Source organism: Plectropomus leopardus, chromosome 13 (genome assembly GCF_026936395.1).
Source record: "Plectropomus leopardus strain MGB_pleo_1.0 chromosome 13, ASM2693639v1, whole genome shotgun sequence".
Classification (NCBI taxonomy): Eukaryota; Metazoa; Chordata; class Actinopteri; order Perciformes; family Serranidae; genus Plectropomus; species Plectropomus leopardus.
Window position 1 is genome coordinate 17,992,351 of NC_142188.1, and position 109,755 is coordinate 18,102,105.

General features: G+C 42.3%; 1 protein-coding gene across 4 annotated transcripts; it reads right to left on the reverse strand.

The window, feature by feature from the left end:
* Positions 1-1,752: 1,752 nt before the first annotated feature.
* On the reverse strand, positions 1,753-109,465 carry slit1a (slit homolog 1a (Drosophila)). Of its 4 annotated transcripts, none has more exons than XM_088086320.1 (37): positions 108,784-109,465; positions 94,721-94,792; positions 92,306-92,377; positions 90,690-90,761; positions 48,470-48,541; positions 47,293-47,364; positions 46,034-46,105; positions 45,064-45,227; positions 39,359-39,506; positions 35,249-35,320; positions 32,059-32,130; positions 31,886-31,957; positions 31,503-31,646; positions 29,930-30,093; positions 28,894-28,917; positions 24,204-24,348; positions 24,016-24,090; positions 23,195-23,338; positions 22,943-23,086; positions 22,687-22,853; positions 21,824-21,959; positions 19,541-19,609; positions 19,384-19,455; positions 19,197-19,268; positions 13,720-13,791; positions 12,453-12,616; positions 11,475-11,599; positions 11,264-11,361; positions 11,028-11,167; positions 10,259-10,352; positions 9,577-9,714; positions 9,264-9,492; positions 8,953-9,083; positions 8,648-8,841; positions 6,702-6,990; positions 6,266-6,477; positions 1,753-5,061 (listed from the first exon to the last, which is right to left on the reverse strand). In XM_088086320.1, the coding sequence occupies exons 1-37, from the start codon at positions 108,990-108,992 to the stop codon at positions 4,823-4,825; spliced, it is 4,650 nt and encodes a 1,549-aa protein (XP_087942446.1). In that variant the 5' UTR covers positions 108,993-109,465; the 3' UTR covers positions 1,753-4,822. The 4 variants fall into 4 exon arrangements, with proteins under 4 accessions (XP_087942446.1, XP_042357609.1, XP_087942447.1 ...); XM_042501675.2 differs by having other exon boundaries at positions 8,687-8,841; positions 108,784-109,464; XM_088086321.1 differs by lacking the exon at positions 28,894-28,917.
* Between the last annotated feature and the right edge of the window lie 290 nt (positions 109,466-109,755).

Here is a 109,755-nt window from a genome sequence, read left to right on the forward strand (position 1 = left end):
AAAAATGTCAAAAAATGGCATGTCCCAAAAACTGCTGAAAACAGCATAAAATAGCGTGCCGAGACACACCATAGCATAGAATGTTACAAAAAGTGCCAAAAACACCATAATAATGCAAGTTGAAAAAATGACCGAAAAGGCAAGTCTATAGTTCGTTTAAAATGTCAAAAAATGGCATGTCCCCAAACACCTGAAGACACCTTAACACGAGATAAAATAGCGTGCCAAGACACGCCATAACATAGAATGTTGCAATAAGTGCCAAAAACACCATAATCAGTGAGCGACTATTTTTTTTTACTGTGTACTTTTAAATCAGTCTTTGCACAACTCTCGAAGTGAGTTAAACATGTGCCACAGTGACTATGGCTGTTACTCAAGCCTGGATATTTTTGACTTTGTAATTCATAGGAAACCGCGGCGTCTCCAAAACTGAGGGAAACGACAGGCGCAATGACCAGATGCAAGGGTAAGATTTAAAGAAAAAAGCTGAATGCTCTGTGTTAACACCACAGAGCAGTACTGATTGTACTACTTGTGTTTTCAGCTGCAGGAAGTGAGGAGAGCTGTCTTGGCCAAAGAAGAAATTCATGTTTTGGGAGGGATCACAATAGACATGAAATCAGATAAGGACGATGGCAAAGTTAATGGGGAAGCTGCGGGTTGTTTGGCAGCCATCCTTAAGAAGTCAGAAACTCTCTGAAATATTAGCTGTTTTTCAGGAGAGACTGGAAGGGAACCCAAAATATATAGCAACACACCACAAAAGGCAGCATAGGCCTATTGGGCCATCCTCAGATGGACAAGCACCGGCTGTATACGAGCCCGAAGCAGCAAAGAGACATGTCATGCAACTCATGTAACTATGTTGCTTTTTTGTTGTTTTGTTGTCTAAAATAAAGCTTTAATATGTTAAATATTTTACTGGCAATTTTGTCTTTTTTTTCCTCAATAATGTGACAGGAGTCTCCAGTAACTGAATAATAATAATAATAATAATAATAATAATTATTATTATTATTATTTGGAGGGGCAAACCACCATATCTAGCCCGTGTCCCGAAACTGACCAGTGAGTGAGGGATTTACTATCCAGTCACATTTACAGATACTGGTTTTACCTGGTATTGAAACTCACAATTCAGTATCAACAGTGACGTCTGTCAAAAACTCATCATTGATGACATTGATTGATAACTTAACTAACCTTCCTGTCACTCAACCAAACTTCCTGTCTCTCACCTCAACTTCCTGTCTCTTGACTTTCCTTTCTGTCTCACAACCAAACTGCCTGTATTCAATGTTCCCTTTAGCTTCGGTAGCCTTCAAAAATCACCTGTCCCAGAAAGACTTGAACCAGCAACCTCAGGCACACTAACTACCTGATTTACCCACCGAGCCAAACCTCCTAACACTTGGCACTTTGCAGGATAAACATTTTTTATGACATAGTATAGTATGATATTGCATACTATACAATACAATTTTTATTACACTTTTTTTTTTACATACTATGACATCTATTTTAACATTTTTACAACATGTTATGACCGTTTTACAACATTTTTATTGTGTAATACTGTATGAAATTTTTAATGGCATATTATATTATGAAATCTCCCTCAAAAAAATCACATCCCACATCATAATACATTTTATTTTAAATATTTTCTATGGCATACCATATGATGTATAAATAGCATGCTATTAACAAAGAGGACTTTAAGTAAAATTTTAAAAAAAGACAAATATGTTCTTAAAAGCACACACATTTAAGTTTAATTAATGAAAAAGAGTGGAGGTTTGGTAAACATTTTGTCGGTGGCACTACATACATTCAGCATCATTGGGAGTATTTCAGCTTAATCCCACCATCAATCCTGTAACAAAAAAGCAAACAGACACAACCCAATTAGGGATATTTAAAGTATTTGCACCAGTTCAATACAACAGAGACATTGTGTTGTTTACAATAACATATTTATGTATATAGTTCATAGGATGGAAAATCTGTGTTTCCGGTCATGTGACCAGGTAACTGAATTACATCTCAATAAAGCACAAGCACCACTAAGATGTCTACCAGGAAGTTGAATGCACCAGTCCAGTACAGATCAGTGCAGAGGAAGGAAAGGAGACATGACAAGAAAGCCACATTCAACTAAATATGCACCTTAACGAGGCACACAGCCTAAGAGTTACAGTGACTATTCATCAGTATCCTTCTTTTAATGTTATTGTACACCACTGGGATCACATCAACAGCATGTAAAACAAAGTTAACATGGGTAGCAATATGAAGAGGAGCTCTGTGTGCATTGTACCAAGCTGAGATCTGGCTCTGCAGCCTTTCACACTAAAAAGAGACTTTTAACAATTAGATCAGCAAAATGGATAAACACAATCCCAATCTGCGGGGAGAACAATGCTTTAAGCCATCCTGATGGACTGTCACTTATTGAACAGTATGTGATTTCTATATCTTACATTGGAAACTAAATAACAGCTAAAAGTTACCACTTCATGAATAAGCATAGGTCATATTTATCTATACACATTTATACATTCAGGTATGACTGTTGTGTTCACTGTAATTGGCACCATTTCTTCTTTTTTTGTGTGGATTTGTTATCTGTCAGTATAGTAGGCATGTCACAGTTGTCTATTCAGACAGTTTAGGATGATTTAACATGATCATTGTACACAGAAGCAACTTCATCCTAATTCTTCTGGCTTGACAGCAGCTTATGATCAGTTGAGCTTGACTACTTAAACTCTGTTGAACTAAAAACACCTCTATGGCAAACATCTCTCAAATTAAAATGGTAGAAATACAACCCAACACTTCAAAACAATGAACATGAAAACAATCAGAAGCCTTTAAGTGTGGTATGATAATTACAAGGTAAATTTGAGGGGGACATTTCTTAATCCCAGCTCTGACCTCTCCAGCCTCTGCAGCAAATGAGGAATGTCCGAGTCGGAGAAAACACTGTTGTAACTCGCTATTAAGTGATGTTACAAATACCTTACAGATTTTTATGCTATTTTTATTCATTATTTTACCTTTTTTAATCTTTTTGAAATTTTTGAAAATATCTGAATGTCAGCAACATTTATGCCTTTCACTTTCTACAGGAAAACGCCTTTAGATAAAATAAATAAAAAACAAGCACAGACTCTCATGAATTAGATGTAATATTCACATGGAAGACAACATATACAATATTAAACATATTCCAGACCAATACTGTCTCCTATACAACAAGGCCAACCAGCTGCTGTATTTTTGGCCAATTAACGTAATTAATTACCTTGTTGGAACAAGTAAGATCAACAAATAAAAACACCTAGGGAACCAACCGATTGCCTTTCCACCAGTCCCAAAGCTTCCAGAAACAGACTTACTCCTTAACATAGAAAAATACTATACCAAAATGAAATACAAATATATATATATTAGAATCTGTTAGGCATTTCTATATAAAGAGTTGTTGGGGGAAGGTTGGGGGGCAGCTAAAGGAGTTAGGTTACATCATGAGACAAAATTTAACAAAAATAAAAACAAATCAATATGAGAAATTAGACAGAACAAAACAAAAATCAGAAGCTGATTCTGCAACCTTTTGTTTTGTAATAACATTTATAATGATATTAAGAAGCTCTACATATTTGTTGGCAAACTCTTCTCCACACATGCAACAGTTTGCACAAGTTTAATACTGCAGGCATCAAGAGGAGCAGGGCTAAACAGCCCCCTGCTCAAAGGGGGTGGGATTATGCAAATCGTCCTAACCCTGAGGCAATGCATGCTGGGGGATTGATAGGCACTGGGCATTGCCAGCACCAGATTGGTTTGCTGTACGAACAGAATATAGTTGCATCACACAAGCCTCTTCACTTTTACAGGTGTTAAGACTGTGTAAATGTATGTATACCATGCATGTGTGATCATGTACTTGGGAGAGATGTACAACTGTCATTTTCAGTGCTGCTAGTCAGTGCAGTCTCTATTTTATGGAGTTTCTATGTTACGGTACCTCACAGCAAACAACTGTGACGCCAGACCACCTGGCCTCGAAACCATGACGTCCGCACTGGATTATGTGCCACTCTAACCCTACCGTTTCTTTGTTCTCTTCTACATGTGCATGTGTGGATGGATGACTGTATCCTGGCAGAGAAACTGCTACACCAAACCAACAACAACTTTAACTCAACCCAAACCATATGCAGCCCAGTCCAGGTGCCCCAGCCAAGCTCAACTCAAGATAGCTTTGCCAAGTCAAACGGTCCAGCTCTTTTCTCATCCCTGTGTTTCTCTCTTTTTGTCAGTCTCTGCCTCTCTTCTGCCATTCTTAGCCAGGCTGGACCCCACTGTCCTCTCTGCCTCCACAAAGTAAAGATGGTAGATGGTGGCTAGGCTGTCAGAGGCCTCACGGATGGATGGGGGATATCACACTGGGTAATTTGGGTTGGAGGGATGCCTCACTCTGAATGCAACACCTTTGAAATCTCTGGACCCCTTGGAACAATGTTGCAGATACAATGGTTCTGTTGCCGTTGTTGTCACTTCTACATTGTTGCTCATGATGTTGGTTTCTCTGTGTTACTGTAGGTCACACACCCTTGGAAGGGGAGGAAATGTCCTATTTTACAAACATTGTTGTCCATAATATATAGATAGAGGTTTTATATATATTCTTTATACTCTCTCTCGCTTTCCCTCCCTCGCTTGCTTTCCTCCAGTCCTCTCTCTTTCTTTCTTCCTTACTTTCTATCTTCTGCTTAGCGGCAGCGGCAGGAAATGTGAGCGAATGGTGCTACATGCAGCCCACGCAGCCACACTTGATGGTCTTTTCAACTTCCTCGCTGAAGGAAGTTCCATCACTGCATTCAAAGGTGTATTTCCGGCGTTTCATTCGCTGACTGGCGCAGCAGGCCCCCGTGTCACAAGCTCCGGTGCACTCCACCCAAGAGACCATGCGTGTGGTCTGGCAGATTGCATAGCCTCGCTGTACCTGGTAGAAGTCTCGCACAGGTTCCCCTCGACATTCAGACTCTAGAAAATAGGCAAAAACACCCACAGACATTAATATGATTAATTAGGCAGGGTGTATGCAGGAATCCTGTCGTTAAATTTATGACTCGTTATAAGAGCATTTCCATACATTTAAAGATCTCATCAGTGAGTCGAGTTCTAACTCGTTACAATAGTAACATACTTTAACATATATCGACTATGCACTGATCTTCAAAACTGACATTAAGAAACAGTCATAGTATAAAGAGGCATTAAAAACTATTTAAAATTGTCCTGTATTGCGTGACATAAACAAGTCTTAAAATTGTCAGAAGTACAGTATTTCACAGAAAAAGTCTAAAAAATTCCCATAAAATGTCACAGTTTAGTATGGAATAACATCAATCTTTGAAATTGTCATAAAATAGTCAAAATATAAGACGGATGAAAGTATTTCATTGAAAAGTCACACAATAATATTACACAAAAATGTCTAAACATTGTCATGAAAAAGTTATAGCATGGTATGTCATAGAAAATGGTCATAGCAGCCACAAAAGCTAAAAATGTCATTAAAAAAATCATAATGTGGTATATGTCTTCTATACAAACATGTCACATAAAGGCATAGCATAGTGTTATGATATTGTACACCACAAAATATAATATGGTATACAAATGTACAAACATGTTAATCATAAAAAAGACAGTATAGTATGTTTTTAAAATTTCATTTTTTTTTTTTTTAAAAAAGTCATAGTATGGTTTGTTACAAAAACATGCATAAAAAGTGATTGTATATACAGAATGTATTGTCCATCCTGGAAGAGGGATCCCTCACTATCCTCTACCGCTCTTCCTGAGGTTTCTTCCTCTTTTTTTTCCCCGTTACAGGGGTTCTTTTTGGGGAGTTTTTCCTTGGGTGATGTGAGGGTCTAAGGGCAGAGGGATGTCGTACACTGTAAAGCCCTCTGAGGCAAACCTTGTTTTGTGATAATGGGCTATATAAATAAAACTGACTTGACTTGACTTGACTATTTAAAAGTAATTTAAAAAACTCATACATACCACAAAATCACTCCAAAACTGGAGTTTAAGACTTCTTAAATCCTTTTAAGGGGCTGCATTGTAGCTAAATTGATTGATCTATTCTTAATACTTTTTCAGGTCTGAAAGACGCCCTGTTAATCATATCAACTTTAAAAAGTTTTTTTTCCTCAGAATTACTGACTGGCAAACCAACCTGTGTCACAAAGTTCTCCAGTGTAACCACTTTCACAGTGACAGTAAGCATCTCCTGTGTCTGAGATCTGGCAGCGACCGTGTTTGCAGGACAGGCGGCGGCAGGGGTTAAACAGCTCACCCTGTTGGTTACACAAGGCTCCGCGGTAACCCTCCGAACACTCACAGCGGTATGACTGAGTGTCCAATGGGATGCACTTTCCATGGACGCACCTTGTAAGACATAATAACCATAATCAAATTTCTGGCTCTATAAATCAATTAATGACGTTGATGTTTCAAGAGCACTTTCATGGATTTGGAGCACTGAAAAATATTTCCATCTGTCAGGTGTGAAAAATACATTAACTCAAGTAGATTAATTTAAGTACAATTTTGAGGTACTTGCAATAAGATGTTTGCTGTGAAATATGAATTCTACACATTTGCCAACGTACTTGCTGCCCTGGCAAGGGTTGGTAGCAGGCTGGTCGCAGTGTGGGCCGCTCCAGCCTGGCTGGCAGTGGCACACTGGTCCCTGGACCCCATCAGGCTGGCAGATGCCATGTACACAGTAGATCTTTTTGCAGGGCTCACAGCCCGGTACCACGCCAGGCTTCATCTGGGTCTTGGTGAAGTCCTGGAGCTCATTGTTGATGTACAGATTCTGGATACAGCCGTGAAAACTGGAACCATTCTGGAGCTGCCAGAGACGGAAAGCACCTGAATGTACATCCACTGGCATGCCTGGAGGAGGAGAGAAAAAAAGAGATGTTAAAATGTGTGCGGACGAGCACACTGGATCACAAACGGACAGCTAACACAGGGCTGGTATGAGTGTAATGGAGGAATTTCAAACATGTGTGTCCTGGTGGTGCATATGCAATTTGTCAAATCAATAAACTCTTTTTTAAAATTGTCTTTAATGTGTATATATATATTTGCACCACAGGACGCATCATGCTTGAATCAGGGGACAGCAAAAGGGCATATCTCCTGTAGTGTTGTATGGATGAAAAACAGTACAGCATGGCACATCACTTAGGGCGCTTTTCCACTACATGGTACCAGCTCTACTCTACTTGCCTTTTTTTTGGTTTTGCATTAGGAAAATGAACCTGGCACTACCTTTTTAGTACTAGTTCTCCTGGGGTTCCAAAAACAGCCGACCGGATACTATGAGACACTAAGAGGTGACGGCTCCACTGAGACGTTCAGCGGGAGCTCTAAAAGATGGTTCACTTTTGTGTTACAGATTATATATTTTCTGTACATACAGGTTCCTTAAATAATAAAAAGTATAATAGTAATATGTCAATGCTGTGTGTTCGTTCGTCAATAACATCCCATTTCTGAACATCTGTCTCCACTATTTAACTTTCGTGTTTATTCCTGCTGCATCCATCTGTGCGTGAAGTCACCTGAACTCACCATCATCTGACAGAAAGGACAGGCAGAAAGGAAATGCTACCGGCGGGTATTGGTAGAATATTTTTTCGCAGTAACCCTGGTATTAACCGCGTGCTGCCGCACACCTAGAGAATATTACATGTTGTAGTAGTGCACACCTGAAAAAGAGGCTCCCCCGAAGTGGGAGTGTCCCACGGCGTCGCTATGACGACCAGCTACACTGAGCCGGTCCTATCTTCTAATGGAAAACAACCCCAAGAAAAGTACCCGATACCAAAAGCGAGTAGAGTAGAGTAGAGTACAGTAGAGTACAGTAGAGCCGGTACCATGTAGTAGAAAAGCGTCATAAAACAGATTTGACCAGATTCTGAGCCACTCCTGAGCAAACTGTGACGTCCACAACGAAAAAAGCTGCATGACAGCAGACGTTAGAAAATCTTCCTTTTGGTCCTAATCCGCTAAATTTTTGATGAATGTCAATAGTGGCTGAATCACATATTAACATATTACAAAAATAATAATAATACAGTCACATTTTATGTAATCACATCCATGCAAATAGAAAACAAATCTGAAGTTAAGACTGTGTCTGGTAGTTCTTATGGTAGCCACTAGAGGGTGTACATTACACACTGTGAGATATGTGTTACGACTTATAAAGTGGTGTACACTGAATGCTCAATACAGATTACTTATCTGTCACCTTTGAGACTTGTATTTCATCTGTCAAGTTAATATGTTGTTTTTCCATTACAAATGTGTCTATATGGAGAATTGGGAGGTTTATGCATGTTTATGTATTGTGAATTTATTTGTGGCCCCTAGCAAACACAGTCATGACTAAAGGTGGGGATGGTGTGGGTGGAGGACAGGGTTTGCGTGGAAGTAGGACGGGGTTGAAGGGTTGCATGGTTTGAGGGGAGGGGTTGGTTGCAGTGGTGACAAAGCGAGGGGGAAGGGTGGTGATTGACAGTAGTGTAGTAGTTAAGAGTGCCTGCAGAGGAGGGAGGTGTGTTCTGGAGAGGGCCCCTACCCCCCACGTATAGTGGAGCCTCCCCGTTGAGGGGCCGCACCGCCCCAAAGCTGTCCATTGTGGTAGGGAGACCCCCGTCAATGGACAGGTTCACCATCTGATCAAAGGTCACCAGCTCCACTGTGTGAAACTGGCCATCGTTGATAGTCTCAGTGCTGGCAAAAGGAAAACACAGATTGAACATTAGACCTATGATAAAAAGTACAATGCCACCTTTTCATAAGCTACCTGTGACAGGAAACTTAAGCCTTTCAAAAACAACTTACCTATAAATGGCGTGTCCTGGCTGGCTGCCGGGGTCATAGCTGACCTTGACATGACCTTGGTAGAGCTCCACTGCAATATGATCATCTTCTCCATTGTACAGCAGGATACCATTATCCTCAGCTGTTGACACCTACAGAGAGAAAATCAGTACACATACATGATGTTAGAAAAAGTCAAATTATTGTGCAAGCCCAAATAAAACCCGACTTTAAAGATATGCGCAAACGTGTTATTCTGATTGAAATCACACAATGACAAAAACGATTCTCTAAAAGTTGCCAATTGTAGCTTTAACACACTGAATAGATACCTGTAAGGTAATATTAGCTTGTGGCCAGTTCTTGAGGTCAGAGAGCAGCAGGTAGGAGTCTCTGTCAATGAAGTTGACGCTGACCAGCTTCTCGCAGCGTGGCCCCCCAAACTCTGGGGGACACTGGCAGAGGGCCCGCCCGCCTCGCTCCACACACGGGGCATTGTTCTGGCAGTCGGCCAGCTCACACAGGGACAGTGGAGATGGGGGAACCTCACACAACTGACCACTATGAGAAAGCGAGCGAGGATGATGTTAGTAAAGTAGCCAAAATAAAGAATGGGCATGCACATTGCATGTGTGCTTTTCTCACTTGTATCCCTCAGGACAGACGCAGGAGTATCCATTTAGCTCATCCACACACTGGGCTCCGTTCTGACAGCGATGCTCCTCACAGTCGTTATAGTCTACACTGCAGTCGTCACCAACATAACCAGGAGAGCACACACATCTGTAGCATACAAACATAACACTGGAATTAAAGGACAAAGCAATCTCTTTGTCTTTCTATTTCTCAGTATATGACATCTGATTTTGCTAATTTTTTTCTCAGGGCAATTTGTCTTGGACATAAAGGCTTTTACATAAAAATACATACATAGGGCAGAAACAGACATAAAGTGCATGGCACAGACAAGTGCAGACATTAAGTGCATTCAAATACATACAACACTGCTCCTCATCTTACACCCTTCTTTTTGCCCTGAGTTTAGCAGATTCATTGATAGAGGGATGACCGAGAATTTGTACCTATTCAGGTTTCTTCTTTTGTTTTTAATTGGAACCCCATAGTGTCTTTCTTATGGGAGCTGTTTGTATTCTGAATACAAGACATGGGAGTGGGATGCAATAATTTTCTGAGCCTTTTGAACTTAAGTCTTTTCATGGAGCATTTGAAGGGGTGGATGCTCCATAACACCATCACATTCATTGCTGTGTAGACCACTGTGTTTGTTTGTGATTTTACTTGAAATCATAAATTATAAATAAGTTACTTGGGTCCAGTAGAGGTGATGAGGCAGGTAGACTGATGTTGGCAGGGGCTCCGTCCTGGGGCACACACATCCTCCATTTCTTCGCACATGTCCCCTACGCAGAATTTAGAAAACGAATAAACTGTTGTATAACAGAGAACAAGAACCATCCCGCAAAAAACAACAAAATAAGAAAGTCATGTTTCAAAAGTCACCGTTTGTTTGGTGTAACAGTTACAGTTGTTGCAGTTGTTTGTTTATTTATCTGATGATTGCTGTATGGCACACAATGTATTGCCGAAAGGATGAACAAACAAGCAAACAAACAATAAATCAAAAATAAACATCTATCTATCTATCTATCTATCTATCTATCTATCTATCTATCTATCTATCTATCTTGTAAATTTGACTGCCAGAAGAGAAACTGAAACAAATTTCAAAGGTACGTTGCATGACTGTTTTGAGAGAAAACTAGATGGTTTTGCTACTTCAGCATTATGCCAGTTTTAAAACAACACTGTGAATATATATTTATCACCAAAAAACAAGCAAAATAGTTCATGTCTTATTAAAACTCCTTAATGGTGTGGAGTTAAATGGCACTCTTGTTTCTTATGTCAGTATTGTTTATAGCTTATTTCAAGAAATCTTTATCTACTGGCAGATTTTATTTTGTTTTATAGGCCTAACAAATCTCTACTGATTACAACACATTTTGCTTGTTTACACAGGTTTTTTTTTTGCAGTGCAGCTGTTTCTTAAGTCAAACTGTACTGCATGCACTAACCTGTGTAGTAGGGGGGACAAAAACAAGTGTAGTTGTTGACTCCATCGAGGCAGGTCGCTCCGTTCTCACAATCGTTGTCTTCGCAGTCGTCAATGTTTGTTTGGCAAGTAGGGCCCTCAAAGCCCAGTGGACATGTGCAACTACGAAAACGTACAAACTCATTATGTCACGTTTCTTGTAAAATAAATAAGACTTCATTTCTTTGTTGTACTGCCTTGAAAGCGTGCCTCCCTCACCTGTATTCTCCCTCCACAACCTCATTTGCTTGGCAGGTTCCTCCGTTGGCACATGGGTTACTCACACAAGCATTCAGAGCTTTCTCACAGTTCTTGCCCTGAGACAAAGAACACAGATAATGTTAATATTTGCTATAAATTACACATAATTCCAGAGCTGCAACACATTGAGGATATTCATAAATAGGTGGTTGTTTTGTGCAGCTCTGACCTTGAATCCTGGTGGACAGCTGCATCTGTACATCTCTGCCACGTCACTGTGACAGATGCCTTGGTTCAGACAAGGACTGGACAGACAGGGGTTACACTTGGCCAGGACTGTGGTGTCCACATCACCTGAGAAAAAGCCAGACAGATAAGAATGACTTGCATGGAGTTGGGTTTGGAATTAGGATACAATATTATCATGACACCTAAGTCATGATACAAGATTACTGAGATTTCAAACATTTTGAGATAAATTGAGTACTGTAATAACATATATTGCAATATAATACTGTTCATTATCATTTTTGCACTGCAAATTATGTCCCAAAATAAATCTTTGTCAACATTTTGTTTTATCTAATGAGATAAAGTTTTCAGTCTTTTCATCTTACCTCAGTCATTTTTATTGCAACAAAATGTACCCAGTGGACTAACAAAGCGATTGATTGTATTTTTCCATTAGGCAATAAGAAGTTTAATTTGTAATATTATTGTAATATTATATTTGCAATATTAGTAATTTATATAATAAAAAGTCAATATTTGGCATTCATGTATTGATACAATATTGCCACAGAAAACACAACAAATTGCAGCTAACTACAGTGTACTTTAAAGCTTAAAACTCTGATTACAATAGGTTGATTCAGATATCTGTTCAAAAACCTGAATGATTTTAACTGTGACTGTTTATGATTTGTTTTAATAATCTTGTTTTTTAATATTACTTTATTATTTTATTATTTATTTATTATTTATCATTTTTATTAAAAATCATTTAATAATACTGTATTTCCTACAATATTTTATGTCTTTATTTGTGGACTCAGGTGTCTCTTGAGAGTGATTTCTTGATCTCAATAGGACTACCTGACTAACTAAAGATTCCTATATTTCGAAACTATGCTGTAATGATATTTTCCCCACTTCTAGATACTATTGCTGCTTGCATTATATTTGCATGTCCAAAACAGTAACTCACCTGTGCATTCGAACTTCTTAGCAGGTGTGGTAAGCAGCAGTTTGCCCTCCATGCCCTGTGGACTAGCACAGCGGGCGATGCCAGGCTCTTTGTAGCTGGTCTTCACCCAGTCAGACAGCCAGCGCAGACGACAGTCACAATGTAAAGGGTTGGCACCAATTGCCCTGACAGAGCAGAGAAAGAAAATCTGTAGTTTGATGATGTTAGACAGCAAATTATTCCCAACTTCTCAAATTATCACTGTAATACACTGTTTTACCAGGAGGGGTCTCTACAACCTTACTTAAAACAAACCAACTCAACTTGATGTGCTATACAACTAAAACATGCCTTATCTAAGAATAAAACAGATTAAAAGTTTAATGCTCAATGTCACTTTGTGCCATACATCATCAGGAGGAGGGTCTCTCAATTATAGGCAAAGGTGCGAACAGAAGGCACTCTTAACCACTTCTGTCTTGGTGGTCGTGAATCAATAGCGCTCTGTCCTACCCGCTGGATGCACAAACACTCCTGAATCGATGCTGTTCCATTACGGTGGAACACAGGCTCATCTTTCAGGCCGGGCCAATAGCTGACACCTGACATCTGCTAACATGAAAGCCACTTGACTGTGACTGTGGATCAATGGCCGCCCTACGTCTCTCCCTTCACCCCGCTTTCATGCAGCCTTGACTCCTGTGCTGCCCTCCAAATAATATCTTTGTTTAGCTCTCCCTATCCTCCCTTCTTCCTCCTCAATCCGACACTGATAGATCTATTGATCAGCGACTGTCAAGGGAAGATGTGAAATATCTATATAGGGCACACTGCAAAAATACTTCTGTGTAGTTTTACATGTGTCCACGAGGCCGTGCACAACCACACAACAGCTACACACCACACACAAAATTACAGACATAAATAAACAAACCAAAACAAACACTAAAGTCCACAGACCATGAAGAATCTGTGTGTGTGTTAGTGAGCGGGTGTGTTTTTTTCGGAGATGTCACAGGGAGATGAGACAGTACAGGGGTCTGTGTGTTGCTCTAACCACAGGGCTGCGGCTGATTAAGGGAGGGTTTGGCTCATGTGGAGCCCACCAAAGAGGACTACAGACAGGCCACTGTGAGCCATGCTCTCCGGCTGTCTGACCAGACCCCCTCTGTGCCTGAAAGTGTGTGTGTGTGTGTGTGTAGACTTCACAAAGTCAGTGGTAAGTGCAGATGGTATCACATGGGCTGCCTTTTGGGGCATACAGTTGTGTGTGTGTGTTACTACTTACAAGTGGGAGAGTGAGGCCACATCGTTGAAGATGCCATCAGGAAGCTCTGAGATTTCGTTGCCATGGAGAGACCTGAGGGGCGATGGAGAGAGGACATGACAAAAAAAGAGAAATTTTATGATCATGAACATGTTTCACCAGAAAAAAAATGTTGCTGTCGTACTATTATAACGGAAATGAGTAGTTGATTGTAAGAAAAAACAAACTATTTCAAAATCAATTAATCACTTGACTCAAATTTAAAGGGGCAGTTCATCCCCAAATCAAAAATACATATTTTTCCTCTTTGCAGTAGTGCTATTTATATATCTTGATTGTTTTGGTATGAGTTGCAGAGTGTTGGAAATATCAGCTGTGGAGACGTCTGTCTTCTCTCAAATATAAAAGGAACTACATGGCTCTCACTTGTGGTGCTCAAAGTGCCCCCAAAAAATAAATAAATAAAATAAAAAATATTTGAAAAAGATTTCTTACCAGAAATTATATGACCAGGTAAAATCAAGGTAATCCACTGACCTTGTTGTGAGCAGTTTCATTTGGGAATTAGTTTCTTTGCACTGAACTACACCCCAAACCGTATGACTGTGCAGAAGGTGGAGTGCATCTACCAGTGGACAAGATTCTCCTGCTCGTGACAGCACGATAAGTAAAAGTTAAAAGTTCCCCTCGACTGAGCTGTAACATTAGCCAACTCAGTTGTGCTGTGTCAGCTAGTAGTATATGCACGCTTCCTTCTGCGCAGTGATATGGTTTGCGGTGTAGCTCACTAGAAAGAAAATAGTTCCTACATTAAACTGCTCACAACAAGGTCTGTGGATTGTCCTGAGTAACCAAGTTGCAATTTCTGGAAAGAGACACTGCTTTTTTTCCAAGTTGAGTGCCATTTAGTTCCATTATATTGGAGAGAAGGCAGACATCTCTATAGCCGATATCTCCAAAACTCTGCAACTCACTCCAAAACAATATAGACTAATAAAGAGCATTATAGGTAAGAAGAAAATTGTTGAGTTTGGGGCAAATTGTCCTTTTACAGAAAAAAAATGAAAAAAAAATTGCTCATTACAGCTTCTTGAGTTGGATTTGCTGGTTTTCTTAGTCTTTTGTGACCGAATATTGAATATCATTGGGTTTTTGAACTATTGATTAGACAAAACAACCATTTTGAAAATGTAACCTTTTAATCTTTGATTTGCATTTTTCCAAGTTTTCTGATATTTTTATAAAAAAATAAAAACATTCAAGAAAATAGCTGGCATATTAATCGACAGTTGCAGTCCTGCATGCTATAGTTTTTTTTCAGATAGCTTAAACCAGAAATTGTAGAAAACGTAAAAGGGATTTTTCAGTTTTGTGCTGGGTGGTAGAATTGGGTTTGTATTTCTGGCTGAGCCTTGTGCAGCTGGCAGAGATGTGAGGCTCTGTAAGTTTGTAAAAGCCTGGTGTCAAGTTTCTGTGTGCGTCTGGCTGGCAGGGCCAACAGGGGTACAGAGAGAGGGGGGCAACAGAGTTGCCCCACATACAGGACGGTGAAAAACATTTGTGTAATTGTCTCTGCGCGCACATTTACAGGCATATTTATGTGCTTACATACTTGGGCACCTACATATTAATGTTTGCATGCAAACATTAATATTATTTTGCTAGTTGCTATTCTTTGACTACTATCTAGGGTGACAAGCCAACATGGCTTAAAGGCGAGATGACTGATGGCTGCTGTAATCCGCAGGGTCATTACCACCTCCAACCCTAAGCTGATCGCATGATAATGTTACCACAACTCAGTCCGCAACACCAATACATGACACATCTGCTCTCTGTGCCTTTGTGATGACAGCTGATACATAAACAGACTTTGAAGCCCTACTTCCTTCATTGTTTGAGCTGTGAATTACCACTAAGCTGTGGACAAATCAGAGGAAAGGATACAGAAAGTGAAGCTGCTTAATGTAAGGACGCAGAGCAACGCTTGAGTAAGGGAAAATATACAATGTAACCGTCTGAGACAACAAGTTAATTGGCCTGTGTGCCGGGGAGAATGCTTATTAGTGCAGAGTGAGTAGTTAGGTTGTGGTAGTTGGAGTTAGGATGCTGAGGGCACAGAGCCAGCAGCAGTGTGCCAGCTAGGCAGAGATCTCATGGGAGAAAGGAGCCAGGGAGTCTCCAGGAAGAAACCTGATCTGCTCTCCTGCTAACATTCTCTCAGTCTGTCTTCATGTCTTTTTACTTTTCTTTTCTACAGATGTGTCATCACTCCATCTTACCTGTCAACTTATGTCTAGCCTGGCACAATTTTCAGAAAGGAATTGCATTTAATATTTCTGGACATGATATGACAAAAAAGAAGTTCTGTACAGCATGCACAGGCTTTCTAACTTTTATTTTCTCCCTTTTATTGACTCATAAAAGAGGAAGACAAAAAAAACACACAATTCTAGCAATTCATCGACATATAATTGAGTCCTGCTATGTCTAACCCCCGTCCTAACCAAAGTTCAAATCAAAATTGAAACCAACTCCTCAGCAATGTGCCCCCCAAACATAAATTATCTCTCGCAACTAATAACAAATGTGGTCTTGGATTATTTCTTTTTTACACTGACATTAAGTATTGGTGCTCATGATTCAGCATATTCCACCTCAGTATTTTGCAGTCTTAAATCAACCTTTTCCAAATTAATTATTTCTGTTACCTCGGTGATCCATTGTTTCTGAGAGGGTGCATTTAAAGCTATCCAGTTTTTCATGATTACCATCTTTCTGATCATACATAGGGAGACAGACATTTTTGTTCTTTGATGATACCTGGATGAAGTTATACACATCTCCCAGTATGCATGATTGTGTTGTAAGTGGGATCTCTATATTAGTGTGAATCACAGGTTTCTTTGTTATGCCTAAGCACAGCTTTTTTTTTACTAAATATGTTCAAAATTTGCACGCAGGCTTGATCACCTGCAACCAGTTCATAACCTTTTTGAAATTCTGTGAGTCCTCTGAGCTGCATATTTTGAGGATCATGTGATTCTCAACCACAGTTTGACAATATGCTGGTTTTGATTTTATTCGTTGAAGGCTTCTACTTTATTTTCTATTATTTTCCTCTATCACACTCTTTCATATCACAGCTTCCCACCCAAACCCTTGCGAGCCACGCCCTAGCACTGTCTCAGCTCATTCACCTCACACCTAATACCCAGCAGGCTAATTAGCAGCTTATTAATCTGCAGCTCAAACACACACACACACATATGTACACTTGCACCAAACCACACCACACCCATGCCAGGCTCAGACCCCTGGTCTGTTTGAAGCCCTAAGCGTTAATGATTCTTCTCCTCTTAACTGCTCTGTAAAGCCAAAGGTGCAGCTTTATAAAGGCTTTGGCACCTCAAGTGTGTGCGAATGCAGAGTGTGTCCTGCATGCAGCTGACTTTGACATCTCACTGCAGTTTTTGTGAAGTTTCCAACTTTGAACATTGAACCCGGTTTAAACAATTAAACTGAGCTCATTGGCGCTTCAGTTTTGTTGCCCCCACACAGCTTCGCTTAGTTAAAAAAAAAAAAAAAAACGCCATGGCACCAATTGACATTTAATGGGAGGCTTATGATTGATCACACCAGCAGTAAAGACATCAAAGTTTTCTGCTTTATTTGCAATCCTGTCTAAGACAAGAAGGTAGTCCAGACAGTCTGCGTGTATGTGTGTGTGTGTATGTGTGAGCTTGTATATAGTTCTGACCCTGGGTGCAGTGTGTGTGGGGCGGGTGGTGTTAGAAAGAGGGCCTCACATGGCGTCTAGCGCACTTTCAATATTTTAAAAGTGAAGGTGGCGTGAGTGAGTAAGAGCAGAAATAACGGACCCAGCTTCATTAGGGATCAAAGCGACGCGCCCAGGCGAGCAAGGCGGCATCAGCTAATGATGACCGAGCTTCACTCTCATTCCACGCTAAAAGGGCTCTTACGCTTTGTGCCTCGTAATGATCGGGGCCTTAGTCGAATCCCACCGTAAAAAGAGGCTTTGTTCAAGCTTTGTTGTCAGTAGTAAAAAGTGTGCCTGCTACGAGCACACATGGAAAGGCCGATACGTCTACTCCCACACACATACTAACGGGCACCAAGCCAGTAGATGACAAACATATAAGCTATGCACACAGCCACACACACACACACACACACACACACACACACACACGCATACAGATGCATACATAATCTCCTAAGAAGTGCTGCTGGCCTAGTCTCTGCTCCCCCTCGCAGAACTAAACTGTACATTTGAGTTAAAGTGTGAGCCATCCAGCTGCAGTATCTTTGCATGCAGGTCCAAAAGATTGGTTTTGGTTTCATCATTTATCTGTCGAATGTATTTACATTCTACATCTCAGTTATTTAGCAGACCGATTCAGCTACGGGGAGCCCATGGTCACTGAGAGTGCACAATCAAAGACTTCATAACTTCATAAAAGCCCGGAGGCAGAGTCAAAACCATTACGGTTAGCGGGGCAAACATTCGCTGGTAATCAGTGTCAGAGTGATTTTGTACAGTGGGTTGTGGGGGCGCGTGTTTGGCCCTGACGGTGAGGCGGTGATGAGCTCGGGGCGTTTAAAGGTGAACAGGCAGACAGGAAAGATGTCTGAAGATGAGGTGTGGGCAGGAGTAAGAGCTGGAACAACGCTGCTGCTGCGCTGCCATTTAAAGTGAGAAAATAGGTCGGAGGTTGTCTGTGTATTCATAAGCTGTCATAACTGTTTAGACCGTGTTCCAGTCCTCTGGAGTCAATCAAAGATTCTCAGCATCTGCTGCACCGCCTCTGTAGTGCAAGCTGCAAAAATATCCTCCTTAATAACTCATTTAGTCTGAAAGTGAGTCTCATCTTGTTTTAGAATGCTTCTTTCAAAATAACTTCAACTGTCTCGAATGAAGATGCTGTTTTGAGCGTTGTCTTGAAACCATGTGACAACAAAGAAACTGTTCAAACATTTGATTTGCATCAAATCTCTCTAACACCACTGGGAAGCCACATTATGTATTAAAAATAGGATTTTAAGCTGATCTGTTGTTAAACTTTTTTTTCTTTGGACAATTTTGCACAATTCTAACATGTCTAAATACTGCACTGCTTTTTTTAGTCATGTTTTCAACACTTGCTGTGGCAAGAAACCAGACTCTGATTCTAATTTAAATCTAAATATTGACAAAATAAGAATTTTTGCTTGGTCTCGAAACTTTGATTAATCATGCAATTTTTGTTTATGTTTTGTCTATTTTTTAATTATTTACGTATGGCTATTTAATGGGAAGGTGTCATTATAAGTTATTTTTGGCTTCAAATCTCTTCTGCACAATGTTTAAACTGTGTTTTCACTGTCCTTTTACATACATGTAAATGTGCAAATAATCTACACTGATCTTAACCGCTAGACCGACACATTAAGATGAAGATGTGTTTGTGTGCATTTAAATATAAAAACACACTCACAGCAGTCGGAGAGAATGCAGTCCATTGAAGGCCATTTTGGGGATACAACGCAGGGAGTTGTAGCTCAGGATTCTGCAATGTAAAAATAATTACATATGCATGCATATAAAATTCATCTGTTTCCATCCTACTGTCAGCACCAGAGTGAAAAACTAGCTCTTGGCTGAGGCTGATGAGAGTTACTTACAGAGTGGTGAGCTGGCTCATGTTAGCGAAGGACGAGTTGGTCAGAGAGCTGATCTTGTTGTTGCTCAGGTCTCTGCAAAGAAAAATTAAAAAAAGGCATTAGTTCAGTGTATTAATCTGTAGAGTGAGTTAAAGAAGGCAGGTGGAGAAACACTTACACCAGCTGCAGGTATTTGAAGGTGGACAGTTCCTTTGGCACAACACTGAACTGGTTTCCATCCAGATACCTGAACAAAGAGACACAAACTTTTTAGTAAAGAGCCGGTAGGAAAAAGATCCATTCAGACCAAAATATGCCCTATGCTTTTGGTGATATTATTGATAATAGCTATGAAGTGGATCTTGTGATGAGACTTTTGTAAATACACTTTAAAAGTATTTGCCATCTAGTATTAAATTCAGTTGTTTCCAAAAAAGATTAAGGGCATAAAAAAGGCAAAAAAGAGTCTAAAAAAATTCTACCCCATCTCCCAAAACCACCAAACTTCACTCTATATATTCATTAATTCACATTCTTTGTCAAACAATGTCAAGCTACAGGGTAGGCTACTTCTATCAATGGACAATCAGATTAACCTTTTGAAACCTGAGCAAATAGGTGATTTCTTTTTACATATGGGATGGTAATGAGCAAATTAACGAGACATGGCCCAAAAACTAGCAAGAAGTTAGTCGAAAGTTACCAAAAAGTGGAAGTAGAAGAAAATTCTAATAACTGAAAAAATGTATATGTATACATGTAAACATGTTTTCTCATTCTAATAATTATGAATACAGTTTTCTGGACAATATCCCATATTATTATTATTTTTAAATATTTTTTCTAATAATTCCTTCCCCTTTGTAAAAACTAATTTTCAGGTCATTTTTCTTGTCACCTTTTACTAATTTCTTGCCAAGTTCTTCATTGCCTTTTCCCCATGTTTTTCAAAAGAAATCAAACCAATTTTCTTAGGTTTCAAAGGGGTTAAAGGAATCTGAATGCAGCACAAGAAAAATGATGATCCAGGATGATCAAAGGGATTAAATTATCTGTGGGTGCCATATCTTATATTATATATCAGGTTTTACCTGGTGTGAAATGTTGATTTAATTCTACATTTGGACATTACTTTCTGTTTTCTGACAGCTGATGAGTTTTACTTTGTGATGTTGTTAGGTGCAGAGAGCCTCAGGCAGTTACTGCTGGACATCACACTGTTTTAACACTTTTTCCCATGCTGTTGCAGCCAATTTAATCTCATGTTACAGCAAGCAGCAGGTTGTTTTGTCTTTCAATTATTTTTTTCTCTTCAGATGTTTTGACTCCACTTTTTGGTGTCTCATGCCTTGAAGTCAGGCTTACTAAGTCTCCTGTATAAGCATTCCTACTCCAGACACATACTGGGTTATGTATCATTTCTACTGGGACTGAGAAATTGGGCAAAGGTGGTTAACTTATCATATTCAGTGACTTTTTTTTAAAATTTCCTGTTTAGCGGCACCTCCTGAATGTCACCCAGCACACCAAATTTAGTGTGTGTTAACATACTGATGTATGTACAAGCCGCCACGGTTGACAACATGCCTGCAGGGATGCAGTCACCCTGCTGACTGCCAACACAAAATGCAACCAGAGGGTTGTCACCTTGATAAATGGCTGATTAAGGGTCCTGGTCCCCTTTGAGCAGAGCTGCAGGGGCTTTCTCTTGCTATTGTTGTTGACTGTACTCAGGGGTGGGAAGGGCAGGGGGGAGTGGGGAAGGGTTGTTGCTGGTTAGTTAGGGGGCCCTTGGGTTCAGAGGTAATGATAGGTAATGACGGTGCAGAGGACACTTGGGATAATGATGGAGTAGCAAACTCTCCAGATGACTAGATGAAAGCCCGGAACAGAGGGGCACACCTGGTCACACCTGCTGGGACAATGACAGGCCTTAAGGCTTTCACAGCATGTGCATGCATCTGTGTGTTTGCGTGTGTGTGTGTGAGAGTTACTCTGAACCACTTGAAGCAGTATTGGAAAGTTCCAGACCTATTCCACTCCCTCCCCTTTCCATTGAAAACTGCTCATTAAATTGTCCTCTTGCTCCCCTATGCTCCTGTGGACAGGCTTTTGGCCCTCACACAAATATGCACACAAACACACACTCTGATCCTTGGCTCCGAGTGTGAGAGTGACATCAGTGCTAGCCTTGAGGGCTGCAGGGAACACAGGAGAAGAATGTCTGAGAGAATAACTGCAGGGTTTATTGACTCCTTTCCCCTTCTCCAAATGATGGGATCTGTCTTCTTTGCCTCCACTGTTCTCACCAACTCTTATCTCTTTCATACCTCCTAAGCTCCTCTCTACCTTTTTTATACTGTCCTCTTTGGTTTCCTTCCAGACAAAGAAACAATAACACCTGGAGCTCAAACCGATAAGATGCACATGCAATTGGCATAATTAATGCCAAGGAACTCACAGTTCAGTCACATTTCTGGGGATGCCTTTGGGCAGTGTGTGGAGGTGCTTGTTACTGCAGCGCACCACAGTTTCCAGGCAAGTACATTCACTGGGACACTGGGGTCTGGGCACACAGCTCGACTGCTCCTCTTGGCCTGAGAATAGAAACAGAGGAGATAGAGAGGTGTAAGAAACTAGAGAGAAAGAGAAAGGCCAGGAGGGTTTGGACAGCCAGAAGAAGAGCACCCATCCCTGGCAAAAAAAGATTAAAAAGACAAAGAGAACCTAAAGGCAAGAGAACACAATCCTTCAAGCTGATGGTAAGGCATCAAGACAATGAAAAAAAAGAGGAAGTGACAAATGTGAAGTGGAAAATAGGACACAGAGAGAGGAGCCTCGCTAATGTAATATCGACCAGCGAGAGCAAAGAATGGAAGCTGCCCAAGGCCCGAAGACAAGTCTAACATTCATTCAGGTGTAAATAGGCTGACTGGTCAATAAGGCAAACAGCTCAATAGCTCCACTCAGCCCAGCATCGACCAGCAGCTTAGGAACTGCTGAGCAGCAATCTATTCAGTAAACAAAAGAGTCGCACAATAGCGGTCATTATTTAAGATGATCTCAGACACTTTAAGCTGCTCTTGTTCATAACATATTGTGGAGCAGAGTGCAATGTGAAAATCTAAATCAGTCAGAGCCCGACAGGTTAGTTTTGCACAAAGTGGAGGTCATCTGCTGTGTTGACAATGTTTATCTCCTTTCAGAAAGACAGATTACTTCATTTAAAGTGGAGAAGCTGCAACAAAAGTTCAGATACGGTCTAAATAAGGATGTACAGAAAGACTTAAATCATGATAGGCTGTGAGTCTTGGCAGCACCTACCATCCTCACAGCGGAAGTCAGGCAGAGCCACGTCCTGCAGAGGGATCTCCTTAAGGAAGGCAGGGCGCTGGCAGCGAGGGTTACCTGTCACGATCTTTCTACTTCGCAGCCAATCACCAAGCCAGGCCAGCCGGCAGTCACAGTTAAAGGAGTTGGCCAGCAGGTTACTGGGAAAAAGCGTAAGAGAGGTTGTAAGAGCGTTGAAACTTTAAAATGAACGACTGAAGGCAGCTTTGTGAGTGTGCCAGGGTCTCACAGGGTAGAGAGAGTCTGCAGAGTGTCGAAGGCTCCGGGAGTGATTGTGGTCAGCTGGTTGTCGTACAGAGACAGCAGCCGGACGTTGTGCAGCCCTGTGAAGCTGTCGTTGTGGACACAGCTGATCTTGTTGTTTCTCAGCATCCTAAAGTCGAAAGACATAAAAAAAACTTAAGCCTTGAAAAATCTGAAATATTATCCTTAACATCAGAGATACCAGAATGCCCAATGTATGTGTTTGTTCATCACTCACAGCATACGCAGACCCTCGAGGCCACGGAACATCCCGCTCCGAACTGAGTCGATCTGATTGGCCGTGAGGTGAAGCTCATTAACGGATGACGCACCTTCAAATGTCCCATCTTCAATCTCTGTGATCTTGTTGTTGCTGAGGTTACTATAGGGAAAAAAAAGCATGTCAGAGGAGTAAATTACCATTTAGAAAATAACTGTTGAAGGTGAGAATATAATATGACTTGTCTGCATTAAAATGTCTACAAACGAGTAGCCCAATGTCATATAATTTGTTGAGTTGTGCACTTACATTATCCCAAATGTACTAAACAATGTTGAGAAACAATGAGAAATCTCAATTTTAATCAAGGAATTCTACATGTCATTTGGTTGCTGTGACCTGTTAGTGGCGCCACATCCCCTTGCAGATGCATCAGGATTGTGGTAGTCTGACAGAAGCTGTCATAAATTGACTTTTTATCAGGTTTTAAGACACATTTTTACCTTACACTTCTCAGATCTTAGACATCTTTAACTATATGTTTTAACCACATGAAGGGTTTGATGTTTTTGGACGTTTGAATCTGAAGTAATCTGAGAAACTAGCCAAACAAGCTCCAGTGTACAGCTGGACAGCACTGAAGAAACACTGATTTGTAACATGAAACTGCTTTATTCAGTGTTTTTTGCCTGTTTAAATCACCAGGTCCTTTTGATTTGGAAAGAAGGAAACCAGGAAAAACTGACTGCAATGACAGCATCGCTCCATCTTTTGTTATCAATAACAGCAAAAAAACAAATAGTGAATACTAAAGAAGTAAAAAAAAAAGTTTCACCCACATTTTCTTCAGCTGGGAAAGGCTCTTAAAAACTCCAGTTGCCTCCAGATTGGTGATGTCATTGTTGTTAAGGCGGCTAGAGAGAAAAAGACAAATTCAAGGATTCATCTAATTACTTGTTCTCAGTTCTTATCTCAGATCACTCTGTCTCTTCTTGGTAGCAGCACACAAAAGAATTTTTTTCCTTACAGTTCAGTAGTGGATGCAGGGATATGCTCAGGGATCTTGGTGAGCTTCAGGTTGGAGCAGTCCACTACGTTTGACTCACAACGACACTTGGGAGGACACACTGGATCACTGTTACATGCATTATTCAGACGGGTGTCCTCTGTACCTGAACAGGAGAAAATGCAAACGCAGAAAATGACGTAAGCCTCTTTCTTATACCAACATTTGTGCCTAACTTTCCCATGACACTTGGAGTCACGCATCCACTCCCTCCACAGCTGTATGTAGTAGTAGTTTGTCCTGTTGTGACATAAAAGGTGGCTTCCCGAACAAATCTTTAACCTTAGGCACGCTCAAAAACATCCTGCAGCTCACCTACCATTCATAGCAGAGAGATGAATGGGTGAGGGCGAGGTGATGGAAGGGTAGAGGTGAGTTATTTTAGAGCGGTGATAGAGTGGGAGCAGTGGGGTGAAAAGAACAGCAGCAGAGGGAGATTGAGATAGGGATGCCAAAGAGGATTTGGCCTGCCAGCTTTATTGAAGCAGAGCACCCAAGAGAGAGCCCAGGAAGCATGCATAGACAGGTGGAGTCAAAAGAAAGGAGAGGGAGGAAAAAAAGGAGGGCACGGGGGACATAAATGCATGCAGAGAAGAAAAGGAAGAGAAGACAGATGAGCGAGAAATGAAAGGTGAGTGGCGGAAGTGCAGGGAGACATCTGTCCTGATAAAGGAAGAGCAAAAATGAGGCAGCGAGGGGAGTGTGGGACGTTTTCCTGCACCTCCTCTGTCTATGAATAGACGTTACGTGCCAAAAAGCGTGCTACCAGTTACATCATGGCTGCTCAATAATGGAGCAGCACTGGGAGCCACTTAGAACAGTGTGTGTGTATATGTGTGAGTGTATGTGTGTGTGTGTATATTGTGGCTGTGTGTGTATGTGCGTGTAGAGCTTATGTGTGTGTGCATATGTTCCATTTAGAGGGAACAGCCCAGCATTTTCTGTAAGGATATCGTTTTGTGTCCCGTTCCCTTTTCTCACATCGGTGCACCTACTGCCTGAGGTTTAAAGATGACGTCAGCGGGACGCCGTGGAGCACCCAGACCACAGTCATGAGGAGGAAAACCTCAAACAACCAGGACAAAATGTAAAAGCTGAGTATCAAAAAACTATCTAAATAAATGGACCGACATTTGAAACCCTAACCTAACCCCAAAACCTCATCGTTGACTTTATTAGAATATATTTGGAAAACTACTGCATTCACAGAATCAACTTCCTCAGGCTGACAACGACTTTGTGCAACGACTTTCCAAAGGTTTGCCACCTCTCAGAGTGGCTCGGTGGAGGGTACAGATAGACGCAGTAATCAGGGGCATGTCTGGGGAATGGCACGGGCCACTCCTGAATCTTATTAGCCACCCCAGGTTTAATTTTTAAAACTGCACAAATAATGTACAAAGTAAAAATGTATGTGCTTCCTATATCTTAGGGGAACAGATGCGTTTAAATAAAACAGGGTAAGAACAAACACAAAGAGCAGATGTGTAGCTATCAGAGGGGCTAACTTGTAAAATGGCTGTGATAACGAATTAAAACTGTAAATTCACTCTGTGATTTTTTTTTTTAAATTGCATAAAAAATAGGTGGCAAATAAATATAAAACTAAGATATAGTTATTATTTTACATGAAATGTTTCAGAATCTTATTTTTGTTTCTCTTTTTGTCCTTGTGTGTCCTAGTGTTTTATACTGTTGTTCTCTGTAAAACCTAGTGGTAAAAGAGTTATTCATGCAAATAGTCTAAGTAAAAAGGCGAAATATAATATGCTTCTGCTTCAACGATCACCTTTTTGCTCTCTTTGTCTTTCTCTCTCTCTCTCTCTCTCTCTATCTATCTATCCTTGATAGATCCTTCATGTTGTTATGTCCTTTCGTCTTGGAAAATTGTGAACAAGGACCAAAAAAAACCAACTACCAACACAATTAATCAAAGTAGGGGTAATGGAGACAAAAATGGTAAATTAAAGCTATGATGATGCGTATGCTCGCAGCAGTGCTCGTACTTCATGCCACCCCTGCATAAGTCAGGGCCCCACTTGGGCCACCCCAGTAAAAAAAAAAAAAGTCTGGACACGCCACTGGCAGTAATGCAGGTCATTAAGGAACTTTCCCTCACTAGGCCAGACAACAGGAAAAGGCATTTCCTGCCACAGAGGAAGCAATGAAAGTACAGCACGGCGCTTTGATCTTAAGGATGCAGAGGAGCCGAGGGAGATTCGTGAGCCTGAGTCATCGTCATCGTCATGAATGTGTGGTGGCGACACTTTTACTGTCAGCAGATTTGAACAAAACTGGAGAAAACGCAGAGGTTTTTCCCTCTCTGAGGCACAAAGTGACTCATCGCTGGAGTTGTAGAAGTTCTTATACTTCCCCGCAGCTTGGTTTCTCATAATCAGTGTATTATGGAATTCCCGTGCCGTGTGTGATTGTGTGCATTGGGTGCATGTGTGCACGTGTTATTGGGTAGGCTTTTATTGTTATCTTTTAGGGAGGCTGAAATTCTCATTAATCACATTTGGCTTTGATCTTCCTTCTGCATAGTACTTCCATTTGTTCTCTAAGTCAGTGTAGAGCTTTATCTCAGCTTAGCACACAAAGACACATTAATTTACACACACACACACACACACACACACACACACACACACACACACACACGCACACAGGCGTAGACACTGAATCACACAAGCATCCGTACCTCAAACACACACATGGACAGAGTTCGACACACATCACTGCTCCTCCTAGTTATTTTCTTGGAAGTGCTCTTGTTAAGAGGGCCGGAAACATCCGCTGATAGGAATCTGGGTCCTCTGGTGGGCTTTATTTTCTTTAGCTCTTACTGATAGAAAGGACACACTTTCTTTCCCCTCTGTCCTTCTCTCCCTCCCTTTTCTGCCCCTCTTGGTGAGTGACTGTCTGTGCTAATGCCAAAGCAAAGAGCTACTTCCTTTGGACTCTATCTGCTAAGACTGTTAGGAAAACAGTGTTGAGGAGAAACAGACGCTCTCACACGTATATCCCATTAAAATGCACACATAGGTCCGCTCACTCAATTAGCTGCTCTCATATGTAGAAATACCTCAAATGTCACAACCAGCACACAAAAACCAACTAATTTTACCCTTAAATGCTTAAAAGTTTGTTTCTGTGCAGATCATTCCCTCTCTTCAACTAAAATTATCCACATGAAAGGATGGTTCCGGGTTATTGCAATTTAGGTCTTTCATAGTTTTTTCAAAAACGTAAAGGTCCAGTGAAAGTTGAAGTGTCTTTAGCTTCTGTTCGACATATTTCCCAGTGAAAGAGAATATTCGAGCTGCATACAGAGAGATTTAAATAAAATCCTTATTTGTTTGGAGCTACAATGGCCCAACACTCACACCTCCATCACAGATAGATCAGGAGGAGGACAAGAGGGAGATGAATGACTGAACCAGATGACTTGGCAATTGTGCCTCAGAGGTAAAATGGGTGGTCCACTATTCGGAAGGTTGGTGGTTCTATCACAGGTCCCTCCAGTCCACGTGTCAAAGTACCCTTTGGCAAGATACTGAACCTGAAATTGCTTGAGAGTGTGTTTGAACATCCAAGCTTAGTAGATGTTTGTATTGTAGCCACCAGTGTGTGAATGGATGAATGTGACATTTAGTGTTAAAACACTTTGAGTGGTCTGAAGACTGGAAAGGCATGATATAAGTACATGTCTATTAACCATGAATAAATGAACAAATTAGACTGTGCCACAGTGTTTTGGAACTAAAAATGAGGTTTGATTGTTGAAAAGTGGGTGTTTAATAACAGTGAGGCCCTGACAGTCACATATACCACTTTTTTTAACTTAATAAATTCAAGCCAACAGTCCTTAAATATGGTATTTTGGGAAAACACACTTAGGTATCAGCTAGCTGTTAGTTAGCTAATTAGCTCTGTGCAGCTAAAAGTTTCACATTGATTGATCAATGTCATGATATTATCAATTGAAACTGGTTGCAAAGAATGCATCATATTTTGTTTTTCTGAAAGAAAACAAGATTGGAGTTTAATATATTATATACAGAAAGAAATGTGGGTTTTTTTTGCATACATTACACAAAATATCCAGGCAATGTGATCTAAAACAGTTGAAAAGGCATTTTTAAGTTCATCTTGACTTTAAGGAGGTAAAAGTAAAACTGAGTGAACCAGTAAGGTTGGTTATACTTCCTAATTGTGCAGAAAAATGTTGCATTTAACTAACGTAAGTAGGATAGGTCAAAGTTTAAGTCAGAGATTGGTTTGTAAACTGTAATAGAAGTAAACAAGAGGCAGTTTGGGCAAGAACTTTTGTTTTCTTTTCCACATAAGTTTGTCTAATCTGTTGGCTTTTTTCCCCCGTCAGTCTTATTTTTAGCAACGTCACCATGTTCCCAGTTCTCAGGAATTAACTTGATAAATAAAAAGTTGTTATTACCGACAGGAATGATGGCAAACTTACAAAAATGAGACCCAAGTTCTAATAAACTAAAATGATCCTTTAACCTGTGGGAGAGTTTTGCTCAAATGAACAGTAAGTAATGGAAAAAGTGATGCCGCTACATGGCTGCGGGTGGATAATTAAAGAAAAGAGGGAGACAAATGATAGGTGTGAACATTTACAAGCACTCACCTGGGATGAAGTACTGCTCTTTGGCTGTGATGGAGAAAAGAAAGAGGGACGGATGTCAGTGAGACCAGTCTGATCTGCATAGCTGTGGTGTCGCTATGCTTCAGAACAGTCATATATAGTAAAGCTTATATATGACGACACATGAATCAAGGTATATGACATTTAAACAGAGAAGCCTGGGACTGTCTCTGTGTATGGCAATGTGGATGAACAATGTGAAAAGGTGGTAAATATTTGGCCGTTGCTAAGGAAGAGTGACATGAGGGAAAGAGAGAGTCGGTGAATGAGAAAGAAAGAAAAAAGAAGGAAAAAGACCCAAAAAAAAGGGGGAAAAGAAAGAAAAGAAAGAGAAAAACACACAGAGTCCCTTCTTCAGCAGGTCAGGCCAAACAAATGAGGCTATGAAGAAGTGTGAAACCTCAGCAGTGGAGAGTGCCAGACAGCAGAGCACAGTGCATAAACACAATAGTGGGCAGAGGGTGGAGGGAGTGGAGAGTGCAGCCCGGCTAGTGCAGTGCAGAGGAGGAGTAAAGGGATGTGGAGGAAACCTGAGCCTGGTAGGCAGAGAGAGTGATGAGCGGGCAGGGGGAGATAGAGGCTAAGATTGGCAGAGGGCAGAGGAATGGTGGGCACATAATGAAACTCTAACCCTTATACCAGCCACGACTAGTGATCTCAGCCCACTGCGGTTTGAAACCAGACTCACAATGTGGCGTTATGGAGGGGAAATGGAGAAACAGCGAACGATCCCTCTCTCCTTGGCCCCAAGTTCATCTGGGGAGATATTGATTGAGGAGCACCGGCACAGCAAATGATAGGCTGAATAAAACCTTTTGCCAGGAATGATCGCTCATTAAATGTGGTATGAAAAAGAGGGAACAATGCAGAGATAATAGCCACTCCCGGCGGAGAGAAAGAGAGACGGTAAGAGAAAAGCAGTGAGAGACAAGTGGAATTAAAAACAACAAAGCCTGTTGGAGAGATACACAGAGCCAGAGAGACATTCGCAGACAGCAACACAGAGCCAGTGGCCTACCAGAGCACCGGAATTTCTTGCTCTTGATCTGTCCAATACGTTTGTTTGCCAGTCGACGAGGGCTGGCACAGCGGGCACCGCTGGTCTCAATGGGGTTGGAGCGTAGGTAGTCTGCCAGCCACTTCAAGTTACAGTCACAAATAAAGGGGTTCTGAGCCAGGTGACTGGAGAACACAGAGGGAGGATTTAAAAGAAAGAGGAAAGGTAAGAGAGGTAGACAAAAGGACAGAGAATTAGAATGAAGCACATATATGAAAACTGATGAGATAAAGACCAAGAGGGAAACATTACAAGCCATTATTTAGACATCAGGGACAGACCTCCATTTGGAACCATTGAAACATAAGGAAATGCCTTTACATTATTGTTTATTAACTTTAGGTTAAACCATGTCATAATGACATGAGTTCATCAAGTTAAAGGAATAGTTTGACATTTAAGGAAATTTGAACCTTTGATAATGGAGCAAATAGGTTTAATTCTCTTAAATTCTTGTAAGGTGCATGGGAAAAAGAGGCAATGAGCAAATTACAAGAAACTGGTATAAAATGACAAGAAAAGAACCTGAAAATGAATGTTAAAGAAAGGAGAAAGAGACAGGCAGACAGACAGAGACAGGAAATAAAAAAAAGTCCAGAGACTATATTTATGATTATTAGAATTATATATTCAAAATATGTTACAGAATATGTCAGATGTATTCAATTTTCAACACTTTTTTTCAGGTCATTTCATTGTTTGTAGTTGTTTTTTCTAATTTTTAGGTAATTTTCTTGTAATTTTGGGGTAATATCTTGCATTGCTCATTGTCTTCCCCCAATGTTTTTGAAAGAAATCAAGCAGACAATAGATTATAAACACCTCTCAGTATAATGCACTATGTATCAATAGAAAGCAGTCCAAACTACAGCATCTAAAATAACCATAAAATGGAGTCAATATCTCTAAAACATCACTTCAGTTTAAAGACTTTGTGCTGCCATCCAAATTATGTATCAGGGGGATGCTCTACGTGTATTTTTACCTCTTCTCCAGAATGCAGGCAAAACAAGAGGCTTGTTTTAGACTGAGACCCTTTAACCCGGTGCCCTCTTTGTGTATGTGTATATGTGAGCCAAGGGGCAGCTATCCATCATCTTCAACAGGTGTCTTAAATGTGTTAGATTTGCATATTGGATGACAATGTCCTGCAGAGTGTTTCAGACATGCAGGCGCCACGGTGTGGGGTCTGTATCGATAACAGCATGTGGTTCTCCTTGTTTATCGGAACAGAAAAGAAAGGAGACATTCGTTTAGACCGAATTGGTGCTGTCTGAGTAACGGTGGTGGAAAGCGTGGGTGTGGTGTGTGCTGCTTTTGATCTGGATCTGGCCGCAGAAGCTGTGTGCGTGTGTGTCCGCGTGTTTGTGAAGATGATGGATTTACTCCCCTCTCCACTTCATGATTCCATTCCTGTGTTATTACACAGACCTGCGAGTAAACAACTCCTGTGTTGGCTCATGTTTTATGGTGACGGTTCAGTATGTGTCAGAGCGTGTACGGCAGCATGTTCATGTGTGCGTGTTTGACTTACAGGGTCTGTATAGCTCGTAGCGAAGTGAAGGTGCCCTTGGCAAGGGTTTGGATCTTGTTGTCGTAGAGCGATAGCAGTGAGAGATTCTGCAGGTCCTGGAAGGCGTTGGCACGAACGCAGTGAATCTTATTGGCATTCAGCAACCTGAGAGAAGGGGGAAGAAATGGGAAACAAAGAAGGAGGGAAGGAGAAAGGGAGGGAGGGAAGCAGCCTGTCAGAGTTTCTTTATGTATTCATTCATTATGCATTCCATCTAGAAAAGTATGCACAGGTACAAAGTTTATTTGAAGGTTATGACTCCTTTACTGAGTGGGAGTAAAGGATGCCTGGTATTCAGAATGCATCTGCAGTGTATCAGCAGAGTGCGTGTGTGTTCTGCTTACAGCAGTTGCAGGGCGTAGAGGCCGTCAAACACCCCCTTGGGCAGGTCAGTGATCTTATTTCCATACAGCACGCTGGGAAATCACAACACACACTTGCTTAAGACACGGGAAATGACAACGGGGTGGATATTTATGCACATAGACACACATGAACTCGGCACAGGGCCACTTACAGGGAGTTGAGGGAGCGCAGGCCCTGGAAGGCATCAGGAGCTATCTCTGAGATCTGGTTGTTGCTCAGGTCTCTGCGTTGAAGAAAAAGGCCAGACAATTAGTTGAGGAAATTAGGGTTTTTGGAAAGAGGTCCTTTCCCTGTGGGAGGTTTGACCCGTTTGTTACGTGGGTGTCACTCTCAAAGAAAGGTGGGGTGGATGTGAAGGGCACTGCTTGTCACTGGAAAGCAAGGAGGAAGCAAATGTAGTGTGAGCTGCATGAAGACGAGTTCCAGCTCTTTCCCATATTTGATGGTGCGCCCCTTCTAGGGATTTGTTGAAATGGAGCGGGCTGGAGTCTCATAGCCAATCAAAACATTTACTTGTGTTATTTGTGGTCTATCAAGCGGCCCTGTGTTGTATCATGGTGAGTGTGTGTGAATAAAAATGGGGTGCAGTGCCGAAATCCAAAGCGAAATACAGTAGACTGCCTCTGAACATAGCTGTTGTTAATAGGATCCACAGGCCTCTCCCCACAGGATAACCACTAAGCCTGTGTGTCTATGTGTTTATGTGTCTGTGTGTATGTGTGTGAGTAAATGCAATGGTAAATGAGGAACAGTGGGACAGAAAGAGAGAAAGACAGATGGAGAGAGAGAGTTAATGGAGTATGTGCACTGAACTCCGGTCGACTGGATACCTTTGAAGGAAAATCATCATGTGGTGAAAAAGAGGGATATTTTCTCATTTGGGGGTAACAGTTAAATAAGTATCCATTTGTCTTCTTGCAAAGGACTGAGGTTTCCTGGAAATGAAAACGCTGTGAAGGAGCCAGCATCTGCACTGGTGTGTGTCTGTAAATTCAGACACTGGTGTGTTTGTGTATGTGTCGGTGTGTGAGGGCTGTTGCTGCATCCCCTTCTTAAGGAGCGGGTCATGTGTAGGTCATCCAAACTGGGACAAGGTGAAAGAGAATGTGTGTGGTTAGCATTTACTGGGAGAAGAGGACGCGCAGGGTCAAGAGAGGAACTCGCCACATACCTTCACAAATAAACAAATCCATACACACACACACACACACACACACACAGACAAAGGCCTATATATATCTTTAACTTATCTAATGTCACTTCACAAGCAAATATTAAACTGTTTTATATCCATAACTTGCCAGAACAACCTACCACTTAATATAAAATGCACACATGAACATCCGCAGCGCCCTACCCAGGAGAGTGAGCGTATTCATCATGATGTATCGATGCTGTCTACCACAGTGTGTACTGAGGGTGTTGGACAGGCCGGGCCAGAGAGGGCACACAGCCAGCTGAATCAACAGAGGTGCTGAGGGTCAACACAGACATGCGGCCATGCATTGTTGTTGCTAAATGCAGAATCAGCAGCAGCACCAACAGTAGCCGGTTATGTCTGTTTGGAAAACCAGATGAAAGAGAGCAACACATTCTCACTTTTGTTTTTCTTGCTCGATTGAGTCCTCAATTCCAATTTTATTTGTACGTGAAGAGGCAAAAAATGGCTTTTATGTAAAAGATCACTGAATTTTCTGTAACCTTCAGGAGAGTCAGGGGTGTTACAATAACAAAGCAACTGCTCAGTGTAGTTTCTGTTATGTGGAGTACAGTTTGTCAGTGTTTTTATATGTTAAAGGTCTGTATGTGACTCTAGAGAAGGATAGTTGATTGTTGAGTCTCATGCACAGGTTGTCAAATAACAACACTTTGGGTTTGGGGATTGGTCAGATTACTTTGTTGCTATTTGAGGACTTGGAAATGAGACTTATCAATCAACTATCTTTCTCCAAAGTCGCATACACCACTTTGAAATTCGTGAAACTGCTATCATATCAGTTTTGTTTTGATTTTTTTTAATTGTGTACTAAAGTCATAACTTTTTGGATCATTTTCAAAAACTAAATGCTAGGACAGCACTCCAAATTGAGTTTTTAATATTTCCACGAGGGCATTTTGGAAAGTTACCTTTCTTCAGTGTGTGTTCTGGCAATTTCAAAACAAATATACACAGGTGGGGTTAATTATAGGTGACCCAACCAGTACAATGGCTTTCTTTCCAGAAACATCTGCATGCCAATATTAAAAAGTCCAATCTGAGCACTGTCCTAGTCTTTACTTTTTTATTATCAATGATCCAGCACCGAGTCTACTAAGCCTCAAAATACAGAGTGATAATATTTGGATCTGTTGAATCTGTCAAACTGCCATTGGGTCTGGTTTCTACATAAACTTTGAAAACCACAAAAGTTTATCCCAAACTCAATAAAAAGTAATGACCCTTTTTTTTGCAACAATAAAACACTTAATTCAGATTAAGGGTTTGCTTCAAACAGAAATCTGACCTGTCAGAGTCCACATAGTTCATAATTTTTTTGTCACCATATAATGATGAAAAATATATATAAACATACATATATTTTTACATAAATAAATATGAATTTGGTATTTGGAGATACAATAAGAAAACAGTTGCTTCAGCTCAGCTGCTCTGTATTAACCTCATTCGAACTTTTGACTGTTGCTGCAGTTGGATGATAAAACAGAGAGGAATCCTTTAAGAAGGGCAGAGAAACTCCCTGACCTTCCACTTCCTCCGTCGCCCTGCTGCTATGTCGGTCAAGCCTGGTGGTGTTGGGAGTTATGGGTTTGGCCGACTGGTGTGTGCTGGCTGCATGACCAGACAGTGTCAGCTGCCATCCTGTCACTGTTCGCTCCCAGAGAGAGCGAAGCCTCAACCCTCATTCCAGCACACTCTCCATCCCCTCATAATCATCCCAGCCACAGTTTACAGTTTGCCCACGCAGGCACAACACACACACACACACACACACACACACACACACACACACACACACACACACACACACACACACACACACACACACACACACACACACACACACACAGACTGGACACAACACTAGCCAGGGGAATACCAGTGCACAGCAATGAAAGATGAGAACTGTTATTATGTTCATGTAGCATCTGAGTGCTTGCTTTCCATGCCACCCCAAGTCTGAGAACACGAATATGTTCTTTAGGCACAGACAAAATAAATACTTCATGCTCCTTAGGAGTGGAATGAGAAGACTGGTGATTGTCGCTTCTTTTTCCAGCCCTCAACTTCTTGTTCTCATCTGTATTATTTAGCCATGAGGTGAGTGTACTGCTGTACTTACATCCTACGCAGCTTCTTGTAGGGAGAGAAGGCTCCAGGAGGAACAGACTTAATCCCATTCTGCTCCAGACGTCTGGAGAAAAGAGGAGAAAAGAGAAGAGATGAGGAGATATCATCAGTTAACCAAACAATAGACTTCTCCATGGTTACATTGTTGAGTAATCCTCCCATTACCTCTGACCCTTGGTGATTGGCCTGATTATATTAGCGGAGATCTATTCCCCAGCTGTAATCGGTCCAGGCATGTTGGAGTCATAACATCCTCAGAACCAATAAACAGTCTGAATACTAAAGTGCTGTGGAAAAGGAGTGGGGAAAAGGCTCCGTCTCTGTTTGAGTTAGGGTGTTAAGGCCTTTGACTAAAAGTAGTAATTCTTCTTCTTCTTACAGTTCCCAGCACTTATGTTCTCATGTGAGATCCTGAAATCAATAATGATCTCACTTGTTCTGAAATTTGTCTTCATCCTCTCGGTGTCTGCAAAGTGTCTGCTGAAACCCTGGTGAAATATGACTTCTCTGAGTTTACTTTCCCCTCTGAGCCTGAGAGTTGCTATGGCAAAGTTTAACAAAATCTTATTGTAAAAGTAACTGACAAAAATGAAATAAACATGCAAACATTCACTTGGTCATTTAAAAGAGAACAGTTACAAACTCTAATCAGTCTCAGATGGTCCCGGGGAGCCAGACATCTCTAAACTCCATTAGAGTGGGCATGCATGTCCGTGTGTTTCAGTGCCGACTGCTACTTAGGACCCAGCTCAGTCCCAGACCAATTCCCTAGTGTATCTGGCAGAGGGCTGTTTATCTGCAGGTCACTTCACAGCTTTTAAAACTGTCCTTAACAAGGCTTAGCAGGGCCCGGAGGGAGCCAGCTGTGGGCCTGTCTGTTTGTCCTACCATGCAGAGGAACTGGCTGCAGAACGGGAGGCACGGGCCTGTGCGAGGTGTGATAGTCCAGTGAGTACGATGGAATCTAAAGATTATTAAAATGCTTTTTGTCACCACAAAAAATCTACAAAACTCCTTGGCAAAGAGAACTTGTTGATGGATTTAACCATCATTCTCTTAAGTATGTGATTTCTTGGCTCAGGACCATTTCCACATAATTTAATTATTCCATTAGAGACATTTCAGATTTATTACATGCCTCTTAGGCCTCCTGCATCGCTATGTTTATGTCTATTCACGGGGGGTAAATGTTTTGTTAGACATTTGCCACAGCCACTTAGCAGTTTTGAGGTTCCAAATTTTTCAATGAGCAATCTTCCCCCTTCAAAAGAGTGGCCTACATTTATGGAGCGATATAGGAGCGTAATTGACATTCTTAGGATAGCAGCGATTCCAGACCACAGATTCCTGCGGTGTGCACGCTCTCTCTGTCTGTTTTTGTCTGCCTGTCCCAATGTGTCCATGGATTTACAGCGGAGTGACAGCGCTGTGGTTCCTCTGCCCTCACCATGTGGCAGAGTGCCGGGCCAAGTGGCTTTAGCGCCTTCTCTCATCAACCAGTCTGTCTGACTGGTCAAAACCAGTCTGGCACTGTACATGCTGTTTGCATGTGTCTCAGCGCCTACATGCCATGGTGCTCCAGTGTGTGTCAGCATATAACAAAACCCTCAGAGCCAGACAAGGGCACACAATGCTGTCTGACAAATTTTCAGCCTTCGCGTTGTCGTTCCTAGCGGATCGATATGTGCAAGCAACTTAATCCTTCCAATCAGCAAAGGAGCTGCTTTGTCCAATCGTCAAAGAAGAAAGAAACAATCTCTCGGAGTCGCCTTCAGGCGGACAATCAATGGTTCCCATCCAATTTGTCAAGCAGAACATTTGTATGTGTGCTTGTCTGTGTGTGTGAGCTGGTGTTTGTGTCAGCTCAATCAATGGTCCTCATCCTTTTCATTAGGGTCTGAGCATGGTTTTCATTAAGGGGAAACACATTACGCCTTTGGGTATTCACCCAGTGCGTGCGTAAGTCAGAAATGGATGGCAGGACTGCAGCAGCAGATGAAAGTCAGAGGGGGGAGAATTTTTATGGCAGAGTTCAGTCACTGCAGACAGAGAGGTGCATAATAATCTGTTGTGGTAGTGTTTAGGCTAACTGGGCCTAGTCTCACAAGAGAGAGGAGTACAGAAACCAGCTCACATCCCCACAGCCATAAACACAACACTGGCATTCATTAGGGGAGAGCAGGGCAGGGAGGTTGCAGTTCTCCGATTTGTACATAATGAGAGCAGCATGTGTGTGTTTGTGTGTGTATGTGAGTTTCCGAGTGCCTCATTAACAAGGCATTAGGCTGGCCTTGATACCCAGCAGCCCGCCTTGCTGTAATTGAAACTGATTTTATAATGAACTTCAAGCACAGATCAAACCTGCTGCACCAAATTACTGAGCGGAGACCCCCCCCCGACCCCCACCCCCCATCCTCTTTTTATTCCTTCAGCACTGATCTGCCTCCTCGAACCCGCCCATGGTGCTCTGGCAAGCCAGGGGAGACAGAGAGAAATGTGGAGGAGGAAAAAAATCAAAAAAGGAGGAGAGAGAGTGTTGTGGGAATATAACCTGTAAGGTAAAGCTCTGATGGGCAGGACAGGAGGAATGCGCATGATATAAGCCAGCGTTTCACCCTGATCTTGTAAATGATGAATCAGAACATAGTAGAGTTTATTAGCAGGACGCGGTTAAGCACCAATTAGATGTGAAGGGCATGGAGACTTTTAAAATGTCTTTACTCATCTGCTGTGCAGAGAGAATCTACGGTCTATAAAACCTGTGTATGGTAGAGCTATCTTTCCCTTTTCTCCCGTTTCTGCCGCTCGCTGGTTATTGGGATCATAGATCACATCAGTCTCTATGAGATATTCCACTTGTGGAACATTACACTTAGAGGGCATGCCGAAGAGGTCTACAAACTATAAAACATGTCAAAAACTAAGAGGGAAGGGTGAAGCTCAATTCTTTACATCTCAAAAGTCAATACAAAGGATGATGTCTGAAGACCTTTAAATAATTTAAAAATATTTTTAAAAATTCTTGGGTGGTCATTCAATCAGACAGGAACACACAGAAGTGTGCGTCCAAATTAGGAAATTGAGCACATCACTGACTGCACTAGAAATGGGTCAGGGTTGTTGGGGAACATGGGATCTGTGACTTCCATATAACTGGGTATTTATAAACAGACCCCACGGGGAGGAGGAGACCTAGAAACTTGCTGTGTCCTCCTCACATGCTCCTTCGTAGAACATGCAATTCGACCGCTGGCTTTCTCCCTTCATCCTCCCTTTTTTTTCACCATGCATAAATCACGGTGTTGCTGTACCAGTTCATGCTGACTTCTGCCGAGGGCATTAACGGTCTGATAAAGAGAGTAAAAGCACTACCTTGAAAAGTCTAGCCGTGCATTCCTAGGAATTATGGTAGGCTGATAGCATGTGGGCCGTAAACAGTTAATTCTCAGACAGATGTTGGAGGACTGATAAACTGAGGGAGGGATGTTAGCAAAGCGCTTGCATGCGGTTCACAGCCATCTGAGCCGATAAGAGCATGCAGCCTCAGTCTTGAGTCTGCTCTACATCTGCATGTGTCTCAGTGTACAGCAAATGGATGGATGTCTCCCTGCCAGGTGATGCATGGCGAGAAAAGCAAGCGAGAACAGCATGTGTACATAAAACATGCATGTTTAAGTTCTCTCAGCCTTGTTAAATCTCTGCATGAACATACACAGATACATGCAGAGACGCATCTTTAATGCGTACACTCAGACAAATGCCCTGCACTGCCATGCTTCAAAAAGCCATGCAGCTGTGGATGTCTGTGCATTCCCCCAGACAGATCAGTGATATTTTTTTTTTGTTTTTGAGAGCCACTTTTTTTGGAATTCAATTTTAATTAGGTGCAAAACCTGAAACAGAGCGTGCTCCATGTTGGTAGAAGAGGGGTGCTTTGGGGGGTTCTGGGCAGCACCCTCTGAAAGGGTTCCAGGTGGATACTTAATAAATAGTTCTATTTAGAACAGAAAGGCGAGGTAAAGCGTAAGAACCCAGTAATGCCTTCATTTCTAAGAGTGTGTGGGTGCCAACGTTTACTGCAGAAAACAGATATTGTGCTTACATCTCCGCCATGGTGTCGGGCAGGTTGGCTGGGATGGCGGTGAGACCTTTCCCTCTGCAGTCCACGATGTTGTTGCTGCAGGTACACATGGCGGGACAGGAGCCTCCACCAATACTGCATGGCTGAGGGCTGGAAGACTCTTGGTGACCTGAAAAGAGAAGCGGAAGAGAGAGATGAGTACATGAAAGAGAGAACAAGAGGAAAAAGTAATGAGAAGAGAGGAGTATGCAGCTCCTACAGGTGTGCGAGCACAGGTGGATTTGATGGGTTTTAGCAAGAGCAGCATGACTATCAGCAGTATTACAGGGTGAGATTGTTTACTAGAGGATTTGTATGCTGACATGGAATCGCTCCAGCACTCATGCAGAGCTCAGACTCTTCCGCTCCTGTTCATGTCATCGACCCTTTGTGCTTTATAAACTGAATTGCAAATGAACACACATTCCCAGGGATGTTTTGACATTGAGAAAAAGAAATGAAACATCCTCCTTTTGACTTTATTGTAAAGCCGTACATCCTTGAGAATCAATGGGCAAGAAACTAGGTTATCTATCAAAGGAGCACCACGGTATATCGAGAGGAGAAGAAAGGCATGAATAATAGAGTCAGAGCAGCAATTGAAGGCCTCCCAATAACATCCATTGATCTCACCACAAATTTTCCTCCTGAGTCTGCGTTCTCTGGGTGGAATTGATGCCATTCTGCACATTCAGCTTTACAACCCCCCACCTCTTCACTTCCATTTGTTCTAAAACACTTCAACTTTTCAATTTGCATACAGAGCACACAACCCATCACACTGTCTCTAGATACCTGTTCAAATAGCTGCGGCACTGTCAACGATATGGTGAAAAGCGGGCGCTTGCAACGGCGTGTTTGGTGTGTGTGGTGTGTGTATGTAAGCCTAACCCAGATAAAATGAATAAAACAGACTTTTAAATGGCCTCATTTACACAGCATTACTAATCCGAGTTTCAAACCATGAATATTTGATTACCTCCCCATCTATCGCTCGGCTTGTGTGTAAAATGTTGGAGGGAGAGAGTGAAGTGGGGATAGAGTCAGGGAGAGGAAGACAGAGTGAGTGATGGTGAAAGTCAGTGACAGAGAAAACTCAAAACTCCACTCCCTAAAACAGACAGAAAGATTGCTGCCAAACATTACGCTTCCCCATGAAATGACTGGCTCTTGGACCATTAACCACTAAGCCAGTGGTTTCCAACTGGTCTACCCATAGGGTCCAGATTTTGTAGTCATTAGTTCAAGGTCCACACATGCGATAAATTACCACATATCAAATTTTATTTCACAAAATGTGTACAACACGTCAGCTTACAATAAAATAAAAATATTGCAAGAATAAAGTTCAAATTTAAAACTTAGTGAATAAATTGCACAGCAACTCCAAAAAAATGCATATTATTGCTTCAAGATCTGTGACATAAAGACACTGCAAAGAAACATGTTTATAATACCAAGAACAATGCAATAAAATAGTATCTGAACAGGAGGAAATGGTACTTCAAAATAAAAGCCCTGTGCCAGAAATTTAAGTGTGTTTTTTACAAAGTTGACATGTTTGGAAGTCACCTGCGGTCCATTTAGAATGGACCCATAACCCACTTTTGGCCCGCAACCCACCAGTTGGGACCCACTGCACAAACCAATGTTTAAGGTCAGACTGCATGTATCCGGCCAATCATAATCAATTACCTAAAGGGACGAGATGCTGTGACAGATCTGAGAATCACGTAAACACAACAAATAGCATCAAGAGCGTGAATCAACACTCGCACAGCCACTCAACCCCACGTGATCTGAGGGCCTGTGATCCAAGATGGCAGAGGTTTGACAGATCTGGGATCAGGTGTAGGGCAGAGAAGAACTCCCTTCTGATCTAACATGGCATATTTGACAGGCCTGGGATCAGGGAGAGTGCAGAGCACAGCTGGAGCGGCCTTAACAATGACAGCTCTCTGACAGGTATACTTGAGGTGAAGCTGTTTGATGTATGCTCGTCCCCTGTTCCTCCTGGAGCTGTTCTCCCCATTATCTCCTTCCCATCCGTTGCCTCAACCACTCTATTCCCGTCCCATTTCACTCGTTTTATTTGCTCCCACCTTTCTATCACTCTCCCCTCCTCCAGCTGCTCTGTCTCACTCCTCTTAGCATCCTCATTTTCAGCCTCTCCACTTCCATATCTCTGCCAATGACTGTCACTACAACCCATTACCTCCTGTCCATTTGCTCGCAAGTCTGTACATTTAACCTCACTCCACCTCATTTCTTTCATCATTTCAAAATGTTACCACTGGCTTCTTCCCATTTGTTTCTTTCTTCAAATTCTCTTTTAGCACAACAGTCAGGTTCACCAGTTTTCTCCCTCCTTTTCCCTCTTCATACACTAATTTCTTGCTTCCTACTACAGGAGTTGTATTTTATTCCAGCCCTCGAGCAATTCATTACTCATTGCTCCTTTCAAACACAATATTTTTACTTCGTTTATTACTCCCTGGGAGCAGTAATTTGCTGCAATAGTCATTAATTTTATGTCATGGTACTTTAAATTGGCACAAGCAACTTTTAGTTACCTCTCCCGCAAATGATCAAGAGGGTTTACATGTAAATGTTTTGCTCAATAAAATCACAGCAGAGGCCGTTCAAACTAAAGTCAATTTAATCTAAACTAGAGTCAGAGGATTATGAGTAATTAGGATGAGAATGGATTGACTGTGATATTTGTCCCTGATTTTCTCAAGGAGATGCAGATTTTCACCCAGATTTGATGGGTTTTTTTGGCAGTAAAAACTTGTGTTTCCTGCTGGTCACAATCATTTTATGGTGAGAAAAGTTAGGAAACTGCATCTGATTACAGAAGGTGAAGGAAAAATCAAGAGGAAACGCAAATGAGCTGCCGTTCATACACCAGAGCCCCTCTAAGTAATTAAAAAATAAAAGTAAAAGTGATTGCTCTGCAAATTTTATTTGAAAAATCCAGTTTTCACATGGATTTAGCACTTTTTAAAATCTAAAAGTATAGATATTCTGTGAACATTTTTTGCTTTAAATTCTGAAAATAACAAGCCCTAGATTTAGGATTGTTAAACTTTAATGTGCTTATTTGGTTGATGAGAAACAACTGCCTGGAAAAAGTATTCTAATATTCCTCTATAGTGAAGCAGTAAATGTGTTATTTTGCTCATTACTGACAAAAATTTGCAATATTGTGTTGCTTTCCAGCCAAATACTGGGACTGATAGTCGGTGAGTCATGATGCCGAGAGCGTTGCAGAGTTTCATCATAATTTGCAACAGCTACTAACACACTGTACCCCATTTTCCTTCTCCTGTGTCTCACAACAACATTTTCCCTCTTCTTCTCTTCCAACTCAGCGCCACCCCGCCCCAAATCCCCCGCAGGTGGCCTGGCCTGGTCACAGCACAAACACGCACAAACACACAGTGAACATCGGAAATACATATATCTGTGTGTATGTGTGTGCCAGCAAGCAAGCCCCTAATGAGTCCTTCACTGGGAGTTCAACTTCTGGTCACTCATCCACTCAAGAAGAAACTGGTGTGTGCACATGTTTGTGTGTATTTATGCACAGAGAGGCAGAAATACACAGTACATGTTGTTTTCATCCTGTTTTTCTTGCTCAAAAAGTGATCATTAAAACTCAGATCCATCTACTGCAACTTTCTTCAGTAAAAAAAATTAATTTCTCACTTGATAGAAGCTAATATCAGCATGCTACATGAGCTGCAATGCCCCTTCATGCAAAACATCAACTTTCTGTATCTGCATCCTACCAGACTCCAAAGTTTTTCCTGACACCCACCGCTCCCCTTTCCTATCTGGAATCGTTACACTCCCACGCTTTGAGTCTCTTTCCCTGGGCGATGAATAGTTAATGATCTGTGCTGTCACGCCGTATGGCTGTGTAAAAATCACAACCCATGGAGAGAGAGAGAGAGAGAGAGAGAGAGAGAGAGAGAGAGAGAGAGAGTGAGAGGGGGACAAACGTAGATGCAAACACTCCTCGCAGCTGGTGTTGAAAGTGAGATGGCCTTGTAGGGAGTGGAGGTTCTCATGCTGTTTTTCCATTGTCCTGATATGATAACCCCCATCACATATCACACGTGCTCTCGCTCTCTTTCTCTCTGTCTCTCGCTCTCTCTCACACACACACAAACACACACAGACACAGCAAAAGAGAAAGTTAAAAGCCAAATAATCTGTGTGCGAGGAGTCGAGAGGCCATGCATAATGACAACAGAGAAGTGAGGGCTACTACAGTCAGTGGGGGCAGCTTTTGCTCCAGCTGTGTGTTTTATATATATGTCATGGCATTTCCTTGCCAGCTCCTGAAAGCTGGAGACACATGAAAGGGCCAGAGGAGAGCCGTGAGGTTGCCCGGGGGCAGAGGAACTGTCAGGTGGCTGCCAGGTGAATACACTGACACAAAAACACAGCGGGAATGGTGGGAGGAGAATAACTGCTAGGCAGTACAGGGAGGTTTTGGCATGAATAATTTGATCAAAGTACTGGCAAAAAGACTGCCCTTTCATCCTTTTTTGAGATGCTGTTAAACTAGCTTCACTATCCACTGAACATGGAAATGACTAGAGAAACAATGCACAATATGAATGCAGTGTTGTTGTGGTATGAGGGCCCTGAAACACCAAGCCAACAGCCACTGTTGTATGTTGACCAGCTGGACACAAGTTTTTTTTAGTTTTTGCAGTGTCCCGCGTCGTTGGCACTAGTGGGCCCTTGTTGACTTTTTTTCCGGCAAATTTTGCATGTTAAATGGGCGGCAGAGATGGCAGAGTCTATCTGTGAATTGTCATTCTGTCGGTAGTTAAGGTCAGTGCAAGAGCAGAGAAATGGAAGAGAAGAAAGCAAACAAACAGTAAGTCAAGAGATTGAAACAAAGGTATCATTTGGTAGGACAGTTTAAAACGATATGCTAATGTTTGCATTTTGCATTTTATTGTAAGCGCATGGTAAATATTCTTTGTTCGTTTAACATTGAGTTGTGTCATTAATGCATTAAGTAGCATCTTGAATCCAACCTTTTGATTTCCCTTTCTGACTGAAGGATATAGACTACTGCCACCTGCTGCTATTGAAATATTTCCTCTCATACAGGCGCAGAACATACAAGTTAGTTGGCCGCTGGCTGTAGTCTTTGTGGTGTGTTCAGGTGCAACTTGTTGGCTAAGACACGTGTCGTAACTAGAGCTGCTTCTTGGAAGTCAGAGATTTGAATCATCGGTTGGAGACCCCTTGGTCAGCTGAGATTGTTTCAAGTCGAGCAGTTTATTTATTTTTGCTAGTCAGTGTGCTGTGCATTGTACTTCTGGGGACGTTTTGGTCCCCATTTTTTTTTTCCTTCAGATTGAGCGCTCTTGACTTTCACAGTACAGTACTCTGGTACAGGTTTCAGTGGACGTAATGCAGCAGCAGGGATGAGAACAGGCTTTGCCCCGTAAAGCTCTGTGATAATCATATCTTATCTCTTCTGTTTGTGGTGTATTTACAGCTCATGGCAACTTAATATGACACAGTCTCTGGCTTTTGTTTTATATATATATATATATATATATATATATATATATATATATATATATATATATATATATATATTCATCGAATATTTGGAATATTTGTATTAAACAGAGCAAAATCTAAAGTCTTACCTGAGCAGCTGAATTCATGTTTCTGTACCTCCGCCACATTGAGTCCTCTGAGCTCAGAGGGGGCGGTACATTGTGTGAATAGACCAATTGTAGGCCTCTGTCTGAGCCACTGAGCCAACCACGCCAGGTGACAGTCACAGTTCAGATTGTTGGAATGGAGCCGGCTGTAAAAAAAAAGATAAACAATTAAATGCATTAAAAAACTCTTTTCGGCCTTTCTTTGCTATCTAAAATACCACCAACAATGGACACATATAGACACAAAAGTGTCTATTCTTTCTGAGAATGAATCATATCCAATCCCTGCGGCAAAACACACTAAATGATACGCTACATGGATGATTGTAAATGGCACATTCGAAAAAAGGAGGAACACTAAAGAGGACTTTTCTAAACCCAATGCTCCAAACACGGCATTCCTGGAATGCTGTGCCTGTCCAGAATAACTCTCACTGTGGTGCGGTGGACCTCTGGAGCACGTACGCTAACTTGCAAACCCATGTGCACACAGACACATAGTGCACACACATACAGAAAAAGCTATTTAGTATAACCCCACCAGGAGTGAAGCCCAAAGAGCCACCACAAGAGCAGTGGAGTCACGGCTCTGAGAGTTTCAGCAGGCATAATTGTTTTAATTTGTACATAATTTCAGATTTAGTAATTACATACAATGCACAATACACAATGGACTTCTGGAGTTATTTTCGTTTATCTGGGCCAGTTGTTGTGTGTGTGTTTAGATGGAGGAGATAATGGCCCCTGGCATTGCTACAGACCCCTCTGTGGTGCTCTGTGGTTATGGCTGCCCCCCAACACTGCCTGGAATGAGACTATCTACTCCCATTGAGATCGTACGGGATAGAAAGTGCTGAACTCTCTTTCCACCATGTCTGCATACATGGGAAATATAGTTTTATTTCCGCTCCAGGGAGGTAGAGAGCATTGTGGTGGGAAAGGTGTGACTTACAAGGTTCGCAGCTTGGGCATGTGGTTGAAGCTGGAGACGGGGATGCTGCTGATGTTGTTGTTGTTCAGCGTTCTGAAATAAAAAGAGCAAACAAAGTCACATCTGCAGTGCAGAGCAGAAATTTTTATATTTATACTTCAAAAAGAGTTTTGCTGCGGTTGTCCTGTTTCCGTTGCATCTTTTTAAATCAACCCCCCTCTCTCTTCTCTTCTCCCTCTGTCTCTCTTTGTGGCATCCCACTGGGAATATAACACCTCATTCCACGCAGATGGGAAGCCCTCGCACCTCCCACGCACATGTACAGTCGTGCATGCAAATATACACAAATGCATGCACAAAGCAATATCGCAAGCGCCCCAACTTGTAGTTCCAGAAACACGCAATACACACACACACACACACACACACACACACACACACAAGGTCGAACCTTGGGCATCAGCTGCAAAGAGAGAATCAGGTCATTTCAATCAGCCTAATAACCCTCGACCATATTTCAAGCTGCTCCCCCTTTTAACACAACCTGTCCTCCTCCCCCATAAAAACCTATGCACACACCCCACCAAAACAACCCCCCCCATCCCCTCTTTCACCATTATGACAAACCTATCACTACATCTGCAATCCATCCATGTCATGAAAGCAGTTAATGGCTTTTGTCTCCCCACCCCCTAAAAAAAAAACACAAACACACTTGAACAACACACTCTTTCACCATAAAAATAACAAGGCTGTCAAAGTGCTTTTGTCCCCCGACCGGCACTGATAGTCTTCATTGTTTCAGGTGGAGAGCTCTAACAGAGGCTTGTGATTATGATTTTTGACAAGGGATGATTAATTGAATGTTTAAAAAACTGCACAACATGGTCACCGCTGCACCCGGGGTGGAACGCTCACTTGAATGGGATTTTTGATCAAGATGGTTGGAAGTCTCTTGTCAGATGGCCCGCCCAGGGCTGGATGGGGTGTAAATGGAGGTGGAGGAGTGGGTGGGGTGTTAATGTGATGTGGGGAGGGGGGGGTGCTGCTGTCAACTGTGTGGAACAATGAGTTAATGGTGCTTGGTCTCCATGATATAGGCCCCCTCATGAGGCCCACTGGGGGTATTTTGGCATAATAACCAAGGCCGTACTAATCAAAGGTTTGTGCTATGTGTGTGTATTAGTTATGATTATGAGCAGGGAAAAACAATGTCTTTATTTAACTAATGGCATGATATAAGGTGGGACTAAATGAATAGCACCACTTCAGATACTTACAGTACTTCCAAGCCTCTCAGAGCTCTGAAGGCTCCGTCCTCAATGCAGCCAATGTGGTTTTTATCCAGCTGACTGCAGAGCACACAGGAGAGATAGTGAGGCTTTGTTACACAGGACACACACACAATCTTTTTCTCTCCCTGTGGGGCAGTTGTAATCATTGATACAGTAAGTAGTACACTGATGGACTATAGTAAATCGATACTGGTTTAGTCATCTCAGCTCATGTAACCCCAAAGAAGAGAAGCAAAGGGAGGCTTCGCTGATAATTTATCTGCAACCTCATAAACCCATGTCTCCGTGTGTCAGTGTGTAATCTGGCGAAGATGTAAATCACAGTTGCTACAAGCCATCTTTGGGGAGTTGCTTGTGTGTGAAGTAGTTAGTCTACGCAATCAGAGTAAATCTACTGAACATGCACACACACCAATACGCACATGATGTTTTACTCTTACAGACGGCCATTAACTCACGCATGAAGGAGAAAAAATATGTTAACATGCTGGGACTATAGTGAACGGAGCGCACTATTCTGAGGTTCACTTCCAGTAGCTTTCAGTGGGATTTGCTTCAGTCTGGATTATCTTGCTTCATTCTTCACTGATTTATTATCACTAATCCCATGGAGTTATCAACTAGCAGTACATCAAGAGCAAAAAGCCAATAAAGCGATTAGTTGTACAGAGAAAATTCATCTCTATTTAGTTTGAGAATCAATTAATCTTTTAAAGGATCATTGTGTAGGATTTAGTGGCATCTAGAAGAAGACCAAATTCTTATCAGCTGTAATTTCTTTCCATACGCAAAGCATAAACTCCTGGTTAGGATTCCTTCAGTGGTTATTGTTTCAGAGGTTTTTACTAGGAGCTGAATTACCCACACAGGTCTCTTCCTCTCAAACAAATGCACCAGTTGATTAAAACCAGTAAAGACACTGAATAAAGCAGTTTCACGTTAGAGATCAGTGTTTCTCTGACACTGTGTGACTCATCACAAACGTTGGCTTTTAAATTACCAAACAAAACAATACATTTAAAGTCATAATTTGGTCTGTGAACTGTGATTGACATTTTTTTGCTATTTGCTGGCATTCTGTAGACCTATTAATAATCAACAAATGAAAGTAATCATTAGTTGGAGGGCAAGTAGATTGACTGCTGCTGGAAAAAGTACTCACAGGTTTTTGATGTCCGTAGCTCCTCTGAATGCTTTTCTGGGGATGGACTGGATGAAGTTCTCACTCAGATCTCTGTAAAGACAATTAGTAGGCATTAGTAACCTATAACTTATCCTTGAGGATGGCTTGGTTTGGTTCGACAGACTGTGTGGTCTTTAACAAGGTGCTATACAGCCATTTTTTAAGCAATACTAACACAATTTCCTATGTAAATGTTTGACTTCCAGTGCTTAAAGCATTCTTTTCAACCAACAGAATTCACACTCTATTCAGTCACTCCCTCTTTTACCACACTCATCGGTGCAGAACAGAAAGCCCTCTCCAATGTATGCCAAAACCCTGAGGTGCGGTACTGCATGGAGAACTCTACTCACAATGGAGTGGTTATTTCATAGTGGCTGTATTATTCAGTGTTCATTCATGCTGTAATTTGTTCTCTGTGGCTTGACCATGCTGTGGTGTGAGGTGCCCAACTCACTGCCTGCACACAGACCGAACAAACGGGCAGCAGGGCAGCGACCAATGAGGGGTCCGATCTGATCCTGTGGGGTGGATTCATTAAGACGCTGTGGCACAAAGAACATTATCTTTTACTGTTTGGCTGTGTGTGTGTCCAGGGTTTAACGGTGGGTACAAATTAGGCATTTGAAAAGTGCATGTGTGTGGAAAGTAAGAGAGTGAGAGAGGGGAGGGTCAGAGAGGAGAGGAGGGAAGGAGAGTGAGTGAAACACAAGTAGCCATAGTTTTAATTAGCAGTCTTTTGTCTGTCGTTTAAATGGTGAGCTAACCTCATTCAGAGAGGCTCTGCCCCTCTCCTGCACACACACAACACAGAGAAACTGGGCGCTGCCAAAGACGCTCCTGTCTTGAAACACACGCACACACGAAGAACTCCCACAGCTCGGACAGACGTAAACAGAGTACTTATAGTCGCCCATAGAAAAGCTGAAGCACAACACCACAATCTATAAAACTATACAACTGATCTGCACGAGACTCTAATGACTTCTACTTTTTAAATGTTAATATACACCACAGTACGCATTCCCATGACTCACACAAGTATCCACGCATATAAAACCCCATGGGGTAATGGTAAAATGAGTTCCCAAGACTCATCAGTCTCACAGAGCGTCCCCATCGGGTCATCATCAGTATTCCTTGGAATGAATATTGCACATACGTTGTTTAAACGGGACACAAAAGAGGAGGGAGCAAAACACACCACAGCCTTTATGTTGTGCAATCTATCTAATGAATGGGTGGTTGTGCCTTTATGGTGCAGCAGACATTAAAACTGTGCTCTGCATGCCAAGTACACCACAATTAAAAAATGGAATTTGTGTGTTTGCTTTTTTGTTGTTTTGAATATATTAAATCCAAGGCAACTGTTGGAACTTTTACCAAAATAAAATGAGGCATTTTGCTTGAACATGCACAGTTCACTTTAGCCATAATATTTATTTTTTCTCATCTTTTTTTTCCCTATAAAAGTGTACAATAAAATAGCAAGAAATCACCAACGGGTGAATATACAAACATAACAGTACACTGACTATGTTTACATGCACACTCATATAACACAACAATACTCTGAATTTAATACAGGTCGTGTCAAACAGCACTCAGTTTGAATTTTCCTGATTAGGCCTTTTTCCAAATATACCAGTATAATTTGGGTTTTAATAGCATTGTTTGGACATGCTTGGGTTTTCACCGCAGTTTATGACACATGACTTCTTGCTTGTTTACAGTCAGCTCTGTGTGTTGTCATTGATATGTTGTACACAAACCAACTCGCCAACCAGCAAGGCTGGAGTAGAGATACATGCCCTAAAAAAAAGCCCACATGTCTGGTCAGAAGAAGAGAAACACCTACTATTAAACATGAAAGACTTGGATATCAACAGGGTTTGGGATATGCGCAAATATTGTAACACCAACCTTGGGTTGAAGAAATAAAAGAGGGATGCTATGTTCAAACAGTCCAACAAGTCTGCAACCAAGACAAAACTTAAAAAAACAAAATCCTGTTTTGATGCTAAGAACCAAAATGCAAAAGCAAAGTGGCTCCAGCCGTTCCACTTTTTCATATTTTGATATGATAAACACCATGTTAGGGCGAGTTAATCAGACTACTGTATGCACAGCTGTATGTAAATGGGAGTCCGTGGTATATTCAGTTTCATTAGCCATGTACACAGCTTAGTAGGAATACTGTCCTTTTTCAGAATAATGGCAAAAACAGAATATTTTGTGCATGTAATTGAAGTCACTAAGTATCATCATATTGCCCATCCCTTCCCTCCACTGCAATATTACCAAGTCAGCAGAGAAAACAAAACAAAAAGAAAACAAACAAACAAAAACAACAAACAAACAAAAAATATACAAAAGCAGCAACAAAGCTGCATGATAACATCATAGTATGTCCGTGATTTATGGTGTACCTACATCCATGAAGGCTCATGGCCAGAAATTGTCAATAACTGATCACCACTTAAACATTTCCAAAATGACGGAAACCAAATGTCTTAAAAAATAAAACCACAGTCATATTTTTCTTGAGTTAATCGCTCTAAAGTAAAATTGTGATATCTGGTCCAGGAAGAGCTTAAAAGTTTGAGGAAATGTTTTTATTTTTCTCCAAAGTATAAGAATGCATTTCTTTGCAAAATGTGTTATACTACTTAATACTCTGCATGTTTGTTGATACAGTTCAATATTTAACAGGACATGAATTCATGTATGAATAGTCATGTAGAGATCAAGCTGCATGTTGGCGGTTGACTTGTTGGGTCTTGCCCCATTTTCACTGCCTCACCTCATTAGGAGATGACTGTGTATTTAACATGACATGATGACACTATGTGGGAATGGCCATAAAATGAGCACCTTTATGCCTTGGATAAACTAACACATAAGCCATCCAATTATCTTGACTGCAATAGATTTTAACAGCACAGACAACAGCTTTATCTGTCTGTTACTCTTAGAAATGCGACATGCATGTACAGATGTGCAAATGAAACACACACACTTTGCTGGCTCGCGTTCAAAGAGAGCATAAATACTCCATCTAATGACACATTCTAATTTTATCATCTGAGGTTTTGGAGTTTTATTTCCTCTGCAGATCTGCGTAACATCTGCTTTCACAGAGATATTCAAGCATCGCAGTTAGCAGGCAATTTAGGCAATTACACAACAATAATCTATCTATTCTGTCAGTCTGTCACGTTTTGCACGATCATATACCAAACATCAAACCAGCTCCATGTCTCCTCACAAGCAAGCATGGGAGCCAGAACGGTTATGCTCCCTCCAACTCTTTGTTGTTCTCTTGGCAAAACAGCCTAAGTGCAGAGTTGAAAGAGTCAGTCTGGCACCCAGGCTATATTGGTGCCTCTTATCAAGGCGGCTCTATGTGAGAGGAATGCTTTTGGTCTACCTGGTCCTGCACTCTATCTGATGACTAATTAGTCCTCTCACCTTCTCCTCACCTTCCTGCAACAAACACACGGAGATGCCATAGTGGCGTACTACAGACACACTGTTAATGACTTCTCCCCCCGGACATCTGCAAGGAGTGCGGTATGACTTTTCTGCATGTGTTTGTACGTGTGTGTTCGCTCCTGGGTTACAATAAGAAATGATAACACATTGCCGTGCTAGGACAGCACTGTTGGAGCGCCAGAGGCTAGGTGCAAGGAGAGGAAGACAGAGAGATGGCGACAGGCATGAGAAGCTGGAATACAAGACAGGACAGGATGGCTCTCACAATCTGAACACAATGCTATGTGTGTAAGTCGTAAAATGAAAGCTCTGGGGTGGAATCCTCACACTAAAACCTCCATAATCCTATTAGCACGCTATAACACGATTGGCTGGAGTGATCTATATGCTCCCACTTTTGGTGCTGTTTGATTGGATTAGATTCTGAGGTCGTGGGAGGTCGCTTTCTAACTGTACGTCTGTCCTGGGACAGTGTGCCCCCCCTTAAAAAGCCCCATGACAACCCCAAATGATGCTATCTATCGTGCCAGAAAGTCGGCCTTTCTCTCATTTACTTATATTGCCTTTCTCCCTCTGCCTGGTTCCTTTCTCTCCTCTGTCACATATAACAGAATAATCACAGTGGTCATGGTTTGGAGTCTGCAGTCTTCTGCGTCCTCTAAGGTTTTATCGACGTGTTCGACTCCTACAGGGGCCAGAGCAATATTAAATTTAGCAACGCTACATTTCTGCATTTACACATTCTTAAAACGGCAAACAGGACATTTCTGTGGGAGACCATGCTGTATTTTACATAGTCTGTGGTTGCCCCTCACTGGTATTTTTTAAGCTCAGCCCCGACTGCGTTGGCTCTGAGATATTTGACATTTCTGATTAGTTTGGAAGCAGATTTCCAGGGAAGCACTGAACCCTTCGAAAACAGACATGATTATGTGAGAACAGTCACCACAAAGAGGGATATTGGCCACCGTGGCCTCCATCACTGAGTCATGACGGTAAATCTAATGTTACAGCCCTTCAGCAAATACCACCGCAGTGCATCACTTGAGAAGCAGCCCAAACAAAGTTAAACTGGCATGGCGAGAAATGACAGTTTCCTTCCTTTTTGTCCTTTCTTTCTCCATTAAATCATTTTGCCTCATAGACTGTATAAAATGAATGGATGTAGTCACTGTGACAGCGCCCATTGGCTTATGGACTCCTGTTTTGAGGCCTCAAGTTTGGCATTTTGGCAGTTACCATCTTGGACTTTGGAGAAAGAAGTGACCATATTTAGACAAGAGGGTGGGGCTGTGGATAAGTGTTTAGTGGATCTGATTAAGCCCGAGACTCTATCCGCAGTTTAACTGTTAACTCTTAATTATACACAACTTTAAGCCTTAATAAAAATGTAAACAGTTGAGTTAAAAAGAGTTTTTATGAAGGGGAAAAAATTAGCTAGAGAGACCAAAATCTTTTTTCTTCTTTTTTTGTGCCAGGCTATAGCCATGTTTATTGCTGCTGTAAAGTTGGACATTTTAAAACTGGGCTCATTTTGGACCAATCTGATGAACTGCAGTTTTTGGCACTTGCACATTCAACACATTCTCACTCCCAACTCATCAAACACTGATGTTTGGTCAGTGGCCCTACCCTCAAAATGTAACACTCTAGGTACCCCTCCTACATTTGATTTGGACACCCAAGGGACAGTGCATCAATGTGCATGCAGTGTCTTATAAAAAAAACACTTCCATTTTCACAAAAAATGTACAAGTTTCTGCTTGTTAACTGCATACTGTCATTTTCAACATAAACTTACAATGTACTTACAATGTAGTGAAATAAACTTTTTTAGGTTTACTTCCTTAGATTGAGGCAGCAAAAGCATGTAGTTAGATTTAGTATAAATTATATTGGTTTGACCTAAAATAAGTGAGGTTGTTATTAATGTTATGTAATGTGACAAACATCACAAGCAAAGCATGCTGCACTACTACTATTATTGAGTTATTAAAATAACTCGACTAACTTTTGATGTCCGGTGTGTAAGTCCAGAGTTTGTATGACCATCTTCCCTATGTGGATTTTCTTGCTCTTTATAATACATTAGTTCCCTGGACTGTAAAAAACTGCCACCCCCACAGTGCATCTCATTCCGCTGCTAAGGGTCCTTCTATGTCGATGTCTGACACAGAGGGCCATTAACCAACCATCTGTAATTGACAAGTTGTGAGTGAGACCAGGTTGCTATGTTGGCATCATTTTTCAGCCCCGGAGGTTGCCGCTTGTTCTGCCTTTGCATGTCTGACACAATGCAAACTTTCTGCTCTGTGAGTCTGTGTGTTGCTTCATGCTTCGGCTAACCTCAGGGTCATCATATTGTGAAGTACTGCAGGCGCAGACAAAGTTAAGTATCAAAAGCAGGACCATGGGTCATAACCCCCAGACTTCTCTCCCCTTGCACAGCTCTGTTTAGGGTAAAAGGCTTCATGGAAACCCTCAGAGCCACGCCGTACTCTCCACTGCTAAATCTCCTTCCATGGACTCATTACAATGCTATGAAAACTATCCCAAGGCACGGCTGCAGCCTCCAGCCTCGGTCCAGGCCCCCAGGCATCTCACAGAGTGCTGTAATGATGTCAGACCTGCAGCTTTTTTTGTGTCTTATTTCCTGCACACAGCATGCCCACCAGTCCTTTTTCATTACAGGTGTGTGAGAGAGCGAGAGTGAGTGGTGTTCAAACAGCCTTGACTTGGTACAGATTTACCTTAATTCACTACATACCTTTGGAGCGGGCAGTTAGTTTATTATTGTAGCCTGGCTCTCTTTAAGTGACGTTGCTCACAGTTCATTCCCATTGTAGCCCTAATGATGAGGTAACACACATGTTTTCAGGTGTGTCCTTGCTGTATGAACTAGAGCCCACTAACATGCTGCGGTCAGGATTTTTTAGGTTTCACTTATACAAACAATGGTATCGTTTAGTCGCCTTAAAGTGCTCTGACAATAAACTCAGCTACTGATATGCCTATTTACAAGAATCCCCGCAGAGTCTATATCTGGAATAATTAGCAATGTTATCAGACATAGCTCAAGGCGCCTGGTCTGGAGATTAGCCGCATGTTGAAGGTAATGTCTGGTTCCTGTCTGATTCACATCATTAACCTCTGATCTCTATCTCAGTACACTGCACTAACACTGTACACAACTTCAACTCTCCTCTGCATTACAAAATACCTTCTGCGGCTGCATAACTGATGAGATGTTAATCCCACCAATCAAAACTGCAGTGTGAAAAGATTACCATGTTTTTTATGCCTATGGAAATCACACTTTTAATTCTTTAATCCTTTTTTCCCGACAGCTGAAGGAGTTTCTGGAGATGCTGCAACGGATCAGGCACCTCAGGGTTAAAGCCATCAGGGCTTTCAGGCTCCACTACTCTTTTGTGGGTATGTAATATACAGCTTCTAATGAATTAATGAAAACAAGCACAAACACTTGCACACACAAGCCTACATGTGAACACAAACAATTGCTTCTTTCATGTCCCAAAGATTTCATAACCTCTGCCTCCACAGTTGGTTGACAACAGCGGTTGACACAGGGGATCGTAAATCAGATGGAATGATCTGATGTTGTGACGTCTCGGTTTTAGAGGTTTCTCTGAGGGGGGAGTACATGCTGTCATTTAGGGATTCGTGTGGAAGCCTCTCCTTCAATGACCCCCATCAAACTTACTGTTTTCTTTTTCCTTTTTTCTGTCTACGTTTGCACTTTTCTGATAAACTAACTCTGGTGTTAGTCAACTTTTTATTCCCTCGCTGTTTTAAATCTGTTTTTTTTTTTATTCCTTTTAAATACTAAATGAATAAATTCAAAGGTTTACACTGCAGTATCAAGTAAACGACCTGAAAGTGCTGGATAAAAACATTTGACTTTATCCTTAAAAAAAGTGCTGACATGGCCAAAGATTTCCTGTTGCTGCTTTCACAGCACCTCACCCTTATTTTATCCCTCTGTCTCTTCTCTTCGACTTACTTATTGCGTTGTATTTTTACATATTCAGAGATCATTAAAAGGTCAAGTTAAGAAAACATTTTTCCCTGTCTTTAACAAAGAGTAGAACTATATCTGGTGGAAAAATCTCACCTTTATTTGTAACTGATTAGATTTCATACTGGCAAATAACTGCTTATGCTGAAAAAGGGGTGCCTGTACGCTGCTTGTGTATGTGCTTGTGTAAATGCATTTACTTCAGTGTGTGTATCTAAAGTGGTGTTTGTTTTCTTGATTTCTGGACTCGATTGCATGATAAGAAAATGTTTATCCTTGCCAAATGCTCTTAATTTCACTCTTCTATTAAAAGACGGAGAAACAGGCAGAAAGACAGAGGGGGAATGTGTCTGATTACTTACTCATTAAGAGAGTTAATGAGGTGTGTGAGGGCTGTTAAAAGAATGGCAGTGTGCTGCCACTAACTGCTAACTACTTTCTTCCTCCCCGCACAGTAAAAACCCACAAGTAGACACACGCATAAACAGCTACACACAAACTGTGGGCTTTCAGACCGAAGTGGCTGAACCTGGACATGGACCAACAAATGACTCAAGAAACTGCAAATAACAGAGCAATACAATCAAATAAACAAACCAAACCAGACATTCACAAATTGTTTGTGTATATGTCTCAATCTGCATCAGAGCAATGATTCCAAAACTATTTATATTAGTGCTCATTTATGGCACAGTAGCAGCAGCTTTCCTGAAATCAAAATGTGCTGAGGAAAGAGAAAACAAAGGCGTCTATAGATTTTGGATTTCAGACTTGGTGTCCAGTCAGACTTGTCATGAAAATTAGCAAGACTGAAGTAGAGGAGGATTACTTTTCAATTTTTACCCCTTAGCTTTCCAAGTAGTATTGATGGTGGCACTGTGGTTGCAAAGAAAACTGGCAGACAATATGGGGGCGGGCGTGGGTGCAGCGGCTCCTCTTTATTACAATCTGTGACATTTTTAATATTACTTGTATTCGACTGTAAAGTTGAGGCATACTCAGCTTATGCAACCATCATCATCTCCTAAAAATTTGCACTACATGCAATCACCTCACATTTCACTGCAAGTAGATAACAGCAGACACTGACAGACCACTGGGATCAGTTTGGACTACTGTTCGGGTGGAGAGAAACTGGTAGTAGTGGAAAGCATGGCAGCAGAAACAGGGAAAGCAAGAAGTGCTTCAAGCTGATTTGCACCAAACAAACTACCACTCCAAACCACCCCTCTTGCAAATGTACAATTCCTCTACAACAGTAGAGACAGTGTGTAAGACGGATGAGCTGAGACTGAGAGTTAGATCGCAACAACGCACACTGAGATATGGCTAAACTGCAACATTCCCGATGCACACAGGACAAGAAGACAGGAGGCAGAGTTTGTATGAATAAACAATGCTTAGTGCGCTGTCATGGACATCATTATTTTGTTGTCTTGCACAACAGTATAATGATGAGCCCTCTTTTACCCAAGAGATCGTAACCACTGGAAGACAGAATTGCATAGTGAAAGCAAGATTGATAGGGAGCCAATCTGAACATCGATAGTGTCATTATTTAATAGCCATTACATTGTGCAATGAGCATTTTACTTCATAATGACAAGTTAAAGATTCAGGATTCAGTGGCATACAGCAGTGAGGATGCAGAACTCAAACTTGTGTCACGTATCAAGCGTGTACAAGAAATCCAGGTCAACGCAAAAATGCAAAGGGCCCTATCTAGAGTCATTGTTTGGTTTGTCTGTTCTAGGCTACTGTAGAAGCAACATGCCGGACCTATATGTAGATGTAAATGGCTCATTCTAAGGTAACAGAAACAGAAAACTTCTTGGTTTCACATGATTATGAACAAATAAAAACATGGTTATGAATATTATATTCACTTTCTGTCAATAAATGCCCCTAAATACTACAGATTGGAAGTTTTGATGGGAACTGTCAAAAAAATGGGATACCCTCAAGACTTTGACTTGTAAAATTCCAGAACACCTACAGAAAAATACTGAACACAGCTACAGGCAGGCCTTGCATATCATACTTTAACATTCAGTTAATTTGAAATAATCGTCTATGTTAAAAAAAGAAAGAAAGAAAAAAACATAACATTTGACAGCAAAAAGTTCAAATGTCATGTCATTTCAATTGACCTTAAGCCTTTAAATAACTTTTTATTTTCCCATTAAAGCAAGCGAATTGACTAAAAGACCCTTGAAATGACATGGACTAATTTCAATTGACTCAAGACTTGAGCTGGACTTACCCTTAAAAAAAGCTCAGTGATGTGATACCAGCAGGTAGAAGCAAGTAGGGGAAATGGGGAGTTAATGACCAGACCTAGTGTGGAAATGGAGTCATTAGCCCTGTCACTGGAGAAGCTATAGCTGATGCAGCCAACCGAAGGGCGGCTGCAACAAACCACGAGAAAGCAATGACAGAAAAGAAAGAGACCGGAGCTAGATATTATGTTTTTGATTGAGGCCATTTCTGGGCTTTTAAAAGGTCTTGAGTGCATTGAAAAGCCAAAAAAAAAAGCGATGTTAACACGTTGCATTAAAGAGTAGACGGATCTTTGGTCAAGGTGCGGAAAACTGTAAAAGACAATGAACTTGCAGATGAAAAAAGGCGGACGGTGTTAAGAGTGGGGGATAACATAAAGAGAATGAGGTTAGGAGTATAGATCGAGGCTGCAGGGCCTTTGGGTGCTTGCCAAAACACAGGCATGTAAGTGTGTGTATCTGTGTGGCCCGGAGAGAGTGACTGAGTGTTTCTGTGTGCAGTCAAGAGTATCTGCGCCTTCCCTCTCACCCTCACAGCCCCCTCCCCTCTTATCCTTCTCTCTCCACACCTTCACATTATGCTTTCTCTATCGCTAAAATAAATGATCAACATGCCTCCTAGCTGCGTCTCCCTTCACTTTCTCTCACTCTCCTGTCTCCCCTCAGTGATTTGTACCTCCAACGCTGCAATCTGGACAAGGGAGCCAGACACCACCACCACTATCATCATCATGATTACCATTATCATCCGGAGGTCAAAACACAGTCTTAAAAATAAAATCCCTCATTCATGTTCACACAAATTATCATGCAGATGTAGGACATGCAGGCACGAAGAGTGGGTAAGGTGTTTCTCTAGTCCCTTTATGGTGAAGATGAGAGCTGGATGCGGCTCAGTGGGAGGAGGACTTGATAAGCGGGGAAGTAGAAACTGCTGCTTTTGGTAAAGAGACAAATAAACAGGCTGCTTTAGGAATACTCTTGCACAAAAAACCCAAGAGGAAACGTCTCTGTCTCCCTTCTAGGCCTAAATATAGGCTCTACAAAGAATCCTAATGAAAAACAAACACTGTGCTAATATCAAATGCAGCATAATTCAACAGCATCTTTTTCTTTGTAGATTTTCTTTTCCTTCAATGTCAACACAAGTCCACTAAAACTAGTACAAACAGCCGGGGAATATAACTGCTGCAAGTCACTCCACAGTCTCTTTCCTCTGCAGTGTCGCTTTCTCTATTTACTCATATGGACTTCAGGAAATAAGTCATCAAGCAGCATTATCTCATTTCCAACAGACCCCACAGACTGTCACAGCAGAGCCCTCAATTATATATTTAACCCTACAATGTCTTATGCTTCGACAAATGATGAAAGAGGAAAAAGGGGAGTCTATGTGGACGCATCTGGAGAGGGTTTGTGATTTATTCTGATGTTGAAAAATACAGCTAGCATAACACCCTCTGTCTCCATCTTTTCTCTCACTCTCATAATACACACACACATACATCCACAAACTGTCTCTTCTCGATGCGACCTAAAGGGGATTTCATGGATGGACTCCACTCTAATCATCTACAGCTCGCCGACCAATGAGAAACACACAGCGCTCCCAGACTGGAACACTCAACAACCACCAAGAGAAAACACAATGTCAGTGGAACTTATCAAGCCCACATGAGGGCTGACAGACACACACACACACACACACACACACACACAAATCAAGACAGAGCTAGTTTAACTGTTGCCCACATCTCTTCTTTCACTGTAAGTGATTCATGATGTCTATGTGTGTTTGTAGGCTTAAAAATCCCATATGAGCGCATACGCTTGGCTATGTGCTTTGCTGCCACCCGTGAAGCAAATGAAAGAGTTAACATGGTGAAAGAAAGAAAATCTATCCTTTCTCCCAGCTCTCGATTCACCCTAATTTCCCCCCTACCATTATGTCTACTTGTGTTTCTGACTGTGTCCAAGCCTTTCATTGGCAGTCAGGCTGAGTGATGGAGCAGGGCTGAGCGGCATCGATCATGACAAACGCTCACAGGCGCTATCAACTGATGGCGGGGGTGTATGATAGTGCTGCTTCACACGGGGGACATGGCCAAGCCCCTGTCCATCCATCACGCTGTCTACATGCTGGACAATAGAGGAAAAGTGTGAGAAGAACTGAGAGGGAAGGACGGAGGGTGAGGGAAAACATACCTCTCAACAGGTCCATTATCACTGCCATTACCTATCTGTACATTAGCCAGCGGGCTCACAACAAGCTAGAAATAATGATCTCCATCTCTGAGAATAGCCTGGAAATCATTTTTCTAGATTGGACTAATGTTTTACCCTGAGTCGGGACTGGAGTAAAAGGAAAGGAGACAGCCATTTAGAAAGACAACAAAGCTGGGTGCCTGCTTGCACTTTCTCACACACATACACACTGTGTGGTCTTACTAAAGTAGTTAAAGATGCCTCTTTGTGAACGGCTGGCTACCTAGAAAGTGGAAAACTGATCCCGAGGATCAGATGACAGCTTTTCCTGGAAGAGCTGGTCTGAGGTCAGTGTTATTGAGCTGCTGGGATGACAGATCCACCACACCTAACCACAGGCGGCTGATACCAGATCACAGGACTGTCACTAAGACACACACAGTCAGGAGCTATTTCAATCAACACGTAAACTGAACACACTTCAATACACTTAATCGACTCCATACACTTTGTAGAGGTGCAGAGTTGCAACAAGACGCACACTGTAAAGTCAGACAAGTTGATTTTACTTTAAAAAGTCGAAGAAACCAATTGCTTTGATGTAAGCTAATTTAACTACAAATCTTAATTTATGTTTACTTTGTATCTAATTGTCAAGTTTGCTTAAACTGCAATCGTATGTTGAAGTTGTTGAAACTTAAACATGACAAGCTTAATGACATCAATCTTTATAAGTTTTAGCAACTGCGGTAAACCAAGTATACTGTGCTATACATCTGTATTCTGCAGGTTGCAAACCAGTTGATCATATTGGTATTTTCTCAAACATACATCTCTCAACAACATAAATCTTGCAGATCTCCTAACTTTATCAGTATTAAATCTTCTTTTGATGATTAAGTGAACTTAGTTCTTAGTTAAAAAGATCAAGGTGATTTCCGTTGTCATACTTTAGTTGCAGCAACTTTACAAAATTAAGTAAATACAGTTTTTTGTTAATTAAATTAAAGCACTTAGATACAAAGTACGCATAAATTAAGGTTTATATTACTTTACTTGTCAAGACAATGGGTTTCCAAGATTATTTTAATTAAGATCAACTTTTCAGATTTTACAGTGTGGAGGGAGGAAAAACTCTGGGGAGAAGGAGAGTAAAAAAAGAAAACATGAAACATAGGGAGTGGGAGATTTGATGACCGCCGACCAAAATGAACCCCTGCATAGATCATCCTCTCGTTTCCTCTCTCTGAGGAACTCGTACACAGCCTCTTCTATTCTCCAGACTCACTATAATCGAGAGTGAAACCTCCCAGTCATTACTTTAAGCTCTCACAGTCGCCGTCACACATGGAAAGTATCAGGCGGGAGGAGAGGAGAGGACTAAAGCCAGAGGGAAGGTGAGCAGAGGAGCTACCTTTATATCGTGCCTGTTCTCTGTCCAACTCCCTCTGAAAGCAAAACTCAAAAACAGCCCAAAGGTACCTGCCTAGATACACACAGTCAAGGACACCTAAATAGAGGAACTCATTAGAAGGAAAAATGTGTGATTTTGCTTCATCTTGTTTTTGCTGGATATGCACTTATTTCTCTAAACTTTTAACCAGTTTCTCTTTTATTTTCCCATCACAGTTTCTGGCTGTGCATTGACATACATATGTAGTGCACATGCATCATTTTGCTGTGGGAGAAAATAAGGCTATATTGCACTGAGTGGGAGATTTAGTTGTCCCGTGGCACAGAACGAGAGGTGAAGTGTTGGAGCAAAAAAAGGCTGCAGGCTCTTTCCTCGGTTACCCATACTGCCTCCTGCTCACCATGATGTATGAGACAGGTGCACTGTGGCCAACGTCAAGTCAACAATTCACTCCGGGCATGTATCACCTTATCTTTAACAGGCCACACTTGCATGCACACAAACACACCCTCCGAGGCATGCTCGTACATTTATACATTGCTTTCACTCCCACACACACACGTTATCTTAATGCAGCAAGACAGCAGTGTAATCAGCAGTAAGTCAGGCCTGTCATCTCCGTATCTCTGCACTCAGTGCTGCACAAATTACACAATATAGGTGAGTGGTGGTTAGTTGGAGACAAGAACAGCTGCTTCACACTTCACTTTGTGAGGAACAGAAGGTGAAATAGCAGTCCTTCTATAGGTACCTCTAGTGTAGGAACTGATTTATAACCTAGAATCCGATTTCACCTGTTGATACTGCCACCACACTGTATGAATATGTCCTACATCATCAGGCTTTATTACACGGCTTTGTTAAATATTTTATTATGACAGGTCAGTTAGAACAATCTACAGTCTGTTCTGAAGGAGATCACTTAATAACAGACTGTTGAAAAGACACAATTCTGACTGACGCAAATAGAAGGCAATAAAATCATTTTTAAATCAATATTTTATGTCAAATTATTGATTTATGTAGTGCATAGCCATATATTAAGCTTAGCATCAGGGTCCTGCATCACCCTGTCGGGACATTTTGCAATAAGGAACAGCTTGCTGCACATTATCCCTGACATATCACGCTTTAATTAAATTGCCATAAGTAACTTTTGACATTCTTTCATTTACTGGGTGATACAGAAGAACAATAAGATGGTTTATCTTTGGAATGTGGCCTTGTAATTATCAGTAATGCCGTAATCATGTCCCATTCTTTCACATATTATAGGGCCCCAAATAATAACTATTTCTGTTATCATTTGTGTGCTGTGCCAAATATTTTAAATTAACTGATTTTAAAAAGTGAAATTGAACCTGTCAAAGCTCAAGCTAACATTTTCAAGCTGCTCCTTTTGTTTGGGCAACATTCCAAATTCCAAAGATACTCAGTTTACTGTAATGGAAGACAAAGATACCAGCAAATATTAACATCTGAAAAGCTAAAACCAGTACATTTTGGCACCTTTATATACATATATACATATATATATATATATATATATATATATATGTATACACCTCAACTCATTCACATTGTTATGCTGAATATGGCAAAAGAAGTGATAAGACATTTTGCAGTGTAAATAACTTAAACGATGTGCATTACTGAAAAGAAATAACAGAGGATTCTTTCAGCGTGCCTTTTCACTATAAATCTCCAGCAGCATCAGAAACTTGTCTAAGAAACATAAGCTCAATATTTACAGCTCTTATGGTCACAAAGCTGCATCTCTGTAACTGCCATCACCCTGTGTAGTTACATTTTCGATCAGTAGAGCAACAACTATGGTATAGCCTATGGCAGGGATACTCAACCGGCTTTGGCCCTGAGGCCACTTCTGTGGGCCCAAAAATAAACAAATATCATAATGTTTATCAAATAAAACAAATAAACAAGGCAGTGGCCTCACAAAAGTCAGATATATGGTGGGTTGTTTATAGGACTTAAGACATTTGGGGCTTAGCATGGACCTCTGTACTTTCCTTGCACTCTTGTGACAAAAAAGCTCTATTTTGATGCTTTTTTAATGCACTCTGGCTTCTTATTTACATTAAAAGTACAAACAAAATCTTAGTGTGAATCAATTTATTTTTAGTGTAAACAAGAAGACCTGGATCTCCAGATATGGCCGCGAGTTGAGTAGGACTGGCCTGTGGTGTTTATCCAGTGCCTCCTTGTGTAAGCTCCATTGCTACATGTTTTTCAGATGGACTGTGTGCAGAGAACTAGAGTGTCTCAGAATGAAAGAAAGCACCACTGATGTCCAGCACACATTTATAGTGGACACCTCCAAAGATTTGGACTTAGATGTGTTATTCATCCTGTTTGCTCAGACTTCGCACCTCCATCTGCTCAACCAGCACTGCTCTTCTCAGACAGACTATTACATAAGTAAAAAGTTAAAGGTTAACCACTGGTCAGCGAGCACTGAGTGTTTGTGTTTGTGTGTGAACGGATTTGAGGAGGCACCGTTTCCTTCCTGTAACAGGTGTGTGTACATGTCAGGGGTCAGTAAAGGCATTCATGAAGCGATGAATAAATAACCGCAGGGTCTCTGAGACTATGGCAATCTTATCATGAATATTACATGATGCTGTCAGGAAGGCAAACTGCTATGTTTACAAACCAACCACACATACACACAAACTTTAAAATAATGTTTTTAGTCCCTAACACTATATTTGACTTCGGACTCAAAATGAGCCCAGAATTGCATTGGTTTTTAATTTATGTTGTTTTTTCCCCGTCTAATGTTGTCTCTTAGGATTCCTACACATTTTTACCAATGATTTTTTCAAAAGCTTTCCATAATTTTTCAGTAATGTTTTACCCCATTTCCATGATTTTATTGAAGTAGTTAAAAAGAAGTAGGTCTATGGCAACACAGACAAAGATTATTTCACATCTACTTCGCATGATCATTTGTGGATAAGCAAACAGCTAATGCTTATGAAAACTTTACTCACTCGTCAAACAATTAGCTGCATATGACAGCAAATCAGACCAGCATATACAGGTTCTTCAAAGGTCCTGGAATACAATTTGATGCGTGTTTACATTATGATTTCGGCAGGTTTGTATATATTTATTGCTCGTTAAACAAAGTTTTATTTCATGGACATGTCTAACAATTGTTTTGCAACTTTGCCTGAACTTGAGCGGACGTAAAAACTTAAGCAAAGGTTCAATTATTCAAATGGTCACGTAGCACAGTACTGGATTTTATATTAGTAATACAAAAAACATATGTTGTTTCTGTATTTTTAATAATGTATTTTAAACAATAAACAGGTATAGTCAAAACTTTTCCAAAACATTCCGTCAGCGCCAAACCAAATCCAGGAGGACAGGTTGTTTTTAGTTGTTTTTGGTTGTTTTTTCTAATTTTGTAACTTTTCCAGGAATTTAATGAATGTGGCAACCCTTTGTCTTTCTGTGTGCTTGTGATACATTTCTTTTGGATTTATACCTCTTTATATACGATGCAGCTTTCTTTGGGGTAATTTTGTTTAATTAATACAAGTATTTGTACTGATGCTGACTTTTGTGCAGACACCTGCAATTTCATAGCGAAAACTGGCACTTGAAGTGAAAAAAATGCAGTGAAAGTGAATCAAAGCCTCCGGGCTTTCATTTTCTGCCACTCTTTCTCTTTCTATCAGTGCTCTTAATTAACTTAACTGCATAAAGAAAGTAATTCCACCAGAGCTAACGGCCCAATACTTTTTAGATTCAATTTCACTCAGGCAGCAAGTCAAAAACCAAACTCTAGTCAGCGGGTGTGTGTGTTTCTGTGTGTGTATGCAATCCTAATGTCGGGATGGGTTCTCCGTCCAAACTAGAGGTGCAAGGCCAGAAATTGCAGAGGTGCTGGTTGCTAGGAGACAAAAGGTACCCAGCTGGAATTGTGACTAAGCCTTGAGGGTAGTGTGTGTGTGTGTGTGTGTGTGTGTGTGTGTGTGTGTGTGTGTGTGTGTGTGTGTGTGTGTGCGCGCGCTTGCATGCGCATGTGTGTGTGTGTGTGTGTGTGTGTGTGTGTGTTTGCACATTTGTATGTGTGTGTTCTGTTTATGAGAGCAAGACTGAAGCTGGCAGAGGAAAAAGAGGACAATGGAGTTGGCCCCAGCTGTGCTGCAGTGGGTGGGAGTCGTCCTGAGAAAAAGAGCTGAACAATGGACATCAGTGACTGCTCTGGATGTTTACTCTGTCCTCCATGCTACTCTGGAATACCCTCATCCTCCCACACTGACAGCCAGCACACAATGTAGGCAAGGGAGGGAGTGAAGCAAACCTTACCACCACCACAGAGTGACAGACAAAGACAACAGTTTCAGCTCGTGGATACAGATGATCTGTTACTACGACCAACAAGACGTTTACAATTATTCTTCATAGTATTATGGCAGACCTCAATGCGAGCAGTTTTCATTGGAACTATTTCTTTGGTAAAAGTAGTTCCAATGAAAATTGTTCACAGAGAACTCTGTGGATTCTCCAGCGAAACCGCGACACTGTTTCTGGAAAGTCACAGTGCTCTTATGTAATTTCTCGATGCTTTAACTTTAACTAATGCAATCCTAGTCACCTCCTTTGAATTTTATTGGCAACAAAAAGCTTAGAGCAGATACCCAAAAATCAAAACAATATAAACTACATACATGGTTTGATGGCATGAATGATGAGTGTTAAATATACTCTTTTGTGATTTGATCCAACTGTCACTTTAGAGGAAAACGTTGGTATTTTATAACCCAGACCCCACTTTTCATTTTTTTGTGTTTGATTGAATAATGGAGATGACAACTTTTAAAATTGGTTCAGTACTGAGAGTGATCAATGCAGCCACAGTGGCAAAATAGGATACAGTGGTGCACAGGTTTAAACATACCATGCACAGCATACCAACTGTCTCTATCTAAGCAGTGCTCAAACATCTTTCAAAATTAGTGAGCATCAAATTTAAAAGACACTTAATAGGTTAGGGTTAAGGTTTTCCAATGTTTAAAACCCCCACATACACACACTAATTTTGTAGGAAAGGGGGTATTATAATAACAACCTGAGCATGCCAGTGGAAAAAACAAACACCTTTAAGGGTACACAATTGCTGTAGGGATTACATCACAGTCTGTTTAGCCGCTGCAGCTGGAGCAGTCTCTTTTAATATAAAAAGTTGGGAAAAAAGTACAGGTAAAAAAATACCCGAGTTTCTCTGTAAGACAAAAGCTTTCATCAAACGGCTGACAGAAGGTCTACCTGCCCCTTTAATTCATTTGGCATGGGATATTACACTCTTGCATTCCTTAAAATATTTTGGAAGCATCACATATGGCCTTGAGGTGTTTTCATTAATGAGTAACCAGCCTGGAGCAGCAGATGTGATCTGCAACGATCAGGAGATAAAGATGAGGCCTGAGAAGACTGAGCTTTCAGGGTTAATGAACCCTTGAAGAGGTGCAGCCGAAGGCATGGATTATTACCACAAGGGCCAAGTGTGCACATATGCACACACACACACACACACACACACACACACACACACACACACACACACACACACACACACACACACACACACACACACACACACACTTATGCTGAAGCGTCTTTTTATCTACTTAACTGTACTCCAAGTTAAATCAATAAAATATCTTAAGCACTTCAAAGGTGCATTCCAACATAATCGTTATAAGTCATCTTGACAACAGCGTCTAAAGATAAATACATATCACTGAATGAAGGAAACAGTGTTTCCTTTCTCAAACAGATAGAGTCCAACAACAATGGAGGCTGAAGCACATCCATCATCATCCACAAGCATTAGTATAAAGACTGATTACTCCCCAGGGCTGCGAGTCGTCTGTGTGGAGTAATGAATGCATGCCAGTACAGTTAGCATACCGTCGCTACAGCCAGATGAGGCCAATACCTTCAGATAAATTACAGAAACAAATGACAGTGATGACAGATAAGTGGGACTACAGTGGCTTTTTGTTCCAAATGTGTGAAAACTGAATCAAGTCCATTCGCTAGAGCTGAACTAACTGCGCTTGCATGCCACTGATAGTATGCTTCTTTGTTTATTCTTGAAAACATCTTCTGGATCATTTTATTACCATGCGTTTTGCATGGATGACAATGCATAGCCCGAGGCTGAGAGCATGAATATTTGAGGTTGTGTGTGTGAGTGTAAGAGGGACCGGTAGACCCTGAGGAAGCTGTGTGTCACAAAGCCAGCCTGGCACTCACTAGAGGACCAACTGCCAGAGCAGGGGGCATGAAATTAAAACTCACCACCCAGGAAAAAAGGGAGAGGAAAAGTCAGAGGGAGGAGGAGGAAGAGAGAGGGCTGGTGGAAGAGAAACAAAGGATAATAAAGATGCAGGGGAGGACAGGGCATAATAGGCTGGCAATATAAAATCACCCAAGTCAAATAGGAAACAAAAGAAATTTGCAATGGCAGCATGGAAATGTGCTCTGCATTAATGACGCCTGCCCAGATTCTTCCATACCATATCTGCCTTTAGGGGGAAAAAGGATCTGACAAAAAGAAAATCCTGCAACTATCAAAAAAAGCCACAAGAAAGCCCATCAACTGTTGGGAGAAAAAGTGCTGCTGACCCCCAGAACTTCAAGTCATATATCATCATATGTGTTGACTCGTCTTGTTGCCAGACATACATTTGGTTTGTGTTTCTTGAGATGGCAATAGATCACCCCACACTGGTCTAGACCTAATCAACACTGAGGCTCTGCACAGATCTGGCACCCACACAAATACACTCACACACACGCTCTATACTGTCTGTCTATGTAGGCGTCCTCATACCATTTTCAACTCTGACCTCCAGAAAGAACAGGAGGCCCCGAGAGACTATGATGGATATGCCAGACACAGGCAGAGTGTGTGAGTGTGTGTGTATATAAGTACACATTTGTATCTGACAATGCTACATCCTGTAGCTGAACTTTGCTATTTATTTTCTTTGGTGCATTTTACTGCTCTGTGCAAATCGTCCCCACAGCTACCCTGCACACTGATGCAGAGAAAGTGTTTATTAAGAAAATAATAACACACAATGAACTGCAGACACATACACGGCTGGGAACAGCCAAGCGGATGTCCTCTCTCCGAGGTTCCTATCTCACCCTAGCCATGACCTTTCACCTCAGCTCTGTGAGTCAGGCTGAGAGGGCCCTGAGTGTGACCGATCCATTAGACTCCTCTGACAAGGATGAGGATGACATCTGAACCCCCAGAGGCAGGGGAGGGAGGAAGGCGACGAACGAGAGGAGGACTGCTAAAAAGCTGGGAGAACGTGGGCTGTGGGGGAGAGGCAAAGGTGCTGCCTATAATTTGTGCTAGGGCTGCTTGATTATGGCAAAAATATCAATCTCGATTATTTTGATTTATAGCAAAATCACAAATATTTAACAATTTTCTTATATATTTTAGTTAATGACATTCAACAGACATATCTTTAACATAACATTTGAATGGCATGAAATGCTGTGAGGTAAAACTAATGTTTCTGATGACTGTGGACTGGGGCAGCAGCAAAATTTATTTGAGCCACACAAAAACAGGACCAACTAAACATATGCAAACTAGATGTAGACTACTGTCACTGCTGTACCTTGCAATCAGACAGCTCTTTACAACTGAAACTTGACGCTGTTACGTTATTCTCTCGTTAAAGCCACCAGACACCATTCACATAAACAGAAAACAATGAGTCACTGGTCATCTGCTGCTGTTTAGTTTGTCTTGTATGAATTTTGGAACCAAGTTGTATCTGTTTCTTATCTGTCTGTCCAAACTGAGAGCATTGATAACCCACAATTGACAATGAAGGCTCAGTCGCAAACGACTTTGAGGGGCATCTTCCCTGCTGCTTGTCCGATGTGTGCGCAGTGCACATCCCCATCGGAAAAGGTGCACTTATTTTACAAATAAAAGCCAAAATGGGAGCAAACCGGTACACTCCTCATGCGGCACAAAATTGTTTTACTCAATTATCTTGTTTTGAAAATCAAAATAATTCATAATTGTAATCGAAAATAAAATGCGCTTAATAGCCCAGCCCTAATTTGTGCAATCAACTGAAAGAAAATGCCTTACTTACTTAAATTGCTAAATAAATCTTTGAAGCAAATGACTACTGTCAATGACAAATGTCAAATCTGCACACTTTTACACAAATGCCAAAATGCATTCTGCCTTAAGATGTCAGATAGGATTTCCACAAAGTGTCACAGATAGCAGAGATGCTTCGCTACGGACTGAAAAGAGAGACCTTGAGAGGAAATAGAGGAAGGAACAGGAGCGGCTGTGTGAGTGGAGGAGGGGGCAGATGGAGGGAAGGAGGAAGATGGGACTTTAAGGATGAGCAAGTGAGAGTGACAACCCTGTCTGGAATGCCTTTGTCTGCATGGGCTAATATTTGCGCTCAGATTTTGCTTTTTCCCTTTCTCTTATTTGCTGTTGACAGAGAGGAATGAAAAGGCAGATAGCCAACGGGTTACCTAGTAGCAAGACTTTTGTGCATCTGTCTGTGCATGTGTGTGTTGCCAACAGGTTCCTAAGCAGCAGGTGGTGAGCAAAGGCAGAGTATCAACTTAAGGAAACTTGTTAGCTGCTCAAAAGTTGCTGCTACTTTCCTCATTAACCCCACTAAGAACCACAAACACATGCCAAACATGCTGCAGAAATGCATGTGTTAGAAAGACAGAAAGGACAGGGAGAAAAGGATGAAGACATACAGACTCCTTACACATGGTGCCAAGAGCCCCCTCCACCTCCGTTCCCTCCCCTCGCAGCTCTCCCCTCCTGGGGAGTCAGGGGTTGCGGCAGCCTGGGTGTCTGCCTGAAGGCCCGTCTCACAGCGGGCCAGTCATAGCAGCGGCACTTTGATGTCTTTGTGGCGAGACTCCGTGCCTCATGTCCACGCTCATTAACTTTGTCAATGACGGATCAATGTGAGCCTGCAGAACGCGGCACTGCCTCAAAATTACAGCCTACTTACCATTCTGGGTCTGAGTCTGGAGCGGCCTTGGCATCACTTTGAACAAACAATAGAGAAAGAGACAGAGACACTGTTTACTCATGATAGCACCCATTTAACAAGAGTAGCCCCCTCACACATCCAAAGAGGATATTGCTCCACTTAACTCCGGCATCCTGACTTCCTCTGGCTTAGCGCTCACAGACAGAATCTCTCCACATCCTGTAGTTCCCTGTTTAATGATTAGAAGATTATGGCCCTTCTATCTTTTTGCACCCTAATGTCAGTCAGACGGATGCAACCGACCAGAGAGCTTAAACCATGAGAGCAGTTCAGGGTTGTCTCTCACAACATGACTCTCATTGTCAAGATCGAGCACTTAGCACCTTCTTGAATCTTACCTCTGTCTCCTGTCTCTTTTGTGTACCACTCCATTTCTTTTACAGCTGATTTTTACGGCTATCACCTGCTTTTGGATGGTCTGCTAGTTTGAGTTAAGTGGGGCAAAAGAGAATCTCTATTGCAATCTGTCTGGGATGAAAAGGTTTATGCTGTTAAGAGAGAACAAACATAGACTTGTGTTTCTTTGTCAGTCCCTCTGCTTTGAAAGTGAAACTTGGTTCTGGAGTTTAGCATGAGGAGCATGAATTTTGTATTTTCTGCATTTTTTGTAACACATATGTAGGAAAAATGGTAAATCACTTGGGTGCACCAATCTGTAACTTCTTAACACAAGCAGCCTTACAAGAATTTTAAAAAGTTAGGATTTAGATAAAATAATAAATCTTATCAAAGACTATGAAAAAAAAGAAAGAAGCTAAAACTAACTTTAACTTTTGATAATTTAAGGTTTTCATTACTTAATGCTATCAGGCTTCCCACACATTTTCAAGGACAAAATTTCAAAACCTTTTCATGACTTTTGAAGGACCCATAATAACAATTTTTATTTTCTTGCCCTACTTGCGCAGCGTTTTTAAAACATATCAGATTCAAACTCTTTTCAAAGCACAATTTCAACTAGCTGGCATAGAGAGAAACAAACAGAGATAGGAAATAGTAAATAAAACGCCACACATCAACGCATGATGCAATTTGCCATTATGCTACGTTACGTGGCAGGTTATCCATGGAAGATAACAATATCAGTACACGCAACAAAGTGTCATAACATTTCCAAAACTTTAAGTGCTTTTTACTAATTTCAGGATATTTTAAGGCCTAGAAAACATGACTGTGAAATTCCATGATAATAAGGTTTTTTATGCTCATAACCAACAAAGTGATGACCTGATCTCAATACATGAAAATCGCCTAAATTAAATTAAAATTAAATAAAAGCCGCCCCAAAATCCACTCGCATTTGGTGTTACGCCTCACTGTATTTTCATTTTTTGGCACTGTGGGTCTTGGATGCTTGCATCTTATGGCTTGACATCTGGTTGTTACCTTTTTAGAAAGCCCTGACCTCACCTGAGCGCTGAATGCACTAAATAAGAAGAAAATACGAAAATACATGTAGAGGGCAGAGTCTCTGCAGAAAAATACACATCCACACACTTCTAGTTTGTCATAAATGATGACTGAGAGCGATTACTTCTCTATGAGTCTATACTTTTTTTCTTAATGAAACTCCCGCATAATATATCTTTAATGAGATGCAATGATTGCAAAAATCTTTTCACATTTACTGTTGCATTCCACACGCTTGTTGTATACCCAACACATGTAATGCCCCCTGCACACACACACACTCACTCAAACACATGAACATGCTCTCAAACTCACAGGACTGCATATACACAACATGTGCGCTCACACAAACAAGTTCTCACATGACAGTGCACGTACAAATGTGCACAGTGCACACACAAAGCCTGGCGCACACAAACACACACAGCCAGAGAGATCATCTGCACTCTAAATATTTAAAAAGACTATTCCTCTGTCTGTAATTAAAACCACTGCAGCATTCCAAAGCTGTATCCCCTACCATCAACCCATTTCTCCCTCTCTCTGTCTCTATCTCCCTCAAGTCTGTTGTTCCCCTCTTCCTTCCTCCATTCTGACCTTTGCTTCAGTTGCCCAGAAATGGGATGTTTGAAAATCTTCCAAAAACAATGAAACTGTGGGAATCTTCTGTGCAAGAACTGCCCTCTTCTTGACACCCATGAATCCTTCTCTCTCTCTCTCTCTCTCTCTGTCTCTGTCTCTCTCTCTCTCATGAGCACCCCACCAACACCTCTCGTTTTTACACACAGCTCATCTAGAATGGCATCGCTTCATTTACCGTTGGGGAAAACTAAAAGGTCAGGTTTTGTCTGAAAGGTAGGCAGTCGTCTCTCCTGAGGAGAAGGTTGCCTTTCCTGAGAAAAATAATGATATGTTAGGACAGCCCGCAGAGCAAACACAGGAACCGTGAGTCAGCGCCACACACTGTTTGGTTACAAAACTCTTGGGCTTCTGTCGTGCCTGGGCCTGCGGGGATACCGGGGGTAAATCTTCTCCCTGCCTCGCCGCTTCCTCCCATTTGAATTTGTCCAAATCCTGCCTTTATCACTGTGTTTGCTCTGCTGAGCTCACTAATGCTCTCCAGCCTCTCTCACAATCTAGGTGTTTATATGCATGTGTGTGTGTGTTTGCTTTGGCCTGCAAAGTAATGCTTCCCATCCCCTCGCCATCAACATTGATGGAATGCAGAGAGTAATGTGTCGAACGCTCGAGAGTGGGAACACACACTTAGAGGCTCACAGGACAGACATGTTCCTGGAGAAGAGAGCAACAGTATATTCCTTAGCTCTAGTAGTCATATGCTGCGTGTGCACGTGAGTGTGTGTGCATCCATACAGTATGTGTGTGTGCAGAGTTGTAAACAAGCACTTCTCATGAAGTGGAGATGGTCTACGGAGAGCTGCTCTCATTTCAAAAATCATTTATTTATTAGCCCCCTGTGTGGGACATATACGCACACACACAGTCACACGCGTGCACGCAGTGACAGAAAGTCTGCAGTTTATTCCATCACGCACCAGCGATCAACCTCATTCCCTAACCCTTTTCTTTCCACCCCCTCCCTCAACCCCCTCCCTCCTCCCTTCCTTGAAATCGATGGAGTGTTTTGTCACCCAATGCTGCGTTTCGTGCAATATTCATCTGAAGAAGAAAAAGCTCATCTCACACTCAATGAATTTTCATAAACTCTGTTTGGGGCTGATTGGTAAATGAAGGGCTACGGACTCTAAACACATGCACAAATGGGCACACAAACACACACACACACACACACACACACACACACCAACAACCCCATTATCCAGACTTCAGGCGTGGGCTTTGTTTCGTACCATTGGAATCTGACAGTGATTTATGGAGAAGGGGAGTCACACTACACCCTGATACACATTGCAACACAAAACAAGGTTACTGGCCCAAACATGGGCACAAAGAAAGGTTAGCGCTCCACCAACAAAGCCACACTGACAGCGTTGCACGCTGCGGTCCGGGGTCAACACCACATCAATGCAGCCCAGTGGATAAATTCAGCCGAGCCACTAAATGAATGCATTGGCCGCTTTCAATAACTTGTTTTGATGAATTCCATGAATATGAATCTCTTTGCTTCCTCACTCAATGATTCCTTAATGACTCTTCCGGAAACTGCTTGAAACCTCGGAAAAAGCAAAACTGACTGTACCAATGTCATACTGAGTACAAGTTTATGTGCCAGTTTCTCAAGTCATTTTCTGCCGCATTACCACTGCGGTTCTGTCAGAGTGGTGAACCCTGCGAGGCCAGACACGCCCTGCCTCTCAGCGCAGGTATGCCCTCCGTAGTGCCAGGCCTTTTCTTCCTTCTGCGAGGGCATGTTAGATCATCTATATATCTGCTATCAGTTACAGCTCAGGTGAGGACAACACATTCCTTCTGACTCATTATGAGCGCTGAGAACACAAGGCAGCCATTTAGCTGGTAATCTGCAACAATTTTAGCTCCACGGTTGGTTTTGGAACACACACATGCAGACACTGCAGGGGGAAACTGATTCCCGAGGGAATATACTTTTTCAACACAGCAGCCACAGAGCTTTTCTGCAAAGTGCTGCAAAATCCATTCTGGGTGCTAGTTTGCTGCTACTCACATTCTTGCCAGGGACAAAACAGAAAGCTGTCTTGTAATGTCAGCAGGCCCAGAAAAAAAGAGGGAAGAGATGAGGGAAGTGGAACAGACAGATGAGGGGCAAAGGAAATAGGAAAAGTTTGCATGTCTCCTGTGTTGAAAAGTTGGATAAAGGGCATACTGCGATGACTCACAGACACATAGCACTGACAGTGAGTCATCCTTAATAAAGCTTAATTTGGGGCTAAAACGCACGTTGCTGGTTTTGCTCTAAGGGCTCACGGATGCACCACAGAACCTAATGATATCAGAAAACAGGCCTTTGCGACTAATTACGCAGGCACATAGACTATATACACTATACTGCAGAAGCACAAAGAGTGAGGGAGACACGGGGAGGAAGAGGGAGACAGAGGCGAGGATGGGCCTCATTTGAATAAGGGTTCATTTTCTAAAAATGTTCCTCTCCGTTTTGCTCATTTCACCACTCTTACTCTCTTGATGAGTGCTTCAGTAACAATAGTACAGATTTGTGTGTGTGTGTGTGTGTGTGTGTGTGTGTGTGTGTGGTGGAGGTTTATGAAAGCCACTCCAGGGCTCTCCAAGGCTGGCCAGCCACGGCCAGCTTGACGATTGAGGATCGGAATTCAGGAGGGCAGTTGACAAAGAGGCTCTCCCCTGGTGTGTGTTTTACAGAATGAGAGCAACAGAGAGTGTGGATGGAGAGAAAGAACAAGTGAGAGAGTGTGTGTGAGAGAGAGAGGGTGAGAGATGAAAGAGAGAGCAGGTGTGAGTGCCTGAAACAGCATTGACAACTTAAAGACAGTGGTCTATTCAACGCTGCATAATTGCCATTACAGTGGCTGCTTGTTTCTTAAATTTTCTCTTTAGAGCAATACAGCTTACACATTAGCCCTTTTAAACTGCCTGTTCAAGGCAGGAATATCGTGCCATTATGCATATAAGGCATGATGGCAGAATGGGGGGACAAAGTGGTCCCAACTTTAATCCACCGCAGGGGGTAGTATCAGTGCTCTAACAGTGTCTGTATAAACACGACAGCAAGCAACATGGGCGTGGAATTTTGACATGTTATGTGCGCCACCCACCACGTGAGATTTAAAAAGTAGCTGTTAGCAGTTAGCGGTTAACTCAAGGAAGAAGAACAGCAGTCAAAAATATGTCCGAAAATTGGATAAAGGATGAGATTCAGAAGCTCCTTGCTATCTGAGCAGAGGAAGAAATCAGCCACCATACAAACAGTAAATGATTGTTATTGCCATCTAATGCCATTGTTGTTGTTTATAAACTGTTGCATACGTGATATGTCACACTAGAGACTGACACTGTTGTGCTAATTGTTACACTGTCACGCCTATTTTAGTTACGTGATGCCAGCATGCTGTCTAAAATCACACACTGGAGCGGCGTGATGCCGGTTTTGTGTAAAATTGCAAAGGAGGTATAAAGACGGGACTCCATAGCAGCCCTATAGCGCAATCTCTGTGTAATTATGTTTTCTGGGATTCCCTTGCTGCCCCTCCCCCTCCATGTTGAGTGACAGCTCGGCTGCCTCCTGGCCCAGCCTGGCTCGGAGCAGGGGAGTGGGTGATTGAATAGGCTAATAAATGGTGAAGGAGGGGTTGGTCACACCCCACCCTATTGTACCAGGGCTGTCACGCCTGACCCTTAACCAAACACACACACACACACACACACACACACACACACACACACACACACACACACACACACACACACACACTTTGATGGCCAACAATGTGTGCACACAACCTTGTACGTACTCACACACACACACCTTCACATCACCTCTGTCAGCCCTGACCCCATACCAAATACCCAGGCTCCCCCCTGTATCCAAGGTGACCAAATGAGGCCCCAGCTATCGCCTAGCAACCGGCGAACAATGAGCTCCAAGGAGACGGAATGGCGTGAGCAAAGGGCATGCTATTCTCTGGAGATGGAGGGAGGGATGGAGGGATGGCAGCCGAGGTGGGGAGAGGAGAGGACGAGGGGTGATGGGAATGGTGTTAGGACACATCTTTAACCATGTCACAAAGAGGGTGCCTGCCTGGGAAACAAGGCTGTGCTTCTCTAACCCCGCTGGATGTCTCCGCTCAACTCTGCTCCGCTCAGCTCACTCTCACAACTTGAGAAAAAAAAATTTTGACTTCTACCTTTTTTTCTAACCTCTCCACATCCGCACAAAGTTTGTGGGGAGGCCGGGAGTAAAGCCAGAGAAGCAAAAAAGGAAAAAATAAAACGTTATGTAATCTGCTGTTCAGTTCTTTGTGACATCCGTCAAACATTGAACACATCTTTGTTTGCTACAGAGACTATGGCTGTGTCCAAAATATTTCATCACTCTCTACCTCCCTACTCACTATATCGGGAGTTCTTTGTAGAGAACTATTTAATGTGCTCACTGATGTCATGAAGAAACACTTTCGGACACTACTCTGTTTTTTTTTCTCTGCACCATTAATTTACTTTATTGCAAACCTATCCTACAAATGCAAGCTGTTTTCCATTTAGCATTCGATCTGTTGAACTTTGGTTTACCAGTTAGTCAGTAATACGGTGAATATGAAGTGTACCATGCTCCCCGAGCACCCAGAGTACTGTTGTCACAGACAGAGCAGAAGAACACTAGGCACAGTGAAAGTGACACTTAACTGTTTATTGTGCAAGGTGTAAAAGTTTGCATTCACTCACTCTGCACTTCATCTCTTATCCATCTATCTGATCAGCTCTGAGAGGATCAACTGAACCCCGTTTGTTCTAATAGCGCACCCTACAAACCAAAATCAAAGACGTTTTACCAATTAACTCATGAAAGAGAGAGTTGAGCGAGGGGGAGGAGAGGAAAGAGAGAGGAAATAAAACGGGTAAAATGAGTGTTGAGGAAGTGTGGAGGGCTGTCGGGGCACCAGTCTGTTAGCTTGTTCATGTGAAAACTCTTTGTTAACCATGAATGGCCTCCTCTCTTTTACAACAGCTTTATGAAGTGGAACCTGGGTATATCCCCTCAGCTCACACACATAAACAAAGACTGTACTTTTTTTTCTTTAGCACAAACTTACACAAATACAGCACAATAATTAGCTACTTCTCTCTGTTTTATACCATTGGGATTGAATATCTCGGGATTTGTTACTGTTGGTAGGAGAAAACAAACAATTTGAAGACGTCACCTTTGGCTATGAGAAAATGTAATTGGCATTGCTCACTATTTTCTGACATGTAACAGACTAAATACTAATTCCAGAATTTCCATGGACAAAAAGTCAAAAATTTTCCATGAATTTTCAAGGACCCATCATAAAAATTTCCACAACTATTTAAAAAGTATAACATGATCGATCATGGCTGTACAGTATACTTAGCTCCAAATGTCATCTATATTAGTATAGGTGAAGGGCAGGGTGATATGCAAAAAAATAATTATAAAAAATTATATATATATTGATATGGATATTGATATTGTCACAGTATTGTAAAGTTGCCCATTGGTGCTTTCAAAAAATATTTACACAATGAGATTTTTGATAAATTACATATTATTGGGTAAATGCAAATAATAGAACAGCTATAACAGTCTGGAAAGTTCAAAAGAATTACATTACTTTACTCTAATGCAATCTTTGAAACCAAGAGAAACCATCACTTACGATATCTAAAATTTAAAACAATATCTAGTCTCATATCATGATTTCGATATATTGATATATATTGCCCAGCCCTATGTAGGCGGTCCGCAGACATGAACCAGTAGAGCTCCCAGACTGAGGGAGTGAGTGTCAACAATTCAGTGAGCCTGTTGGTTAGAGAAAAAGTATGCTCCATACCTTCAAACAGGTTACCTTAGGTTTTCCATGATTGTGGGAACCCTGCAAACCGATTAGTACTAAAATCATTTGTTGCAACCCTGGAACACATGAACAGAGCAGCCAGAAAAAGACCTAATCTACAAGTCAGAAATAATCCCTGTCTGTGGGCCTAATGAAGGTGTCAGGGGGAGGGAGCAATAAATAGCGTGTGGCTATGCTTTATGGATTAATAGACAAACACGCACAGACACACACATACACATACACACACAGATTGGCATTGGAGAGGCAGACAAGGAGGATTTAAGGAGTGGCAACGCTCCTTTAGAGGAAGTCAAATCAAAGAGCATCAGACACTTTTCAAATATCCCTCTGTTGCTCTTTCTGTGTCCCTGGACTTATTCAGAAGACTATTTTATGAAGTGTTGACACACCCAAAGAGCAAGCGCAGAGTAGTAATAGAAAATGTTGTATGAGTTTGTGTGTCTGCATTGATTTCTGGCCTATGCCGTTGTCCTGCTTAAAGTATCTGACCTTCTGTGGCCTGTAAATATCGGAAAAGGTCTCTGGGATAATGTATTGGACAGAGGAATGCTATAACTTACACAGACTATAATGATTTGCCCCGTTCTTTGACAGTATTGTGTGTCTCTGTGTCTGGCTTGGGCGCTCTTGACTTCATGGGAACTGTCTGCATCTCCAGGTCCAGGGCTGGTGTTGACCTAGTACTCCCCTTTTCTACAAGCCCACAATCCAATGCTGGTAACATCCACTCCACTAACACCAGCACCAACAACACCCCCTCCAGCCATCGGCTTGATCTCCACATGAAAGGGCCTGCGAGCTCATTACCACTGCCTGGGGCTCATCGGGGCCTGCAGTCCCCGGGCTTTTTAAAAGCCAGAGAGGATGGAGAAATTCAGCTAGGAGGGAATAGAGAAAGAGAACTCATATAGGGCTTGCCATCCAGGCAGCCAGGTGTTAAAGATACAGATAAGACCCGGGAGGAAGTAATGGAGGGGGAGGAAAGGGAAGCGATAAGGAAGGTAGGACAAGGTAGATGACAGAGAGGAAGTGAGGTACTGTAAAAGGGGCCGGGGGATGATAGAGGGAAAATGGAGAAAGCTGACAGAGGGAGGAGGCTTTCTACTCCTATCTCTGTGCCGTGTTTCATCCTCCATAGGGCCCCAGTGTCACTCAGGCCTCCTCCAGCAGAGTCCAGCTTTGAAGTGATAATGGGGCTTTTGGCTAATGCTCCACTGCAGGTGCCCCTGGCTCCCCTCTCCCTCTCTGTCTCCCAGCACAGCCACATAGATGAGAAGAGATGAGAATCCTTTCAAAGTCTACAGATGAGGCCAATCTTTCTTCTCTCTCTGCCTCTTTTTCTTTCTTTCGCTTAATCTGCCAACCCCACTTACTCTATCCCCACACTATTTATTGCTTCCTTGGCACTGTCTGTCACTCTCAGGTCCTTCTATTGCCCTCTAACTCATTTTACGCACTTTCCACTCCTCTCATTCTCCATCTATTTACTTGATTGAATTGCAGCGCTACATTGAATTTGGGGGAAAGGAATTTAAACTACCTGCAAAAACAATTTAAAGTTTACGAGGCAAGAAAATCAACTTTTCAAGCTGTATAAATAAGAAATAAAATGTAAAATAGGATATCTACAGTACAAAAGGTGCTTTATATTCCTCTCCTGCCACACCTTTGTTTCTCTTTCACAGCCCACCTCGCTTTCATCCTTTCTGCTCTCCAACTGTGCCTGCTATCTCGCTGTGACTCCCTCCTTCTCAATCGATACTCGATGCCTCTCTCCACCTCATTGCTCCCTCCAAGGTGTCAGATTGGCGTGACTGCAGGCCTCACTCCAGTTACAATGCATAACAGGTAAACACATAGATCTGGCTGCATCTCAGATGTAACACTCATTTCTGGAAGCTTCGCCTGGGTGGGGCAGGTGTTTGTTTGTTTGTGTGTAGCAGAAACAGCGGGGAAAGGGAATCGATTCCATCCCCTAGCGATTTCCTGTTATACTGTACAAAGCTAAGCAGGAAAGACACCCCCTGCACAGAGAAACATACTGTTTCTCACCAAAATAAAATATCTCAACAGTGGGCATACACATACGCTCTGAGGCTAATGAGATCACCGCTTCATGCTGCGATGCCAGCAGGAGAGTATTGTGAGACTGAGCAAATATTGGAAACAGATAGACATTTGTACTGGAATTTAAATTTTTCCTCTTTGCTATGCTCACCAGCACCACTTGGCTTAATATGTATTTTTACATGAATGTGGGCAGCCCACTTACCTAAGCAGACAAGTGTCTTTTGTTTACTGAGAAAGTAGGATGGCCGACGAGAGATCAACGAGACACAGGGTAAAAGGTTCTGGCTGGATTCAACATTTCAAACAGTTGAAATAGATGCATGTTTAAACTTTATTTTCCAGGTGCTGCGCCTGTTTGTCTTTTTCCACAAGTCACTCTGATATGTTTACACGCACGCATAACTTATTACTGTGAATAATTAGATGTGGGTAAACAGGTTGATATAAATGTTTACACGGCTCGGAGGTGTCTGGTGATCAACAGAGGAGTGTCACAAAGAGGAAAAAAAAAAAAAAAAACAGACTATTTTGTTGTTATTTTATTGTTTGTATACAAGTTATTAACTTATAACGTTAATGCACATTCTACTTTTAATTGAATGCTCTATTTATTTAGAGGTTGATCACATTTTTGTCTTTCGTATCAGCAGCAGTACAAAAACTATGAAAATCAGATACGTAAATAATTGTTTGGTCCAGTTTGATTGGACAGTTTTGAGATTTGTATTGGCAGAGAAGTGCTTAGAAGAAGCTTTTTGTAGCAGTAAAAATAATAGATGATGGTACATACATATAAAGTACTATCATGGGATGTTAAAGGAGTACATTTTGCTTCTTAAAGAAAACAAATTAACAAATTGTGTTTTTGAGGCAGAAGGGAGCTGGCGTTGCCATTTTGCAAGAGATCAATTTAGAAAAGACAGAGTCATTCAGTCTATGAAGAGAATTGTCGAAGCATTGTCTGTACCTCTAACTCTTCTTATAAAGCTGGAGTAAATATCAAAACACAGACCGAGTACACTGATGAGATAGGGAGTTAAGTAATTATAAATGCTAGAGTTTGACAGGACTTTATGTACTTATAAGAATAAAATCAAATGTCAGACATATCCAGAGTAATCCGAATGAATGCTAAGAATCATTTAAAAAAATCTTACTTCTGTCTTTAATATTAGAAGAATTACCAGGATAATGTGTTTATAGATCTGAAGGTTACCTTTATTTTGTCACATGTGCAGTGCATATAATACATGGAAACCGCAGTCCAGAAGTGCCAATTAGCAGCTCTGTCAGAGCTTTACAAAGACAAAAGTTGCCTCATTCACTTTGACAACCAAGATTTTCCCAAGTGGAGATTCAAACTAGCAAACCTTGACACAAGTTTGCTTCTTCCACCATTAGTCTGCACCATCTTAACCTCATTAACCTCCAGGCACACAAGGCGACGGCTTCAAACAGTGAGACACTTGACAAGTTCAGCTGCTATGTGGCCATACCAATCACCAAAATAAATACTGACACTGTCTGTCTCTGTAAAGCATGGATATATACCATTTTTATGTTATAATGTAGCCAATAAATTGAAACTTTTTGTTTCTCTACTTTTAAGCAACACTGTGATTAACATGTAGTTATGTTTAGGCACAAAAAGCGTTTGGTTATAGTTGTAAAAAGATCATGTTTGGGTTAAAAAAAAGTCCAGTTTTGGTACCATAATCACTGCTGGAAACGCAGTGATGGCTGAGTAAAAAACAACCTGTTTTATTGTTTGGTGTCATGCCATCCACCATTCCCATCCCCTCCTGATAAAGTCAGCTCATATACAGTCAGAGCTATGGCACTCCTGAGATGCTAATGTGATACATATGAAATGCACATATGTAACATATCTGTGGTTTGCACAAACATACAATGCCAACATTTTCTTCTTGTGTCTGAGCTGATGTGGCAGCGGCTCTGCAGCCTGTGGAGTCTCGTGAACAAAAGGCCTGGAGGTGTGCTAAGTATAAAGCCCTAAGAATGGACCTGCTCACCACAGACAGAGAGGAGACAGAGCCGAGAGTTCACACACACGTACACAAATACGCAGAAATGTAGCCACGGGGAAGAGGAAGGAGTTCAACCAAAGACTCTCCTTCCAGAGGATAAAGGGATGCGTCTAAAGCCTATAATTACATATGCACACACAAGTAAAAATCCAAAAATCTCTTTCCATCCATTACACCACACTTTTCCCAAGCAATTGGATCAGATCTCGTTCAGAAAATATGAGGCTCTTTTTGAACCATTTCACCTTCCGACTCTTTGTGTTGCTGTTTGTGTCTTCAGCTTGCTAGAAAAGGTAAACAGCCCGAGTCCGAGCCCCGCAGAGCATTGGTTGCTACAGCAGCAAATCAGCAGGAGGTGGGCAAAGTATGTGTGCAGTGGCATTTGTGTGATTGTGTGTGTGTGTGTGTGTGTGTGTGTGTGTGTGTGTGTGCGTGTGTGTGTGTGTGTAGGCATAATTTGCCCTGCAGTTTGTTTGTTTGTTCTTTTTAAATCTCAGAATCAGAGACAGAGCCTGAGGCCACAGCATAGGACTGGAACAACCATTTACTGTACGCGTGTGGGTTTGCTGGGCATGTGTGTCGGGCAACATGTGTGTATGAATGGGTAGTTTGCTTCTCCCTGCTCTGGAGGATGTTTGGAAGGGATTCGATCACCCCCTTTCTTCTGCTGCTCAAGGGTGGAGAGGCTGATTTTGGGTCTGCTTGGGTCACTTCCAGCACTGAGCTCCAGAGTTTCAAGTCCAGACCCTAACAGCTCATAACTAGAGATTACACACAGACACTGTAGTCTTCCTGTAAAGCTCCTCACACACGAAACTTCCACGTGATGATCCAGAGCAGATATTGTTGATCGAAACCCCAGATCTCGGACCGAACCGTAACGAGATGGACAGATGCACTGAGCGAGGGAAACACCTATTGCAGGGAGATTGCACTCTATTAAGCCTGTGATGAATGAGCTGGATTCTTCATTCTGATGGCTGCGTTCATACTACATGCTGCTCAACTGTACAGAGCCATTATGCACACACACGTCCACCAAGCATGTGTTCATACACACACAAGCAGGACAACCCAACTAGCACTATATGGGTTGTTATTCCTGGCCAGAATTGCAGCATTCCACAAGCCCCTGCTTGCAGATTCCAAGGAGCGAGTGTATGTGTATGTGTTTGCGTGTGTGTGTGTGAGGACATGAGGGCAGCCTTTTCCTCCCGTGTGTGTCACTTCCAATCTGGACCAGGCGAAGCCAGCCGTCACAGAGGCAAACTGTCGGCAGCGGCACAGAGAGAAGGAGGAGGAGGCCCCGTTCAGCAGCTCCGCGAGTGAAATCCCTGTGTGTGTATACTCATGACGGATCTAGACCACACTGTGATGTCTTATTCATGCCGTATCAATTCATAATGATCAGGCCAGTCCCCAATGTGAAGACGCACACAAACCCACTCACACACACACACACACACACACACACACGATTGGGACGGTCATTGCAGGAGAACTGTGTGTGTGTGTGCGTGCGTGCATGCATGTTTGCTTGCACGAATATTTAGAGCATCAGAGCCAGTATGGGTGAGTATGTAGAGCAGTGTGTACCAGACACTGGACAGACACACATACACAATACAGCACTGATGTCCCAGTGCTTTAGTGTGAATATTTAACAAGCCTCAATCCATGTGTTCAATTATTCATGAGGAAGGACACAGAATCGTTAGTAAATATAAACACCGCTGGTTCTCTCCTGCTTTCGCTGCATCTTTGCTCCTGTCTTTTGCACCTCTGACCGTCTCACTCTCTCCTCTTTGACTTTCCTCTTCTTCTGTCTGTTCTTTTTTTTTCTTCTTTCTCTCTTGCTCCCCTTGTGCTGCGGTTGTGAATATTTCAGATGGCGGAGTGGTTTTTAAATTACCCCCTTTTGGCTTCCGCTCTCCTCACATGGTTTGGTCTGCATTTCTCTCTCACACACGGTCCGACTCGTAAAGAAAACAGCGACAAGCCATAAAAGCCACTTTTACCAGCTGACAAGGACAGGGGCAGGAAGAGGGGCAGGGGCAAGGAGTTAAGGCCTGACTGGTATTTTTCAGTTGGCCAGGTCAGGTATGTCATACTGCCAGAAAACTTCAAACTCTCCCTGTGCAGTCAGTTTAAATCAAATTATGAAAAACTCCATATTCCCATGAAAACGGTTTTACTTTTATTTTTGATATATCTGTTTTTAAATTCTCTCCCATCATGATGGTATTTTTGTTGGTGATGCTCCATTCAATGGAAAATTACATTTTACAAATTCAGCAACTGCATCCCTGTCTATCAACAGTGTCCCTGTTGCTCTGCAAAATCCACTGACATCAATGTGAACAATTACCAGTTCTGCCAAAGAAACGACATGTTGCTGTTACATTTCCAGGGCTAAGTGCACCAGTGACGGCCGGTGACTCAAGGGCCAGGAGGAAAAGTAACCCACTTATCTCTGCTTTCTTTTGTTTAAATGAAAACTTAAGCAGTAAAAAAAGAAAAGGCTTACAAGATTTCTGCCCATAATGGGATCTAGACTGCAGCAGCATGTCAGGCCACTGCACACCACCGTAGTGCCGTGGATCCAGCCCAGACAGCTAAGGCAGCAAGGCTTGAGTCAAAATTCATTCTCAGTTTACCTTACCAATCCTTTTGGCCTGCTACAACGAGCTAACTGTTGCCCTGTCGAGTGTAAGTAACTAGCTGCTGCTCAATACAGAATATAAAACACGAATATAAAAACAGCATATTTGGACTAAATAAAATGTAACCATTTAGTGATGTGTTCAAATGTCATTTGCAATTTCTATATTATAATTTCTTTTCCAATATCCTCCTATATGAATCCATCACTTTACCTCCAGTTTATCACCCTCATTACCAATACAGTGGTAAAAACTAAAGATAACATTTGCAAAATATCATGGTACCAACATGATGTCAAAACTGTATGCTAATGTAAATTGGTTAGGGACGATGTCTTTCGTTGCTACATTGCAGCATCATTTTATATGTTTTTGACAGTCATGAATTAGCATTAAAAAAAATAATTTATTAAATTGATGTAAGTCCTTTTCATATTTTGATCACCCTCCTCTGTGCACCACAAAAGTCAAAGATGACCATCTCAAAAATCTGCATCATTCAGACTAATGCAATCAGTACAGGTAAATACCACAGGTGTTTAGTAAAAAAAAAAGTCTAAAGTGAGAAGTGTAAGTGTAAAGTTGCTGCTTGTCAGTGTTTACTTTGTGTCAGACAAACCGCAGTCAAGAAATCAGGATGTCTGCCATCGATGGCACAGAAACCTCCTGATGAAGAGGGGTTGCCATGGGGACCGCTACCAAGCGGGGGCCCAAGCGGTCCTCCGAGGGAGAGCAAGAGAGACCTAGCACGTCAAGGCAGGTCATTCATAAGCAGAGACAAAGAGAAGGAAACGACAAGACCAGCTTGGACCATTAACAGCCTGCCAGACACACATGCACAAACACACACACACATACAGCACAGTATTATAAACACTTAAAACAGTCACAGGGGGGAAAAAAACACATTCACATCAGTCTTTCAGCTAGTCATACACAATAAGTCAAAAGTTGAAAGAGTTAATTTGCTGGCTTTGTGGCACAAAAAGTCCTGGAACACCACAGCGAGTTTACAAGCCAATCAATCTGCAGCAAATGAAAAGGGGAAAATACTGTATGTTGAATGGTAACAGTCCAAAACAAGTGGGAATACCAAAACAGAGTTGATTTATAGGTTTAATGATAGTTCACATTATTTATTCTAGACCCCCCCCCCCCCACACACACACACACACACACAATTCTTTCTTCTCACACTGAGCTACCGTTCCCTAAGCATCAAGCGATCAACAAACAGAAAACACAGCATCCCTCCAACACAAACACAGAACAAGCAGCTCCGCATCAACACATAGTTGAAGCCGCTCTTTTATCTACAGTCAAAGCCATATAAGAACGTAATCCCTCGTGTGTGCCTGCCATCCACACATTAGCACACAGAGATGTAATTATAGTGTTATTCTGTGTGCGTGTTTGTGTCTAATTAGTGTTATTTACATTTTCTCTCTTTCTCTCTCTTGTGAGTGCGCATGTTCGTGTGTGTTACCCAGTCAGTATTTCAGCGTGTGTGTTTAGGGTTTGTGTATGTACCAGCATACCCGTCGTCAAGCATTAACAGGGAAATGAAAGATCTATGACATCCCCCTTTCAATCTTTTGCCAGGGTTTCCTTAGCTCCCCTGTAGAGCAGGTAATACCACACCCTTCCCTCCTCCCTTATACCTCCCGGAGAGATACACAAGGGGAAACCTCTCTTAACCGTCCCCTCACCCCACCACGTCATACATTAATGAAAGCAACACCCCTTCAAACAAGCCTGTGTTGTTGACCGTGTTTGTTTGTGGCAGCAACAAGCATCACAGTAATCAAAAACCGCAAAGTACCCCTTCGCCTCCTCCTCCTGGTTTTTGGCCCATCCTGGGCCAAAAACCAGATGCTATTCCCTGGGGCCAGCTATCAGGCTAACTGCGCTCCACTACGCTCACCTATCCCGCTTTTTTTCCCCCCTCCATCCCGCGTTCCTTCCTGCCTCCTGCTCTCCCACTGCGAAAAGACACTAATTACAGACATGGATGAGTAGATTACAGATCTGAAGTGCAGTGGAAGTGGGATGAGGAGAAGTCAGGGGTGGTGGGCTGGGGGCAACAGGTCGTTAACAGTGATGAATGCAACTCTATTTTCACTGTTATTGTTCGCTGATGCTCTGCGCAGCACCTCTAACCTCCACGCTGCCGTTCCCATGCCTTTCTTGTCGATGCCATCCATCACGGGCAGCTTTAACTAACTCTAACTATCTCTAATCATCTCTAATCAATTCCAATTATCTCTCCTCTGCTCCTCATGCATCAGTGTCTGCGGTATCTCTCAGGCAGGGGACCGAGGAGCGGGGGTGTAGATAAAGAGGTATGCCTGCAGAACAGAGCGCATGCAGCTCTGTAAAATATGTGCACTTCCTCAAATCTCTGAAACAAGACATAATGTTTATTTTCAGCCAATGTTTTGAGCTTTGGAAGAATAATTGCACAGATAAAAAAGTTATTATTTCAAATGTGATTTTTTTCCCCTAATAGTAGGTTTTAGTAGCAATTTTTCAATATCTGTGTCACAGCAAGAACATGTGCATTCATTCTCCATCTTCCCTTTGTAGTGAAAACTCATTACCCCGTTAGCGTAATGACTACATGGGAGTCAAGTGTGTAAAAACTCCCCACAAATCAGCAGTCCTCTGCTCATTTAACCAACAGCCTTTTATTAACCCGGCTAGCTTTTCCTCAAAAGTTTAATGAGAGCAACTATCTCATCTGCTATCCCTCCCTCCTCCATCGACTGCGTCTTTCTTTCTGTTTGTCCTCTCAGCGGGATGTCTAAGACAAATAGCAACTTTGTTATACAAAGCTTTTCCTCAAACCGTCTCTGTGGAATGAGCAAAAAGAGAGGAAAAGAGGGGAGTCGAAGAGACGCAGAGGAAGAGTGTAAAAGATATAGAAAAAGAGAAGGGGGCAATTAATCCTGTGTCCAAGAGAAGAGAAACCATCTGGGTTAGTGCTCTACCTGAGGGCAGCGGGCTTTCACATTAACCTCTCTTGTTAGGATCATAAAGGCAGACCCTAACAAGCACCGGTGAGCACTTTGAGCAAGTGCAAAGACACACACATATGCAACCATAGACTCTCTTTCTCTCCCTCATCCTCAGACACACACACACACAAATACGCACATGAAATAGTGCAAAAGTCTTCCTCTGGGAGCCGAGAACCTTTTAAGTCCATTAAAAGCTGCTGGCGGGAGCGAGACAAGGCTGTAACCTAACCGCATCAGACTGGAACCAGAACCCATGGTGTGGCCCAGACACACCGCTCAGGAGTTAAGAAGCACATTAGGAAAAACCTTTGTCTTCTGCTGCACTGTCTGATCCCACGCTACCAGACCTAAATTTTAACAAGCGCTAGAAGTCCCTCATAAAGCAGCGACTGTCAATCAAACACAGGCACCATAAAGTTTGCATTATTTTCAATTCCACGGCCCTGGATTGTACATTTGTTTTAACTGCTAAAGAATGTATGGCACTTCCACACCTGAAAAGCTTCAAGGTCCATTACTGTTTCTCTTTAATCCAGCCAAGGATAGAGAACAAATGAGTGTATACACAGACACATAGCGAATCGATTAAGAAATGTTAAACAAAGTCTCATTCTCCAGAATGTGGCAGAAAAGCCAGCACTAGGGTTAGAATAATGAGCGTGAAGTTAGATTGGATGAAACAGGGGAGCTGTGTTAGCACAATCCTCTGGCTGTTGGCAGAGCCCGCTGCTCCAGATGGACTAATCACGCTTGTTCAAGGCCATCCGCTGGTCTGGAAGGCCTCTGTCTGCTCTGTGTCTGCTCCAGCTCGACAGACAATCCACTGCCGCTCAGTGTAAGCGAGCCACGAGCAGGCCAGCCTTGCCCCCCTGCGGATGAGGCTTTGCCCTGAAGCCCTACAGGTTGCTTTTGTCATAATGATAGGTGACGTGAGGAGATACTTGCGAGGAAGTGACAGATAGATTCAAGATGGTGTTAAACATCAAACAAAAGATAAACAGATGGGGCGCTGAGGCCAGGATCATGGGTTAGTCGTACCACTATGTGGATTGAAGGGAGGGAAATGATTTTTCCATGTCCCACTGTTTCATTATTCCCAGATGCTCCAGGTAATCTGAACTGAAATAATGGGAGCAGAAATGATCAGCTAGCAGCAGGGACACTTATTATCTCAAAGAAAGAAAAAAAAACATGGAGCCTTGTTGCAGATGGGAATAAAGATTTAGTGTCACTGTGGGATTGTTTCACTATATGGGGCGCATGAGTGTAAGACCTGTGGGTGTGAGACAGTTGGCCTTAACAAGTGGAAACAGAATGATGACACATCTCATACATACTATGGAGTCCACTGGCAGAGTGAGCTTTGGGGACTTCTCCTGTGACATAAAACGACCTCATTAAGTGACACAGACATCCCTTCACCTTGAACTGAGTTCAGAGTTTTCAGGTCTGGTCCCAATATCGCACCAACTCCCTGTCACCAGTGGATTCTCTTGCAGGCAGACTAGCACAGAGAAACTGCAGATGACTTGGCACAAAGGCCTAACGATGTGCAAAGAACTCATATTTCCACTCATTCAGTTCATCTTGTCTTACAGACAGAAAGAGATCACAGTGTACGCTTGACACACTTCACCTAATAAGTCAAAATGTTAATTAGACCTAACGGCATTCCAGCAAAGTCCAACTGAAGCTGAGCTGTTGTTTAATTGTGTTTAAACCCAGCCAAGGCCAACATTCATCAGACTTCATGAAACCATGCTGAGCAGTGTATTGTTGCACCATGTCTGAGCAACATTTGTGGCTTGCATTATAAAGAAAAGACAAAGAGAGATGGCGTGTGCGCTGACAGAGAAGAAAAAGTGTGCGTTCAATTGAAATGAAAAAGTCAATGTACTTACAGTCGAGACAGGGCAGGGTTCTTCTGAAACAGCAACTCATGAAGCTGCTGCAGTTGATTACGGTTCAGCCGCCTGCGGCAGGGAAAACATATGATCAACCGGTGAATTTGTGTGTGTGTGTGTGTGTGTGTGTGTGTGTGTGTGTGTGTGTGTGTGTGTGTCTTTGCATGCATACCCTTGTGTAGGCTGTGAATAATTTCTGCTAGCTGCCGTAGAATCGGCTTAGCCACAGGCTATTGTGTTTCAGTGCGCTCTGAATGTCACATAAATATCCAACTGAAAGTTCAGGGGAATTAAACTTCAAGTCAGAGACAGAACCGTAAATTATCTCTGCACAGTTAAATTACGATGCTGCGTCTAGTCGTGCTCGGTGCTCTGCTGACTTTCCCAGAGTAACGGAACAGCAACATTCCCATTTAAACAAGTGAATTACATCCACAAGTTATCTAAGCATGAACAGATTTTATCTGGGCCAAACTATGAAAACAAGATGTTTCTAAATAAAATTAAGAGAAATGGATGAGCCTATTCAAGCCCAAGGAAGCATTGACAGGAATGGTGGTTGGCAAGAGACTCCATGTCAAACAACTAACGTCCAGGACTGGCAGGCTTTATGCAAATACAACAATTAAGTCAATGAGGAACAGACTGTTGCTAATCTGTTGGAAACCACAACTCTCTTCTCCTTGAATGGCCCATTGGAGGCACATGGGAGTGAATGCAGCGGCTGTGCCACAGAGAGGCTGCAAATCTGAAAGGCGGGCCACTGCCATTCCTTTAGACACATTCAGACAGATGTTGGGACCTGTGCCACTCACTGTATACACTGGGAAGAGTGCTTGGCCAGCCGAGGTGGAGATTTAGTGCGTAATGGGCATTAATGGTCTGCTGCTGCTGCGTTCACACTCAGCTGTACCTGCTGGTGGGTTAGTGGCTTTAAACATTAGAGAAACGAGCCGCTTAATTTCCACATTGGTCTGGCACATGGATATGTCTACCCAATGTTTGGGATCAGTTGAATTTGGGGGAGGAGGGGAGGCGGCAAGCTGTACACGGCCCCCGAGTTTGGTAATGTAAATTGTTAATGTGGGTTTCAGATCGGGGGAAAGTCTTTCATAAGTTAACCACTATGTGAGCATGACGGCATGTGTCCATAAAGTCATCTGCTGCACAGGTTTCCATGTGGGTAACACTATTGATTTGCTAATGAGCTGGTTGAGGTGTGGTCGGCTGTGTTTGTCTGTGTGTTTTCCCAGCCGGTTTACAAGCTGTCGAGAAGTCCTGGTGCTGTCCAGATGAGCCAGGGTCTGTGGTTGGGGAGGCCTCTTAAGCCCACATATCCCACTGAGGGCATTCCTGTCAGGCCAAGCTAATAAAAAAATACTCTCAGCCCACGCTGTACCCTCTCAGCACCATCCGACCACAATGCAATGGCAGGGAAGTGCCTCACACTTGATACACCATTTACGGTTGATTCCTCCTGTTAGTCTCATTACACTTAAGCACTGGATACAGATCTGTAATAGGGGTTTCATTTGAAGTTTAAGTTTAGAAAAGAAATAAAAATGTGTTATTTCTGGTCTTGCTATCTTCAGACAACCCTGGGTGGTACTCACAGTCGCTCCAGCTCCTTCATGTCATCAAAAGCACCACGCTCAATCACGGTAATCTGATTCTCCATCAGCTGCCTGAAGAAAGAGGACAGAAAGAGAGCCTTAGAGACGACGTGATACAGTGTGGCTTTGACTTTTTTACGAGTCTGTGAAAGGTCACTCAGGCTTTAACAAAGTAAAGGGGGCTTTGGGGTTTGGGTGGTGGGCCTTCTTGCAGTATGTGTATTCAAGCTGGGTGCAATATATTCAACACACACACACACACACACACACACACATACACACACACACACACACAGAGGGCAGTGGTGTGGACTGAGGGCACAGTGTGGAATTTTGGCAAAAGAAGCAGGAATAGCAGCCAGGAAAGTTTCTAAGGTGGCTCAGAAAGTGTAGGTCCGGGCTCTGGTGTGGTCCGCTGGGTGCAGCCGCTGGGCGGAGACAAGACGAAAGGTAGGCAGGGGGTCAGAAAGTGTGAGAGGGGAAACTGAGGTGGCCTCCACGGATTTTACAACTGGCAAAATCATGGGAAAGTAGGCTGTGTCTGTGTGTGTGTGTGTGTGTCTGTGTGTGTGTGTGTGTGTGTGTGTGTGTGTGTGTGCACCTGTTGGATAGCATAGTTGGAGAGTATCAAAGTTGCAGGCAGTACATCAAGGATCAAGGCTATTAGTCATACACAAACAAACACGGATGCACGCAAACATACAGTACATGCACACAAGCAGCAACACATCCTTTCCTCACCTACACTGCCAAAGCTAATGCACAAAAAAGAGGCTTGGATGGTTTTGGAAGTGTTACAATAACACAAGGCTAGGAAGGAGAGAAAAGCGTCCAGCAGCTTTAGAAGCAACAAGAGCTTTCCTTCATTACGTATACAACTGTTCTGTGTTGAAGGCGACCTCTCATGTCTCCTGTGAGGCCACGCTGCGCTGCAACTCAGCAGTCTGGGCTTCCTCCCCATCGAATATAAATGCTAATCACTGTTCGCACTCCATAAACATAGAGAGAAAAGTGCAATTCACCTCCGATCTCTTTCTCATGAATTTAGATGGAAGTGAAAAAAAATTGTGATGAGTACTTTTGAATTGAGATTTTTTTTTTTTTTTTTTTACAGACAGTCTGGGAGCATTCAGTTGTTCTGATGTCTTTCTTTCTACTTTGTCTCGATTGTTCCTCTATCGTTTTGCAATTTCTCTCTCTCTCTCTCTCCCTCTCTCACACACACAAACACACACACACACACACACACAGAGCTGACGAAGACTAGTCAGTGCCAGACAACTGGCACTTAATCAGCTGTGTTGATTTTAGACTGACAAGAAAGATGGCAGCTGACTGTAAAGATAAACCTCTGTTCCTGTTTGGCTCCTTCTGAGGGTTGCCCAAAGGTCACAGGTCAACCCACTGTTAGTCTTTACACTGATGCCCCACAGAGGTCATTGCCCCCAAGCACACAGACTTCTTTCTGGTTGCATACACAGACATGCCATGTACCTATACCAATATAACCATGCATCCTGTATATAATTAGCTGACAGTATATGTGTGACATACAGTGGTGGCTGCGAGGGAATCAGAGGCTTTACAGCAAGGGAAGTACAGTCCTTAGTGCCCCTGCAAGGAGTTGTTTCCTTCTTACTTGCTGGTGACAAGCTGCCGACATGAAGGCATTTAACCTCCACGGGGGGGTAGGAGGTGGTGCAGAAACGGGGGCATGCATAGGAAGACGAGAGAGGACAAGGAGCAGTGGGAAGAGAACGGGACGACAGGGGGATGGGTGAGTAACGATGAGGCTTGAAAATAGTCAGGCTTCGCTGGGTTGTAAGGAATTATGTGCAGCTCGTGTTACATTTAAAACATGCTGAGGTCTACACAGCTTCCCCTCCAGCAGTGTTTTTAACAACTATGGCACTAATCGCAAGCGTGTGCGTTCACATGCACACATATAGACAATTTTACAACTACTTTAATACCTGAAGTCACAAGTGCTGTTTAATTTCAACACAGAGGGAGTCAATGGCTTCACCTGAATGTGTTAACTATGTTGAGAGCCTATTTAGGATTGGCGCTTGTGTACACATTGCATGTTGATGTGTGGGAACAGAGGGCAAGTGAGTGTGTGTGAGTCTAAGGGACAATAAGTGCTACTACAATGTACAGAATACAGTGAGAGAGAAGGCCATTACTTCGCTGGCTGTAGTCACTCAGTAGCTTAATGTACTCTGAAGTAGGACTCTTGACAGAAGCATTTCCACTTCGCTGGGTTTATGCTAATTTCAGCAGCAAGTCTATAAAACTTGTGAGCTCCGAGGTTAGATCCAGCTCTGGTATGCATGAATAGATAAACTCAGACACAGACTGGAGATACGTACACATACAAACATTTCATCATCACACATGAAGGCAAGTACTTACAGAACTCGGATGTACTTGAGTCCAGCGAAGTCGCTCTTGGTGATGCGTGTGAGGTTATTCCCATTCAGCTCTCTGCGAAGACAGACACGCAAACATATATGAATAATTGATCTTTATTTTCTCTCTGAACCTGTTTAGCCTGATGACTTAAGGAGCAGACGGTGGCAGAGAGGTGTCTATGTCTACTGATACGTGAGTCAAAATCTTATCTTTGCAACATACACGAAGTGCCCCAAGTTGTTTGTTAAAGCATGCTACTGGTGTAATATATGCTGAGAGAAAAATTGCCGGTGTTTTTATGAATTGCAAATTACTTTGGATGTTAAATCTAACATATATTGACGGGTGGAGTCAGAAAGGTTGCATTAGAGGGAAGTTTGCGCTCTGTTCTAAATCCACTGGGAGATATTAAGAGGTCCTATTAAAATGGAAGCCACATTTGAGCTGCCTGTTTGTCTTTCTATTCCAGCCCTCTTCCACCAACACCCACAACCCCCCTCTCGCTCTGTCTGCCCCGTCCTTCTACTATTGGTGAGGATTAGCAGGAGCCAGCGGAGGGGATTTGGGAAGGGCCACAAGGCCAGAAAGCTAAGTGCTGTGGATATAATGGGAGCAGCCTCCCTGCTGAGACCTGGCCATCGCTGCTACGGAAGGAAGAGACAAAATAGTTGAAAAGGAGAGGTTTGGAATTTGCTGAGGGGTTCTTATAAAAGTATCATTATTTAATGGCTAGGGCTGGGTATGGTTTAACAAATTACAATACCACTACAGCAGGATATTATGGCATGTTTAAAAGGATCTGATACCAATAGAGTACTTCATCCAATACCTATAATGTGAATAAAGTGGCATTTCGGAACACAGAACTACAAACTCTGTCAATAAACTGCACATGATGACCCAATTGCAGCTTTGCAGAGGGCTTCCGTGTCTAAATCTTATGTTTTAGGTATTATCCTGCGTCTACCCTTTACGTTGCCATTATTGTGATGCCACTACCATGATGTCAACAAATGCATTATGGTGGGATGACATTGCACATGCTTATATTTATATAATGACAGTACAAGGCAACCAACGCAGGGACATCAACAAACTCACATGCTGCCACGTATGGTTAGGTTACTGATGTGTAGGTTAAGGAAAAAGGGCACATGTTAAGGTGTAGAAAAAAAAACACATTCAAACAGGAAGAGAACACTAGACTCCTGCATAAAAGTCCAGGTTGGTTCAACCTATCCACCTCTGCTCAAGCCTGCCCTGTAGGCGCCCTTGTGCTCTTTATATTATGTCATTAATGGCAGCTTTTCAACCTTAGGCCATCCTGCCGCATGCACACGCAACAGGTTCCGTCTGGCCGTGTTGCTCAAATGATGCTGCCTGTGCAAGTATCAGGCTAACTATCTGTTAGATTCACATGGTGAACATTAACAGTTATGAATGGGTTTAACAGTAGAGTCAAACTGTTTCCATGCAATTTTGTTGGTACCATTCAACGGTTTAATGTTAGATGTTAGCTGTTGCTGTGTAAGCTTGTGCCAACCGGACAGACATTGAAATGACGCCACACTGAGGAAAACAGCTCTGGAGATGGCAGCAGCAAAAGCTTTTTATCGATCCAGCAGGGAGTCATAACTAACTGTAGTCTGCTGAACTTAACTGTGGCACAGTTTCAGCTACATCTGCTAACATAAGACAGGTTTGTATTGTCCTTTGTTGCTGCAAAGGTATCTGAAAGATTCGTAGTTAAGCTCAGTAGCAGATTGTATTCTCATGACAGAGGCAAAAGAAGGCAAGCAAAGCATGCAAACATTTCTCTGTGCTACCGCACTTTCAAAGCATTATGTGTCCACCCTGCACTGACTCTCTAACCCCTGCACCCCAAAGCACAACCTAAAAACTGGTTCCAAATCCACGCCAAAAGCGCTAGTCTCTCTCCCTCACTCACTCTCTCCTTCTCTCGTCTAATGACCACTCCAGGGACTGTAGCGCTATGCAGTATAAAAGAGAACAGTCATTATAGACAGATGGTTTGTGTGTGTGTGTGTGTGTGTGTGTGTGTGTGTGTGTGTGTGTGTGTGCGTGCGTGCATGTGTACACAGGTGCATTGAAAGGCCAAGCGACAGGGCCACGGGAAATAAATAATGGACTGGGCTTCATTAGCCTGGGCTCCGATACACACACATGTGGTGCTCATTACAGGTGCTTACGCAGATACACACACACACACACACTTTTGGATTCCCAATGTCTTATCTTCAGGGTGGTCACTGCTGATGACACACGGAGGACGTTAAATAGGAGGAATATAGAAGAGGAGAAAGGGGAGAAAGATGGTTAAAGTGAGGGGTGGCAGGGAGAAAATGTGGGAAAATGACTCACACGTAAACAAGTGAAACCACACTTTTCTCCCCCAGCAATGAGGTCTTGCTTTATCCTGTAATAAAAGACACGCAATAGTCTCTGCATGTACTGCAGAGCTGACTAATCAAATCAGTTACGCAACATCTCATAGTGTTTTGTTAGCTGAGGTCTGGTAACTGAAGTAAATTTACGATGATGCATCGTCCCGCTGAAAGTATCCATATTGGCCATGCACCTGTTCAGCAATGTCGTGACATTTAGGCAATGCTCAAATGCCACCAGCAGCCTATGATGTTTTAGGGAGTTGGGATCTACACTGTTTATGACATATTCTGACCTTTTCCATTGGCATTTTGCAAAAGAACCCATGCAATGTTTTCAATGCACTGAAATTGCACAGCTCATAATAAGTTTCTTGAAAACTGCCCAGGTAATAACGTTCCTTCTGTAGCTCATCTGCTTCAAGGATTGATGTCTTGACCTTCTGAAGTCAACTGTTATATTGCCCTTTAAAGAGCACATTTAGGAAATCCACTATCCCAAGCATGCATTTTGTGTTAAAAAGGGAAATGTTACTAATAAAGTGGAAACTGGGCTTTATAATAAGCACACAAAGCCCAAATTTGGTGTTAAAGCTCCTGGTGTTTGACCCAAGTGATGATGTCTGCTGACCCATGGGAGTATTCTGTCTCTGGGGAATCTGGCCAAGTAACTCCTCTGTCTGTGAGGATGCTCTGTTGCTCTAGCTGATGGAAAGTAGCTGGGATTCACATCAGCTTCAGACCAGGAAGTAATTTTTGCAAGCACACAGTAGCGGTGTACAAGTGATTGTTGAACTCTGGTGCTCAGTTCTGCATGGATCAACAAATCTAGGTGAACCCATGACTTGAACATGGAAAGGTAAGAGAATATGGACTCGAAGGGTGCATAAAGTCTGAAGTCAGCAGCACTCATTTCTGTGTTGATCCCATGTCTAAATAAGGGCACTGTATACCAAAGTAATACATGCTGTCAATGCCTCAAAAAAAACTGCTGTTTCATAGCTACAATATCAGTCACTCTTTGTTTTACAATCAAAGGAGGCTAAGTAATGGCTTTTGGCACGGCAGCAAAGGCACATTCACTCCTTTCATAGACAGATGTTTTGTCGTACTGACTTTCTTTGGGTTTTCACATTACATTACTGCAGTATTACTTTAGAGGCTGAAAATTATTAGGTATCATTCCCAGTTCCTATAGCGAAGGATTTCCACCTCCGACTGCTTCAGTCAAATCCATTCCATCCTCTGGAAACTCTGCAAGGATTCCCAGCGCTGACACACTTCCTGGAGAGCAAGTGGATTTATGACATCACTATCTAATCCCCCTTCATCTTCCGTCTCAAACTGATTGATGCCTGGGAGTACTTCCTGGTGCACCTTCCCTCGGGTGGACACGCGGCAGCTATGCTCCACTGCTCCACATCTCTATAATTCAAAGGGGCTCAGAGCACTGCTGCTACAATGCTGAAAAACTCATTATGTTTATTTCTGCCAGCTGCTGGGGTCCCTCCACTGAGGGGGACCTGGTTCGAATTGAGCAATATTACATGAAATGAAACCCCAAGACTAGAGGGAGGATAAGCAAACAGACTGGCTCACTAAGGTCTGCGTACAGACACACTCACACAGATACAGATATCCACATGTGCTCTGTTTCTTACACACATACACAAAGTCCATATAAATATACTGTATCAGGGAATGAGTACAAGCACATCTACTGGCATGTACACAAACAGTGCACGTGGGAAAGGCAATTGTGTTCTGTTAGGAGCTGGCCAGAACAAAAGAATATAATGATCACAAGAGAAACTACTGTTGACTGTACAGCTTTTCAACAGTGTTATCAATTTTGCAGAAACACTGCAGAGCTGAAATAAATATAGACGCAGAGGGACATTAAGTCAAAGAGATCAGTCCATTTTTTAAGGGAGCAGTGTGTAGGATTTAGCGTGCATCTTGCAGTGAGGACTGCAGACTGCAATCAGTTTAAACTTCTCCCATGCACCAAGAGCCAAGAGCAGAGGTCTCTTCCTCTCCAAAACAAACTGATCATGTGATTAAAATAATTACACTGAAAAATGTAATGTTGGAAAAAAGTAAATGAAGTTGGCCCAGCACCTGCTAATGTATGTTCACCTTTTTTCTTTATTAATTTTAGATCCTGACATTGAGGAGATTTTGACTGTAAGACAAATTATCTGCCTCTCAAAACAAAAACAGACGCAGTGATTTAAACGGGTAAAAACCCTGAATAAAGCAGTTCCATGTTAAAAATATGCGTTTTTGTAAGCACATTGTTTCTGGATGGTTCCTGTAGACAGCAGTGATGAGTTGATGAGGGGGAAGAGGGCAATGTATGAGGGCTGGGATGAAGATATAGATGGGAAGAGGTGTGTTTTTTTAATATCAGTGTGGAAAAAAGTTGAGTTGAATCTAGCGTGTAAGGCAGGGGAAAAGGACAGGGAGGCATAGGAACTTTATACAGACTACAAGTTCTGGATATAAAGAAGAATTTGAAAGAAAAAAGGTTGAAATAATTTAAATGCGTGTATTTTTAATTTTGCTCAATAAACATGAAGTTGAAAAAAAAAGATCAGTGTTTTTCCGACGCCGTTCTGCTCGTTGATGAGAGGCTGCTAGCCATGGCGGCCAAAACAGACATGCGAATGGCCATCTCTGGAGCCGGTGTTTAATTTGTCCATTCTTGGCTGCTGTAGAATTGTGGCACTGCAACATAGTGGACTCTGTGGAAGAGGACTCTCTCCCAATGTAGATACAAACGACTCAGTCTAAGGTAACAAAAAACAGATCATTCTTATTTTTAGGTAATTTTACACTAAATAAAACATATTATATTATATTCCATTTCTGTCAAGGCACCCCCCTTAATTTTCCACACTGGACATTTACATAATTGCTGCCATACTTTGGAGCATTAATAATGTTGTGGTGACACTCAGTTTAATAGTCTTATAACTGCAGCCACAAAACAAATTGGCAGTGCAAAACTTACTAACCAGCTGTGGTCAAGGACAAGACACAATGTAGCCAGGGTTGCAAAAAATAGTTAGCAGGCTTACAAAAGCATTTCACAAGCTCAAAATAGTTCACCTTTTATCAAAGACTTAATTCCTTTTCGCAACACTAACACATGCTCATACATTTGTACAAGCAAGGACAAACTGAAACAGCAACATGCTAATCCTTCATGTAGAGGTCAGAATTTGTTTTTGTGCAGGTCAAAATTCATTCAGACTGAACTGGAAGTAAAAGCATCTTGCTCCCATCCTCTTTTAAAATTAAATTTGAATGACTTATTGACATGCTTTTTTATTTTTGCAGTGCAGTCATTCTGTATCGCTGCTGCAAGCACCACAGGACCATTTGTCCTGAACAGCTTTTGCCTGGCAGGGAAGACAGAAGCCAGCTGATTGAGGATCAGTGGCACAGTGTTGTCCAAACTCCTTACTGTGGAGACAATCTGATGATCAGAAGCCTGAGGTCATGTACAGACCTGAGCGTGCTCATTAACCACAATCACACATTAATAATGCTATTTGACCGGACCAGCAAGCACTCTACCTAATGAATGAAGTGAACAGGTTGAGAAGCTGCGGAAGAGCGAAGCATTCCTCCTCCGCCAGACTCTACGACATATGGACGTGACAGCCGTGAAACACACAGGAGGAGAGAAAAAAAAATAGAGTCACTGAGAGCCAGAAAGAAGACAGAGCTGCTCTGACAGTGTTGTTAGCTGCCTGAAAGCGATGGTGTGGAGCAGTGTGGTGGAGTGTTGCGAGTAGCTGCGGAGCAGTGAGGAGCTGACGGGCTGTCTGGGAAACGTCAGTGCAGAAATGAGGCCTGGTTGAGAATGAGGAGAAAGTAACCTACATACTAGTTGGTCCAACAGGCTACAGAACCAGGCAGTACCATCTGGGCTCAGGACAACTTCTTTCTCAAAGACAGAGAGAGTGAGAAAGTGAAAGAAAGAGAAAGCAGACCACCATGACCAAAATAACACTCTTAAACGCAACTGGAACACTTCTATCCACACTAAGAGGTCAGATTTCTGCTCAGCTTGAGCAAAACATTCCCTCTCCATTGAAATGTGGCTTTCAGACGAGCAGTTATAGCCCTCTACTGTACATTTTAATTGTGTGTGTGTGTGTGTGTGTGTGTGTGTGTGTGTGTGTGTGTGTGTGTGTGTGTGTGTGTGCACGCGCCCGTCAACAAGCGTCCAAGTGTGTGTGTGCGCAAAGCTGTCTGAGAGTGTTTTCCCGGATTCTGGGCTCCTCAAGGGCTATTTACAGTGTCCATTCTGCTCAGTCAGGCCTCGGGAGCAAGATTAGAGATAGGAAAGGTAAATATCAAGCAGATCCTACACATGCATTGCACGCACACACACACCCTTCTCGGAGCATTGACCTGCGCAGGGTCCCCTGCATTTTACAGAGCCTCCGTCATTTCATTAACTGCCACAGGTAAAAGTCAGGGACCAAAACCCAAGCATCTGTCTTTTGCTGTTTTTACCTGGCCTTCACACTACAACTACAACCTTGACAGGGAGACAGAGAGCTTTTTTCAGATGCTGCTGTAAGCAAAAAATAGACAGATAGCAAGAGAGACTGTGAGATTAAAAAAAAAGGAGACATGGGGCGGGGGTGGGGTGGGGTTGACTTACAGCCACTTTCTGGTAAAACATAGATAACTTATGACACTCTCTAAGGCCAAAGTGAATCAAATAAACATCTGTTCTGATGTGTGTTGCAGCCATAATGTGGAAGAAGAACACACACAGGGTTGTAGCAGAGGCAGAGACTGAGGGGTCTTTCATGGTTTACACTGTATCTGTAGTTTGTTCAGTGACAGACGCTGAGGTTCTGTTGTGGCTTTGAGTCCCGCATGAAGGCATTTAGGCTGTATGAATGTGTACTTTGACTGTAAAGTGGATTGTGTGAAAAAAACATCTGCTCTGCCACATCTATTATGTTTCCACGCAAAGTATGTTTGCCTGACAGATGTGCGCTGATGACTAGTAATTTGATGGATGCTGCCTGTGTGCTCAGATCTGTCGGATGATCCCTGAGAATAAAGAGTTGTTGTACACTTGGCCCTCTCTCCCACCTAGCGCGCTGATGTCTGCATTCCTCCAGCTCTTTACAAAGATTAGCTTTTCTGCAAGCAGATAATCCTGCTTCAAAACCAGGATGACAAGTCAATTAGGTTATTAACTAATCAAAAGAAAATGTATCCGCAACTTTTTCTGACAATCAAGTAATTGTTGTGGTCATATTTGTAGCATATATGCCTTCAGCTGCTAAAATTTGAGACTTTGTTGCTAGTTTTTGTCATATATGATAGTTAATCAAATCTCTTTAGGGTTTGGACTGTTGGTCAGATAAAACAAGACATTTAAAGACCTCTCAAGCAGTCAAAAATCCTTGGCCATTATCCGCACAATCTGGGCACACCGGAAGAATTGAGTCAGGCCGCATCCAGCTGCAAAACTTGGCTGATATTCGGCACGAAAGACACCTAACCCTAACGTCAACCCAGATTTGGGCCAAATAAACTGGCCCAATTCCTGCTGCCGATACTGTATTCACTGGGCCGTTGTCAAAAAAATGTCCTGACCCAGCATCGGCCCAATCTTGGCACGCCTGCGGAAATCATTTGGTTCGCATACGCTTGCCAGACTTGGCAGAGATTTTGCACCAGTGACCACCCAAAATCGGGGCCAAATAAACTCAACGGTTCCTGCTGCCGACACTGCCATCCCTGGGCAGTTATCAAAAATTACCTGGCCCAGCATCGGCCTCAACTTGGCACGCTGGAGGAAAATAAGGCAGGCCGCATCTGGTTGCTCAACCTGACCAAGACTCTATACTGTCGGGCCACATCATAGCAGCCAACACTGCCATCATTAGGCTTGGACTCTTTCTTGACTCTGACACTTTATGGACGAAAACATTCATAAATTAATTGAGAAAAACAGATTTAATCGATGAATCCATATTTTGAGAGTTAAGACCGACTTTAGCACTGTGCATTCAAACACTTCAATGTTGCACCGAACACAGCGCTGACATGATCAGTGCCCAGACTGATGCAGATCTCAAGCATCCCTTGAATCTGGATTGCTGCCCATAATTTCCTCTCAGACTTGTATCACATCAAAAGTGTCTTGACTAGCGTGAAATGTGGATTATGAAGGCATATCTACAACATGGGAGAGTGTTCACTGATGTGCATTTTAATACATACACACACACACACACACTCTTCACTCTTCGTTGCCAGCTTTTTAACAGCTAGCCAGGAGGGTTAAAAGAAAAGATGGACTTCTGAGAGATGAAAGGTGATCTAGGTGGATTCTCCAAATTCAATTTTCATGGTCTGCCGAGGTACAGCCACTCTTAGATAGGCGTGCAAAGCAATCACGCATGTACACTCACATATGCACATGCTCACAGACATCTCTTATAAGCATGTCAGACACGCATAAGTAAGAAATCCGATTGATGGGGTCATTTTTTTTTAGCTCTAGTGAGTGCAATCACACACTTCCGTAAAGTAGCTGTGCTCATCGGGAGAGCAGGCCGGTGGGTGTGGGGTGAGTTTAGACACACAGCAGCTGGCTTTGATACTCGGCAGGTAGTCATCACTCTGCTTAGACAAGCAACACGCTTATGGTACATGTATAGAAAATGTAATAAAATGACTAAATGCTTAGACCACCTGAAAAAAAAAACAGTACAGAAAGAAGCACGAAGACATACTGTACTTAAGCCTACAATTAGAGATGTTCCGATACAATTTTTTGTCTTCCCAATACCGATTCCAATATCTGAACTTGCGTATCAGCTGATACAGAGCACTGATCCTTTACCACCGCAATATAAAGACATTAAAAAAAACATTTACCACATTTACCAGGTGTACACAGCTAACCCTGTATGGATATTAAATAATTGCCATCATTGTTTCATGGCATGGCTCAAGTTAAACCTTTTGTAAAACATGAACAAATACATACAGAGAAGGAATGCCATAGAACTGTCTTCCATCCAGTGTAAAATATTGTGAAATTGTTGACATTTGTTAATGGCTTACGTCCCACTATTTACTGGAAGTCAAATCTTCCGCGTCACTCTAAAACAGTAATAGAAGTGGCTGCACGATGAAGAAGAATTGATTTCTGAGAAAATTGCTATTTTATCCACTTGTGAAACAGAGTTCTTCAGGGACAATGTTTTTTCTGTTGACCAAGGTAGAAGTTAATGTCGCTCTGGTTCCCTGGTCAAAAGCCTGTGGGATTTTTCTGTTAGATTACTGCAGAAAATAAGATCTGTGGCAAACAAACATTTATGATACTAACACGTCGTTTTCTTAAGAAAGATAATCTTCACAAATGAACACCACTTTTATTTTTGAAGGCTAAATGCAATCGCCAGGAGTAAAAAGCTAATGTTAGGCTACAAACGAACTACCCCATGGTCACATGACGAAACGTCACCACCACCACAAGGCGGCAAAGCCATGTTCGGCATGATGACGTTCTGTCGTCTTGTGAAGCCACTTGTCAGCAACTGCCTTTTAAAAGAAAAATAAAAGCTTTAAAATTTACGTAAGGGTAATTACTGACGCATTTTATGTCGCAGAACAAAACGTGACAATCTCTAAAGCTTGTGTTAACAGACCTTATTTCAGGCCTCTAACCAAAAACCCATTCAAAAAACCCATCAACTTTGAGTAGAGGGAACTGGGAATGGGAAAATGCTAAGTCATATCTGGGTTTTAGGACTCAATGATTGAGCGCTCTGAAACTACTTTAAAGTTTATTAATACATTATATGGCATCAGATTGGTGAATAAACTTGCATACTCGCCAATACCCGAGGAAGCATTTTTGACAGTATCGGAACAACTCTACCTAAAACACCTATATTACCAAATAATTTGTCTGGCAGAGGACTCACAAGACAACTCACAAATACTGACCAGAAAAAAGAAAGCTATAGCGATGGCGACCACCTCAGTATTCAACACAAAAGAAAAGACCACAGCTGTATAGTGCAGGCAGTAAATTGAAATGACTGAGTCCCAGGCCTGTAATTTTACAATCCTCCACTGAGCATAAACATTCTCTGAATGATCTTCATTCCAGGCATTATCACTCCTCACGGGGTTAGCGGCTGTGAGGATGGATATATTAGACTATACAAAAGGATCTCAATGAAATTCACTCTGCCTCGGAGTTAGACCTGTTCTGCCCTTCATAATAAATAACATAATCCTGTTGATTCATTCATTAGCTTTGTGGTGGAGTTACATGTCTCTTCACTCCTCTGTACAGTAATCCCTTCATTACCACCTCAGTAACTGTGCCAGCCTGGCCTTGAAGGATCTTCTCATCCTGCTCTCGACCCCCACAGCTCCACCCCTCTCCCCGCTTCTTTTGTCTTTTCCCATCTCGCTCTATCCACTTTAGTCACATAGCCAGGTTTGGCAAGTAGTGGGCAGGCTGTGTTCAGTCTTGTCAGGGTAAATTATGGATCAGGTGGCCGGTGAGCTGTCAGTTGTACCAGCTATGTGCCAGTGCCAAAAACACCACAGGCATTCCCTGGCACAAACACACACCTCCCACCTCCAACCCTCAAAATACATAAACATAGTTATCGAAGTAAGGGAGCCCCTCATCTTCAACCACCATCAAACCTCATGTGTTTTCATCTAACATTACTTATTCACCGCACGCATGCTCACATATGGAGGCTCATGCTCAAGTTTATGAACAAACACAAGTGAGCATCAGATTTATACAGGCATGCACAAACACACACATATGGTGTGCAGCCTCCTCCTCCTCTGTTCTGGAGGAGCTCCAATGTGCCCCCAAATCTCTGTACAGGGTATTATTTTGCATAGAAAATACCTCAATACATTGGCTTTTTGTAATTAGAGGTACACACACTGCTTCTTCTTCTCTGCAAATCAATTCATTTGCAGATGAGACGCACACTTAATCCAAACAGCGGGGCTTTTATGGAGATGGAGCACAGAGAGAGAAGGGCTGCAGGTTTAGTCAATACCTGTCCACACAAAATCTTAACTAACAGCCTCTGCTGTCTGTGTGACGTCATGTTAATCGCAGATTTTTTCTAGCATAAGCCGATATCAATGTGATCACCACATGCTGTTTTGCCACAGCAAATGAAGAGAGACAAGGAAAAAGAGACGGAGAGAGAGGATGGATGCAGGGAGGGAGCAGAGGGGGAGGGAGCGGCCGGTGGCCCGTACGAGGCAGGGTGCGATTTTAATACGTGGAGCTCACAGTCTCATTACAGGCTTCAGTCTGAAGAGCGCAGGGGTCAGACCTGATCCAAACCCACACTGACAAGTGCAAATGGGATTCTGCTGTCTGTCTCAACACCCTCCATACACACACCCTGCCCCACAAACACAGACGGACACTTTCTATCAAAACCAACCCCCTCCTTCTCAAACACACACACACACACACACACACACTCTACCTCACAAAAGCATCACCCTGTGTACAATCGCACACAACTATGCATTTGCATCCATAAACACACAGCAAAGCAAACTGGAGAAGTGAATTGCGACCTTTTCTACTTTGTTACCTTTTCTAGTCTGCATCTGCTTCTCTATCGAACACTAATACTACACCGCCTCCTTCCATTAAAGTGAGGCAAGTACATTTTGCAACATTACATACTTGAAATCTTTTAATTTCAATGATTTCCAAAGTAAAAGTTCCTGTTAACATTTTCTTCCTAAAGATGAGGGCCCCAGCTTCAGGGACAATTCTATAAAAACTTGACTGACTCATTACTCATCTTTGACCCCAGTAGCAGTTGCACAATTTCATTCACATAAACACACATTTTCCACATGCATTCACATAAATCTAGCTATGCACATGGGACCATATCATGTGAGGCAGGGTGGGCCGTGTTGACTTGCACAATCACCTTGATGAATCACCCCAAGTAACGGCCTGCAGAAGAGCATAGTCTGTTGAGTAGTGACTCTCAGTGGAGATTGGCTATCTTCTACATGACCTACACACAGCTAATACATGCGCGCACACACACACACACACACTCACTCTCTCTCTCTCTCTCTCTCTCTCTCTCTCACACACACACACACACACACACACACAAACGACCCAGGAATAAATTACATGTGACCTTTATACACATCATGTTTAAAATGCATTATCCTGAGTGTGCTAGACATGCTTAAAAACATCCAGAGATATTGCGGCGATAAAACCCCCTGCTGTACATGACCGATGAATGCACAAACAACTTTTTACACAAAAATGCTCTTGAGTGGAGGGGCAGTATATTTCCAGTGTGAATGGCCATTCATGTAAAAGGAAACCACAAAATGACCATGTTTCCTCTCTGCTTCAATGTTGAACCAGCATGTGCACATAAGCAACCCGGAAACATGCGTACCGGCAGGCAACAGAAAAAAAAGGTGTTCTTAGAAATTAAAAATGAAAAGCATAAAATATGCAGCTAGCTCCCACTATGCCAACAGTGCCTCTGACACAGGCATTCTCTCCTCCGTTCCCACCACATGTTTTATTCAGGACTGATATTCTAAAAGCTGAAATAGAACAATCTATTTCCCCTTGCATTCCTCACTTCTGATTTACTGATGAATATTTCAGAGGAATGTCAGAAAAGACAGAGAAACTCCACTCTAAAAGCCGGCGTCTGCCTCACCTCTCCCTTCAATCCTCCCATCCTCCTGCTGTCTTTACAAGACAGCTACGTGATCCTCGTGCAAGACTCACTTAAGTAGCAGATTTGCTTAATTTTCTACATGATTTAACAATTTGTGGAGTGAGTGTTCAGGGGCATGAGAAGGGGGCGAGAGGGGAGTCTTTGGCCCAAGAGTGGAGGAAAGTGAAAAGGGGGAAGAGGGGGGAAAGGAGATAAAGAGAGGCACCGTGCTGCACAGATAGGACACATGATATGAGTGGGAAAAACATGTTCCAAAAAAAACTACACTAGGACCAGACAGCAAATTTCGTTTTGACTAAGAATAATTTAAACTTTTTGACAGATTTTACTTTTTAAATCACTGAATGTACATCACATGAACTAAAAGTGGAGCAAAACACAGACTACATTAATTTCTGGATTTTAAAACAAACATAAAATAAATGCAGCAAGCATAAACAAGCAGGTGAGTAAAATATGGACACATGTGAAAGGCACACATCTGCTCCTGCTCTTTCCAGTCCCTCATGCCTATTTATACCTGACTGGAATGCCAGTGAGTGACTGACTGAATGACACACACACACACACACACACACACACACACACACACACACACACACACACACATATACACACACACACACACACACACACACACACACACACACACACACACACACACACACACACACAGAGCTTTACAGGCAGAGCTATTGTTCTCTCTCAGTCTTAGCAAAGTCATGTGCACCACTACAATATAACGTGGAAACAGAAGGAAAACAGTAGATAAAGAAGACAGAGAGACACTGTCAGGGAGTTTCTCTATCTCTGTCTCTCTCTCACTCACACACACACACACAGGGAGTACTGTACAGATGGTACTCACAGTCTTTCAGTATTGCGGGGGATATTCCTTGGCATGGTTTTGAGACCCAGTCCATGGCAGTCCACTGTGGTGCCGCTGCAGGTACACAGGGCTGGGCAGGCACTGGCGTTGCTCATGAGCAGAGCAGAGAGCATCACCATCCACATCCAGAGTGGCTGCCCGGCCAGGCTTCCCATGCCTGCCCCAAAACAGCTACCTCTGACAGGCATATTCACCACCACTGCAGCCAGTTCTTCAACAAAACCCCCTGACTTCTTTCTGTCCACCTTTCTCTGCAGTAAAAAAAAAAGAGCAAGAGTCCTGCTACACCTTGCAAGTCCTCTAGAATAATTATAAATTTGTGGTGAATATAAATAGAAAACTATAACAAATGCTAATAGTTTCCTCTTGAAGCAAATCCTTTTTGTTCTTCTAGATCTCTTTTGATGTAGGAATGATATCCACCACAGTTACACCACTGGTGTAAAAAAAAGCAGTTTTCTTTCTCTTATTTTCTCCTTGCAAAACTCCTCTCTTGTCTTTGTGGAGTTGCTGTGCTCTGGTCTGCACACGTCTGCGTCTCTGTCCTCCTCTCACTCAGTCCCGCTCTGCTCTGCTCGCCTGAAGAGAGAGGGAATAGGGAAAGAGCAGAAAGAGAAAAAAATCCAGTCTCTTTCTCTCTCTCTTACATACACACACACCAGTCATCCATCACAAGGATCTACAAATAGCCGAGCCCCCGACTCCACCCCTACCCCTCCTCTCCTCCCCCACCTCTTTCCCTCCTCACAACACCCCCCTCCAGAACCCTGCCTGAACTCACTCTCATTCTCGAGATCCCTCTTTCATTCTCTTGATTCTATTCACAATACAAATCTACTCCAAGTATCTTTCATTTTCTGTTTGTTTTGTTTTCTCTCTCACTCCAGTTCTTTCCTTTCAGGTTTGCCTCCAGGCAAACCCCTGGCGAAAGAGACCTAACCTGCATGACAC

Excerpts from the sequence above, each read along its gene's own strand:
- slit1a (XM_088086320.1), bottom strand. The coding sequence starts at position 108,992 with ATGCCTGTCAGAGGTAGCTGTTTTGGGGCAGGCATGGGAAGCCTGGCC. Across the intron at positions 92,378-94,720 it reads CTCAAGTACATCCGAGTTCT|GCAGCTGATGGAGAATCAGA; the intron begins GTAAGTACTTGC and ends CTCTTTCTTCAG. Across the intron at positions 23,339-24,015 it reads CTTTCCCAGCTGAAGAAAAT|TAACCTCAGCAACAACAAGA; the intron begins GTGGGTGAAACT and ends TTTTCCCTATAG.